At 44.2% G+C, this 144,179-nt stretch overlaps 1 long non-coding RNA gene across 2 annotated transcripts; it reads right to left on the reverse strand.

Annotated features, from left to right (window-relative positions):
* Nucleotides 1-17,651: 17,651 nt before the first annotated feature.
* On the reverse strand, nucleotides 17,652-120,050 carry LOC122922183. Of its 2 annotated transcripts, none has more exons than XR_006387107.1 (4): nucleotides 119,965-120,050; nucleotides 66,148-66,238; nucleotides 65,790-66,050; nucleotides 17,652-17,903 (listed from the first exon to the last, which is right to left on the reverse strand). It is a non-coding gene; the product is annotated as an uncharacterized LOC122922183 (long non-coding RNA). The 2 variants fall into 2 exon arrangements; XR_006387106.1 differs by lacking the exon at nucleotides 119,965-120,050 and adding an exon at nucleotides 70,329-70,426.
* Between the last annotated feature and the right edge of the window lie 24,129 nt (nucleotides 120,051-144,179).

Below are 144,179 nucleotides of genomic sequence, written 5' to 3' on the forward strand. Positions count from 1 at the left end.
AAGACAATGAGAGCTACTAAAACAGCAGAGAGCAGGAGCGCTCTGCGGTTTCCTGGCCAGAGGTGGTCGGAATTATGTCTCATCTCGCCCCCTTTTTTAGACCTGGCGTGAGCGGGGAAAGGTCACAGATTGTGGAGCAAATAACCTTTGCGCAGCAATCTGCGCAGCTATACACCAAAGAGTGGTGTATATCTGTTTGCAAATTACTCCCTTAGTTTCCTTTTACACATAAAGATGATCAGGCAGATTATCGGTAATGAAGCAGACACTCCTGATATCTGTCAAATCATCAGTGGAGATGAGAGCTGCATTTACATGGAGCAATCACCTCTGCTGTATGGGGACAATCAATTGATATAGCGATTGCTTGTCCCAATGGAAAATCATTACTCCTGTGCAGCAGATTGTTGTACTGGCAGAACAATATGCTGCACAGAATTGACGATTTTCCATGGCAGAACCAAATGATCAACAGATGAATGAGCATTTGTTAATTCATTGGATAATTGCTGGCACCTTTAACACAAGCAGATTATCAGGAATGTGCATTTATACAAACGCTCATCCCCAATAATTTGCCTGATAATCGGTCCATATAAAAGGACCTTTAGTTTTATGGCAAATTGGTCAGACTTTGTTCAACCTGCTCTGTTTGGGTAACAAAGGAACACAAGGTAACCTCTAAGCAGCTAAAGGGCTTTCTCACATTAGCTAATCAGAAGGACACTGAACAACAATGGCGTACATGGTAAGATTGCAAGCAGAAAGCTGCTGCTCTCCAAAATAAACATTGCTGCCCGTCTACAGTTTACAAAAAATCACCTGGACAAGCCAGAAAGCTATTGGAACCATGTTTTGTGGGTGGATGAGACCAAAAATAACTTTTTGGTGTAAATGAGAAGTGTTAGCTTTGCAGAAAGGAAAACACCACATTCCAACATAAAAATGTTATCCCATTTGTGGAACATAGTGGTGGTAGTATCATAGTTTGGACCTGTTTTGCTGCATCTGGGCCAGGACAGCTTGCCATCATTGATGAAACAATGAATTCTGAAATATACCAGCAAATTCTAAAGGAAAATGTCAGGACATTTGTCCTTGAGTTGAATCTCAAGAGAATATAGGTCATGCAGGAAGACAACGACCCTAAGCACAGAAGTCATTCTATCAGAATGGTTAAAGAAGAATACTGTTAAAGTTTAGGAAAGGTCAGGTCAAAGTGTGTATGCAGTTTTAAACACCAATATCAGGAACGTATCTTAAAAGGAGAAGAAATGTAATGGCCAGATATGATGTGTCCTCTTTTTTGAATTCACTCCTGGTTTTGGCTTTCAAAACTGCATGCAGAAACCTGCATACCATAAATCCAATAGAAATGTTGTAGAAGGACCTGACTGCTTTTTTCACTTAGGGCTCATGCACACGTAACAGAACGCAAAACTGACAAGAATGGGACATGTTTTTTTTTTTTTTTGTGGGGCCACAGAACGGACATGCAGATTCAGACAGCACACTGTGTGCTGTCCTCATCTTTTGCAGTCCCATTGAAATGACATGGGTCCGCTTATGACCTGCAAAGAATGTGGATTGGATGTGGAACAAACATAAGGTTGTGTGCATGAGCCCTTAGTTAATAGACATTGTGCTCCAACACGATAATGCTGCCCACACTGCACAACCTGCAGCTTTTCTGGCCAGCTCGATCACCAGATCTCTCCCCCGCTGAGAATGTCTCAAACTGGATCTCCAATAGTAAAGCAGCCAACAACCACCTTGGCTGAACTATGGATCCAAGTTGAAAGAGCTTAGAAACTCTTTAGAAAAACAAACTGCAGGAGGATATCCAGCATCTGTACGACCCATACCAGTGGCAGCCTGTATCACAGCACGATGAGATGCTCCCCGTATTAATGTCACCACATACACCCTGCTGCAGAACCCAAACTAAAGGGTGCACCACCTTAGTTGTGTGATCATTGACTAAGCACCACTAGCAGTTTATACTTTTTCAATCTCAGCTCAATTGAATTGTGTTTTAGATGTGTTTTTTTTCATTTTCCAGTAGTATATTTTTACATAAACAACTTTCTTTAGTTACATGTAGCATCACTTTGGGCTTTTTACGCCACTTATTGACTTCTCCATGTAAATTGACAAACACTATGTACATTCATCCCCATATATACACTGTCAGTGGCATACACCGTCTCCTGGGAAATAATGCAGTGACACTGGAACAGCATACTGAGAAAGTTCCTGGCTAAATTAACAACGCAATTACATTACACGACACGCAGGAAGATGGATGAGAAAAACTTGGCCTGGATCCTCTTCTGTTTTCAAATTGCAATTTATTTGAGGGCTTTAATGGATGCCTTATTAAAACATCCAAGCATTGGTGAGCCCAGGCGCGCTGTCACCGCCAGTGGTGATTGATGACATCCTGAGCTGCTTCTCTTGCACATTTGCTTGGGGGGTGGAAGAAGAGGCTGGCGGGGGGGATATGTAGAGGGGTATGATGAGGGGATAGATGGGCCCAGCTCTGCTTATTGCTATTGATCTCTGTGTTCTACACAGACATTTAATTGCAGTGTATGCGAGTGTGCAACCAGATAGAAGGGTGGCAATATCTAAGGTCGGCATACCTGTACCATGGCTGGGGTGAAGAACAGAAATTGCTGAGTTAACACATGCAATGCCAGTATTGTTTGAGGAACAGTATATTTTCTTTTGGAATCCACGTGGTTAAGGAAGGAAAGAAAGGAGAACATAATATCATCTGAACAAAAAGTATTAAAGGGGTTGTCTCACTACTGCAAATGGCATTTATCCTGTAGAGAAAGTTGGCCACTGCTGCAGCATAGATACGAGGTGACCCACATGTGTGCATATGCGTGTTCCAGCCACCAGAGAGGCCGGTGCTTTTTCCTATAGTGTGCAAGCACGACCACCACTGCTGGATTACAGGGTGGTCATAACCCCTGAAAATGAGCAGTGTATAATGTGATGGAAAATGAATCCAGCCAGCAAAGGAGGCAATATGGAGAATCACAAGACATTAGTATGTGCCCTGTAATAACTTCCTCTACATGATAAATGCCATTTGCTGAAGTGCGACAACCCCTTTATTTCCTTACTTTGTATCCAGAAGGTACACATCCAATCCGTCATTTTTCTCTCTCCAATAACGTATTTTTAGCCTACCGCACGCATACAAGACCCACTCTTAAAATATTATTTTTTTCTACCAAATTGTCATTTCTCAATCAATATGCTGACTGCATTTTTTTACCGACTCAGCACCATATACTTAAAGGATATGTACACCTTTGGAGTCAATTTATTTTTATGATTGCACTAAACTTATTTTTGGCTAAAAATCATATTTTCAATTGGCCTTTATTAAAAATATTGAGCCATTCAGTCACAAAGGGTTAATTGTTTTTCTAACTGTGTGACTGGTACTTTCACTTTCACTTTGTGCCAGTCATCTAATTACCCTTATTTCTAAACTACTGAGAGGTCATAAACACACACATTCAGCCACATTCTTATCAGTAAAATAAGGATTGAGCTATAATGAGTGTTTATGATGTGAGAGAGCAGAGATAAGGAGTTCGTCTGCTCCTCAGATGACGGAGGCAGCTAGTAGAGCATGTCAGCTCTGTACAGAAAAAGGATTCCATATTGTTAATAAAGACCAATTGAAAAAATTATTATTAGCTCACAATAATTACAATGCAGTAATTAAAAAAAATTGCCCCCAAAGAACTTGTCACGTTAAAAACATGGCATCTGAGCTGTAGGCAGCAGGTCATAGAGCAGGAGGAGCTGAGCAGATTGATACATAGTTTTATGGGAAAACATTCAGTAAAACTTAATTCATTAAAATGCGTGCTCATTCTGGGTGTTGAAGTCAAGGAGGTGTTCCTATCAGTGATTGACAGCTCTCTCTGTATAGAAGGGAATAGGGAGAAGGCTGTCAATCACTGATAGGACCGCCTCTGACATTAAAGGCCAGAATGAGCAGGTATTCTAAAATAAAAGTTCAATTTTTGATAACTCTTTTCCCATAAAACTATATCAGTCTGCTCAGCTCCTCCTGCTCTATGACTTGCTGCCTGTAGATTAGCCCCATTTTGCCTTCAGAACTGCCTTAATTCTCCGTGGCATTGATTCAACAAGGTGCTGATAGCATTCTTTAGAAATGTTGGCCCATATTGATAGGATAACATCTTGCAGTTGATGGAGATTTGAGGGATGCACATCCAGGGCACGAAGCTCCCGTTCCACCACATCCCAAAGATGCTCTATTGGGTTGAGATCTGGTGACTGTGGGGGCCATTTTAGTACAGTGAACTCATTGTCATGTTCAAGAAACCAATTTGAAATGATTTGAGCTTTGTGACATGGTGCATTATCCTGCTGGAAGTAGCCATCAGAGGATGGTACATGGTGGTCATGAAGGGATGGACATGGTCAGAAACAATGCTCAGGTAGCCTGTGGCATTTAAACGATGGCCAATTGGCACTATTACACCACCACCAGCCTGCTCCGCAGGGTTGCCAACCGTCCAGACAGTAAAAATAGCTACTTTTTCCCTGTGTCCGTGAAAAAAATAGATGTGTCCATGATTTTTTTTTCAGGCTGGTGGTACCTAATTAGATTATTTGGGTGGTAATTATCATCATTTTACATATTAAAAGAAATTCTGGTAATACATTCTTATCAGTATATTGAGCTATAGATAGACATGTGTAACTTGAAATTTTTATCATTCTTTATGGTTTCAAATTCTGTCCATAAAAAAATGTTGGCTGTTCATGATTTTGGGATAAGTTGTCCAGAAAAAAGGAAGAATTCTGGTTGGCAACACTGCTGATCCACTCATCTAATCCTGGCATAGTACATGGGTACAGAGTACCTATGTGCTATGCCAGGAGTTAGTAAACCTCCGGGGGCACGGGCAAGAGCAGCAATATGCCCTCCTGCCAGTACGCCCTGCTTATGCAGCCCCATTTCATAAACTTCATAGTCCATACTCCGTATATCACGGTGTACAGAGAACTGAATTTTAAGCGCACTGGAAATGGTGCGCTTTAGGTAGGGAAAAGTCTAATGAAAATACAAAATTAATTAATAAAGTATATTAGAAAAACTTTTATTAGGACATTATGTTATTAAAATTTTAGTCAAAGGTTTAGCTACTCTTCAAGCTTTCATGAGTTTTGAGAGTGTCCTATGTTGATCCAGAAAGAGGAGGTATAAATTCCAATTGGAGTTGCCCTTTGGACATCTTATTTTCTCTAGACTTGAAAAGTAGTTTTTGTATTTTATAGGTCTAGAGATATGTATTTGTTTGTTAGACACTTCTTTACATTGATTGACCAAAGTATTCTTATACTTTGATCTTAACGTGTTTTTAAATGTAGGCAGTATAAGTTGATGGCTTTTCAATAGAATAGAACATCAATGTTTTCATTACAAGTAACAATGATTTTCCTGTGGCCGCATGTTCTCCTGCTTGCTATTCAACTGCCGTACATCTGATCTCTGGTAAGATGATTACCTCAGTCAGCTTGGTTAATTTATGGAACAGTTTTTGGTTAGTTAACCTTCCTTTAAATTTGTGCTCTTTTGTTGCTGGATATAGCGAAAGCTCTGTACATTTGCTTCCAAAATCCATGCGTTCCTTGAATCCTTTTCCAGTCTTTTTGTGTTGTGTCATTGTAGCTTAGAATCTGTGGTCTTTCTACCTTTCTTTTCTGCTGATTTCCAACTACCACCACTAATTAGCAAAATACTGAGCACCATGGGCCGTTTCCTGTATATCCAAGCCCCACAGCTTTTCTACACACAGGGCTTTCCTTGGTACTGCAGCTTAGGCCCATTAACTTGCAATAATACACTACTCTGAGCAGGGGGAGATTGTGAACTTAAAGTGGCCCTGGAAAAAAAATTAAAGTGGTCCCATGTTTTCGGTGGGTTCAAACAGACAGAATACAGGCCAAAACAAGTAGGTGGGGACAACCGAAGTAGGCGGGGCCTGCAATTCTGTAGTTCAGCACAAAATACCGCCGCAGCAGAACCAAATACTACAGGACAGCACAAAATAATGCTGCCCTCACCACAGTATTAAACTGTATCACCATCATGAGCACAGTAATACAGTTAAGTTCAGGAGGACACCTGCGGCCATTGAGCATCAGATCATTATGTATCTGGCCTGCGTCCATCAAGAGGGCTTTAGTGACCTCCCTGTAGGGTCTATGGCCAATCTGCCCCTGACTCTGAGTGGATACACATAAAGGGCCCATGGCACTCTATTTATTCAGCAGTGAGTGCTGACTCCAGGAACGCATGTCCTAAGGATCTGCCATCATACTGTTTTCCCGCAATAAAATCCATGCTGAGTTAGAACATCCATAAAATGCATTAACATATATTAGATGGTGCATCTGTACCTGCAGATATTAAATGGCATTCAGGACCTTTAAAAGAAAGGGGGACACAGGTTCATGTTAGTGATTAAGAAGCATGTGAAAAAAAGACAGAAAGGTCCAGCTTCTAAAATCCAATTCTTTATTCCAGCGGTTAAAAATCGTGCATATACAGGACAGTAGTACACAGTCTACGCCTTACGGACTCACAGATTACAGTGGACTGTCCTGTGTATGGAAAAATTTTAACCACTGGAATAAAGAATTGGATTTTAGAAGCTGGACCTTTCCGTCTTTTTTTCACATTACAAGTTAGCAGCTGATACATGCTGCGTCTGTGCTTCTGGGAGTTGATTTTAGGTGAGCGCTGCAACTTTTGTATGTTCTGATTAAGAAACATGGTTTTCAATGGTGCTTCTGATTGGATGAAAAGCTTCAGGATCACGCACATCAAAATTGACTTCTCTGATCAGAAGGTCATGGCAAATTTAGTGTGTGAAGATGTATCCACTTTAATCACTTTGTTAGGTTATCATATGTTCTTACATTAGAGCGACTGGAGAAATATAATCTGTTAGTAATGTAGGAAGGAACAAGGGGTCATCATTAATGGTCGGTAGGTGTCACCGAGGTTCCTGGCCTCGGTGAGGTAAGAGCCGTTTGTTTTACTGAAGTGTCATTATTTGCTTTGCAGTCTGACACTTCAGCTGTTTAGTATGGCTGCAAAGCCGACCCAGGACGGCTCTTACTGGGAGTAGCCAAAGTGCTGGCTGGGAGGCTACTCCCCATGTTCCAGGCCCGGTCTTGGAAGGCTTATAAAAAGCAGTCAGCTTTGTCAGGTGGTGTGGATTATCCTCCATCTGACAGAAAAGCTGTGAAGTACTCTGTGCTGAGGATGGCAAACAGGCATGCAGGCCGCCTGGAAGCCTGCCAGTGAACTTGTCTGTGTCTGAGCATATAGCCGGGTGCGAACTGACATCAAGGATTCCAGGTGACCATTGTTATGTTTTGCTGTGTGTGAACAAGCACCAAGACTGAGATGTTTTTGCTGAGTGTGAATAAAACACTAAAGTTGATTTACAACATGGTTCCTTGCCCCTATACTGCGTCCGCTAAACTGTCTACCACATTTGGTGTCGGATGCAGGCAAACGCAGTAAGGCTGGCCTGAAGGCCTAAAAGTTTTAGTTTTTTTCCCGGGCATCGGTGTATGTCCTATATCAAGCCGGCAAGGTTACGACCCGTGTCCCCTGACAAAATGGAGGCGGTCGTGAAAGCCCTCATGTAGGCTTACTTGCAACAGGGGGAGGCTAACAAGCAGTAGCAGGAAACCAACTAGCTGCTATTTCAGCATATGATTGCGTTCCAAGTGGCAGGAGCGTCCCAGAACGTCCACGATGCCCGGCAAGCTGTACGTGCAGCGATCCCTAAGATAACCCCCTCGGATGACATCGAGACCTATCTGACGGTATTCGAAAAGGTAGCCGTGAGGGAGAAGTTACCCCAAAACCAATGGGCTGAGGTCACCGCTCCGTTCCTGGCGTCTGGACCCCAGCAGGTGTTTTTTGACCTACCAGATGATCAAGCAGCCGACTACCCAACCATAAAAGGTGAGATTCTGGCAAGACTGGGGGGGGATGTATTGGTCAGGGCCCAGCGGGTGCATCAGTGGGAGTTTAACCCGCCAGTCTGCAGTATTATGAACTGCTAGACTGGTTTCAAAAATGGCTGCAGCCTGACGTACTGAGTCCCACTGCAATGCTGGACTGTCTGTTGGCGGATGTGTTCTGGAGGGCTTTGCCGTACCCTTTCCAGCACTGGATCGGCCAGGTGTCTCCTGGTAATGCCCTAGAGATGGTCGACCTGGTGGAGTGGCATGAGGCCACCATAAATCTACAGGGGGGTTCGTATGGGAGGGGGCCAGTTAAACTCCGGAAATCTCCACCCTCAACCAGACTGCTAGTGCCATAGCTAAAGAGTTATGGAGCTGTTTTCCCGAGTGGGCCTACCTAAAGATATCCTGACCGACCAGGGGACCCCTTTTATGTCAAAAGTCATGAGGGAACTCAGTAACCTACTACAGATCAAACAAGTTGATTTACAACCTGGTTCCTTGCCTCTATACTGCGTCCGCAAACCTGTCTACCAGAGCAAATCCCCACAGTAACTCTAGTAAAATGTATGTTACATATTAAAATAAAATCAATTTGCTTACTCGGATAGGAGCTCTATGTTCTAAATGCTTGTTTTCGGAAGTTCAGCCTTCTGACATCATCCCAGACAAGAATGTGATCACATGCAAAATGACAGCATCAATAGTAGAAGAAAGGCTGTATTGAGATTCTTGGCCTGTTTCATTCCCGCTACTGCTGCTCTTGGCTTCTTGCCATAGTAATCAATATCTTCAGCCTAAACACGTCCTATCTTATGTTACCTCTAAGAAACGCAACCATGCACAAGACCCAGCACCCATAGAATTGGAGAGTAGTGGCAGCTTTAATTTATATTTCTTAGTTTTTTTCTGTATGTAGGCGTATACTTTTAAAGTGTTCTGTAATCTGCTTTGCTGTCTGCAGGGTGATAATCAACAATGATATCCACAGAGGACCTTATGTACAGGAGCTGCAGATCTACTACGGAGCAAAGCATACCATCACCAAAACATGCATCATCTTATAAATCCACCCTAATAATATAATAAAAAATAGAAGTATTGTTAACATGTGTGATTTCTGATTTATTTCTAATTCTGGAAAAGCTTGATGACAACCAGTATGACTCCCATTACAGGTTACATACGGGTGGTTCCTCAAGTTCCTCAAGTTTCTGAGGGTAGTGTCCCATGTAGCGGCCTCTGCACTGCTGTGAAGCCAAAAGCAAGAGCTTCACATGGTCTGCAAATTAATTGTGTTCATGAGTGCCAATTGTTAGAGGCCGTGCATTTTAAGGGCTCATGCACACAACCGTGTGCTGGCCTTGCCCATGCTTCGGACGGCAATTTGCGGACAGCGACCGTGCGTCCCCTGTCTGTGGACGTGGACCTATACACTTGACTCTGCCTCTGACAGTCTGCACCGCAAAAAGTAGTGCATGGATTAAAACAGAGAAGAAGACATAGGGGGTCATTTATTGAGCTGAAATATGCCTATATTAGAAGTATTTCAGGCGCAGATTGCGTCGCAACAGCTAGTTGCGCCGCAATCTGCGACTTTCCCTGCTCACGCCAGGTCTAAATAAGTGGGCGTGGCATGGGCGGGGAAGGGGACGGGCCTGCAGGCCTCATTTACCATTTTCTACGCCTGTTTCCGCTAGGAAGCCGTCTTACATTTAGAAGCTTAAAAAAGGAAAACAGGCAGCAGCACTTACGGATCTGTTTCAAAAATGTTTATGGCGGTGCTGGATAGAAACATAGAAACATAGAATGTGTCGGCAGATAAGAACCATTTGGCCCATCTAGTCTGCCCAATATATCTGAATGGATAATAGTCTATAGTACCCCAAAAATTCTTCCAAAATAAATCAAAATAAAACCGCAGCACTCGCAGGTCCTCAATCCATGCTGGTTTATTCACCAAACAATTGCGACGTTTCGACCTCTCGGTCTTTCTCAAGCTTGTGCACCCTGAAGTGCACAATATACCATTAAAAACCATATGTGTGAACCCAACCGAGTTCATGTCAGACCATGTGAACCTTGGATTTTCCGCTGCACTGCTTCAGTATCTGCCACGTTGGTCACCTGATCCTGATGGTAATGCTACTTAATGTACCGTACATCAATAAGTTTCTTGTTCTTGTATTGATACCTAGTCCGATTTGTCGATGGAAACTGTTTGCTAGGAAAAAGTGCAAAATTGACACCCCCATCTTGTTTATGGGGGCTACTGCTGCTGCGAATGTGGGCCTATATGCGCTCCTACTGTCCCGGCCACCATAGAGGCTGGCTCTTTTTCCTTTAGTGTAAAAGCACGACCAACACTGCTGGATTTCAGGACCCCAGGAAATGAGCAGTGCATAATGTGATGGAAAATGAATCAAGCCAGCAAAGGAGGCAATAACAATACATTAGTAAGTGTATCATTTGTCTACATGATAAATGCCACTTGCTTAAGTGAGACTATGCTATATAACAGACTGCAGAAGACTGTATTACTGCTTTATACACAAGACATCATGATGAAGATTTGCATTATACATTCCTAGCTCCCACCTATGGCCTATGGGCATAACAACTAGGGTAGAAGGCATAGTAGCTAAGGGTAATGCCAGTTACAAGGGCCACTGAACTTTGGATGGAAAATAGCAGACACCTGGAGAAGGGAAGGCAAGGGTGAAAGACTGACAGCGATGGAGGAGAGACTAAGCAAAAGGCATGTAAAAGGCCATGGGAAGAAGATGCCACAGGAGAAATGATTCAGTACATATTATCATTTATAATAATAGCCTAATTCCTGAATTTTACCCACAGGTCAACATTTACCCCTAGGTTTCACAGATGAACAAGTCTAAGAGGGCACTATTCTACTCTTTTCTATGGGACCCCATCATTTACATGTTATGCCCCTGGTATCTCTGCATAATGTGTAGATGCAAATTCCACGGACTGTGTGAAGAGTACAGGTAGGGTATAAAGCCTAGGAACTGCGGACCATACATTTTAAATCCACAGCCCTCAACATGTTAATACAGAACTAACCTTCAGCAGAAAAAGATTACATTATTTTACTTTTTTTGGATTAGATTCAAATCCATTCACAGATGTGGTCAGTTGTGGCAGGTTAGATACATAGACCTGACGCCCCATTTTATGTTTGCTCACCATTTTTGTAAAGTGCCCCCTTCCATATGTAGAATAGTGTGACCTTACGAAGAAAACAGAATCATATGCTAGTTCTAGGGAATATTGTACGACGGCTGTTTTAGGCAATATCCGAATGCAGCAATATCATCCACTTTTGTTAAATGCTGTTTGCTACATTGTTTCCGCTATTTTCAGCTCTTTCTGAAGCAAAGGTGTTAAAATAATAAAAACAAACAAGATAGAAAACGTGAAAGGGGAAGGAAGGAGAAGAGATATAGCCAGAGGCAAAGAGCAATGTAAAATATGTATGAAAGCAGAGAGAGGTTGGGGAGGGATGAGAGATCCAGCTCTCAAACTGTTTGCTGAGCTGCAGGCTGGCTCCTTTAACCACTTAGAACAGAGGAATCATTAATATTGTATAGAACAGGCGGGAAGGCTGGGAAGGTAAATGAACGGCCCCAACCCAGGACTACGAACAGCCAGGAGCTTGGGAGTGAAGAGCACATGTCAGCCAGTGTTTAGACAGATTTCAATGCCTGGAGGAAAGCCAGTGCAAGAAGCCCTCAAGACCTCTAGGCCTAGTGGTCAGGTAATACATTGTACACTGTGGGCTTTGTCTGAAGCCAGTCCTAAGGAAATCTTGATTCCAAATCCCTAGGTGCTATCTGATCTCCTGAGAGTAAAAAAAACATATTCTATGTTCTTCTAGTGTAACTGAGAGGAATCTACTGTACATTTAATGGTAAGTTGTTTGTGCACAGATTTTAGCACAGATTCCATGCCGAAAATCAAGTAAAATCTGTTTAGCAGTTTGAATGCGGTAGATCTACTTTTGCGTTTTATGCCACCCCAAGTGACCCCCAAGAACATGTTGGTGGGCAAGCTCCAATACGAGCTTGCGATACGCCTTGGGCACCACTAGCTGCTCAATATGCTCCCCCCGCAGTTGGTTTACCCGATACAGCATTTCCTGGTAAGCGACAAAACGGGGAAACATCGACTCGGCCCCAGGTTTTTGTGGTTCACCATCAATTATTACCACATTCTCCCAGGACCAGGATAAGGTTGGGTCCCGGTGTTGTGCGGTTCTGAAATTTTCACCGGAGACATTGAGGTCTGCCAATTCAGGACCTGGCGGCAAGTCCTCAACGTCTCAGACCAACACACTCAGCAGGGTTGTTTCCCCCTCTTCCACGGTCACCCCTACTGATGGCTCTGCGGCCTCAGGTTCCCAGGGTTCTGACCTCTCGCCCGAGCCAGGCCACTCTGCTGAATTTACCCCTGACTCAGGGGCATCAACAACACTCACAGCCGGCCACAGGGCCGGGAAGCCCGGAAAGTCTCTCCCTATTATTAGTTCATAAGGTAAAGTGGTGGCAACAGCCACCTCGTGGGTCCACTTGCCGCCTCCCGTGTATAGAGACACCAGAGCGGTGGTATAGTTCTTTAAATCTCCATGTATGCACACGACCCCGATTTTTTTCGGCCAGTATACTCGTCGGCCGCACCAGGGTAGCTCTTGCCAGGGACACCAGACTCTAACAAAGCCACTGCCAGAGTGTCTCCCACTTCTACCTGGGACAGCTGGTTATTGTCTATAGCCTCTTAAATACCTGATGCACACAGCTTCCTGGCATACAACGAGTTGCGGAATCCATAGTTAGTCTCTATGGTTTTGCCCCGATGGGGACAGTCGGCCTTTACATGGTCAGGCTCCTGACACCTCCAGCATACTATTGGAGCCGGGTCTACGGGGGGGTACACCCCAGGCAGGCTTGGTTGGCACAATTCTTTGGGTCTGGGATGGAGATTGCTGGGGTTTGGCTACCCCCCTCCCAAACAAACCCCCTTTCAAATTCCTGGTAGCCTCATAGCATTCCACCAGGTCCACCATCTCAAGGGCATTACCAGGAGACACCTGGCCGATCCAGTGCTGGAGGGGGTACGGCAAAGCCCTCCAGAACACATTAGCCAACAGATGGTCCAACATAGCAGTGGGACTCAGCACGTCAGGTTGCAGCCATTTTTGCAACAGGTGTAATAGGGTATAATACTGGGGCCTCGCGGGCTCAGATGGGTTAAACTCCAACTGATGCACCCCCTGGGCCCAGACTAATAAATTCACCCCAGTCTTGCCAGGATCTCACCCTTTACTGTTGGGTAATCAGCCGCTTGATCATCCGGTAAGTCAAAATGCACCTGCTGGGGTCCAGACGCCAGGAACAGAGCGAAGACCTCAGCCCATTGCTCCCGGGGTAGTTTCTCTCTCACGGCTACCTTCTCGAAGATCGCCAAATAGGTCTCAACGTCGCCTGTGGGGGTCATCTTTGGGAACGCCGCATGGACCGCTTTCCGGGCATCGTGGATGCTCTTGGATGCTCCTGCTGCTTGTAAAGCCATTACATGCTGGTTTGTTTCCTGCTGCTGCTTATTGGCCTCCCGCTGTTGGAGGATAGCTTCCATGAGGGCTTTCATGACAGCTTTCATTTTGTTGAGGGACACGGGTTGTAATCTCGCTGGTTTGATGTAAGACAATACAACCGTGCCCGGAAAAACAAAAATATTTTGGCCTTCACGCCAGCCTTACTGCAATGCCCACATCCTCTACCAATTGTGGGGATTCGCTCTGGTAGGGGGTGCAGTACAGAGGCAAAGTTCAAGTTCGTAATTCAAATGTCCATGTTTATTCACACATAAGGTCAAATAAAAACACTCTTTGCAAGGTTGAAAAAATGAAAAGTTTTGACTGAATGTTCTCCTGGGAGATAAACCACCACCAGAAGTCTCTGACAGGGGCTTTCTCCTCTTCCCGTTAAAATACACATACACGTTCGGCCAAGCTGAATATGCTTGTGTATGGCAGAGCTGGGAGGAAGTGGAGAGAGATAGCTGATCATTTGACCAACAGCTATTGAATGTGCATGACCACCCTCTCACTACTGCCCAGGTGCCAATTCACAAAGAAAACATCTTTGCACCCGTTTTTGGAATGCTCCTTTGCATAGCGCCTATTGGATCTTACATCTCCCATGCATTTCATTATTCCTCTCATCTCTGCACGTGCTATCTAAAAGACACACTGTTTGATACCTATAGCAATCGAACACAGAACAGCCTTTATTCTCCTACAGTGTTCCTTACAATACTGTAGACCTATGTTTACCAACCGGTGTCTCTCCATCTGATGGAAAACCCCACCATGCCTTGACAGGCAGCCTTCTGGGCATGATGGAAGTTGTAGTTTTGCACAGGTTGATAAATACAGTATTGTAAGAAGTGCTGTAATAAAATAGAAGCTGTGCTGTGATTGGTTGCTATGGGTAACAAACACTGTGTCATTCAGACAGCACATGCAGGGTGATGAGAGGTAATGTGAAATCCAGGGGAGATGAGAGGCAGGGTGAGAAGCAGTGCCTCAGTAGTTACAGTTACATTAGTGTGTAAAATGCATGCTGCATCATTATTTGCTATGGGCAACAAACTGTTTATCTTTTTGACAGCACAGGTAGAGAGATTATCACTCTAAATCATGAAGAACTTTATTTTCTGAAACACACAGGGAGCAGCAGATTGAGAAGCGCTATAATGAAAAAAATTAAAGCTGTGCTGTGATTAGTTGCTTTGAGCAACAAACTATTTTTTGTGCAGGGAGATGAGAGGCAGACTGAAATTCAGTGTAGATGAGAGGCAGTGAGAAGCAGTTGGTGTATACATTTTAATGCACACTACATCAAAAACACATTACGTTATATGGACCTTCCAGAAACCTCGACGACAGCAACCCCCCCCCCCCCCCAAGTATTTTAAGTTGGATCATGAAGAGTATATGTACCAGGTTTGGTTAAGATCCATCGAGACACATGGGAGCCTATGAAGAAAAAACTAATTTTCCCATTTATATGTATAGACACAAATCAAAAACCATGCTTACAAAATCTGTCTACAAAATGTGTCTGGTAAAATCTCAGAGAAATGGGAAGATGAGAGAAATTATCAGAAACCGATCCCTGGCAATGAAACGTGCAAAGTAAAATAAAAAATGAGACCTGTGGGCTTGAGAAAGATAGCTCATTAAACACTGGATATACAGTTAGCTCCATATATAGTTGGGCACTGACACAATTTTTGTTTTTATTACCTGTTTACTAAAACATATTTAAGTTATAGTTATATAATGGACATGGACATAAAGTCCAGACTTTTAGCTTTCATTTGAGGGTATCCACATTAAAATTGGATGAAGGGTGTAGGAGTTTCAGCTGCTTTACATGTGGCACCTTGTTTTTAAAGGGGGCAAAAGTAATTGGACAATTGACTCAAAGGCTGTTTCATGGGCAGGTGTGGGCAATTCCTTCATTATTTCATTCTCAATTAAGCACAAAAAAGGCCTGGAGTTGATTTGAGGTATGGTGCTTGCATTTTGAAGATTTTGCTAAGAAGTAAACATGCGGTCAAAGGCGCTCTCCATGCAGGTGAAACAAGCCATCCTTCATCTGCAAAAACAGAGAAAAAACATACGAGAAATTGCTACACTATTAGGAGTGGCAAAATCTACAGTGTGGTACATCCTGAGAAAGAAAGAAAGCACTGGTGACCACAACAATGCAAAAAGACCTGGAAGACAACAGTGGTGGATGATCACAGAATAATGACCATGGAGAAGAGAAGCCCCTTCACAACAGCCAACCAAGTGAACAACACTCTCCAGGATATAGGCGTATCAATATCCAAATCTATCATAAAGAGAAAACTGCATGAAAGTAAATACAGAGGGTTCACTGCATGGTTCAAGCCATTTATCAGCCTCAAGAATAAGAAGGCTAGATTTGACTTTGCAAAAAAAAAAAAAAAAACATCTTAAAAAAACAGCACACTTCTGAAAGAAGATTCTTTGGACAGAGGAAACCAAAATCAACCTCTACCAGAATGATGGAAAGAAAAAAGTATGGTGAAGGCATGGTACAGCTCATGATCCAAAGCATACCACATCATCTGTAAAACACGGCGGAGGCAGTGTGATGGCTTGGGTTTATTGATGATGTGACACATGAATTCTGGGTTTTTTTGAGACATACTGTGTGCTCAAATCCAGTCAAACTGATTGGTCGGCGTTTCATAATGCAACCCAGGAGTTTATTAAAGCAAAGAAGTGGAATATTCTTGAATGGCCAAGTCAGTCACCGGATCTGAACCCAATAGAGCATTTTACTTGTTACAGACTAAACTTCAGACAGAAAGGCCACAAACAGCAACTGAAAACCGCTGCAGTAAAGGCCTGGCCGAGCATTAAAAAGGAGGAAACACGGCATCTGGTGAGGTCCATGAGTTCAAGACTTCAGGCAGTCATTGCCAACAAAGGGTTTTCAACCAAGTATTAGAAATTATCATTTTATTTACAATTATTTAATTTGTCCAATTACTTTTGAGCCCCTGAAATGAAGGGATTGAGTTTAAAAATGCTTTAGTTCCTCACATTTTTATGCAATCATTTTGTTCAACCCACTGAATTATAGCTGAAAGTCCGAACATCAACTGCATCTGAATTGTTTTGTTCAAAATCCATTGTATTAATGTACAGAACAAAAATGTGAAAAATGTTGTCTCTGTCCAAATATATTTGGACCTAACTGTATGTCGCTAGTGATAAAGTATGGAATGGAGACTGAATAAGTTCAGATTATTAAACCATTGTTTCAAATAGTTAGGCCTAGAGTCCACAGCAGCAGTCCTGGTGGACAGGCTCACGTTAAAGGGGTTTTCTGGGAATTAAATATTGATGACTTATCCTCAGGATAGGTCATCAATATCGCTGTGGCAGACTTTCTGTGAACTACAGGATTACATCGCCGCCTATCAAATCCCTCCTGGCAGCTCTCAGATACCTCATCTCTCCACCAATTTCCATTGTGCTTGTTTCTCTCTCTATATATAATTTCTGCTTCATCTAAGGGTCCAAGTGTGCAGTGATACAGTAGGTGGGTCCATACAATGATTAGCTACAGAGTTATAAAACTCCCCTGACTCATACTATCTAAGTAATAGAATTTCCAGTGTATGTGATATTTCTTCACATTTGCTGTCCTCCGTCTTGCAAGTGCTAATAGAGAGAGCCCCATCACAAGCAGGAGGCATGGGACACAGGCTGAAGCTGCATCACAGAGGGTACACCGATACTCTGGAGGGTGAGGTAGGGAACAGTTCTGTCCCTGATCTTATACTTTCTGCCCATATTACAATGCCACTCCACCACTTTGTCTCTGCAAAGCCAGGGGAATGATGGGAAATATCATCATTAGGGTAACCAAATCAGTATGAAAGAAGGAAACAGGATGGTAGACAACCCATAAATGACACCTCAACTAAAACAGGTATACGCAAGAAATACACCAAAACTCTATATTATTTTTTATTATCAGCAAATGCTGCACTAGAATGTGCTAGAATGTGTCTTTAAAAGATACATGGATTTTGTTTTCATCAAGGACTTAATTTTATACAAAAACAGACAGCGCGTTTCTCCAAATCACGAGGTCTTCAAACGTTGACTTGATGAAAGCATCAGTCCAGTGCTGGAAGACGTTGTTTATGATCTTGGTCGCAGCAGTGCCCATGTATTCCTTGGATTTTCTAGCTGATTCTGGAGATGTCCATCATACTATCAGCTAAGAAAGGAATAAAAGTAAGGTTTTCAACAATCATCCACAATAATGAGAAATGTTTTGCATATTTAATATATAATAAAAATCTAATTTTGAACCTATAACAATATATATATAGATTACCACAAAAATACCTTTGTACAATCCAGTCCAGATTTGTAGGTCTTTTTGGCTACTGAGAAGGGGGTCTAGAGCCCTGAAACGCGTATAACCTTAGCAAGCCTTTGCACATAGTGTGCTTGTCTTTACATTGGAAAAACTATTATTATTATTATATATTATATCGATAACAGGAGCATTGATCAATTTGGAACTGGCAACACACTACAATACTTTATTACTATCACTTATGCATTGGAACTCCTTTGCCTACTTATGATAAGCCCGAAGCTTGCTCGCTATCCAGCTAAACCACGGCGGGACCAAAGAGCGCACCCAGCCATTCCAACCAAATGGCACATGTGCCGGGTTTCAGTTTTGATGAAAGTGCTCCGGGCGTCACGGCGAATCCCGCTATGTACCACTCAAACTGCTGAGTCCACTCAAGTGGATATTATACATTTAACTACTTATTTCCACAATTTGGACAAATAAACTGAAATTCAGAGCTATTGACTAGTGGGACTTACATTACAGCCTGGCATTATCTACTCTATTCAGCCGGCATTACAATTATGATTTATATATAGACTTATTGGAGAGCTTTCCACTCCAGCTACTCAAAAAATACTGAGTTTTAAAGACCGGACAGTATTTTGATAGACAGATCTGTTTTATACTTTTAATAAGTGTGTTGCTGCATGGCCCACAGCTGATGTTTTGATTATTTTCTGTGATTATTTGCAAAACATTTCTCATTATCGTGGGGAATATTTGACTCTATTCCCTTCCTAACCATTATTTTTTAGTCTATTACCACCGGACTATGTAAGTGCGTTCATCAATCACATACCCATCTATATATCAGTCTCTAGACTGAGTTCTACAGTATATATCCACCATTATTACTATTGTCATTTGTCCATATATTGGATAGTGAGCTGTCTTTTTGTATTGATTATACTATCAGGTACAATGCCTTTGGAAATCACTTTTTCATATTTTGGCCTTGAGCTAAAATAAAAAATAATGTTTTTTCCCCATCAGTCTGCAGTCAATACTCCACAATGAGAAAGTCAAAACAAAATGTTAGAAACGTTTGCAAATGTATTAAAAGAGAAAACAACATTTTTGCATGGACATAAGTATTCAGACCCTTTGCTTTGACAACTGTGGTAAATTCAGTTGACTGGACATGATTTGGGAAGAAACACCCTGTCTATATAAGGTCTCACAGCTGACAATGCATATCAGAGCAAAAATCAAGGCATGAGGAGGAAAGAACTGCGGAACGTGGAAGCATAGATATGGAAGGGTACAAAAAATTCCTGCTGCACTGAAAGTTCCCAAGAGCACAGTGTCCTCCATAATTCCTAAATAGAAAATGTTTGAAACAACAAGGCTTCCCACACCAAAAGGAGAAACTGAGGGAAAAATGCCTTGGTAAGAGAGTTGAACAAGAACCCAATGGTCACTCTGGCTGTGCAGATGGAAGAAACTTTCATAAGGTTATTTATTACTGCAGCGACCAGAAAGAAGTCTCTCCTCAGTAAAATTAAAATGGAGTTTGCAAAAAAGCACCTAAAGGACTGTCAGACTGTGAGAAACACACTTTGTGGCCTCCATGTCTGGAGGAAACTAGTCACTGCTCATCACCTGCTCAAAACTATCCCTACAATGAAGCATGATGGTGGCAGCATCATGCTGTGGAGGTGTTTTTCAGCAGCTTGGACAGGGAAACTTGTCCGAGTTGACGGAAAGCTGAATGGAGCAGACTGGGCTGAGGGTTCACCTTCCAACTAGACAATGACCCTAAGCCCAAAGCTAAGACAAAACAGAAGTGGCCTAGGGACACCTCTTTGAATGTCCTGGAGTTGCCCAGCCAGAGCCCTGACTTGAATCCAACTGAATATCTCTGGAGAGACCTAAAAATGGCTGTCCACTGATGGTCCCTATCCAACCTGAGAGAGTTTGAGAGTATCTGCAAAGAAGAATTCTCAAATCGAGGTATGCAAACCCAAGAAGACTGGAGGTTGATATACAGTATGCAACAGCAGGCACAGTTCATGGGGGTATGGCATACTATAAATTATACGCACAATTTATAGGAGGGTTAGGGCAAACTTCATAGTAATCTGCAGCAGGCACAGTTCATGGGGAGTGTGGCACACAATATAATATATGCAGAAACAGGCATAGTTCATGGGGAGGTATGGCACATTATGTATTATATGCAGCAACAGGCACAGTTCATGGGGAGGTATGGCACACTATATATTATACACAGCAACAGGCATAGTTCATGGGGAGGTATAGCACACTATATATTATATGCAGCAACAGGCATAGTTCATGGGAAGGTTTGGCACACTATATAATATGCAACAGCAAGCACAGTTCATGGGGGGCATGGCACACTATAAATTATATGCAGCAACAGGCACAGTTTATGGGGGGTAGGATATGGCACATTATATAGTAAGCAGCAGGCAGCCAGGTACAGTTCATGGGAGAGTATGGCACATTATATATTATATGCAGCAGGCACAGTTCATGGGGCGGTAAGGCCCACCATATATTATGCACAGTTCAGAAGGGTTATGGCAGACTATATAATATGCAGCAGTAGGCACAGTTCATGGGACAGTTGAAGAGAACAAGGACGGGTAGTGGGAGTGTTTAGGAATGGGGAATGGGGTCCCAATTCCAGATTCTTGCTATCGAGCCCAATGATTTCTATGTACGCCCTTGCCTAAGACTATAGTATCTTAGAAATTAGTGAACTGCTATATGCAATTTCAAAAAACTGTATCTGCTACTGCATGAAGTAATATCCAGATGATTCTGTCATGTCAAATGAGACATTCAAGTGAAATATTGAAACATATGATATTTAGATACATGCATAAATCATTATGATAGATAGATAGATGGATAGGCAGATTGGTAACTTAAAGTTCCCTTGGAAAATAAAAATACCTAAACATGGCCTCATGTTAAGATAGACTGGTATATAGGTTTGTTATATAAAAAAAAAATTCTTTTGTTTTACATTCTTTTTTTAGCTGTTGTGTATAGAGATTAATATGAAATGTCTCAGTCTGTGTTTATGTGTTATTGTTACTGCCTCTGTCTTTTCTCTTTCTTGCTTATCAAGGGAAGAATGAATTGGGAAGGAGATTTCAGTTAATGATCTCCGATAAATATAGCATTCTTTTGAGAAAAACATAACACTGTATTTTTTTTTTTGGTACCTAATATGCTACTGGCACCCCCCTCTGTGACCTGTCGGTCCAGCTTTGGAAGAAGACTATCCCCCCAACGGGAGGGGCACGCAGCATCCGATGTGCTCCTCTGAGCATTAATAAAAGCCCTCCGTTAGCCTCATCTCATTACTCTACTACGAGTATTGACTTTGGCCTGCAGTCATGTATAGATGAAATGAAGATGGCTTGTCCTAAGTGATTACTCAGAATTACAAATCATTTCACAAGTAACTCTACACCACAGCAGGGCTGGCACCCTGCCCCTGCACCCCCATTAGCTTCCCCCCACTCAACAATACTGTATAATAATATATATAGCCGTGCACTCCATCATGGATGTGATCAGAATCTTTGCACAATAGGTCTTATATTCCCTGGAAGTAATACTAAGAAAAGTACAGATTTAATGTTACTGTAAGCACTTTACATGCCGTGATTACATGCCAACAGATATAAATGCAAGTGTTTGTATGTGACAAGTAGCACATAAACTGAAAAATACTTACTAAACTACAACCCCAATTCCAAATAAAAGTTGGGACGCTGTGTAAGATGTAAATAAATGCAAATAAGAACAGAATATAATGCAATTCTTATAAATTTCCCAATAGATTATAGAACACATATCAAATGTTGAAAGTTTTACCATTTCATGAAAAGAAAAAAAAATGATTTAGAACTTGATGACAGCATCTCAAAAAAGTTGGCACAAGGAAGTGTCTACCATACCATAGCATGCCCTCTTTTAACAAGTCTGTAAACATCTGCAAAGTGAGGAGACCAATTGTTGGAGTTTTAGGAGAGGAATGAAGTCCCATTCTTGTCTGATGCAGGATCCAACAGCCCTAGGTCTTCTTTGCCAGATTTGTTGTTTCATGATGCGAAAATGTTTTCTATTAGTGAAAGGTCTGGACTCCAGGCAGGCCGGTCCAGCACCCGGACTCTTCTTCTCTGAAGCCATGCTGTTGTGATGGATGTAGTATAGGGTTTAGCAATGTTTTACTGATATATGCAAGGCCTTCCCTGAAAGAGACATTGTCTTGATGGGAGCACATGTTGTTCTAAAACCTCTATATACTGTGCAGCATTAAGGGTCTTTCCTGATGTGTAAGCTGCCCATGCCATAAGCCAGGGATGGCCAACCTGCGGCTCTCCAGATGTTGCAAAACTACAACTCCCAGCATGCCCAGACTGCTTACACCTATCAGCCTACAGCAGGGCCTGGTGGGAGTTGTAGTTTTACAGCAGCTGGAGAGCCGTTGGTTGGTTACCCCTGCCATAGGCACTAATGTAACCACATACCATCAGAGAGGCATTGCAGGATATTGAACTGTGCGCTGATAACAAGCTGGATGGTCCCTCTCCTCTTCAGTCTGCAGAACATGTCATTCGTGCTTTCCAAAGAGAATTTCAAATTTTGGTTTATCTGACTACAGAACAGTTTTTCATTTTGCTTCAGTCAATTTTAAATGAGCTTTGGCCCTGAGAAGATGGCAGCATTTCTGGATCATGTTGACGTGTTCTATGCATAGCTTAAACTTGCATTTATGGATTGCACAATAAACTGTGTGTCAACATGGTATTTTTACTTCTGCCCCTGTATTGTGAGCACCATGTTCATGGTTCATGTTGCCACTGCTCCATGTATCCTGGCATTTGTTACTTGTGGTTCAAATTGTGCTAATGTGATTATATTCCACCTCAAGGTCTGTATTTTGAGGGTTAATCATTCCTTCCTATGTATGTATCTCTTTGATAAATCAGTATGGTGGCTTTTGTCCGTATTCCTGTGCCGCTGTGTCTTAACTGTGTTTTAGGGTTCTGTGCCTGTTCTACCTTGCTACGTTTTGCTCATGTATGTGCTATGTCTGAACTGTGGCAAATTTCCTGTAGTCCCATTCCTGAAGTCCATGTGTCTAAGTGAATAAAGTTCGTTTGTCTTGATTCCTGAAGTCTGCCCATCTACGAGTGCTCTGTTTTTGTCTCATTCCTGTATTATGTGTTTGTCTCAGATTTGCCTGTGCTCTTTCTGGTTCTTAATCTTGCCATGCCTGTGTCTTTGGTACTTTGAACTAGTGTTCCTGATCCAAGTTGGTCACCAGGAGACCATCCCAGAAGGTAGCAGTCTGGTCGCTAACTTGCAACAAAGTCCACATAACTGTAGAGGAATTAACGGGTGAATACCAGGGAGGCGTCAGAATAACTCCCTTAGGGTTTGGCCCAATATCAAACTGGTTACTTGGCACAGTGGTTCCACAGGCATTGTCTGTATCATCTGTTTTTTTTATCCTGAGCCTATGCAGTGATTTCCAGTACAGAATCATGCCTGTTTTTAATGTAGTGCCACCTTGGGGCCCATAGATCACAAGCATCTAATATTGACTGTCAGCCTTGTCCCTTGTACACATGGAGTTCTCCAGATTCTCTGAATCATTTGATGATATTATGTACTGTAGATGGTGGGATATTTAAAGTTCTCACAATTTTACATTGAGGAACATTTTTCTGAAATTGTTACACAATTATTAGATGCAGTGTTTTGCAGATTGGTGAACCTCTGCCCATCATTGCGTCTGAGTGACTCTGCCTTTCTAACTTCTCTTTTTATATCCAGTCATGTATTAGTAGCAAATTGCTCCTCCAGCTGTTTTTTATTAGCACTGCTTACTTTTCCAGCCTTTTGCTGCCTGTCCCAACCTTTTTGAAATATGTTGCTGCCATCAAGTTCTAAATGAGTTACATTTTTTTCATGAAATGGTATGTGTCTCACTTTCAACATCTGATATGTATACTACGTTCTATTGTGAATAAAATATGGGTCTAAGAAATTTACAAATCGTTTTTATTTACATTTTACAGGGCTTCCCAACTTTTTTTGGAATTGAGGTTGTACTAATAGTGTGCAAAATATTAATTTACTATCTGTGGAAGTGTTTTTCTAAATGTATAGATATCTTGTTACACATCATCAATACAATTGCCACAGCAAACAATCAGTAGACATAGTGAACCTTTTACATGGCATGAAGATCAAGCAATTAGCATTTGTATGAATGATTATTCCCGATAATTGCTCCATGTAAAGGTGCTGCTGATCACCAGGTGATCAAGTAAACATTTTTTCTTCAGGATATATTTTAATGTGGCACATAAAATAATGGTTTGCTAGTAGGAGATCATCTTGAGTAAACACAAAGTTGTGATTGCTCATTCCCATACTGAGGGGATGATTGCTGCATGTAAATTCATCTCTCCTCTGAGCTCAATGATATGCATTTATCATTGTTCCCAATAATTGCCTGTCAATTGGCTACGTAAAAGGGTCAATTCGCTACGTAATTCGCTATGTCCAAAACAGAAATCCAACTTCCAAACATGAACTCAGTAATGTGTAGCTTCGCCGTTATTGTTTATCACTTCAAAAATTCGTTTCGGCATGCTTGATGCAAGCGTTTCCATGAGGTGAGTGGGAACATTTCTCCAAGTGGTGAAGACGGCCGCACGAAGGCCATCTACTGTCTGGAACTGTTGTCTATTTTTGTAAACTTCCTTTGCCATCCATCCCCAAAGGTTCTCAATTGTATTTAGATCAGGGGAACACGCAGGATGGGCCAAAAGAGTGATGTTATTCTCCTGGAAGAAGTCCCTTGTCCTGTGGGCATTGTGTACTGTAGCGCTGTCCTGTTGAAAAACCCAGTCGTTACCACACAGACGAGGGCCCTCAGTCATGAGGAATGCTCTCTGCAACATCTGGACAAAGCCAGCGGCCGTTTGAAGCCCCTGCACTTTCTGAAGCTCCATTGTTCCACTGAAGGAAAAAGCACCCCAGACCATTATGGCGCCCCATCCATTGTGGCGCATAGAAAACATCTCAGGTGGGATCTGCTTGTCATGCCAGTAACGTTGGAAACCATCAGGACCATCAAGGTTAAATTTTTTCTCATCAGAGAATAAAACTTTCTTCCACCTTTGAATGTCCCATGTTTGGTGCTCTCTTGCAAAGTCCAAACGAGCAGTTCTGTGGCGTTCAAGGAGACGAGGTCTTTGAAGACGTTTTTTGTTTTTGAAGTCCTTCAGTCTCAGATGCCGTCTGATGGTTATGGGGCTGCAGTCAGCACCAGTAAGGGCATTAATTTGGGTCGAGGATTGTCCAGTGTCTTGACGGACAGCCAATTGGATCTTCTGGCTCAGTGCTGATGACATTTTTTGGGGTCTTCCACTTGACTTTTTTGTTACATAACCCTCCGGATCATTTAAGAAATTCCAAATGACTGTCTTACTGCGTCCCACCTCAGCAGCGATGGCGCGCTGTGAGAGACCCTGCTTATGCAGTTCAACAACCCGACCACGTTAAAAAAAGGGAGAGTTTTTTTGCCTTTGCCATCACAACGTGTGACTACCTGACAGAAAATGACAATGAATCCACATCTTTGCACAGATTTGGCCTTTTAAAGGCATGTGGTCCTAAAATTTAGATCAGCTGAAAAACAGCCTGTTTCAGTTTAATTGCTATTAATTCAATTAATTGAATGCTCAACAAAATGTTTTGTCTCACTCTAATTTCTTCTTGTTGCATGTTGAAGCTCTACTTGGAACCTTGTTAAGATCCAACAATGTAAAATATGATTTTTTGCCATTTTTCAAGTGGTCTTAAACTTTTGATTAGGACTGTATATAAAGCTTTTCTGAGGGGGACATATTTTTTTTTGAAGAGTAGAAAGCGTCCAATGGCTTTGGGAAAAAAATTCTATAGGATGAGGGAAGCAAGAAGTCACAAGGGTGGTCATCTGGAGGAGATAAAAATAGAGTAGAAGGTAAAAAAACATGAGTGTCAGCCTGTCTCCTTATGAGGACCTGAAATGCTTCTGTTGACTATATCTCAAGGATGCATATTACATCAGGATTGGATATGCACATAAAACAGGGCGCATTTGCACAGATGAACTTGGAAGTCATGATACCACTGTATATTTTGCCAAAAAGGGCTTGAATTACACTTTAGGGAAAGAAAGGAAAATTCCTACAAAAAAGGAAACTTATTGTTACCGTCCTCTGCCAAGATTTGAGCAAAAAATAGAAATTTAGTGAACATGACATATGAAAAATGTTGTGTATATGAATTATGTACATGTTTATATGCCTACTCTTTGTACTGGCTAGGCCGCAGTGATTCCCCATTAAATTAAACCACAGTGTTCCACAACAAGTGTTATGCTGGTGACTTATGTCCACCACAACCCATGTGTATTGGGGTTAGTATTCAGTAAGACTTCTCTGTAGTGCTACAAAGGTTAGCCTTCCATCTTGCTTTCTTTTCATCTGCTAAGGTGCTGGTCGACCCACCTATTTATTCTTGTTTTTTTGTTCCATCCCATTGCCTGAGCTTTAGGTATTCTAGTGTTTATTAGTCCTAGTAAAGGTGTGCTTTTTCTGTCTGTCTGCCTATGTATTAACTCTGCCTGTTTACCAACTATGATCCTATGATCCCCTGCTGCCCGTTTTGATATTGGACTTGTTTTATGTATTCACTCGAACTCTACCTACTCTGACCTTTAATTTGTTTTAAGGATATGCACAAACTCAGCCTTCCCTGTCCTCTGTCTGTTTCCTGGGCAAGGTAATGGGACTAGGGGAGGAATGGAAAGAGGGTCTAGAATAGTGGCAAAACCCGGCCTGGAACGTGGGGAGTAGTCACCCACCCAGCACTTTGACTACTCCCAGTAAGAGCCGTCCCGGATCAGCTATTACAGCCATGCTAAGTACCAAGGTGTCAAACAGCAACTGCTGCTGACACATAAAAAAAACGGCTCTTACTCCACCAAGGCCAGGAACCTCGGAGACATGTACCTATCATCCATGATGATTCCTTGTACTTTCTTACATACCCCCTTTGTTAAACTCTGAGGGGGTGAACACATGCCATACAGTATACTCGGGATAGGGCATCCGCGTTTCCCTGCGACCGGCCTGCCCTGTGTTCTATGGAAAGCTTAAAGGGATTCTGTCACCAAGTTTTAGGTTATACAGCTGCGGACATGCACGGCTAGATTGCCGCTATCATGTCCGCAATATACCTGTCCTATAGGGCTGTGTTTTTATTTTCTTTAAAAAAGGATTTTAGAGATATGTAAATTAGTTTTGTAAGGTGACCAAGGGGCTGTACGAACCTTCCTGGTGCCCAGCCGTGCCCACCTGTGAAGGAGCCCAGCACCGCCTATGTCCTCCGAATCTCCTCCTTTCGTCATCAATAGATAGCCGTAATCTCGCGATGCGCGAGCTCGCGCATGCGCAGTGCCGGTATAGTGTTCCTTCCCTGTGCTGGCATCAGCCTCAGGGAAGGAACTGGGCATGCGCGACCTCGCGCATCGCGAGATTACGGCTATCTATCGATGACGAAAGGAGGAGATTCAGAGAACATAGGCGGTGCTGGGCTCCTTCACAGGTGGGCGTGGCTGGGCACCAGGAAGGTTCGTACAGCCCCTTGGTCACCTTACAAAACTAATTTACATATCTCTAAAATCCTTTTTTAAAGAAAATAAAAGCACACAGCCCTATAGGACAGGTATATTGTGGACATGCTAGCGGCGATCTAGCCGTGAATGTCCGCAGCTCTATAACCTAAAACTTGGTGACAGAATCTCTTTAAAGGGAGTCTTTCACCTAAAATCACCATTATAGAACACTAACATCAGGATCTCCATTACATTCCCCATATTAGAAGGCTACCTTCCATATTGCTGTCCATCGCTGATTTTCTCAGAAAAACACTTTTATTCAATATGTTAATTAGCTTCTGAAGGTGCCCAGGGGCAGTGTTCATGCAGCAGCTGTCCAGGAACTTCGTCGCTTTTCATACAAAATGCCTCCAAATTCACCCCTCTGACCCGCCCTAGGTTCTTCTGATTACGTCCTCCTCTTAGTGAAAAATCCAGCGCCAGTGCCGTTCAACAGATTCGCAGAGCCTGCGCACTTTATTCCCCATTTTGGACAGATGCACAAGCCTGGCTAGATCGGGATGTACAGGCCGGCACATGCGCAAGTGTTTTTCTGAGAAAATCGGCAATGGACAGCAATATGGAAAGTAGTATTCTAATATGGGGAATGTAATGGAGATCCTGATGTTAGTGTTCTATAATGGTGATTTTAGGTAAAAGATTCCCTTTAAAGTTCTGTAAGGACAGTAACCACCTGGTGACTCGGGCATTTCTCTCTTTGGCCTGGCTCCTCCACTTGAGAGAGGAGTGGTCAGTCACTAGGCGGAATGTTCTCCCGAATAGAGATGGCCTTGTGGTTCGCCCGGCGGTCGTTTCGCTGCGAACTTTGCAATGTCCGCCGGCACCATATTCTTTTACATTGTGAAGAACTTTGACCCATGACACATCCATCAGGTGGTACAGGACAGCCAATTGAAACGTTTGAGCACATGAACATACCCCCTACCTTATAAATAAACCTGATCCTGCCGCCATTTTACATTTAGTGTTTTACCAGTGTAGGGAGAGGTTGCTGTGTGGAGCAGGGACAGACTGTTAGAGACACCAAACGCTAGCTAATAGGGCCACAAAAGTCCTTTTAAGGACTGGGATAGGTGTTCTATCGATAGGTGTGACTTACTGAGGGGAATAATATACCTATAATATACTTTCTAACATAGAAAGTATATTATAGTGCATTTGTATTGTGCAGCAGTTGTGTGCGGTTCTGCTGCGATACTGCAGGTATACAGAGGGACAAATGCTATTGGAACAAATCATTTCTACTGGTGTGATATACAGTTGCCCCCCCCCCCCAAAAAAAAAACTGATTGAAGCAGGGGTGCTATATACCAATTATATACTTTCTATATAGAGCATTAAGGTAGTGCAGCATTTGTTTGCGGTTTTGCTGCGTTACCTCAGCTACACAGATGACAAACGCTATTGGAACAAATAATTTCTACTGGTGTGATATACCAGTCGCCCCCCAAAAAAATGATTGAGGCAGGGGTGTGATGTACCAATAATATACTTTCTACATAGTGCATTCAGGTGGTGCAGCATTTGTTTGCGGTTTAGCTGCTTTACCTCAGCTACAGATAGTGACAAACGCTATTGGAACAAATAATTTCTACTGGTGTGATATACCAGTCGCCCCCCAAAAAAATGATTGAGGCAGGGGTGTGATGTACCAATTATATACTTTCTACATAGTGCATTCAGGTAGTGCAGCATTTGTTTGCAGTTTTTCTGCGTTACCTCAGCTACAGATAGTGACAAACGATATTGGAACAAATAATTTTTTCTGGTGTGATATACCAGTTGCCCCCCGAAAAAACTGATTGAAGCAGAAGTGTTATATACCAATTATATAGTTTCTATATAGTGCATTCAGGTAGTGCAGGTAGTGCAACATTTGTTTGCTGTTTTGCTGCGTTACCTCAGCTACAGATAGTGACAAACAACATTGGAACAAATACTTTCTACTGGTGTGATATACCAGTTGCCCCCCCAAAAAACTGATTGAAGCAGCGGTGTTATATACCAATTATATACTTTCTATATAGTACATTTGGGTAGTGCAGCATTTGTGTATGCTTCTGCTGCGTTACCGCAGCTACACAGAGGGACAAACGCTATTGGAACAAATAATTTCAACTGGTGTGATATACAACAACAACAACAACTAAACATTTGTAAAGCGCTTTTCTCCTGTAGGACTCAAAGCGCATAAGCTTGTCTCAGATCGGTACATAGTGATATGTACAGGGGGAAAAAGTTATGCGATCGTAACTGCCAGACTAAACAGGTGGCTTTTCAGTTTTGATTTAAATGTGTCCAGGGTTGGAGCCATATACCAGTTGCCCCCCAAAAAAACTGATTGCGGTAGGGGTGTGATATAGCAATAATATACTTTCTATATAGTGCATTTGGGTAGTGCAGCATTTGTGTTATTGAATTTCAACTATTATCATTAGTTTTTTTCAAGAGGGGCGATTTCACCATGTTTTTAATCCAATTTAATATTTTTAGTTATTTTTAACATATGTATTTGACCTGTATTTGTACTGGCCTGCAGTAAAATTGATATCCATTGGCCGTGTAATATAACTCCGGCCACATAATCACTTGATCTTTTCTGTCCTGAGAATGCCTAATGTTTGGGGCCTGTAGTCCAGTAGCCTACAGTACAATTTCTATCCATTGACCGCATAATGTACATCGAGCCACATAATCAGAATTTCTTTTATGTCAAGTAAATGCCTAATTTTTAAGGCCCGTACTCCCGTGGCATAATATAACATTTTTCTAGGCTCCAACAGGGCACATTTCAGAGAATTTCCCTGTAAGACGCATAAAAATGTCCCCTGATTAAGATACACATTTTTTGTTGGAATTTTTATCATTGATCCCCCTCTAGTATGTCACTGTCCATGTTGTGGGACTATTTGTACACTTCAAATTAGTATTTGGTGGCTGCAAATATGAGCTGAAGGTTTTTCTTTTCAAGTTCGCCTGCCATTAAAGTTAATGGGGCTCGCCGCAAACTTGCGAATCACGAACATTTGATCGCGTTCGCACAATCTCGTTTGCAAACCTTCCTGGCCGTTGTTCGTCTATCACTACTCTGGGGTGAGCTTATGGCTGAGGAAGACAATGGGATGCTCCTCCCTATTGACTTCCTGACACAGTACTCCACAGAGACCTACTTCGGAGGCATCGGTCTGTACTATAAACTCCCTTTTGAAATCGGGCATCACCAAAACCAGGGACCCGCACAGGGCCGACTTCAAAGTGGAGACAGCCTCTTCCGCCCGATCATCCCAGCAAACCATTACTGACTTGTGTCCCTTCAAGATCCCTGTGAATGGCACGGCCACGTAGCAAAGTAGGGCACAAATCTCATGTAATAGCCCACTATTTCCAGAAATGACTTTACTTGCCTAGTAGTGACAGGTTGGGACCAATTTCGTATTGTCTCTATTTTGTTCACTTGGGGTTTGATGACTCCGCACCCAATGATATACCCCAGGTACTTAGTCTTTTTGGGTTAGCGGTTAGTCGCGCCTTCCGAAGGGAGTCCACTACAGCCTGCACTTTGGTTACGTGATTTTCCTAGTTGGTACTGTGGATGACAATATCGTCCAGGTAATCTGAAGCATACCGACGATGTGGACGAAGCACAATGTCCATAAGCCTTTGAAAAGTTGTGGGGGCACCATGCAGACCAAAGAGTAGCACCTTGTACTGATACAGCCCTTCAGGTGTGATGAAGGCAGTTTTCTCTTTGGCCGCCTCCATTAAGGGCAACTGCCAGTACCCTTTCGTGAAGTCCAAAACAGAAAAATACCAGGCTTATCCTAATCTCTCGATAAGCTCATCCACCCGGGGCATGGTATACGCATCGAATTTAAAAATCTCATTCAGTTTACGAAAAAATTTACAGAACCGTAAAGTCCCATCTGGCTTAGGTATTAAGACTATAGGACTGGCCCACTCATTTTTACACTCCTCAATGACATCTAGTTGCAGCATTAACTGCACTTCCTCTTAGATGGCTTGTCACCGAGCCTTGGGTACCCAGTATGGTTTTAACGGGACTTTGGCCTGAGGTTCCATGACAATGTCATGCTGGATTATGGAAGTGCGTCCAGGGAGGTCCGAGAACACATTTATTTTCCAACTAACGAACTCCCTGGCCTCCTTAGCCTGTTTAGAAGAGAGGTTGTCAGCAACTTTTACAGCAGCAACCGCTTCCCTTGCATCAGACAGGGCCAGAACCTCTTCCCCTAGAAAACCCGGACTCTGGCTGTCTTCCGTAGAGGTCTCTCTATCCTTCCATGGCTGTAAATTAACATGGTAGATCTGTTCCTGCTTTCGCCACTATAGCTGGTGTACCTTGTAGTTCACATCTCCAACTTTCTCGAGTACCTCGTAGGGCTCCTGCCACCTAGCCAGGAACTTACTGTCCACGGTCATTACCAGAACCAAAACCCGATCACCTGGATTAAAGATCTGGACCCGAGCCTGCCGATTATAGACCCGACTCTGGGCTCACTGAGCTGACTCCATATGTTCCCTAACAAGAGGCAACATTGTCTCTATCCGTTCTTGCATCTGGTTAACGTACTCAAAAACACTTTTATACGGAGTGAGTTGTTGTTCCCATGCCTCTTTGGCTACATCCAAGAGACAGCGAAGGTGTCTGCCATATAGCAGTTCGAAGGGCGAGAACCCAGTATAGGCCTGGGGTACCTCTCGCACTGCGAACATGAGATAGGGCAGTCCTTCCCATCTTTAGCCACCACCCTTTTCAACATATTTTTTTTATATTTGGTTAAACCTTTCTACCAGACCGTCTGCTTGCGGATGGTAAACGGACGTCTGTAGCTGCTTTATGTGCAGAAACTTACAGAGTTCCCTTATCACCTTGGACATAAAAGTGGTCCCCTGATCAGTCAGAAACTCTTTAGGTAGTCCCACTCGGGAGAACATTTCCATTAGCTGCTTAGCAATTAGTTTAGCCTATGTATGTCACGGTGGCACCGACTCCGGGTACCGAGTGGCGTAGTCTAGGACGAACAAGATGTGCTGATGTCCTCTAGAGGACTTCGGTACTGGGCCTATGAGGTCCATAGCGATATGCTCAAACAGTACCTCGATGATCGGGAGATGTACCAAGGGACTGCTGAAAAGGTGCTGAGAGCTAGTTGCCTGGCAGGTCGGGCAAGACTTTCAGAATTCGTCCAACTCCCTAAACACACTGGGCCAGTAAAACCATTGTAGAATCCGGTCCTGTGTTTTCTGCATTCCCAAGAACATGTTGGTGGGCTAACTCCAACACGATTTTGCGATAAGCCTGGAGCACCACCAACTGTTCAATGGGTTCACCCCGCAGCTGGTTTACTCTATACAACCTATCCTGCTGAACCACAAAACGAGGGAACACCAACTCTGCCCCAGCTTGTTGTGGTTCACCATCTACTATAAATACATTTTCCCAGGCTTGGGATAGTATGGGGTCCCGGTGTTGTGCAGTACCAAAATTATCCCCAGAGACATTGAGGCCACGGCGGCAAGTCCTCCACTTATCCCACCATTACACTCAGTGGGGTTGTCTCCCCCTCTTCCACTGAAGTGACGGTCACTACTACCGCTGGCCGCTCGACCTCGGGTTCCCAGGGTTCTGGCCTCCCCCCTGAGCAAGGCCACTCTGCTGGGATTACCCCTGTCTCATGGGTATCAGTCACTTTCATACCAGGCCACAGTGCCGGTAAGTCTCTCCTTATTATAAGTTCGTAGTGTAAGTTTGTGGCAACTGTCACTTCGTCAGTCCACCTGCCGGCCCCCATGGTTAGAGGCAATAATTGCATGTATTGATCGGAACCAACCAGAAGAGTCAGGTTGAACAGCTGATGACAGCAGAGGGCAAGGCTAGTAATCGCTACCAATTGCATTGAAAGTTCACTGATGAGTATACCGCTATTAGCTAAGACAACAACACGCTCTAATGACGATATGCAAATAGAGATGATAAATTGAGCCGAACAGAGAGCACGCTCATACTATGCCCTAACCCCTGAAGACGCCAGGTACTCTGCAAAACATGTCGGGGGGCAGCGTTGCTCATATGTTTTAATTCAGCATAGCCTCAAGCAAAGCAATAGCATGATGACTCCATAACTAGTAAAAGATACATTGTACCTACAAACTATACTGGCAGCGCGCAGCCAGCAATGGTAACAATGTCACAGTCCTAGCTAGAATATTAGAGCAGGAACTGAAACAATATTTAGAAGTGCAGGCTGAGACTAGCTGGCAAATTTTAAAAGCACTCTTTAGAAATATATTAGATAGAATAAATAAATGTTTTATCAATAAACAGGTGCAGGATTAAGAGGTGTAATTTAGTCCATGGGACATTAGTAGGTTTGATTTATTGAGTAAAACACCGCATTCTGACACCGTAAGGGAAAACTAAGTAGTTATGAGGAGGACTATGACATAGTGGGAATAACTGAGACATGGCTGGATAATAGCTATGACTGGGCGATTATTGTACAGGGTTACAGTCTGTTTAGAAAGGATCGCAAAAAATGGAGAGGGGGAAGGGTCTGCCTTTATGTAAAGTCCTGTCTAAAGCCCACAGTCCGAGAAGATAGACGTGAGGGACATGAACATGTGGGTCACTGTGGTTAGAAATACATGGAGGCAAAAACAATAATAAAATACTAATAGGAGTTCATTATAAACCAAACATACCAGAGTCCACAGAAAATCTGCTACTAAACGAGAGAGACGAGGCGGCAGATCATATTGAGCTCGTTATTATGGGGGACTTCAACTACCCAGATATAGACTGGGAAACTGAAACCTGTATATCTCATAAATGTTCTTGGCAATAACCAAAGACAATTACCTTTCCCAACTGGTTCAGGACCTGACTAGAGGGACGGACATACTGGACTTAGTATTAACCAATAGACCTGACAGAAAAACAAATGTGCAGGTCGGGGGACACCTGCGAAATAGTTACCATAAAGTAATAACCTTTCAAATGTCATTCAATAGAGTGGTTTTTCAGGGAGGAACAAAAATACCAAACTTCAAAAAAGTATAATTTAGCCAACTAATGAATATAGGCCTAACTAAATGGGAGAAAGTCCTCAAAAATAAAAATACAGCCACAAAATTGAATATTTTTAAAAGCATCCTAAAATCTAATTGTGAGAGGTACATACCTTTTGGGAATAAAAAGTTAAGGAACAAGAAAAAAACCAATGTGGATAAGAAGAACTGTAAAGAAAGCAATACATAACAAAAAGAAAGCATTTAAATCACTAAAACTGGAGGGTTGCGAGGAAGCACTGAAAAACTATAAGGAAAAAAATGTAATATGTAAAAAACAAATAAAAGCAGCCAAACTAGAGACTGAGAGATTAATTGCCAAAGAGAGCAAAACTAACCCTAAAATGTTCTTCAATTACGGTATATAAATGGTAAAAAGTATAACTCTTAAGGTGTCGACCCTCTACAGAGTAATGAGGGGGGAGTTACAGAGAGCGATGAGGAGAAAGCAAATCTATAAAAAAAAATTTACACTGTATTCACTGAGGAAAATGTAATACAGAATGTAAAAGTAAATTCCCCATTAAAAGTGCCCTGTCTGATCCAGGAAGAAGTACAGCGGTGTCTTAAAAAAATTAAAATAAACAAATCGCCAGGACCAGATGGCATACACCCTCGTATCCTAAGAGAATTAAGTAATGTCATAGCCAGACCCTTATTTCTGATACTTAAGGACTCTATACTGACAGGGAGTGTTCCACAGGATTGGCGAATAGCAAATGTTGTGCCAATATTCAAAAAGGGTCCAAAACCAGAGCCTGGAAACTATAGGCCGGTAAGTTTAACATCTGTCGTGGGTAAACTGTTTGAATACTATCTTGAAGTACCTCAATGCAAATATGCAAATAACACCATATTAGCATGGCTTCCTGACGGATTGGTCATGTCAAACTAATTTAATCAGTTTCTATGAGGAGGTAAGTTCTAGACTTGACAGCGGCGAATCAATGGATGTCGTATATCTGGACTTCGCTAAAGCATTTGACACTGTACCACATAAAAGGTTAGTATATAAAATGAGAATGCTTGGACTGGGAGAAAATGTCTGTGTGTGGGTAAGTAACTGGCTCAGTGATAGAAAACAGAGAGTGGTTATTAATGGTACACACTCAGATTGGGTCACTGTCACTAGTGGAGTACCTCAGGGGTCCGTATTGAGCCCTATTCTCTTCAATATATTTATTAATGATCTTGTAGAAGGCTAAGATTGTAAGATATTGTAAGCAGGGCCCTCCTTCCTCTTGTTGTAAAAATCGACTTGTCTGTTGCTATGTTATTTATGACTGTTTGTACATGAACCCCTGAATTGTAAGGCGCTGCGGAATATGTTAGCGCTATATAAATAAAGATTATTGTTATTATTATTATGAGAGGAGAGTATAGTGCTACAGAGGGATCTGGATAGATTGGAGGCTTGTGCAGATAAGTGGCAGATGAGGTTTAACACTGACAAATGTAAGGTTATGCACATGGGAAGGAATAATGCAAGTCACCCGTACATACTAAATGGTAAAACGCTGGGTAACACTGACATGAATAAGGAGTCCAGCAATAATACCCTGTTAAATTATAAGATAAGTAAATTTAATGGGAAACATAGACATAAACAAAACTCTACATAGTCAATCCAGAGGGAGGGGCCAGGATACAGTCAGATATACTAGGCAAGTGGTGGGGAAATTTATCCCTACCACTACTACCCTGATCTGGTCCTCTGCCCAGGGACGTCTCCTGGTGGTGGGGACTCCCTGTCCTCGTTCCTAGTCTCAACCTCCTGTCTGTCCCTGGTGAGGTGACGGGTGGAGAGAGGCAAGTGTCAGAGTGGCATCCCAATGGATGACTAGCACATAAATCAAAAAAGGACTTAAAGGTGTCCACTGTATATATCCCTCGTGACAGTTCGCCAGGAGGTACAGGGTCCACCTAGAGGATAAAATACACAGACAGACACACGCACATATAAACACAAAAAAGAAATAATTAGATAATAACCTACAACCCCGACGCGTTTCACCCACACAGTGGGATCATCAGGGGGTGATACGGGGTAGGTATAGTATAGACGGGATGCCCATAACGATAAATAGAGCAAGCCCTGTCCAATAAATGATGTGACAATAATTGCGTTTAAGAATTTTATAAAACGTCAACAGACCCAAAGTTAATAAATCAATGCCTAGTAGCAGAGTACCTAGGGTCACTGGGCGGCATAATTGATGATGAAGTCAGCCGAACAGATGCAAAAATTGCAATTTTCTACAGAGAATAAGGGCAAAGATAAGAACATATACCCAAAAAGAAATACACACATGGCGCTAAATAAATAAGTGAGTGAGTAATAAGTACCTGAGATTAAAGGGAGCACTGAGTCACAAAGAGATAAATCTGTGAGAGTGCACATGAGGGGACATCATGGGTAATACCCCGAGCCTACATAGATATAACTGTAAAAGACACAAAGGGTAAACATATCGCTCCTAATGTTCATGCCCCTTACCCATAACAAGTGAAAGCAGGAATTGAATATAAATACCTGACATATACTCCAAACACAGGACGATACCGTAGCGTGTAGCTCCTAAGATATAAAGCTACCTGCCAGATGGTGCCTGGAATGTACACAGGGCTAAGATTTAAACTGAGCCATAACAGAATATATTATAAAGGAAAGGAGGAAGGGTACTCACATAGTGCCGCCGTCAGTGTGAACAAATGGGTCTGAGGCAATCCTAATAAATTCCCCCACCCTATAAATACCCTACAGCCCTTAGTCCAAACAAGGGGGGGAACCAATCACCAGTGAAGATAGTCCAGGGAGCGGCTATAAGGTAAATGCCGTTATGTGTGCGTTCCACAGTGGAACGCACGCCAGCATGCATAACACAGGCCGGAAGCCGGGCGGATATCCGGTATGTGAAGCGCCGCCAGCCAGTTACTATGTGGCTGGCATAAGGCGTGCGTTCCAGGGTGGAACGCACGCCGGAAGGAACGCCTCTAAGCTGAAACCGGACTTGGTGTCAGGTACATGGGGCGCTTCAGCCACATCCCTTTTATGGCAAGAATAATATTGACCCCACATATATGGCCCTAAACAAGTCAGAAGATGGTCTATAATATTTAATTCATGATAGAGCTAACCTGAGCCAGAATATGAAATAACGGACATGGCAATGATGATGGACTATGGTAAATCAGGAGGGGGAAGATAAAGTGCAAATGATGATAAACATAAAGTAATGAAAATATATATATATATATATATATATATATATCCTCAGATATAAAACTAGGCCACCCTTGATGATAACAAGGATGCCCATATTAAGATGTGCGAAGATGGAGGGCCACATCATATATATATTACCTTCGGGTCCTTCACGCACCCTGGCTAGATAACAAGGAATCTATAATATTTATACTGAGGGCCACAAATGCAAAAGGGACAGCTCCAGGGCAGGGAGGAAAATAACCCCACAACGAGGCCAGGACAACAATAATACAGGAAGGATCCTCGCTGAAAACAGTGAAAAATAGAGTAGAAAAATAGGAGGTCCGTATTCATAGAAAACATGAAAAAGTAAGGCGTTCATTGAGTCCACGAGGTGATTGGGAGCGGAACCTGTGTATCCACTCACTCTCCTTCTGTAGAATACGCCTGTCCAGGTCGCCACCTCTTGGGGAGGGGGACACGAGTTCAAGTACAGTGAACCGGAGAACAGAAGGATCCCCCCCATGGCAATCATTAACATGAGTAGCCAAAGGTGTTGGCTCCTTCTTGATGACATCATTGATATGTTCAAGGATTCTTCTCCTGAACTCCCGTATGGTCTTTCCCACGTAATCCATGGGACATGGACACTGACATAAGTACACCAACCCCTTAGAAACACAATTGATAAAATCCCGGACCTGATACAGATGGCCTGTGGCCGAGCAGGTAACTGCCTTGGCAGTCGAGACATATTGACAGGCCTTGCATCGACCGCATTTGAAGACCCCCATGGGTTTACGATCCAGCCAGGAACCACTCTTCAGGGGTGGTGAGAAGTGGCTGCGGACAAGGCGGTCCTTCAGGCTTCTACCTCGTCTATAAGAGACCGAGGGGTGTTTACTTATGATGTCCGAAAGATCAGAGTCCATATGTAGTATGGGCCAATACTTATTAAGGACTTCCTTAATTTCACGGTTAGCGGTGCCAAAATTCGCGATAATCCGTGCCGGTTGAGGGCCATCAACAATTCTACTTCTCGGGACCAAGAGTTCAGTGCGAGGTTTTGCTGCTGCGCTTTGAAATGCTTCCCGAAGTACTCCTCTAGGGTACCCTCTTGCCAGAAGTCTATCCTGTAACCTCCCGGCCTCATGAAAGAAAGATGTATAATTAGAACAGTTTCTCCTAACCCTGAGGTATTGCCCTCTGGGTATACCCCGTCTAAGAGGGGCCGGATGATAACTATTCCAATGAAGTAGGGAGTTAGTAGCAGTACTTTTGCGATAGATGTTAGTGGATAGACAGTCCTCCACCTTGGTTACCCTCACATCGAGGAAGGTGATTGACTCATAGTCCAGCTCAAAGGTAAACTTGAGGCCCACCTGGTTCAGGTTTATATCCGACACAAACCGTTTGAAACTTGGGGGATCACCCTTCCAGACAATAAACACATCGTCTAAATATCGGGTCCAAAATTGGATATTATCCACCCACCAGACGACGTGATCTGGAAACACATGAGTGTCCTCTCACCAGCCCAGGAAGAGATTGGCAGAAGACGGGGCACATGGGCTGCTCATCGCCGTTCCCCTGAGCTGGTGGTAGAACCGTGCGTCAAAAAGAAAAAAATTATGACTAAGGGTGAACCTCAAAAGTTCAAGGATGAAGGCATTGTGCAGAAAGCAATGGGTACCCCTGTGTCACGATACTGGTGCAACAGAACTGGAATCCGATGGCCAGGACTTAGGAGCAGAGTATATATAACACGGATGTAGCAGAACCCACGTTGTTGTGCTCCGCACAGGTGAGACAGAGTCTGTAGACGAGAACCGAGGTCAGGATAGCAGAAGTCAGGGCAGGCGGCAAGCTGGCAGGAAGGTAGACGAGCAGAAGGTCAGGGCAGGCAGCAAGCAGGTACGAAGGTCCAAGAACAGTCCGGGTCAGCAACAGGAGGTAGCAGGGAGAACCGCTAGGGCACAGAACACACGGAGGAGTGAGTTCCAGCAAGAGGATTGCAGACTAAAAGCCAAACACAATACTCTAGCAAAGACAGGAAGGTCTGGCCAGTTTAAAAAGGAACAGGAACAGGAAGTGAGATGGCAACCAGGAAACACATAATCCACCATCTTGACTGAGGGCAAACTTAAGGGCAAAGTAAACTATATCAGGGTGGTTTCTGACAGGAACAGGAAGTGAGATGGCAACCAGGAAACACATAATCCACCATCTTGACTGAGGGCAAACTTGAGGGCAAAGTAAACTATATCAGGATGGTTTCTGACATTACTCCCACCTCAACAGCGGCCTCTGGATGGGACCTGACTTGGTCTTCCAGGATGTGTTTGATGGAATTGTCTAATCATTCGAGGAGCATTGATGTTGTTTATTGGTTCCCAGGAATTTTCTTCAGATCCGTACCCCTGCCATTTGATAAGGTACTGTAGCTGATTCCTGAAAATCCTAGAGTCCAGAATCTCTTCTACCACAAACTGCTCCTGTCCATCTATCTCCAATGCTTCAGGAGGAGGAAGGGTACGTTCAGGAAACGGATTGGGCACTGCAGCCTTGAGTAATGACACATGGAAGACAGGATGTATCCTCATGGATCGTGGGAGTTTAAGTCGAACAGCCACTGGGCTGATTATGCCCATGATTTTATAGGGTCCAATAAACTTCTGTCCCAGCTTCGGTGAGGGGACCTTAAGTTTTAAATTCCTCGTAGAAAGCCATACCTTGTCGCCCACTCTAAACATTGGTGTTGCTCTACGGAATTTATCAGCGGCCCTCTTATAATTCTCCTGAGCACTCTCTAAGGTCTCTCTTAGTAGTAGCAAATTTTGTTGAAGCTTGGAAATTCTTTCCGCCACTGCTGGTATAGGCGAAGTAACAGGAAATTTGGGGAGAATGTTCGGATGGTACCCGAGATTTGCAAAGAAGGGGGTCTGTCTGGTTGATGCATTTTGGGAATTATTGTAAGAAAATTCAGCCACTGGAAGAAGGTCAACCCAGTCATCCTGTAAGTGACAGATATAACATCGAAGGTATTGTTCCAAAGTCTGGTTTGTGCGTTCGGTCTGTCCATTAGACTGAGGGTGAAAGGCGGTTGATAGATTGATATTGATTTCTAAAGATGTGCAAAAACTGCGCCAAAACTTTGAAGTAAACTGTACTCCACGATCCGAGACAACTTCATCTGGCACCCCATGTAGACGAAACACATTTTGTATTATAAGGTCTGCAGTTTCTTTAGCAGATGGTAGGCCATTACATGCAATGAAGTGTGCAGCCTTAGTGAGACGGTCTACCACTACTAAGATTGTATTCTGTCCCTTGGATGTAGGTAGATCCACAATAAAGTCCATGGAAATGGAGCCCCAAGGACGGGAGGGGACCGGCAAAGGCTGTAGTAAACCTACTGGGAGGGAGCGTGGAGTCTTGCATCTAGCACAGATATCACATGACAGGACATATTTTTTCACATCCTGTCGAGAATAAGAATTCCTGAGTCTTCTGCACACCCCTGTGACCTGCGACCTAAGAGTCATGGACTAGTCTTAGAACCTTAAGTCTTATAACCTCGGGTATATATATCTGTTGTCCATGAGTCCATACCTTGTTTTTGTATATTAATTGCAGATCATCGGGAGGTTGCGCCAGGAGGGAGTCAGTGACATAGGCTTCTTTGATTTCTTCAAGTAGGTCCTTATTAAGGATTACCCCCATGAATCTAGACTCTGGAATGATGGTCTTAGGTGGAGTTGTAGATACAGCATCGTTGGAAAAGATTCTGGATAAGGCATCTGCCTTGCCATTCCGAGAACCCGGCCTGTATGAAATCACAAAGTTGAATTGGTTTAAAAAAAGAGTCCAGCGGGCCTGGCGAGGAGATAGACATTTTGCTGATCTAACAAACTCCAAGTTGCGATGGTCAGTGAGAACTATTATTGGCTGGGAGGCTCCTTGAAGGTGATGTCTCCATTCTTTAAAGGCTGCTATAATAGCCAGTAGTTCTTTGTTTCCCACGTCGTAATTCTTCTCAGCCGGAGATAGACGTTGGGAGAAGAAAGCGCAAGGGTGTAACAATCCTTTGTCTCCTGTTCTCTGTGATAAAATGGCTCCTATAGCAGAATCTGAAGCATCTACTTCCACGATGAACGCCAATTCCGGGTTGGGGTGAACCAATACAGGGGCTGTGGTGAACCTGGTCTTTAATAAACAAAAGGATTCTTGTGCTTCAGGTGACCAAACAAATTCCTTTTTCGTTTTCCTGGTTAGTTGTGTAATTGGGGTGACTATTGTTGAAAATTTTTTGATAAAGCGTCTGTAAAAATTGGCAAAGCCTATGAAGCGTTGGACCTCTTTTAAGTTACTGGGGACAGGCCAGTCCACTATTGCTCTAATTTTGTTGGGGTCCATGTGTAAGCCTTGGGGTGAAATTATGTAGCCGAGAAATTGGATTTCAGTTCGATGAAACTCACACTTTTCAAGTTTGATATATAATTTATTTTTCCGAAGACGTTCCAAAACGAGTCTTACATGTTGCTGATGTTCTTCTGTTGAGTTAGAGAAGATCAGAATGTCATCCAGATAGATGACTACAAATTGGTCCAGGAGATCCCTGAAAATGTCGTTGGCCAGGTGTTGAAAGGTGGCTGGAGCGTTGCAAAGACCAAAAGGCATGACAAGGTATTCGAAGTGTCCGTACCGTGATCTAAATGCTGTCTTCCATTCATCTCCCGATCTGATACGGACCAAGTTATAGGCGCCTCGTAGGTCCAACTTTGAGAAAATTTTGGCATGACGTACTCTCTCCAATAACTCTGGGATTAGTGGTAGGGGGTAGCGATTCTTAATTGTGATTTTATTAAGTTCGCGGTAGTCAATGCATGGTCTTAGAGACCCATCCTTCTTTTTGACAAAGAATATGGGAGCCCCTGCTGGTGAGGAGGAGGGACGGATAAACCCTTTAGCCAGATTCTCTTCTATATATTCTTTGAGGGCCTTCAGTTCCGGACCTGCCAAGGGGTAGATATTCCCGAAGGGGATGGAAGCACCAGGGAGCAATTCTATGAGACAGTCATAGGGTCGATGTGGGGGAAGTTTGTCTGCCTTTTGTTTATCACCAACGTCCATAAAATCCTGATATATGAGGGGTAGTTCCACCACCTTATCGTCCTGGGATGTGGCTTCCCCCCCTTGTTCTGACTGTTTTGTAGGCATAGCATCTTTCTCTGGAAACGTTATCTCTTTGGTCTCCCAGTTGATGTTAGGGTTCTGTGCCTGTAACCAGGGCAAGCCTAGGATAACAGGAAAATGAGGAGAGGAGATCAAAAGAAACGATAGAACTTCGTGATGTTGTGGTGTTATACAGATGTCGAGGGGTTCTGTTTCTTGATCTACAGGGCCCGAATTTAAAGGGGTACCATCTACCGTTTCCATAATCATAGGTGAGAGTTTTTTATGAATCTTTTCCCCATGTCTCCTTGCAAAGGAATAGTCCATAAAATTGCCACCAGCCCCGGAATCCACCATCGCAGAGGTGGATATCCACTGGGAATTAATTGAAAAATTGATGGGGAGGAAACAATGAGAGTTTCTGTTATCCTTCTTAATACGAGGGGCCACTGAAGAGATGGAGCGGATGGTTGTTTCTTCCAATGATTCCGCTTCAGATGTCACAGAGTCTTCATCTGAGAGATCGGGGTCTGTAATGGCTGCCACCAGTTTTCGAGGACGTCTGGGACAATTAATCAGGAAGTGGTCGGCTCTTCCACAATACAGACATAAGTTCTCTCGGAGTCTATGTTCCTTGCGATCAATATTTTCACGTTTTAAGATGGAGTCTATTTGCATTGGTTCACTTTCTGGTTCCTTGTAGATTCTTTTTGGAACTTCTTTTGAAGTCTGGGCAGATGAAGAAAGTGCCTGCTTCGTAGTATAGTTCAGTGTGGCCCATCTTTCTTGCCGTCGTTCAGCTAGTCGTGTATCAACTCGGATGCAGTGGTTGATAAAGGCATCAAGCTCTAAGGGGGCTTCTGCACGGGCCAGCTCGTCCTTTAGGGAACTACACAGTCCTTTCTTGAAAAAAGATAATTTTGCTGCATCATTCCAGTTAGTGTCAACGGACCATCTTTTAAAGTCCATAGCATATTCTGTGACGGGACGTCTGCCCTGGCGCAAGGCTAGTAAGGCTGCCTCTGCTGTAGTACCTCGGTTAGGGTCACCGAACATCTGGCTCATGGCCCCAAGGAAATCCTCCAGATTGTTTAGTCGGGCATCCCCAGTTTCGATCAACGGACTCGCCCAGGCGATAGCCTTGTGTGTTAGTAGCATAATGATGCACAGCACTTTAGATCGATCAGTAGAAAACTGAGAGGAGTTTGCGTCAAAGTAGAGGCGACACTGATTGATAAACCCCCGGAATTTGTCGCGGTCTCCGCCAAATCGGAATGGAGGTAATTTAGGAGTTGATGTAGTAGATGGTGCAGGAGCTGCATTCTCCACCTGTGTTATGCGAGCAGCCAGTGCTTGCACTGTATCACGGAGTTCGTGGATCGTTTGTCCATAAAACTGCATGCTGGGTCTGGCCCTCAAAGGCATCGTATTTCTTCTTTAAGGTTTGCAACTCCGCGTGCATACTAGATACCGCAGTCTGCAACTGCTTAATACGGGTCTCTGCCGCAGTCCCGGCGGAATCCATGGTGGCTAGAGTATTCTGTCACGATACTGGTGCAACAGAACTGGAATCCGATGGCCAGGACTTAGGAGCAGAGTATATATAACACGGATGTAGCAGAACCCACGTTGTTGTGCTCCGCACAGGTGAGACAGAGTCTGTAGACGAGAACCGAGGTCAGGATAGCAGAAGTCAGGGCAGGCGGCAAGCTGGCAGGAAGGTAGACGAGCAGAAGGTCAGGGCCGGCAGCAAGCAGGTACGAAGGTCCAAGAACAGTCCGGGTCAGCAACAGGAGGTAGCAGGGAGAACCGCTAGGGCACAGAACACACGGAGGAGTGAGTTCCAGCAAGAGGATTGCAGACTAAAAGCCAAACACAATACTCTAGCAAAGACAGGAAGGTCTGGCCAGTTTAAAAAGGAACAGGAACAGGAAGTGAGATGGCAACCAGGAAACACATAATCCACCATCTTGACTGAGGGCAAACTTCAGGGCAAGGTAAACTATATCAGGGTGGTTTCTGACAGGAACAGGAAGTGAGATGGCAACCAGGAAACACATAATCCACCATCTTGACTGAGGGCAAACTTGAGGGCAAAGTAAACTATATCAGGATGGTTTCTGACACCCTGGTTCTAAGGTAGTGGTCAACCGCTCTGAGACCCTGGTCATGTGGTTTTGAGCTATAGAGAGCTTCGACGTCAATACTGCCCAGTAGACAAGCTGGGTCCAGGTTCAGAGTGTTAATTTTATTGAGGAAGTCCATCGTGTCCCTCGTATATGCCGGGAGGGACACGACAAACTCCCTCAGAATCTGGTCCAGATAAATCCCACAGTTCTGGGTTAGACAGTTAACACCTGAAACTATCGGGCGACCTTTAAGGGGAGAAGTCCCCTTATGTATTTTTGGAAGGCCATAGAATGTAGCTGTTAGTGGTTTCGCCGGTAATAAAAAATTATATTCCGCGGCGCTTATGACCTTATTCAGTACACCCTTGCTCAAGATATTCTTAAGTTCCGCCAGGTACAATTCAGTCGGGTTAGTATGTAGAATCTTATACCCCCCTCTGTCCTTCAAGAGGTCCAGACACATGTTTTTATACATCATATAATCATGGATGACAAGATTGCCACCCTTATCGGATGGCTTGATCACAATTGTGTCATCCTTCTCGAGTGACCTTAGTGCCTGCATCTCTATAACCGATAGATTAAAAGACTTAGGTCTCACATGTCCCAGCTGATCAAGATCCCGTATGACCAGTTGAAGGAATATGTCGATGTGCTCAGAACTTGATGGAGGTGGCATTCTAATACTTCTGGGCCATAATGTAGTGAATGGGCCCGTGCCAGGGGTTCTATTCTGCTCACTGTTAAGATCGATAAGGTTTAACAGATCTCCATAGTCCCCTTCATCAAGACCTAATCTTCGGCATGTGTCTCTATTAGAGTTCCTAAAGAACTTATGCCACTTTAACCTCCTACAGAAGAGATGGAGGTCCTTAGTCCAAGTAAAGGGACTGAAGTCCGTAGTAGGTACAAACGACAGTCCCCGCCTAAGGACCCCCACCTCCTCCGGACCAAGGATCCGGGCAGAAAGGTTAATAATTTGGAGATCATCTGTGGGCCCCTGCCCTAACGGTTGCGAAGGTGATACGGGATCCCCCCTTTCTCTAAAAAAGAGGACGAAGAAGAAGAAGCAGCAGGGGGAGTAGGACACGGCAGCTGTTGAGGTACGACATTTGGATTTATGTGCTAGTCATCCATTGGGGTGCCACTCTGACACTTGCCTCTCTCCACCCGTCACCTCACCAGGGACAGACAGGAGGTTGAGACTAGGAACGAGGACAGGGAGTCCACACCACCAGGAGACGTCCCTGGGCAGAGGACCAGATCAGGGTAGTAGTGGTAGGGATAAATTTCCCCTCCCCCTGGATTGACTATGTAGAGTTTTGTTTATGTCTATGTTTCCCATTAAATTTACTTATCTTATAATTTAACAGGGTATTATTGCTGGACTGCTTAAAATTCATTAAATTACTCTGATTTTGTTTAACGTTGATATCATTCTTGCTGGACTTTTTGTATTTTGCTTTTTTGGTATGGCTAGTTTCTTGTCGGGAACCATTTTTACTGACGACCTGGTCAACAAAGCGAGGGACATCTTTTCAGACAGGGACGTCCCCGCGCTGGGTCAGTCGGCTTCAGGTAAACATGTATTCAGTGATTTATACACCTGTTATAAAGATAACATCAAGTCCTGGTGGGAGATTAAATGCCTTGAAAGTTATTTTGGGCATAAAATTGTACCACAGGGACTAAGGATCCGTATACGACCTGCTGATAGAATCTCCTCACCAGAATTCTTAGTCAAATGGGAAGACACTTTGACTCAGAATTCTTTGGTACTTATGACACTATTATTAGATGAAGAGAAATCACTATTTGAGAGCTCCTCTAAAAAATTGAAGGAACAGATTGACACTGCACTCAAACTGAAGGAAGATCCTGAATTTAGTAGAAGAGAGGCATCTTTACAATCAGCTGTGGATAGGTTCCAGGTGCTTATCAAAGAACGAAAACACAGACAATTCGTGAGAGACCTGGGTGACTTTAGGGAGAATCGGGCATACGTAGCCGCAAAGAGTCAAGTATCCGGATCCGAACTATCATCTTCGGACGTAGATACCTCTGACACTGATTCTTACTCGAAGCCACGTAACGTGTCTTCTACCCGTGGTCGCCCTGACAATAGACGTCAGGGTGGTCGGGGATGGCCAAGACAGGGTGGTTATCGAGGCAAGGGAAGAGGCCATCGGGGATCTGGGTATCAGAATCCATCTCCCAGCTATCAGCCTCCCCGGCCTCTGGCCCTTTTCCAAATGTCGTACCTCAACAGCTGCCATGTCCTACTCCCTCTGCTGCTTCATCTTCTTCGTCCTCTTTTTTAGAGAAAGGGGGGATCCCGTATCACCTTCGCAACCGTTAGGGCAGGGGCCCACAGATGATCTCCAAATTATTAACCTTTCTGCCCGGATCCTTGGTCCGGAGGAGGTGGGGGTCCTTAGGCGGGGACTGTCGTTTGTACCTACTACGGACTTCAGTCCCTTTACTTGGACTAAGGACCTCCATCTCTTCTGTAGGAGGTTAAAGTGGCATAAGTTCTTTAGGAACTCTAATAGAGACACATGCCGAAGATTAGATCTTGATGAAGGGGACTATGGAGATCTGTTAAACCTTATCGATCTTAACAGTGAGCAGAACAGAACCCCTGGCACGGGCCCATTCACTACATTACGGCCCAGAAGTATTAGAATGCCACCTCCATCAAGTTCTGAGCACATCGACATATTCCTTCAACTGGTCATACGGGATCTTGACCAGCTGGGACATGTGAGACCTAAGTCTTTTAATCTATCGGTTATAGAGATGCAGGCACTAAGGTCACTCGAGAAGGATGACACAATTGTGATCAAGCCATCCGATAAGGGTGGCAATCTTGTCATCCTTGATTATATGATGTATAAAAACATGTGTCTGGACCTCTTGAAGGACAGAGGGGGGTATGAGATTCTACATACTAACCCGACTGAATTGTACCTGGCGGAACATAAGAATATCTTGAGCAAGGGTGTACTGAATAAGGTCATAAGCGCCGCGGAATATAATTTTTTATTACCGGCGAAACCACTAACAGCTACATTCTATGGCCTTCCAAAAATACATAAGGGGACTTCTCCCCTTAAAGGTCGCCCGATAGTTTCAGGTGTTAACTGTCTAACCCAGAACTGTGGGATTTATCTGGACCAGATTCTGAGGGAGTATATGCCGGGAGGGACACGACGGACTTCCTCAATAAAATTAACACTCTGAACCTGGACCCAGATTGTCTACTGGGCAGTATTGACGTCGAAGCTCTCTATAGCTCCATACCACATGACCAGGGTCTCAGAGCGGTTGACCACTACCTTAGAACCAGGGGCACCCATTGCTTTCCGCACAATGCCTTCATCCTTGAACTTTTGAGGTTCACCCTTAGTCATAATTTTTTTCTTTTTGACGCACGGTTCTACCACCAGCTCAGGGGGACGGCGATGGGCAGCCCATGTGCCCCGTCTTCTGCCAATCTCTTCCTGGGCTGGTGAGAGGACACTCATGTGTTTCCAGATCACGTCGTCTGGTGGGTGGATAATATCCAATTTTGGACCCGATATTTAGACAATGTGTTTATTGTCTGGAAGGGTGATCCCCCAAGTTTCAAACGGTTTGTGTCGGATATAAACCTGAACCAGGTGGGCCTCAAGTTTACCTTTGAGCTGGACTATGAGTCAATCACCTTCCTCGATGTGAGGGTAACCAAGGTGGAGGACTGTCTATCCACTAACATCTATCGCAAAAGTACTGCTACTAACTCCCTACTTCATTGAAATAGTTATCATCCGGCTCCTCTTAGACGGGGTATACCCAGAGGGCAATACCTCAGGGTTAGGAGAAACTGTTCTAATTATACATCTTTCTTTCATGAGGCCGGGAGGTTACAGGATAGACTTCTGGCAAGAGGGTACCCTAGAGGAGTACTTCGGGAAGCATTTCAAAGCGCAGCAGCAAAACCTCGCACTGAACTCTTGGTCCCGAGAAGTAGAATTGTTGATGGCCCTCAACCGGCACGGATTATCACGAATTTTGACACCGCTAACCGTGAAATTAAGGAAGTCCTTAATAAATATTGGCCCATACTACATATGGACTCTGATCTTTCGGACATCATAAGTAAACACCCCTCGGTCTCTTATAGACGAGGTAGAAGCCTGAAGGACCGCCTTGTCCGCAGCCACTTCTCACCACCCCTGAAGAGTGGTTCCTGGCTGGATCGTAAACCCATGGGGGTCTTCAAATGCGGTCGATGCAAGGCCTGTCAATATGTCTCGACTGCCAAGGCAGTTACCTGCTCGGCCACAGGCCATCTGTATCAGGTCCGGGATTTTATCAATTGTGTTTCTAAGGGGTTGGTGTACTTATGTCAGTGTCCATGTCCCATGGATTACGTGGGAAAGACCATACGGGAGTTCAGGAGAAGAATCCTTGAACATATCAATGATGTCATCAAGAAGGAGCCAACACCTTTGGCTACTCATGTTAATGATTGCCATGGGGGGGATCCTTCTGTTCTCCGGTTCACTGTACTTGAACTCGTGTCCCCCTCCCCAAGAGGTGGCGACCTGGACAGGAGTATTCTACAGAAGGAGAGTGAGTGGATACACAGGTTCCGCTCCCAATCACCTCGTGGACTCAATGAACGCCTTACTTTTTCATGTTTTCTATGAATACGGACCTCCTATTTTTCTACTCTATTTTTCACTGTTTTCAGCGAGGATCCTTCCTGTATTATTGTTGTCCTGGCCTCGTTGTGGGGTTATTTTCCTCCCTGCCCTGGAGCTGTCCCTTTTGCATTTGTGGCCCTCAGTATAAATATTATAGATTCCTTGTTATCTAGCCAGGGTGCGTGAAGGACCCGAAGGTAATATATATATATATGATGTGGCCCTCCATCTTCGCACATCTTAATATGGGCATCCTTGTTATCATCAAGGGTGGCCTAGTTTTATATCTGAGGATATATATATATATATATATATATATATATTTTCATTACTTTATGTTTATCATCATTTGCACTTTATCTTCCCCCTCCTGATTTACCATAGTCCATCATCATTGCCATGTCCGTTATTTCATATTCTGGCTCAGGTTAGCTCTATCATGAATTAAATATTATAGACCATCTTCTGACTTGTTTAGGGCCATATATGTGGGGTCAATATTATTCTTGCCATAAAAGGGATGTGGCTGAAGCGCCCCATGTACCTGACACCAAGTCCGGTTTCAGCTTAGAGGCGTTCCTTCCGGCGTGCGTTCCACCCTGGAACGCACGCCTTATGCCAGCCACATAGTAACTGGCTGGCGGCGCTTCACATACCGGATATCCGCCCGGCTTCCGGCCTGTGTTATGCATGCTGGCGTGCGTTCCACTGTGGAACGCACACATAACGGCATTTACCTTATAGCCGCTCCCTGGACTATCTTCACTGGTGATTGGTTCCCCCCCTTGTTTGGACTAGGGCTGTAGGGTATTTATAGGGTGGGGGAATTTATTAGGATTGCCTCAGACCCATTTGTTCACACTGACGGCGGCACTATGTGAGTACCCTTCCTCCTTTCCTTTATAATATATTCTGTTATGGCTCAGTTTAAATCTTAGCCCTGTGTACATTCCAGGCACCATCTGGCAGGTAGCTTTATATCTTAGGAGCTACACGCTACGGTATCGTCCTGTGTTTGGAGTATATGTCTGGTATTTATATTCAATTCCTGCTTTCACTTGTTATGGGTAAGGGGCATGAACATTAGGAGCGATATGTTTACCCTTTGTGTCTTTTACAGTTATATCTATGTAGGCTCGGGGTATTACCCATGATGTCCCCTCATGTGCACTCTCACAGATTTATCTCTTTGTGACTTATTACTCACTCACTTATTTATTTAGCGCCATGTGTGTATTTCTTTTTGGGTATATGTTCTTATCTTTGCCCTTATTCTCTGTAGAAAATTGCAATTTTTGCATCTGTTCGGCTGACTACATCATCAATTACGCCGCCCAGTGACCCTAATCTAATTATTGTTTTTTTGTGTTTATATGTGCGTGTGTCTGTCTGTGTATTTTATCCTCTATGTGGACCCTGTACCTCCTGGCGAACTGTCACGAGGGATATATACAGTGGACACCTTTAAGTCCTTTTTTGATTTATGTGCTAGTCATCCATTGGGGTGCCACTCTGACACTTGCCTCTCTCCACCCGTCACCTCACCAGGGACAGACAGGAGGTTGAGACTAGGAACGAGGACAGGGAGTCCCCACCACCAGGAGACGTCCCTGGGCAGAGGACCAGATCAGGGTAGTAGTGGTAGGGATAAATTTCCCCACCACTTGCCCAGTATATCTGACTGTATCCTGGCCCCTCCCTCTGGATTGACTATGTAGAGTTTTGTTTATGTCTATGTTTCCCATTAAATTTACTTATCTTATAATTTAACAGGGTATTATTGCTGGACTGCTTAAAATTCATTAAATTACTCTGATTTTGTTTAACGTTGATATCATTCTTGCTGGACTTTTTGACATGAATAAGGACCTAGGAATTTTAGTGAACAGCAAACTATGCTGTAAAAAACAGCCAAGGCCAATAAAATAATGGGTTGCATCATAGCTGCTCGTGATGAGAACGTATTCCTATCCCTTTTGGAATCACTAGTCAGACCACACATGGAGTACTGTGTACAGTTCTGGGCAACTGTGAACAAGGCAGACATAGCAGGGCTGGAGAGGGTTTAGAGGAGGGCAACTAAAGTAATAACTGGAATGGGGCAACTACAGTACCCTGAAAGATTATCAAAATTAGGGTTATTCACTTTAGAAAAAAGACGACTGAGGGGAGATCTAATAACTATGTTTAAATATATCAGGGGCAGTTACAGAGATCTCTTTAATCATCTATTTATCCCCAGGACTGTGACTGTGAAGAGGGCTCATCCTCTGTGTCTGGAAGAATGAAGGTTTGTACACAAACACAGAAAAGGATTTTTTTACGGTAAGAGCAGTGAAACTATGGAACTCTCTGCCTGAGGAGGTGGTGATGGTGAGTTCACTAAAAGAGTTCAAGAGGGGCCTGGATGTATTTCTGGAGTGTTATAATAATATAGGCTATAGCTACTGTGATACAGTGAGGGGTTATGTCTGGCAAGGCAGGTATTTTCCTTCCAGCACTGCGGCTGGGCTTTTTTCCAGCCAGGTGAGGTCAAATACCGGACTGGAGTTTAAGTATCGTTCTGGGGTTTGGCAGCACCTGGCAGTCCTTAAATAGGCAGCTGGGCTCAGCAGAGAGGTCTCTGTTTTTGGTATCTGAGGCTTTTTGCTGTACTGGAGGCCCCCTAAAGCCTGCTGTGGACTACTGGAAGCAGAACTGCCAGCAAGGTGAGATGTGTTATATGAACTTTCCATTGTGTGTGAATTAATTGGTGGAGGATGCGTGCATGAGCAGTGAGGCTGCCATGAACGCCGATATTTTTGGTTTCTGCATTTTTCATGCACGGTTGTATGTCGTACATTGAACCATCTGTATTACAACCAGTGCCCCACGACAAAATGGAGGCTGTTGTGATGGTCCTCATGGAGGCTAATCTGGAGCAGTGAGAGACAAACCTGTAGCAACGTGAGGCTAATAAGCAGCAGGAGACTAACCAGTTGCTGCTACAACACGTGATGGCTTTGCAGACAGCAGGAGCAACCCCGAGTGTCCACGATGCCCAGAAAGCAGTCCGTGCCGCGATTCCTAAGATGACCCCGCAGAAGACATCAAAACCTATCTGGCGATGTACGAGAAAGTGACCATCAGGGAAAAGCTACCCGGTGACCAGTGGGCTGAGGTCGTCGCTCCATTCCTGGCATCTGATTCCCAGCAGTTGTATTTTGACTTGCCGGACGATCAAGCGGCCGACTACCAAAAAGTAAAGGGTGAGATTTTGGCAAGACTGGGGGTGAATGTGTTGGTCCGGGCCCAGCAGGTACATCAGTGGGGGTTTAAGCTGGCTGAGCCTGCGAGGACCCAGTATTATGACTCCACCTCTTGCAAAAGTGGCTACAGCCTGATGTACTGAGTCCCAGGGTTATGCTGGATAGACTATTGGCTGATATGTTCTGGAGGGCTCTGCCACCCCTTCTCCAGCACTGGATCGGCCAGGTGTCTCCTGGCAACGCCCTAGAAAAAGTGGACCTTGTGGAGCGCTATCAGGCTACTAAGACTGTTACAGGGCGTTCTTTTGGGAAGGGGGCACTCAAACCTTGTAAATCTCCATCCCAGACCTGGCGACTTGTACCAGGGGCGTAGCTAGAAATGACTGGGCCCCATAGCAAAATAATTTATGGGCCCCCCTCCCGGATCTCCCACCCCCACATACCTCTCAGAGCTCCCACCCCTTCCAGAGCTCCCACCCAAACACCCCTCCAGTATCTCCCACCCCAGAATCCCCACACTCCTCCAAGACCTCCCACCCCCACACCCATCCTAAATCTCCCACTGCCAGTCCCCAGATATAATGGTCCAGACATCAAGTGTCCTGCTCCCCCCCCACAATTTAATGGTTTAGACCTTGGAGATCCTGCGGCTCCTCCCTCAATAAATTGGTCTAGACCTCCAGGGTCCTGCTTCCCCCTAAATATAATGGTCCAGACCTCCAGGGTCCTGCTCCCCATCCTCCCAAGATATAATGGTCCAGTGTCCTGCTCCCCCCTTCTCCTTAAATGTACTGGTCCAGACCTCCAGGGTCCTGCTCCCCCCTCCTCCCTAGATATAATGGTCCAGGACTCCAAAGTAAATTTTACCAGTCCCAGAGTCAGCCAGCCCTCACCTCACAGCCACTTGAATGTCTGCGCGCCCACACTCCAGCAGTGCTGCCAGGCCCAGCAGCACACAGCTTTGCTGTACGCTCCGCCTCTTCCACTTCCGGCCAGTGGGACTGCCGCCCAGACTGGGAGCGGGACCACTCCCTCTCCTCACTACAGGTACGCCTCTCTGCCTCCAGCCAACACCTATCGCACCGCCCACAGCCCCTGCAGATAGCGCTTTCTCTGTCTTTCCTGGAGGGGCCTGCGACCCCTGTAGCTATACCACATGAATTAAAAAAATTATAATAATCCTCAGCAGGCAGCCTGGGCCCCCAGTGGCGTAGGGCCCCATAGCCATTGCTATGGCTGCTATGGTGATCCCTACACCCATGACTTGTACCAACCAAACCCACCCGGGCTGTACCCTTTACGGACCTGGCTCCGATAGTCTGCTGGTGGTGTCAGGAGCCGGGCCACGTAAGAGCTGACTGTCCCATCAGGTGGAACCCATGGATACTAACTATGGCTACCGTCAGTCGCTATATGCGAGGATGCTGTGTGCAGCAGGTATCCCAAAAACTCTAAACCACCTGTGCCAGGTGGAGGTAGGAGACACTCCAGTGGAGGCTCTGCTGGACTCAGGGAGTCTGGTGTCCCTAGTAAGGGCTCCCCTGGCACGGTCAGCGGAATATACTGGCCGGAAAGTCGGGGTCATGGGCATCCATGGAGACTTAAAGGACTATCCCACCGCCCTGGTGTCTCTAATGACAGGGGCTGGCAGATGGACTCACGAAGCGACATTTCCCCCAAATTTACACTATGAACTTATAATAGGGAGAGACTTCCCAGGCTTCCCAGCACTGTGGACTGCTATGAGAGTGACTGATACCTATGAGACAGGGGTAATCCAATCAGAGTGGCCCGGCTCAAGGGGGAGACCAGAACCCCTGGAATATGAGACTGAAGGGCCAGTACTAGGGGTGATGGTGGGAGAAGTGGAGGACTTGCCGCCGGGTCCTGAATTGGCAGACCTCAAAGTCTTCGGGGATAATTTTGGTACCGCCCAACGTCGGGACCCAACCCTATGCTGCGCCTGGGAAACTGTGTTAATAGTAGATGGTGAACCACAACAACCTGGGGCAGAGTCAGTGTTTCCCAGTTTTGTGGTTCATCAGGATATGTTTTATAATGGAAAACCAACCACGGGGTGAGCCTATTAAACAGTTGGTGGTCACCAAGGCTTATCGCAAGCTTGTGTTAGATCTAACCCACCAACGCGTTTTCGGGGGCCACCTGGGGCTGCAGAAAACTCAGGATCGCATTCTACAGTGGTTTTACTGGCCCAGCATATTCAAAGAAGTGGAAGAGTTTTGTATGTCTTGCCCGACCTGCCAGATAATTAGCCCCCAGCCACAATTTTGTAGTCCCCTAGTACCTCTCCCGATTATCGAAGTGTCGTTTCACCAAACAGCTATGGACCTCATAGGCCCAGTACCAAAGACCACTAGAGGACATCAACACATCTTATTTATTCAAGACTACGCCACTCGGTACCTGGAGGCGGTGCCGCTGCGACATACCTCGGCCAAATTCATAGCTAAGGAGATAATGGAGATGTTTTCCCCAGGGGGACTACCTAAAGAGGTTCTGACCGACCACGGGACCCCTTTTATGTCCAAGGTGATGAGGAAACTCTGTAAGTTGCTGCACATAAAACAACTACAGACGTCCGTTTACCATCCGCAAACGGACAGTCTGGTAGAAGGTTTAACCAAACATTAAAAAATATGTTGAAAGAGGTAATGTCTAAAGATGGGAAGGTCTGGAACCTCCTTCTGCCCTATCTCATGTTAGCAGTGCGAGAGGTCCCCCCTGGCCTCTACTGGGTTCTCGCCCTTCGAACTGCCCTATGGCAGACACCCTCGCGGTCTCTTGGACGTGGCCAAAAAGGCATGGGAACAACAACCCACTCCACATAAAAGTGTCATTGAGTATGTTGCCCAGATGCAAGATCAGATAAAGACAGTGTTTCCTCTTGTTAGGGAGCATATGGAGGCAGCTCAGCGAGCCCAGAGTCGGGTCTATAATTGGCAGGCTCGGGTCCGGATCTTTAACCCGGGTGATCGGGTTTTGGTTCTGGTGCCAACCGTGGACAGTAAGTTCCTGGCTAGGTAGCAGGGGCCCTACGAGGTACTCAAGAAAATTGGAGATGTAAACTCCAAGGTACACTAGCCAAGGCGGCGAAAGCCGGAGCAGGTTTACCATGTGAATTTACTCAAACTGTGGAAAGATAGGGAAACCTGTAAAGAAGACAGCCTGCGGCCGGGTTTTCTAGGAGAAGTACCGGCCCCTCTGTCTGATGCAAGAGAGGCGGCTGCCACAGTACAAATTGCTGACAGTCTCTCCTCTAAACAGACTCAGGAGGCTAGGGAGTTTGTTATTTGGAACACGGATGTGTTCTCGGACCTCCCTGGATGCACTTCCATAATCCAGCATGACATTGTCACTGAGCCTCAGGCAAAAGTCCGATTAAAACCATGTCGGGTACCCAAGGCTTGGCGACAAGCCATATCGGAGGAAGTACAGCTAATGTTGCAGCTAGACGTCATTGAGGAGTCAAAAAGTGAAAGAGCCAGTCCTATAGCATTGATACCCAAGCCGGACGGGACGCTGCGGTTTTGTAACGCCTTTCGAAAAACTTAATGAGGTTTCCAAATTCGATGCGTATCCCATGTCCCAGGTGGATGAGCTCATCGAGAGGTTAGGACAAGCCTTGTATTTTTCTGTTTTGGACCTCACGAAAGGGTACTGGCAGGTGCCATTAACGGAGGCTGCCAAAGAGAAAACTGCCTTTGTAACACCCCAGAGTTGTGTTACTACACGCCTCTACCAAGCTACTATCTCCAGAGTTCCAGGAAGAAAGCATCCCCTGAGAAAGCATCTGTGAGATAAGTCCAGAAACCTAGGAAAAGCCAATTCCTCCTCAGCTAGTCTGTCCCCACAAAGCAGAAAGTGCCAGATAAGGCCTCTTTCACACAGGCGAGATTTCCACGCGGGTGCAATGCGTGAGGTGAACGCATTGCACCCGCACTGAATCCGGACCCATTCATTTCTTTGGGGCTGTGCACATGAGCAGTGATTTTCACGCATCACTTGTGCGTTGCGTGAAAATCGCAGCATGCTCCTCTTTGTGCCACGCAGGGCCCAAAGAAGTGAATGGGGCTGCGTGAAAATCGCAAGCATCCGCAAGCAAGTGCTGATGCGGTGCGATTTTCACGCACGGTTGCTAGGAGACGATCGGGATGGGGACCCCATCATTATAAGGGAAAATAATAGCATTCTTAATACAGAATGCATAGTACAATGGGGCTGGAGGGGTTAAAATAATAGTAATAATTTAACTCACCTTAATCCACTTGATCGCGCAGCGCGGCTTCTCTTCTGTCTTCATCTATGCTGTGCACAGGAAAAGGACCTCTGGTGACGTCACTGCGGTCATCGCATGGTCCGTCACATGATCCATTACCATGGTGATGGATCATGTGATGGACCATGTGATGAGCGCAGTGATGTCATCAAAGGTCCTATTCTTCAAAGAAGAAGACAGAAGAGAAGCCGGGCTGCGCGATCAAGTGGATTAAGGTGAGTTAAATTTTTTTAAATTTTTTTTTATCCCTCCAGCCCTATTGTAATATGCATTCTGTATTAAGAATGCTATTATTTTCCCTTATAACCGTGTTATAAGGGAAAATAATAAAAGCTATACAACACCTAACCCAAACATGCTGATTTTTCTCACGCGCGTGCAAAACGCATTCCAATGTTTTGAACTCGCGCAGAAAAATCGTGCATTTTCCCGTGACGCACCTGCATCTTATCCGGGCCAAAAACATGACGCCCGTGTGAAAAAGGCCTAAGTGCTGAAGCTAACCCTGCCACAATTACAGAGCTACCAAGCAGACATTTTTATCCTGCAAGCTCCACATTTAAAGCAGAAGGATTTATTCCTGCCAATAATTGCCAAAACCTGCTAGGACCAAGAGACTAAAGCTGTATACTGCGTGGATGCAAGTTATTTCAAGTAAAGAAACATTTGAACTTCATCAAAAGGTCTTGACATCAATTATTCTGCCAAGTTCCTCTATTACTCCTACTATCACTACACTCAAATTTATTGCAAGTGAGCCAGGAGCCAGGAGTCCGTACCCAGGTAGGAGACACCGTGACACAACTACCACCAAACTATAGAGACATTATAGGCCATTACACCACTCTGGCATCCCTAATCCTGGGATAGTACCCTGCACACATTGCAATTGGCGTCACGACAAATACAGGATATATTATCCACCTGACGCTGCCACTGTTTTAAAGTGGTGTCAGCGAACCCATTCCTGGTCACTGCACCTTCATCACGTCTGAGGAGCTATATCAATATAAGGTCTTACCCTTTGGTCTGCATGGCGTCCCCGCCACTTTTCAGCGACTAATGGACATTGTGCTTCGTCCACATCGTTGGTACGCTTCGGCTTACCTGGACGATATTGTCATCCACAGTACCGACTGGGAAAGTCACCCATCCAAAGTGCAGGCTGTAGTGGACTCCCTTCGGAAAGCTGGTGTCACGGCTGAGGATGGGGGAAACCCTCAGCCGTGCGATGGTGGAAGATGGTCGCTGCTCGGCCAGGACCACAGGATTAGGGAGCAGGTCACCTCCTATCGCATCCCTAACCTGACCCTAACTCCTAGCTGCATGGGCCGACCTTTAAGGTAGGAGGACCCATGCTCAGGAACCTCGGAGCCCTAACTCACCCTCCGACCGGTCCCTGGGCTAGGAGTCAGGGTAAGACAACCTGTTCCTTCTGGATACGGAGGAACAGGAGTCTCACTGGCCAAGCTGCAAGGAAGGGAGAACGAATGCAACGTATGGCAATGGCAGGTACTTGCCACAAACATAACTCTCACCTGCCACAGACACAAAGCCTGGAACCCATGTGGAAGTACAGCCCACAGACAACAGGACTCAGCACACAACACACTACACACGGGAACCCAGGACCATAGGTGCAATAAACAAACATAAAACCAAACACATCTTCAAGACCAAATGAGATATTGTATTTGCTATGACCAGAAGGATGGCCCCCACTGGCAGTTGGTGAGTAACCAGGAGGATGTCTCCAGCCAGCATGGCTGAAGCACCCTCTCTGACTACTGCCTACAACTGAGGCTTTATAGGGCCAAGAGGCCACACCCAACAATCAGACACTCCGTGACTCACACACACAGAAAGGGAGTTAACCCTTCCAATACCACAGAAGGGAAAACACAAATGTTATGCGGCTCCCAAGGAGTCACGGCCATAACTATGGTCGTGACAGCTGGTTTAACCGCTAACCCAAAAAGATGTGCGATAGGGTTAGAAGAGCCTAAGTACCTGAGGTATGTCATTGGGCGCGGAACCATCAAACCCCAAGTAAACAAAATAGAAGCAATATGGAATTGGCCCCGAACTGTAACCACTAGGCAAATAAAATAATTCCTGGGAATGCTGGGCTATTACAGGAGGTTTGTTCCCCAATTTGCTACTCTAGCGGCGCCCTTGACAGGGCTCTTGAAGGGACGAAAATAAGTGATGGTTCACTGGAATGAGCGGGGAGAAGAGGCTTTTGCCGCTTTGAAGTCGGCTCTGTGTGGGTCACCGGTTTTGGTGACGCCTGATTTCAAGAGGGAGTTTGTGGTACAAACGGGTGCCTCCAAAGTAGGCCTTGGTGCTGTACTGTCTCAGGAAGTCAATGGGGAGGAGCATCCCATTGTCTTTTTAAGCAGCAAGCTCACCCCAGCCAAAACCAGGTACAGTATAGTGGAGAGAGAGTGCCTGGCTATCAAGTGGGCACTCGAGTCTCTCCGCTACTATTTGTTGGGGAGAAAGTTCCGCCTGGTGACCGACCACTCCCCAGTGGACGAGCCAGACCAAAGACAGGAATGCCTGGGTCAACAGAGGGTTTTTGTCTCTTCAGAACTTTAAGTAGAACACAGAGCAGGCCAGTTGCTGGGAAACGTGGATGCCCTGTCTCAGGTGCATTGTCTGGCGTGTGTCCACCCCCTCAGGGTTGAACAAAGGGGGGGTATGTGACACAGTGAGGGGTTGTATCTGGCAAGGCAGGTATTTTCCTCCCAGCATGTGAGGCTGGGCTGGTTTCCAGCCAGGCGAGGTCAAATACTGGAAGTAAAGAATGGATGGTAAAGAATGGAGGTCAAATACTGGACAGGAGTTTAAGTGTCGGTCTGGGTTTTGGCAGCACCTGGCTGTCCTTAAATAGGCAGCTGGGCTCAGCAGAGAGGTCTCTGTTTTTTGGAATCTGAGGCTTTGTGCTGTGCTGAAGGGCTGAGAGCAGCATACTGGGGAAATGGGTCCCCTAAAGCCTGCTGTGGACTACTGGAAGCAGAACTGCCAGAAAGGTGACTTGTGTTATATAAACTTTCCATTGTGTGTGAATTAACATTAAGACTGCAAAGTTACGTGCTGTTTTGTGCAATTGCCTCAAGTGTGAATAAACACTGACATTTTGAGTTAAGAACTTGTATTTTGCCTCTGTACTGCGCCTGCTTACCCTATCTACCACATTGAAACCCCACACTACTAAGATGGGTCGTTGATCCAGGGAGTTATTCTGATTGCCTGATTGGAGTCGGGAAGGAATTTTTTTTCCCCTTAAGTGGGGAAAATTTGCTTGTACCTCACATCTTTTTTTTTTTGCCTTCCTCTGGATCAACTTGCAGGATAACAGGCTGAACTGGATGGACAGATGTCTTTTTTTAGCCTTATAAACTATGTTACTATGTTACATGTATTGCCTGACCGCTCAGTGCTTCACACAAATGTCTCTGACTCCCATGGGTCAGCTCCACTAGGACTATTCCAAGAGGTAGTGACCTGGTGGGTCCCATGCAGCTAAAAACATCCCTGTATACGGTTTAGAGGGTTAAAACCAGGGGATCACTGGGATAATGCCCTTAGGACTTTCACAAAGTCAAACCAGTTAGATGGTAGAGTGGATCCACATCCACTGTCCATTACATCAGGATTTCCATAACAGCAGCCACAGTTCCCTGTACATAGTGACCAAAACATGACAACCCCCTGAGATGTATAGATTTGATGACCTACCAAACAGGGATCATACTAGTACCTAACAGAGCTCAAATAGTAGGGTATAAAAGTAAGGGGATATTTATATAAGGGTGCTAATTGTATCACTGTGTAGATATACTGCATATTAAGTGAAAATAAGTTGTACATTATGATCTGCTCAAATATTAACAGGGTGTACCCAGTTGGAGGGGGCAATTTGAATAAGTTAATGAGTCAGATACTAAAGTATTTAAGGGGTTCTCCAGGAATTTTATATTCAGGAATTTTATATTGAAGACCTATCCTCAGGGTAGATCATCAACATGAGATCATAGAGGGTCCAACACCCGGCACCCCTGTAGATCAGCTGCACGGTGAGTGGTGAGTGCCACAGCCTCCTCACAGCTTACCAAGCACAGTGTCATACATAGTATTATATCTGTGCTTGGTATTGCAGCTCAGCCCCATTCACCTGAACGGGAATGAGCTACACCTACGCCATGTGATGATGAACGTGATGCTACTGGCGTAGGAAGAGGCCTAAGGGCTTGAGATCACCACAGCCTCTTTATACTGCCGATTGGAAGAGGTCCAACTCTCACAGCCCCTGCGGATCAGCAGTATGAAGAGGATGCTGATCAGCGGGTGTGGTGAGAGTCAGATCTCTGCTATCTGATATTGATCCAAACCCCTAAGCTGGACTTTGATATGAAGTTTCAATTGTGTTGCAAAATTCTTAAACCTGCCTAACAGGATGAGATCTACAATCGTCTTCACATAGTCCCATTCTTGCAATGCAACACTGGTTTAGCTGCCATAGAAGCCATTACTTTGTTTCCAGGAGATCAAATTCATTAGAATTACTACCACTATTCTGTTCCTTCCATATCCTATGAATATATGTGCTATGACTATATGAAAATATATAAAATAATAAATGTACCAGGTATTATTAATTTCCAGAATATGTATTAAAACCAGTAAATTGTCCCATTAAATCCAAGCAGCAACCCCCACTCCCATGATGGTCATGAGAATAATTATGGAAGAGCGGGGGCTACTGATGGTACTCAGATAGGGATAGATTGCTCTGATTTGCTTTATTGATCATATGAGTGGCATTATCCATCCCTGGAAGTGATAACCCTGATAAAAAGCCACTCACGGACTATGTGTCTGCACTTGGGACCCCGGCACAGGATGCAGGGAGAAGATAGCATCTTCCTGTGCCCAGAGAGGACTTGTAGGCTGAATGAAAATATTCATTGATAATTTATGGAGGAGGCAGATAAAGTGAGCACGCGGTGTGTGTTTTCCATCAGCTCTGATCACCTCTCATGTTTAATTAACTCTTTAACTAGTGAATAGGGTTTACTCACAACTAGCTTATGTGTACGTGATGGTACCTTTCATGCAGTGTGGTCATTTTGCAGGCACAATGTGATAACTGAAGATTTTTATATCTCTTGTCATTGTAGTAAATGCTGTGATTAAAAAAAAATTATATTGAATTTGTATATTTTTACATATATCTGATGGATGCAATATCATTCTAATGCTCAGACCACATGGAAACATGAACTGTATATTAGATATTTTTGTGTGACTGTTTACAGGTTAGTGTTCTTAACATTATCCCAAAAAGCGTGACTCTGTCCCTAGAGATTCCAGCATTTAAAGGGGCTGGTCATTTTATATTACTATGAAGCACAGCAGGCATGATCTGTAAAACATTACTTTTAATATAAATAGATTAAAACACCTTTCATGAAGATAACAAGAATGGGCCCTCACAAACAGAAATGATAATAGGCCAAACAAATGACAGACATCTGGGTCAGAAGTGGTCCAAACAAGGAGGCGAGGGGTTCTGTCCCTAAGGAGACCATTACTATCCCTGATAACAGAGAAACACCCTAATGGTGGATGTACCCTGCACTGGAACCTACCCCTACTATCTCCCAAGTATACCCTATAGTGTTCCGGTATGTTTCCCCCATTGGGTTCATCAGGTGCCAAAAGATGCAAAGTAGGGTGCAATACTCTAGATATCAAAAATTAGAACCAATGAGGTTGCTGATTCAAAGTGCCCCAAGTCCTGTGCGAATTATACTATACATAGGACAAAAACAAACAAGCCCTGTAAAATACAGCATTATAATGCACACGAGCTAGTGAGACAACCCATCTAGATATAAAAAGTAAGCCAGATACAAATATATACTGTATAATTCAGATCCAAACTAGGACTGCTCACGTTTCTGGGTGGTAGCAGGGAACAGCAGTTGCCAGTTAAAGAAGGTTGCTGGCAGCTGCACCGATATGGCTATGTGTAACACCCCAGAGTTGTGTGTTACTAAACTAATCTACCCCGCTACAATCTGTTAAAAGCATTTACCTTGTCATCTCATGTAATTTCCCATTATATCCTCATAACTGTGCATAATAAGCCTTGTTAAATGTATATTGTTGTCATTCTTCATGTTCACCAGCAGGTGGCAGCAATGTTCTAGCAAGGAGCTAGGTTCAGTTTAGCACATCTAAGCTGGAATAGTTCATTCCAGTTTAGCTCCCCTGCCTCATGGGAGAGAAGGAAGTTAGAAGTAGTGTAGCCCACCCCCTGCTAGGGGTGGGGTGTGCATGTTAGGAGCTCCCAGATATAGGGAACCAAACCAGGATCGTGGCTCGGCTGAGACATTGATCATCATCCCCAGCCTGAGCCCTTTAGCCTCAGCTGGATGCCAAGCAAGCAGACAACTCCAGCTACAGGAAGAAAGCATACCCTGAGAAGATAACTGTGAGTAAAGTCCAGAGACCCAGGAGAAGCCATATTCCTCCTCAGCTAGTCAGTCCCCATACAGCAGAAGATAGAGAGTGCAGAAGCCAAATTCCTGCCACAGTATAGAGCTAACAAGCAGACGTCCTTTCCTGCAAGCTCCAGGTTGATAGAGCAAAAGATAAATTCCTGCCAACCATTACGAATACCTGCTAGGATCTAAGACTAAAGCTGTATCTTGCTTGGATGAAAGTTACAATCAGTAAAGACAAGTTTGAACTTTACCAAGGGTCTGGATCTCCATTTCTGCAGCAAATCCCTCTATTACTCCTACTAGCACTAGACTCATTTTATTGCAAGTGAGCCAGGATGCAGGAGTCCAGCTGTACCCAGGTAGAAGACACCATTGAAACCATTACTACTAGCATACAGAGACATTACACCACTCTGGCATTCCTAATCTGGGACGTGAGTTACAACACCTGAAAGGGTCCTGTGATTGTACCCTGCGCACGCTGCAATTTGCGTCATGAACAAAACTATAGACTATCACCTACACCTGACCCAGCCATTGCATAATTTGGCGTCAGAGTGCATACCCTGGGTCTAGCTCACAGCATATGCATGCAGCTAATAATAAGCATTTCTGAAGGGGTTTTCCAAGATCTTTTTACTGATGACCAATCCTCTGGATAGGTCATCATAATCTGATTGGTGGGGGTCTGATACCCAGTACCTCCACCAATCAGCTGTTTGAAAAGGCATTGGCACTCGCATTAGTGCCATGGCTTTTTTGTAGCTTTGTCTAAGCCAAGTGATGTCACATTCATTGGTCACATGGACTAGGCATAGCTCAGCCCCATTGAAGTATGCAGCAATACCAAGCACAGACACTATACATTGAACAGCGCTGTGCTTGGTGAGCTGAGAGTAGGCAGAGGCTCCTTCTCAAACAGCTGATTGGTGGGAGTCCCGGCTGTTGGACCCCAAACGATCAGATGCAGATAACTTATCCAGAGGATAGGTCAACAGTTAAAAAAATCTCAGAAAACCTCTTTAAACTATCGGCACTGATGTCTGATAGTTTAATATGAATTAATCGTGCAAGGCCCCTGACCTGCATGCCAGGGCTGTGCAGGGAACCTAACCACTGATGGAGGGTTCTGTCCATCAGCAGCCTCCATTCACTCATACTGGCCGCCCCCATTATGTGAATGGTGGCCACTGTTGGACAGAATCCTCCATCAATGACTGTGTTCTGAGTGTAGTGCCAGCATGCAAGTCAGGGGACCGGCGTGTGAATCTAAATTATTCATGTTAAACTATCAGACATCACTGGCAATAGTTTAATAAAGCCTATTACTAACTGCATGTACCAGCCCATGTGTAGATAGTGATATAAACTGGCTAGCCCTTCTCATTTCAATAGCCAATGTGTAATTCTTCCTTTCGACTGTGGGGGTGCTACAGATGAATTGATGACTTGCTGGCAGGCTCCACCACAGATAACAGCTGACCTCTTGGAAAAAACTGTGATTGGCTTATTTTCTGGGGACTATTGCAATAAAAAAGGACTGTGGTAAAAAAAAAATTAGGAGGAAATGCTCTTTTGTCAGGCATGTAGCATAGGGAAAACAGGTTACTTCCACACTTTTAGTTTTTGCTGCATTTTGACTGTTGTAACTCACCACAGTGTCCAGGTTGATGTTCTAGTGAAGAAAAGCAAAGCAGGCCAACTCTACAATATAACATAAAGGAGAATCCCAGCACTTGCAGACTGCTCTTTAAACCTCTTCTTTCATTCATGGTAGAATAAAGGATGCTTTCTGGCCTTTGTCAATGGCTGTTTGTTATAGTATTCGAAAAAGTATTGCCGAGGTCTTCAAGTAAAATAATTTGAAGAAATCCCATTAACACATCGTGGTAAATAAATACAGTTTTTGGTAGGCCTGAAAAAAAGCAAGCAAGCCCATATTATAGTTATACAGCTAATGTTCGGGGACACATACCACCCAACTTTTTGAAAGATTAAAGACGGGCACTTACATATCATTGTGTGAGGTGGTTCATGGCTGCAGCCAGTGATTAACAGCATGTACAGTCCCTGGGACAGCTTTCTTAATGTGCTGGAATGCCCCTTTAAATATAAGCACAAAAATCATCTGATTATAGACAATTTAAAGGCTATGTACATCTTTGGAGGCAATTTTTTTATTAATACATTGTACTCATTTTGAGCAAAAATATTTTTAAAATTCATCTCTATTAAATTAAATATGGCGTCCTTTTTTCTGTACAGAGCTGAGATGCTCTAGTAGCACCCTTTGGATTTAGTGTCTTTTCCGTCAGACCAAGAGCAGACAGACTCCTTATCTTTGCTTTCTGACCTGCTAAATACTCATTGTAGCTCAGTTCTTAGGTTATTGATAAGAATGTGGCTTAAATAAGTGTTTATGACCTCTCAGTAGTTTAGCAATAAGGTTTATTGGATGACCGATGTAACAGCGGCTGCTGTGCGCCGCTGTTCCTCTGCTTACCACCGTGGTCCGGGGCGCCATGCTCAGCGGTGATCTGTGCCCAGAGCTCTCATTCATCGCTGCAGCTCTGTGCTTTGTTTGTGTAGGTGCTGTGGTTCTGAGGGTCAGCGCCATAGTTTAATCTCAGCCCTGGCCACAGTATGCCTGCTGCAGGTTTTTTGCAGCACTTCCTAAAGGGCCGGTGGGCGTCACTTCCTGGGTTTTATGGGTTAGGTCATGAGACCTCGCTGACCAATCCTAGCCCTCATGCGCATAGCCCCCTTCCCAGATGCCTCAGTGTCAAGGTCCTTGTGCTCTGCTAAAGCTCCTGATAACCACTTGTGTTCCTGTGTTCCTGACTCGTATTTGTGTTATTGGATTCTGCTACCCATCTGATCCCTGCCTGCTAGCCTTGACTCTCCTGTTGCCGATCCGGATTGCCTGACCTGTACCTGTGCCATCTGCCCTGACCTGTTGCCTGTCTGACTACACCTCTGCCTCATCCTTCAGTCTTGCACTGTTGCTCCTGGTAATGACTCCGCCTGCCTGACTATGCCTGTACTTATGGTACCTTTCCCTGGTACCTCCTGGTCCACCTGGACCAGATGCCTCATGTGCCTATCCTCCTGAAGCGGTAGCAACCTGGTGTTACCCTCGGGAAAGTCTATCCCCACCATCAGGGGTACTATGAAGAATCGAGGGGTTCTCTTAGATAACTCCCTTAAAGGAAGTAGGACACGTGGTACAGTGGGTTCACACCCGTTGGTTCGTGACAACCAGCACAAAAGAGTGAAAATACCAGTAGCATAACAGAGCTTAAAAACAAAACAAAAAACTGTTAACCCTTTGTGAAAACAGCTCAATATTTTTAACAAAGGCCGATTGAAAAAAATATTTTTAGCCAAAAATTAAGAACATGCAATCATAAAAGAAAATGCCTCAGAAGATGTACAAAGCCTTTAAGGTCCAAATAGCACTAAATAAATTAAAATATGTAAGTAGAGGTCTAATATAAAGGTGGACAAGTCGTTTCTGGAGCAGTTTAATAAATTTACTAATGCAGATTAATTTCCCAGGTCAAAGAGAGGCACCTTAAAGAACAAAAAATGACAGAGGGACTTTGGTCAAAAAGGAGAAACACGTGGGAGACATGGGCACATTTATATGTAAACTAGCAGAAGGACCCGGCTTTGCACGGATATATTTCATCTATTTCATTTAATGTTTGTGTGTGTCGTTAAAAGATATCGACAGTATCCACTATAACACTGACCTCCACAGCAGCCCGCCCCTTTAACAGTGACCTCGACAGCATCCCGCCCCCTTTAACAGTGACCTCCACAGTGGCCGCCCCTTTATTAGTGACCTCCACAGTACCCTATCTCCTTAACAGTGATTTCCACAACACCCCGTCCCCTTAACAGTACCCTCTACCGCAATCTGCCACTTAACACTGACCTCCATAGCAGGCCGTTCCCTTTAACTTTGACCTCCACAGCAGCCTGCACCGGCCAGAGGTCTGGTTTTAGCCAAGACAGTCAGACTATCAGACTCCCTGCCCTGCGTCTGGTGCAGGGCCTGGACGGACACAAGGATGTCCTTTTGAACAGCTCACTCTCAGATAGCAGCACTGTGCTGTCTGAGTGTAAGCTGCAGGAAGAAAGTCACCGTCCTTCCCACCCCTGCAGCTGACAGAAGTTGACTTTTAACTTCATTTTTTCAATCCCTGTTGGCTGAGGAGTGGGAGGGGGCGTGGCCTAACTGGGTAAGGGGGCATGTCCTTTTGAACAGCTCCCTCTAAGACAGCAGCACTGTGCTGTCTCAGTGGGATCTGCAGGGAGAAAGTCACCATCCCTCCCACCCCTGCAGCTGACAGAAGTTGATTTTTAACTTCATTTTTCCAATCCCTGTCAGCTGAGAAGTGGGAGGGGGCATGGCCTAACCAGATCAGGGTGTGGCTTAGCGGGTCCTAGAAGTTGATTTTTAACTAAATTTTTTCAATATCTGTTGGCTGAGGAGTGGGAGAGGGCGTGGTCTAACTGGATCGGGGCGTGTCCTTTTGAACAGTTCACTCTAAGACAGGAGCACTGTGCTGGCTGAGTGTGAGCTGCAGGGGAAAGTCACCCTCTCTTCCACCTCCGCAGCTGACAGAAGTTGATTTTTACCTTCATTTTTTCAATCCCCATTGGCTGAGGAGTGGAGGGGGTGTTGCCTAACCGGATCAGGGGTGCGGATTAGCGGGACCTGAGGGCGGGGGTTTTAAGTTCGTCTTTTTAGGGTGGACACATTGTGGCAGGGGGCGTGTCTGGGCTCCTTCCTGCAAGAGTAACGCCCACACCTTACTGGCTCATTTGCATACCAAATAAACTGGATTTTAAGAGGATAAAAACATCTATTGCTGGAACAAAGGCACATCTTAAAATAAAGTACTAAGTGCTATTAGGCCATGGCTTAACTTCAATAGCGATTATCCTGGTGACAGATTTCCTTTAAAGCTAGCCTACAGCAGTAAAAAAACATGGCTGGGTTGTTATGGAAACCTGGAGTAAAACTGTGTATGTGGAGGCTGGAGGACCTGCGAGCTTCTATTGGCTGATAGGGGTCATGTGACCAAGTTTCTATTGGCTGATGCATTTTTTGGGAACGGTACGTCCTAGAGAGCTGAGACCTGGTCTAAAACCGTCCCGGACACCTGATGTACCTGTGTGCCAAATCTTTTGATTGTACATGCGACGGTGCGGATTCTATTAGCGGACATACACACACACACACACACACTCAGCTTTATATATTAGATTAGTAGTTAACTATTAATTCCACAGTAATTCCACACCATGTCTATGCACATGACGTTGATGTATATGATATCTTAGAACTCCTGTGTATGCAGTATTTATTACACGTCTCATACAGAGGAAGCTATTATTGTATGGCTTTATCCGTGGTACTTTACAGTCAGTAGGTCACTGTTCATTACATAGGAATTAGCATTGCCTGAGGCTGTCCCTTCTTAATACTGAGCAGTCAAAACACCAAGCTATGTGCGTTGCGTGCAGCAGCATGGAGTAGGGCGTCTCATCCTTAGATGGCACACTCTTGTCATTCCACTGTGGCGAGGTCATGCTGGATACCGTCCCATACCCCGTTATGACATACATAGACTGTAGGGCTGGAGACAATTTATCATCTGCTCTCCAGCTGTTCAGAACATACTGGAGAAGTAGTGCTGAAAGCCCCTGCTGACCGAGAAAACATGTGAAATGTTCTCACTGCAGGAGAAGATGGACAGGAGCCGGACAATTTGGCAATTTAGGTATTACAGTTTTAAACGTTTGCTTTTGCCAAGTGATACAATATAATATGAAAGATTATGTATAAATTTGTTAATTTCTCTACTGGTTTTGGTCTTCAGCCACCAGTCCAGGATGTCTAAGCAGAACTTTATGACACTTTCTATACCGTACTGTGTTATGTACCAGATATTGCGGATGCCATCACTCTTTCTCTTATCGACCTTATGTCTCTCTCATATATGTCTCGTTTCTCCCCCATCTTTACCCCCCTCATTATAAAATGCCCCCACTGCTTTAATTAAGCCCCTGCGGTTTGCAGAAATGTGTCTGTCTGGTGTCATTATTTTCCCGGGGGATCTTTATAATTACCCACATCCATCGCTGGATGCCTGCAAGCTGCTGCATCCTTATTACCAACCCGCTAATCGTTGCATCCTCAGGAACAGCTGCTCTGCAAGTTCTATGCAGAAGAACGGGAGGGGGTCCCTGGAGCTGTCACATCTTCCCTCTTCTCGTTTCAATGCTTTTCTTATTTTAATGGGCCAGAGTCCATGTCCTGTACTGGTCCACTGCGTGAGTGGTACTTGGTTAATGTACAACTTTACATTTAACTTTTTTTCCATCCTTCTTATAATTAGAAATGGGAGGAATCACTCGTCAGATTGGAAATTTGTAAAGGCCAGAGGAATCAATGAAGAAGAGAAGACTGAAAGATTTGCTCATCTCATTGTAATATAATCACCTATTAGAAATAGTAATATAACAGAATAAGTTCTGATGCCGGTCCATCAATATCAAGACTGTCCTGTAACTATTTATGAAAATGATTTTGGACATATTTCTATAATCCTAATAATTTAAATAAGCATATGTTAAGGCTGGGTTCACGCCTGCCTTAGGCTCCATTGAGACATCCATAGAATAGGTCTGCATCCTTTCCGCAATTATGCGGAACGGGTGCGGACCCATTCATTCTCTGGGTGCTGTCTGCATCCCCATTTCCGCAGCGCAGTCCCGACCTTCCAGTCCGCAGCTCTGAAAAAAAATAGAGCACGTCCTATTCTTGTCCGCAATTGCGGACAAGAATAGGCATTTCTATGGGGGTGCCGGCCGGGTGTGTTGCTGATCCGCAATGCACTACGGACGTGTGAATGGAGCCTTAACCATTGTTCTGCCCCGTGTAAGAAGGTACCTGGAATCATCGTGCTGGAATCATCGTGGATGGAAGGTATGTGTCACCAAGGTTCCTGGCCTCGGTGAAGTAAGAGCCGGTATTTTATGTGTCAGCAGCAGCTATTGCTAACTGACACTTTGAGATTTAGCATGGCTGTCATAGCTGATCCGGGACGGCTCTTACTGGGAGTAGTCAAAGTGCTGGGTGGGTGACTACTCCCCATGTTCTAGGCCGGGTTTTGCCAGGCATAAAAACCAACCAGCACTGCCAGGTGTGGTGGATTTACCTACCTCTGACAGTGGAGCTCAGGAGTCTGTGTGCTGTGAACTGAGGGCTGTGCTGGGATTTGAGGTTTGAGCCAGGCTGGAGGACTCAGGCCCCTCTAAAGGTGTAGTACTTGATAAGGCTGAACTGCTAACAGGGTGTGAATTAACACCCAGGAAAAAAGGTGACTTTTATTGTTTATGGAATTTCCTTGTGTGTGAACAAACACCAAGCCACCTGCATTTTGTGATACATCTTATCTGAATTTTGTTATACACCAATGTGTGAATAAACACAGCTGTTTGATTCAAGAACTGTGTACTTTGCCTCTATACTGCATCCACTAGTCCTAACTACCAGAGCGAATCCCCACAATTGGTGGAGGATGCGGGCAAGCGCAGTGAGGCTGGGGTGAACGCCAATATATTTTTGGGTTTGCATTTTTGGGCACAGTTGTATGTCATACATTAAACCAGCTGTATTTCAACCCGTGCCCCACGACAAAATGGAGGCTGTTGTCAAGGCACTCATGGGGGCTAATTTGCAGCAGCAAGAGACCAACCTGCACCAACAGGAGGCTAATAAGCAGCAGCAAGAGACCAACCAGTTGCTGCTACAACACGTGATAGCTTTGCAGACAGCAGGAGCAACCCCAAGAGTCCACGATGCCCGGAAAGCAGTCAGTGCAGTGATCCCTAAGATGACACCGCAGACGACATCAAAACCTACCTGACGATGTATGAGAAAGTGGCCACCAGGGAAAAGCTGCCCTGAGACCAGTGGGCTGAGAATGTCGCTCCTTTCCTGGCATCAGAGTTGCAGCGGGTGTATTTCGACTTTCTGGACGATCAAGCAGCCGACTAACCGAAGGTAAAGGGTGAGATTTTGGCAAGACTGGGAGTGAATGTGTTGGTCCAGGCCCAGCGGATACATCAGTGGCGGTTTAAGCCGGTTGAGCCTGCGAGACCCCAGTATTATGACTTACTCCACCTTTTGCAAAAGTGGCTACAGCCTGATGTGCTGAGTCCCATATTCTGGAGGGCACTGCCACCCCCTCCCCAGCACTGGATCGGACAGGTATCTCCTGGAAATGCCATGAAAATGGTGGACCTGGTGGAACGCTATGAGGCCACCAAGAATCTAAATGGGGGTTCTTTTGGGAGGAGGGCAGGTAAACTCCAGAACTCCCAACCCCAGGCCCACCGGTATGAGCCAATGAAACCCCCCTGGGAGGTTCCCTCTATGGGCCGGACCCAGTTAATCTGCCGGCGGTGTCAGGAACCTGGCCACACCAGGGCTGAGTGTCCCCATCAGGTTGAGCCTATAGACACTAATTGTGGTTACCGACAATCGCTTAATGCTAGGAAACTGTGTGCCACAGGTACCCCGGAGGCTTTAGACCACTTGTGCCAGGTGGAAGTGAGAGACACTCAAGCGGAGGCGCTGCTGGAATCAGAGAGCTTGGTGACCCTGGTAAGGGCTACCCTGGTGCGGTCCGCTGAGTATACTGGCCGGAAAGTTGGGGTGATGTGCATTCATGGAGACATGAAAGACTACCCCACCGTGCTGGTGTCTCTAACCAGAGTGGCCGGCAGGTGGACCCACGAAGTGGCAGTCGCCACAAATCCCCGCTATGAACTCATAATAGGGAGAGACTTTTCAGGTTTCCCTGACCTGTGGCCAGTTGTGCGAGTTAAGGATACCCCTGAGCCAGGAATAAACCCAGGAGATCGGCCTTGTTCAGGGGGACGGCCAGAACCCTGGGAACCTGAGGCCGAAGGGCCAGCAGTAGGGGTGACCGCCACTTCGGTGGAAGAGGGGGAGACAACCTTGCATAGGGTAATGGTGGGAGACGTGGAGGAGTTGCCACCAGGTCCTGGGTTGGCAGACCTCAACATCTCCGGGGAGAATTTTGGTACAGCCCAACGCCAAGACCCAACCCTATCCTGGGCCTGGGAGAATGTGGTAATACTTGATAGTGTGCCCCAACAACCTGGGGCCGAGTCGATGTTTCCCCGTTTTGTAGTCCACCAAAATATGCTATATCGGGTAAACCAGCTGTGGGGTGAACCTGTTGAACAGTTTGTGGTGCCCGGGGCCTAGCGCAAAACTCGGCCAAACTCATAGCAAAGGAGTTAATGGAGATGTTTTACCAAGTAGGGATACCCAAAGAGGTTCTGACTGACCAGGGGACCTATGTCCAAGGTCAAGCGGGAGCTCTGTAAGTTGCTGAATATCAAACAGATACAGACATCCATCTATCACCCGCAAACTGACGGCCTAGTAGAAAGGTTTAATTAAACGTTGAAAACTATGTTAAAACGAGTAGTAGCTAAGGATGGAAAGGACTGGGACCTCCTTCTGCCCTATCTTATGTTCGGAGTGTGAGAAGTGCCCCAGGCCTCTACTGGGTTCTCGCCCTTCGAACTACTATATGGCAGACAACCACGTGGTCTGTTGGACATAGCCAAAGAGGCGTGGGAGCAACAACCCTCACCATATAAAAGTGTTGTTGAATACTTCACCCAGCTGCAGGAACGTATGGAAACCGTGTTGCTGCTGGTAATGGAACATATGGAGGCAGCTCAGCGAGCTGTATAATTGTTAGGCTTGGGTCCGGATCTTTAACCCGGGAGATCGGGTTTTGGTTCTGGTACCCACAGTGGACAGTAAGTTACTAGCTAGGTGGCAGGGACCGTACGAGGTACTCGAATAGGTTGGAGAAGTAAACTATAAGGGACACCAGCCAGGGCGGCGGAAGCTGGAGCAGGTGTACCATGTGAATTTTCTAAAACAGTGGAAGGATAGGTAGACCAGTACTGACGATAGCCCGCGGCTGAGTTTTCTAGGGGGAGAGGTTGCGGCCCCTAAGTCTGACGTAAGGGAAGCGGTTGCCACAGTGAAGATTGCTGACAGCCTCTCCTCTAAACAGACTCAGGAGGCCAGGGAGTTCGTCAGCAGGAAAGGATGTGTTCTAAGACCTCCCTGGACGCACTTCCATATGTCACTGAGCCTCAGGTCAAAATCAGGTTGAAATCATATCAGGTACCGGAGGCTCTGCGACAGGCCATCTCTGAGGAAGTACAACTAATTCATTAGCATATGTTCTGGTATTCAAAAGGGTTATACAGTTGCAAGAAAAAGTATGTGAACCCTTTGGAATTATATGGATTTCTGCACAAATTGGTCACAAAATGTGATCTGATCTTCATCTAAGTCACAACAATAGACAATCACATTCTGCTTAAACTAATAACACACAAAGAATTAAATGTTACCATGTTTTTATTGAACACACCATGTAAACATTCAGAGTGCAGGTGGAAAAAGTATGTGAACCCTTGGATTTAATAACTGGTTGAACCTCCTTTGGCAGCAATAACTTCAACCAAACGTTTCCTGTAGTTGCAGATCAGACATGCATAACGGTCAGGAGTAATTCTTGACCATTCCTCTTTAAAGAACTGTTTCAGTTCAGCAATATTCTTGGGATGTCTGGTGTGAATCGCTTTCTTGAGGTCATACCACAGCATCTCAATCAGGTTGAGGTCAGGACTGGGCCACTCCAGAAGGCGTATTTTCTTCTGTTTAAGTCATTCTGTTTACTTCTATGCTTTGGGTCGTTGTCCTTTTGCAATAACCACCTTCTGTTGAGCTTCGGCTGGTGGACAGATGGCCTTAAGTTCTGCAAAATGTCTTGATAAACTTAAGAATTCATTTTTCCTTCGATGATAGCAATCCATCCAGGCCCCGACGCAGCAAAGGAGCCCCAAACTATGATGGCCTTATCACCGTACTTCTCAGTTGGGATGAGGTTTTGATGTTGGTGTGCTGTGCCTCTTTTTCTCCACACATAGTGTTGTGTGTTTCTTCCAAACAACTCAACTTTGGTTTCATCTGTGCAGAGAATATTTTGCCAGTACTGATGTGGAACATCCAGGTGCTCTTATGCAAATTGTAAACGTTCAGCAATGTTTTTTTTGGACAGCCGTGGCTTCCTCTGTGGTATCCTCCCATAAAATCCATTCTTGTTTAGTGTTTTACATATTGTAGATTCCAGGGGGGGGTAGCTAAAGGCTCATGGGCTCTGGTGCAAGATTTCAGCTTGGGCCCCCCTTCCCTCAGTGCTTTGTGACCAGGGAGGCAAACATTGAAAAATTAAAAAAAGGCACCCCCCCAACTCCCCTCATGCCAAATTCTTGACTTAACCCCTTCCCTGCAGCCAGAGGTGTAACTTGACCAGCATGCACTTTCCATAATACCAGTGTCTTCTTATGTGGCACAAGGGTCTTTGGGCCCCCTCGGGCTCCTGGGCCCGGTAGCGACTGCTACCTCTGCACCCCCTATAGCTACGCCCCTGGTAGATTCGCTAACAGGGATGTTAGAATATGCCAGAGACTTTTGTAAGTCTTTAGCTGACACTGTAGGATTCATTTTCACCTCATTGAGCAGTCTGCGCTGTGCTCTTGTAGTCATCTTTACAGGACGGCCACTCCTAGGAAGAGTAGCAGCAGTGCTGAACTTTCTACATTTATAGACAATTTGTCTTACCGTGGACTGATGAACAGCAAGGCTTTTGGAGATACTTTTATACCTTTCCAGCTTTATGCAAGTCAACAATTCTTAATTGTAGGTCTTCTGAGAGCTTGTTTGTGCGAGGCATCATTCACATCAGGCAAGGCTTCTTGTGAAAAGCAAACCCAGAACTGGTGTGTGTTTTTTGATGGGCAGCTGTAACCAACACCTCCAATCTCATCTCATTGATTGGACTCCAGTTGTCTGACACCTCACTCCAATTAGCTCTTGGAGATGTCATTAGTCTAGGGGTTCACATACTTTTTTCACCTGAACTGTGAATGTTTACATGGTGTTTTCAATAAAAACATGGAAACATTTAATTCTTTGTGTGTTATTAGTTTAAGCAGACTGTGATTGTCTATTGTTGTGATCAGATCACATTTTATGACCAATTTGAGCAGAAATCCATACCATTCTAATCGGTTCACATACTTTTTCTTGCAACTGTATATGTGAGTCTAATTAAAGAAATAGTTAATCCACATAAATTATATATAAGACCCTTAAAACTGTAATGTTTACTATATCAATCTAAAACCTATTACCTAAACTATGATTGGATTGCAATGCCAATCAATCACCCTGATAGTTCAAAGATACAAAAAATAAAGGTAGAAATGAGATATACATACAGAAAGGAACGGGCCTGGGTCCCAGGGGAGGTAAATAAATGTACCCTATATCACCCTACTGTACCCCTCAGCCCAGAGAAGAATCCCAATGGTGGAGACTCTATGTCCGCATTCCTCGGCTAGATAGCCCAAAATTACCCTAAAGGTGTTTGGGGGGTGAAACCCCTAAGACCCGACGCGTTTCCCCCAACAAAGTGGGTTCCTCAGGGGGTCAGGATGCAGGGTATAATCAGATAATTAACACATGGTAACAAAAAAATAAACAATAAATCAAGATAAAGAAATAATGAACAGTACAGTGGGTGGCAAAAATAGACAGAAAAATGATGTACATAAAAAGATTTCAGGTGGTATCCCTTATCTAGCATTGGGTGCATAAGGTCCCACACAAGTTTCCTTCTAACACCCAGAGTGGGGGGGAAATTCTGGGGGTTTAATATGGGAATCTCGGCCCTCGTACACAGGAAACTTGTAAGTGTACCCTGAGGTACTCTCACAAATTTTGTACATCTTCACGCCATAACTCGCCCGCTTTAGAGGGAACATACTGGCGGAAAATGAGTCTCCCCTTGAAAGCAATGAGTAATGGATGAAGAGAAAAATTGGACCTTTTCAAAGACGGCGCTGCTGCAGAAGAAGTCAGGAGTCGGTTGTTGGGTAAAAAGGATCTTTATTACTAGTATTGTCTACCCGTTTCAGGGGCGGACGGCCCCCTTCATCAGGACAAATATGGTCTGTCTATACATTGTGGGTGTGTTCATTTGTCTCTTTTATTGTCTCTATTTGGGCGCGCTATTCAAAAGACTGAGGGGGCGGAGAGAGGGAGGGAACGTGGGCGGTAGTGAGCAAGGTCTCCGTGACCAAAAAGACTATTCAAAAGACTGAGGGGGCGGGGAGAGGGAGGGAACGTGGGCGGTAGTGTGAGGTCTCCGTGACCAGGGTAACGCCCACAGAAGGTGCATTGGAAGTATTCGCTGACGCGATCTTTGGGTGGGGTTATAAAATCATGACGCAATGTTTTGCTGACGCGATCTTTTGGCGGAGTTAACATCGCATGACGTGATGTTTATGGGCGGTATGTTGTGACATGCTCCCTAGGAGTAGGCGTGACATGTTCTTTGTGGATGATCTAACCGACCCATTTTTCAGGGCGGAGTTCGTACTGCATGGTGCCCGTCTCTATGGCATCCAGAGCTTACATGCAGTTCTGCGCTAAATGGATTTTAGGGTATATCTTATATATATCATATATACTATATTTCACACGTGATGCGTGCACGGGTGCCGCACCGGTGGTTGGTTCGGAATGTGGGAGAAAAGCGTTATGGGACCCACGTATATATTTGGCAGTAGGGGGGGTATATACTCGTGGGAAGAGGAAGAAAAACATACTAGTGGGAAGAGGAGGAAAAACATAGAGGGGTATTTTTATATACATATGTATGTGTGTGTAAAGGGGTTTGAGCTCCGATTCTGGGCTTGGGGCGTATATGTATGGGTGTGGGGTTACAATCTTGTTCGGTATTTTTTAACAAGTAGAGGAAATATTTACTTGCCCATCCACAGTAGGGATGGATTTTTAGTGTAGCAATACGTGTATGTATATATATATCTATATATATGGTCACAGTTTGGATATAAAAGACGTGTATTAGAAATGTATATATAAATATATATATATAAATAAAAATAAATGTTTATAAAAAAGTTTATAAAAAAGTGTATAAAAAGCGGGGTCCCAAAACAAAATTCTTTTTGGGATCCAAGGAACAAAACAAAACAAAAAGATTAATATATATGTATATCCATATTGGGCTTATACATCAGTAAAACTATATGTACACTCTTGTGTATATGCGCATATAGATGTAGATGGAAAGGAGTCGGACTGTCATATTTTTTTGGGGGGCGGTGGAGTGTTACAAGATGGTTTCACTGATTTTGTTCAGTCCAAAAGGAACTAGAGTGTCCAGTTGGAATATCCTGAAGACTTGACATAGCTACTCTGGCATGTCAAATGATGTTTAATCTTGAAGGTAGCGCCATTTTTTGTGGATGAAAAAGTCGCGCTATTATGTGTGATAATGTTGCAACAGAGACAGCGTTTTACTCCACATTTATAGCTGCCTATTGTTTTGTGTGTACTATTCCTTTCTGTCTTAGTATTTTGCTTTTGTTTGCTTTGGGCCACGGTACTTTTTATAGTGGGGGCTCTTCTGTATGTAATCATTGTTTTTTTTGGTAAATTTTTTTCCAGATAGGGGTCTTGCTTCAGGATATGCCAATGTTTTGTCAGTATTGTACGTATAGCATTATTTGATGTGTTGTATTGTGTGATGAGGTTAAGGTGTCTTTCTACCTGAGTTGCTTCTTTTTCTGTGGTTTTACTGGTAAGGCACTCCTTTTGCGTGTTTTTAAGGCTTCTTTTGTATTCATTTTTTAAGAGCTTTATTGGGTAGCCTTTGTCTATAAACCTCTTCTGTATTATTTTAGCTTGATGTATGAAATCTATATCTTCTGTACAATTGCGTCTCACCCGCTTGTATTGGCTATATGGCACATTCTGTAGCCATTTTTTATGATGGAAGCTTTTGTAGTGTATGTAGCTGTTTGTGTCTACCTGCTTGAAGAAGGTTTTTGTTGTGAGGGTATTGTTTGTGTTGGTAATTGAGATGTATATGAAGTCTATGTGGGTTTTGTTAAAGTTTGGGGTGAAAGAGATCCCCCAATTGATATTATTGAGTTCTTCACAGAATTTTAGTGCTGAAGTTTCGTTGCCGTCCCAGATGATGATGAAGACATCATCTATATATCTTTTGTAATAGATAATTTCCTTCCTTTGGTTGTTATAGACGTGTATTTTTTCAAATTGTCCCATAAAAATGTTAGCAAAAGCCGGTGCCACTTTCGTACCCATCGCGGTCCCCCGACACTGGTGATATGTGTGGTCATTATAAATAAAAAAGTTGTTTTCTAAAATGAAACGTAGGCTTTCCAGCGGAAATAAGACTTGTGGTGGTTGGAGTGTATGGTCTTCCCTTAGTGTGTTTTCTACGCATCTAATGCCTAGATCATGGTGTATGTTTAAGTAAAGCGATGTCACATCCATAGTTAGCAGAGCATATGTGTCCTTCCAGGGGATGTCAGCTAGTGAATTAGTTGCCTGGAGTCGTGTAAATAGCTGTCAAGATTGCGCACATATGGTTGAAGAAATAGATCCAGATAGTGTGATAAGTTACTTGTTGCTGAGTTAGTGTTTGATACTATGGGTCTCCCTGGGGGGTTCTCTATATTTTTGTGTATTTTTGGAAGGTGGTAGAATTATGGGTTGGACGGGGATTTTGGCGTGAGGAAATTTTTTTCTTTTTTGTTTATATATTGATTCTCGTATGCGTTTTTTACGAAATTTGATAGTTTTTTTTATAATATTCGGGAATGGGTTCTCGATTTCTTCACGGTAGTAGTATGTATCGTTCAGGATCTTTAATGCTTTTTTTTTCATAGTCCTCCACGTCTTGCAGGACTATTGCTCCTCCCTTATCGGCTGGGCGTATTCTAAGGTTTTTATTGTTCCCAAGTTTTTTTAGGGCGCTTTTTTCTTGGTTTGTTAAATTGGCTTTGTGGTGGGGAGTAATGGAGGAATTTGCCTTTGTGGTGATCTTTTTTAGGTCTGCTGTCACCAAGTCAAAAAGGTTGGTATTAAGTGTTCTTGACTCTGAAGTGGAAAGAAATTGGATTTAGGGCGGACATCTTGGTGTTTGTATGCTTGTGTTGTTTCTGCATTTATGTTCTCTAACATCTCTTTTGCTTGGTTCTTTTTATGTTTGTATTCGAAATGTCTTGTGATTGTCAAATTTTTACAACATTTTTGGATATCCAAGTATAGTTCAAAGGCGTTAACTTTGTTGTATGGGCAAAAAGAGAGGCCCCTTTGTAAGAGACTATGTTCAGAATCTGTAAGATTATGTGTTGATAGATTGAAAATTTTGACTGTTTGTGTAGGATCGGTTCAGTTTTTTCTTTTTCCATTTGTCTTTTTTATACAGGTTTTCCCTTTTTGTTGTTGCCCTCCTCTACACCCTCGTGTTTTAGTTTTCTTTTCCCTGGGGTGGGTTTGAAGAAGTCTGTTATGTGTGGTGTCATTGGATGTTGTAGGGGCTTGCTGTTTGCTTTTGTCATGGTTGGTGGCAGTGATGTTTTTTTCGCATGGTCTAAAAGAGGGGCCAGTGCTGAAGTGCCTGGGAGGGTATTGTCAATGGTAATGAGGTGGTGATTTGTCTCGAACATTTCTTGTGATGAGGTTTGGTGTACTGAAAAAATGGATGTGGCTGCCATTGTGTGTTGTATTGCATGGGCCATTAGCCGCTAATGTATTATCACTCTTGGCTTTGTTGCCTATGTAAGGGGTGGGACTCAAAAGTATAAGGGAGGGGGTGTTATCAGCGTGATGATCTTTAAGTGGTGTACGATTTCTAGTTTTAAAATCTAGATATTTAGATTTGAGTACTTTGAATTTCTCTAAAAACTCATCTGTTGATGAGTCCAGGTCATTCTTTTTAGTAGAATGGTTGGTGGTGGTGCGTACTGGGTTACGCTCTGTGTTGGTGTTGCTCTCTGGGGGGTGTCTTTGCTGTTTTGGCTTTTATCTTTTTTCCTTTTTATCTCTTGATAGCAATGAGAGACTCATCAACCGCGACCTCCCTTTCAGGTACATAGGCCTCCACAAATTTGGCCCTAAAGTGCTCAATGGCCAGCCTGATTTTGTACAGGCGGTCATAGGCAGGATCACCTTGGGGGGGGACATGCTGCATTATCTGATCCTGACACCGTTTTTTTTTACTAGGCCCATGTGCAGCACGAGGCCCCAAAACGTCCTCATCTCGGCTGCACTACCGGAGTCCAGCCACCGGCCCTAGCCAAAAAGGAGCCTGGGTGTTGAGCAATGAACTGTTTGTTTGCTCCACTATCAGATACACAAAGTGGTCACTGAAAAAAAAGACAAAGATAGTCATATTCAGTGAAGGCGACTGTGGGAATCTGGATTCCTGGTTTGCTAACAAAATCAGGAATCACAGGCTCAAAATCCTCTGGGGTACACCATGCAAGTTCACCGGTAGGGGGCTCAGGTGGACTTATCTGGTGGGCCGGAAAACGAGTACGAGCCCCAGAGCTGCTCGTACTAGTGTGGGACACAGGGTCCCTGCATGGGTCATCCTCGTACTCACTGGGGCTCTCTAAGTCGGAAGCAAGCTGGGCGTATGCCTCCTCGGCCAAGAACATTCGGTAGGCCATAGGGGAGTATGTGTGTGCGTGCGTGGAAAACTTTATTTAGTCTGCGTGTGTGTGGGGGCACGGGTGTTCGCAGACTCTTCCCTAAACCTAACAGAAAAAAAAAACGGAATAAAAAAATGAAAACCCCAAAAAAGGCAAAAAAAAAAAAGATTCTAACTCGCTGATTAGCCGTCCGAAGCTGATCAGCGGTGGGGTGGGCGATGCACTTACAGTGGCCAGACGCTAAGAGTGCCAGCCACAGTCAGCATACGCAAAAAAAAAACGCTTGCACCCCAAAAAATGTGTGTGGGGGCAAGCTGCAGCACCCCTGGGGGTCTAGGGTCACACAGCTGTGCTGTGGATCTGTCACGGATGATGTTGCATAAAGCTGGAACTTATAAATAAACATCCGACTGGCTTGATTCCAAACTAAGGAGCATATGGGTGAGCCCTATAAAACCCCTAGAGCTCTCCCTGACTGCTATGCCCATGCAAAGGTCTTTATGGTAGACAATTGCATGTCCACATACCTAATACTATGTGACACCTGAAAACCCTATAATAGTGAGTGGACACGACCACCGGCTCCCTGCACTTAATACAGACGGAGTCAGGGTCACCTAGAATCAAGCCAACAAGGAAACACAAATAAAGGAAACAGACTTATCTGAGGAATCAGCAGAAGCAGCCTCCAGCAGTGAACACAATCCAGGAAGAAGTATAAACCGCAAAGTGAGGCAGTAGGAAAGAAGATGACAAAGTGAAACCAAAACAAAGAATGTCATGCAGGTAGAGATGAACATCTAACGACCTTCTCACAGAAGTGGCAGTGACAGGATCCCAGACACCCATGCAACAGTCAAACTTTTTTTTTTTCTCTAAACTTTCCCTGAATATCCCTGCCTAACCTAACCTTTCCCTAAAGTACCTTTTAGTGCCAGATGGCACTGTGGAGGGTCAGAAGGGGGGTGCTGGGCAGAGATGGAGATGCTGGGGTAAGGGGGTCCGACGCAGGCTGCTCTCTCTCCTCGCTCCCGGATGCAGAATGCAGGAGGAGAGGAGAGTTGGGGGGAGTTAAACCCCGCCCACCCGTGCAGCCAATAGGAATGGATCCTGTGAGGTGATGTCACCATCACCTCACAGGATCTAAGAATGGTGATTGGTGGTGTGTTATCACACCACTGATCGCCATGCTATTCCGGGTTATCGGGTCACCAGAGACTTGAATAACCTGGAAACGCAGCAAGCCGCAGGTCTGACTTGACCTGCGGTTTTCTGCAATCGCCGATATGGGGGTGGGTCACAGGAACCCCCTCGGCATTGTCACAGAGTACCTGCTGAATGATTTCAGCAGGCACTCTGTTCCGATCAATGGGTGCCGCGTACCGGTACGTCATGTGTCTGTAACAGGGTGACGAAGGCACACTCCGTCTCCCATCAGCCGCAGACCTGCTGCTTAGCTTCGGGAGCGAGGATCTGTGTTTGACATCGTTCCCAGGGCGGCATTGCTAGCTGGGAGGCTTCCTGCTCTTAGGTCTGCCTTGAGCGCCGAGCTGATCACTCGGTGCTCGACTGGACGGTCTGTCGGTCATGTGACGCTGGCCACGTCACATGACCCTCACTCCCCACTATAAATACAGGCAGCCTGCTGGCCACAGGTTGCCTGTTAATTTAGGTTCCTGGTGTTTGTTGGATACCTGTATACTTACCTGATCCTGTTCCCTGACGATCCTTTGCCTGCTCCTCCTGTACTGCGCACTCCTCCTGATATTTTGACCTTGGCTTCCACCTGACTATTCTTTGCGGACTCCTTTGGTACTTCTCGACTCTCCTGGTATTTATGACCCGGCTTCTCCTGACCATTCTTTGCTTATCCCTCTGTACTGCGTTGTCCTCTTGGTTTTGACCCGGTCCGTTCACTATCCGTTATTTGTCTTGTCTGTCCTTCCCGCACGTATCCTAAGTTAGGGACTGCCGTCCAGTTGTTCCCTGTCATCTGGACTCGTGAGGCAGGTAGGCAGGGCCAGGGGTGAGGGTGGAGCGCAGTGTTCACTATCCTCCCCCCTGTGTGTGTGTGTGTGTGTGTACGTGACCGTTACAGTGTCCTTAAGTACCAGGGCTTAATGACGTACCGGTACGTCATGTGTCCCCAACAGGTTAATTTTGATTCGAACAATCATAGGTGAAGGGATATTTACCTAACAAAATCTTGGAGCCCAACGTGGGGCTCAACTAAAGGACACTTCATCTAGTCTCTGACAAGTTGGACGTTCCGGTCTGGGATTTGCAGATATAAGAAATAGCACTAAAAGGTAAGAGACTTTATCTTACACTAAATCGGTGTTTCCCTGAGTCGTTTGTCCAGTTCGAGGATCTGGTGATTGAATGTACGTATAAGTCTTTTTATAGTTGAGTCTATTTTTGGTAAGAACCTGAAAATAACTAGAATTGATGGATTTTGAGAGCTAAGAGATGGACAGTTTTAATTGGGAAGTCTTTGGTTTCGTTTTGGGAGTTTTGGTACAGTTGTGTTCAAAATAATAGCAGTCAGACACCACTAACCTGATCAATTACTGTTTTTGGTAGAAATGATATTTCTACATGGCAAATAATTTACTAGTAGGTGTAGTAGAGTAATAGAAACCCAACAGACCCAACAGTCATGACATGCATGCTGATGATTCTCTGTAATTGAATCACTTATTGAAAGGGGCATGTTCAAAATAATAGCAGTGTGGAGTTCAAAGAGTGAGGTCATTCAATCTTTGAAAACAGGTGGCAATTATTGCCCTTATTTAAGGAAGGAAGGCAGCAAATGTTGGACATGCTGGTTACAGTGCATTTCTCTCTGAAATTCTGAGGAAAATTTCAGAAAGAACAGATATTATTCAGAAGAACAGCGTACCTTGATTAAAAAGTTGATTGGAGAGACAAAAACATATAAAGAAGTGCAGAAAATGATAGGCTGCTCAGCTAAAATGATCGCAAAAATGCTTTAAAATGGCAACCGAAACCCGAAAGACATGGAAGAAAGCGAAAAACTACGATTCGAATGGATAGAAGAATAGACAAAATGGCAAGGACTCCGCCAACAATCAGCTCCAGGAAGATCAAAGAAGGTCTAAAGTTACCTCTGAGTACTGTTACAATTGGAAGATGCCTAAGTGAAGCCCAGCTATCTGCAAGAAGCCCCCGCAAAGTCCCACTGTTAAAAATAAATCATGTGCTGAAGATGTTACAATTTGACAAAGAGCACATTGACTGGCCTAAAGAGACATTTTGTGGACTGATGAAAGTAAAATTGTTCTTTTTGGGTCTAGTGGCCAGAGACAGTTTGTCAGACTACCCCCAAACACTGAATTCAAGCCACAGTACACTGTAACGACAGTGAAGCATGGTGGCGCTAGCATCATGATATGGGATTGTTTCTCATACTAAGGTGTTGGGCCTATTTATTGCATACCAGGGATCATGAATCAGTTTGAATACATCAGAATGCTTGAAGAGGTCATGCTGCCTTATGCTGAAGAGGAAATGCCCTTTAAATGGGTGTTCCAACAAGACAACGACCCTAAACACATGAGTAAACGTGCAACATCTTGGTTCCAGACCAACAAGATTGACGTTATGGAGTGGTCAGCCCAATCCCCGGATCTTAATCCAATAGAAAAATGCAGTTTCTGAGGCAAAATCAAGAAATAGAGAAGAACTGTGGAATGTAGTCCTATCAACCTTGGCTGGAATACCTGTTCACAGGTGCCAGAAGTTGGTTGACTCCATGCAACACAACTGTACAGTAGTTCTCAGAAACAGTGGTTATACAACTAAATTTTAGTTAAGTGATTCAAAGGAAAGCTAAATTATCCGGCATAGAGCCCCGACGACGGAACTCTATGCCGGAAGAAAAGAACGCAAGTGTGAAAGAGCCCTAAGACTTTAGTCGAAGAGAAGGAAGGAAAAGAAGGTTTGAAAAATATTGACAGGGTTAAAAGAAGGTAGGAATGAAGCATGGACATTTTAATGTGGATACTTGGGAAAGAGGACACATTGTGGTTGGATAAAGGATCATGGATGTGAAGAAGTAGTTAATACCTGGATTAAAGTGGCAGGGGAAGTTAAAACTGAGGGGTGGCGAAGAGAAGTAGTCATAGGTAGACTTTTGTATACTCAGAAATCAAAAGACAATGACACTGACGAACGTCCTCCCCCATATCCAACTGCCCCTAGATCTCCAAGAGGGAATGGACCGGAGGGATGGACTTGTAATGTCTGTGGCAATCAGAATCCAGACTGGGCTAATGCGTGCTGAGCCTGTGGTGCCCCCCGACCCCACAGACCTGTAGGACTCTACCCTGTTCTGACTAAGACAAGACTCCTACCCAGACCCACAACAGGACAACAGGGGGCGACGGGAGGAGGACCTGATACAACCTCAGGACCACCCGGACAGGTCATTGGAGCGACCATCCGGAATCAGGAACCTGAATTTCTTCACGCCAGTGTGACTGAGAACCCCCCCTGGAGTCCAAAAGACCAATTCAGACTTTTGACCCAACTGCTTTACCCTGTGATGAGACCTATGCCTACTTCTAGGACTCTTCAACAGATACAGGTGACTTATGGGGCTACGTGGACTGACCTGAAGGATCTGATGTTGCTGAAGATGGGCGAGTCACAACATCAAATGGTGAATGACTATATGAACGAACACAGAAATGTCCCCATGGATATTATGACTAGAGACTGGGTCAAGACTTTACAGTCTGGGACTGAATTTGTCAGGGTTTTTACAGAATGGGCCTGTATAAGGGAGGAAGAAAGTTCCCAAAGTCTTAAAGACGTAGTACAGGGTCCTAAGGAGACTATAGAGACTTATGCTGCAGGACTAAGGACTATCTGGACCGGGATCGGTTGGGATCAAGCTGGAAGAATGGGAGAAAAACTGTTGACATGTGCATTTAAGGAGGGGCTTTGACCCACCCTCCAGGCAAAGCTGAAAGCTTGCAAACCTGCATGGCGTGTGACCCCTCTAACCCAATTATTTCCTGCAGCCAAAGGGTTAGAACTAGACATGAAGAAAAACCCTGCTCCGGTAAAATACATGGGGCAGGGCACCGGTCCTAAACCCAAACGTGATTTTAAATGTTACAATTACGGCAAACCAGGTCACATGAAGAGAGAGATTTCCGGGGTCCTGGAATTTAGTCCACAATCACCACCGTCTTCAGACTAGGATACCGGTACCCCCGTGACGGTTCTGCCTCTAAAAGTAGAGTCCGTTTTGCCCCCAAATACATATACCAGTATACCTAGGAAATAGGTACCATTCCTGGTCGACACGGGGGCAGCCAAAACTGTTGTTGACCAGAACTTTTTAAAACCCTATCAACTCAGTCCATACCACATCCCAGCCATGGGTTTCACTAGGGAAAGCGTGTTTGGCCGTGAGTCTGAACCAGTCAAACTAAAAATCAATGACAGTACTGTTATCACTAAAATTTTGGTAAAGGATGATCTCCCTGAACCTATTCTGGGAACTGATGTACTTTAAGCGCTCGGGGCCAGTATCTATCTACACCCAGATGGGATTAGTCACGTAGACTTTGGAGTCCCAGAAGAAGTTCTTTGCCCAATGATGGCTTCTATAACGGTGGCTGAATTAAATCTTCCTGATTGGACAGAATCTGAAAAGAGTCTGCTCAATCAGGTCCCCAAGAGCCTTTGGGCCACCTCAAAGATGGACATAGGCAAATTACCTGTGTCCCCTGTGATGGTGTCTCTAAAGCCCAGGTGTCAGCCCCTGCAAGTTAAACAGTACCCATTGAGTCACGCTCAGGAAATAGCAGTGTCCAGCCAAATAGATGATTTTTTCCAACCAGGTGTTCTCATCAAGACTGTGTCCCCGGCAAACACTCCCCTATTTCCAGTAAAGAAGAAGGCCGTTAAGGGTCAGCAAGTCACATATCGAACGGTCCATGATCTTTGAGAGGTCAACAAAGTCACAGTCCTACAAACCACAATAGTGCCCAATCCACAGACTCTGCTGTCCCAAGTTCCATCCACAGCTACCTGTTTCACTGTGATTGACCTGGCAAATGCATTTTTCAGTGTACCTCTGCATCCAGATTGTCAGTATCTTTTTGCTTTTACGTTCAAGGGGAACCAGTATACATGGAGTGTTTTACCCCAGGGCGCCCAGAACTCACCCACCATATACAGTCAGGCCCTACAGTCTGTCCTAGCCAACTGGTCCCCTCCTGGAACTGTAGTCTAATTGCAATATGTCGATGACTTACTTTGGTGTGCTGAAACGGAGACCAGCTGTCAAGTTGCCACTCTGTCAGTCCTAATTTTTCTCCAAGAAAATGGGTGTAAAGCTTCTAGGCATAAACTGCAGTTCTGTGAAGACAAGGTGACATTTCTTGGACACTGCCTCTCACACGGTGCCTGAGACCTCACCCCCGAACAAAAAGAGGCAGTGGAAAAGATACAGGTGCCCATAGGAGCACAGAACTTGAGAATATTTTTGGGTCTTGTCTCATACTGCCGTCTCTGGATACGGCAGCACATCTATGTTAATGCAGCCCCTGTATGACTGTTTGTCTTCTGATCCCTTTCATCTTACAGAAGAAGATGTTAATAACTTTCATACTTTGAAATTGTGCATACTGTCTGCTCCCACTCTGGGCTTTCAAAAAGCTGACGAACCTTTCTGTTTGTTTTGTTCTGAAATGCAGGTGCATAGCACTGCTGTACTGACTCTGTTGCCAGAGGTGCCCCCTCTTGTGTCAGGGCAGTAGTGGCAGTGCAAGCCATGATTGAAAAAGCTTCTGAAATTGTTCTGGACTACCCTGTAACTGTTCAAACTCCTCATGACATTCAAGGCATTCTAACTAAAGTGCAACCAAAACATATCTCCATGGCCAGACAACTGAGACTACAGTGTGCACTCCTCATGCCTGCAAACATCTCATTCAAACATTGTACTACTCTGAATCCTGCTACTGTGTTACCGATTACAGATTCAGAAATGGGGAGGGAGGTGTATTAGAACTTTTTAACTGATCTTGTTGAACATGACCCTCATGATTGCGTACAATTAATGCAGCAGGAAACGTCTGGTTTTGAACACATTCATGGAAAACCTCTTTCTAATCCTGACTTTGAGTATATTGTAGATGGAAGCAGGTTCATGGGAGAGGATAGCCGTTTCCATACTGGATATGCAGTGGTCACACAGCACGAGGTAGGTACAGCTGAACCACTCCTACCTCATATATCAGCACAAGAGGCGGAGTTGAAGGCACTCACTGAGGCGTGTAAAATGGCCAAGGGGAAGAAGGTGAACATCTACACAGACTCAAGGTGTGCTTTTGGCATTGTACATGACTATGGACCTATTTGGCGGGCCAGGGACTTCCTAACATCTGCAGGCCAGCCTATAAAGAATAAAGACTCTGTACTAGAACTTATGAACTCTCTGTTGTTACCAGAGGAAGTTTCCATCATCAAGGTCAAGGCACACACCAGGCACACCACAGTGGAGGCAAAAGGTAATGATCGAGCTGACAAAGCGGCCAAACAGCCCATAAATACTGTCCCCACCTTGGTAAAATTCCTGAAGCCTGAAGATGTATCTGTAAGTATACTCCAGAAAATGACTGGTCAAGCTCCTCCTGAGGAAAAAGAACTTTGGGCAAAGCACGGGGCCAAGGTTGATGAACAAGGAATCTGGAGAAACAAAGAAAGGACTTGTTTACCTCGTCCAATGTATCCTGCTATGGCACAGGAGGCCCATGGGCCTACCCATCAGTCTAAAGGTGCTATGGTAAGTGTTGTAAATGCTGGTTGGATTGCACCAGGGTTTTCCACAGTAGCAGCTCGGTTTGTACTAGGGTGCATGATTTGTGCAATAATAATCCTGGTCAAATGGTAAAGACTCCAAGCAAGCACACCCCAAGGCCATTTTACCCATTTCAGAGATATAGAGATAGACTATATACAGCTACCTAAGGTAGGTGTGTATGAGTTTGTCTTGTGTGTGTTGATCTCTTTTCAGGATGGCCAGAAGCCTTCCCAGTAGCATAGGCAAATGCAAGGAATACCGCCAAGAAATTGGTCAGTGAACTGATATGCAGATACGGTGTTCGTGAAGTCATTGAGCCAGATAGGGGGTCCTATTTCACAGGAGAAGTAATGAGGGAGGTCATGCAGGCGCTAGGGGTCACTCAAGTGTTCCACACGGCCTACCATCCACAAAGCAGTGGCCGAGTTGAACGCCTCAACGGCACATTGAAGTTAAAGATCCAGAAAGTCATGCAGGAAACCCAAAGACCTTGGTCAGAATGCCTGCCCCTTGCCCTATATTCTGTTAGGACCACTCCCAACCAAAAAACAAGACTGTCTCCTTTTGAGATTTTGTTTGGGTGCGCTCCCAGGCTTGGGTTGTACTTCCCCCAACAGTTACAGATGAACAATGACAATCTCGCTGGGTATGTCCAGGCCCTCACAAAACGGCTTGAACATACTCATAAATAAGTATTTGCTTCACTTTCAGATCCTGACTCAGTAGAAGGAACTCACAGGTTGCAGTCCGGAGGCTGGGTGGTGATAAAGAGGCATGTGAGAAAAGGACTAGACCCAAGATTCGATGGTCCCTTTCAAGTACTGTTGACCACCCACACCGCTGTAAGGTTGAAGGAAAACTCAACTGGATACACGCTTCTCACTGCAAGAAAGTTTAGGAACCACGGTATGAAGATCCTCCTGCTGACAGTGGCTCTGACCCTGAGCGTGTCAGCAGTGTTTCGTTTACTGAATGATGAATGGAACAATGCTTTGATACGGCACCATCAGGTACTGTTTGAAGGACTGAATGACATTGAAAATTTGAGGGACTGTTGCATCTGTATTCACAGTCCTGTGAGTTAAGCCGGTATGCCCTACTTCGCCGTGCCCCTCAATTTTTCTGAATTGACTGAACTGGCCAACTCTACTATCTTTTTCTCAGGCATGAAGCAGTTTAAGTCTAAAACTAGAGACAGGGAAGCACCCTTACCTGTTGCAGGATGGGCTGAGTCCCCCTGGCTCATGGTAAACAGATCAGGGCCACCAATTGATTATAGCTCTACCCCCTGGAACGAGAACATGTGGTGCAATGTGTCATGCTTTCCAAGTTGGACACACTGTTATTGTTTGCAAATACAGTCGAAAGGTATGTCTTTTAGTCCTCATAACAAATTCGGCTGCAATGACTCTAACCCGAATAGTGCCATGGAAACGTTCCAGCATACAGGTAAATCCACACGGTTGTTCGTCTTTATTGGTCTTCAAAATAAAATCACGTACAGCATGTATCTACACCCACCACCGTGGACGGTTAACATGTTTCGGACCTTACATAGTCCTTAATCATAACCATGTAAGGTCCGAAACAGGTTAACAGTCCACGGTGGTGGGTGTAGATACATGTTGTACGTGATTTAATTTGAAGACCAATAAAGACGAACAACCGTGTGGATTTACCTTTGTGCTGGAATGTTTCCTTTTCACCGCATTTATTAAGACTTGTCCGGTCGAATTCCGTGCACCTTAGCTGGTATGGTGAGCTGGAAAAGCAATTTCTCTAACCCGAACAGCCTGGTGCAGTTTGTTGGTATAGATCCTGTAAATGGAAAGAATCTGCCCTGCAGTAACCGTACCTTATTTGATTTAATTGCTGGAATAACCTCTAACTCCTCAGAGGGTTAGGAAAAGGGACAAAACTGGTAGAAGGTGTCCATGTGGCCAAATTAATAACTCAGTTGTTTAATAGTACGTTGGTTGTAGTCCCAGAAGATATATTCCTGGTCTCTGGGCATAAGGCATACAAGTGGTTGCTCAGAAATTAATTGTCCGATTTACTCCTGCTACCTTTATAATACCCCATTCCGACATATAAACGCTGTACCTAAACATACTCTGTATCGAAGGGCCAAGGACAGTACACCCAGACCAAATGGTAAACCTCACGCAGTAGAGATGAGCATCTCCAATAAGATTTTCAGTACCTTGTTCTTGTACCACATGGTAATGAAGATGTGGAACAAGCTAGTGGTAGCAACTGATTATTTGGATGATCAGATATGGTAGGTGTTAAAACTTATGAACACCTCTAACATTGTCCAGAACCAGATAATCATTGTCACCAATCAACACATGTTGGTTTTAGACTACCTGACAGCAAAGGAAGGAGGTATGTGTCAGGTTGTAGAACCTGCTTGTTGCCATTATATAGATCCCCAAGGTAGCCTACAGGTAACAGCTAGAATAGTAAAGGTGAAAGCCATGAGAGACAAATGGTTACAGGGAAATAGTGCAGACAAAGACTCATAGTGGGGAGGCACCTTTTCCTTCTTCAACCCTGCCAACTGGTTCAAAACTTTGGGAGGGTTGTTCATGGGAATTCTTAAAACGATTGTCCAAGTTGGCATAGTTATCCTCACAGCATATGTATTGCTTAGGCTACTGTTTATGTGCACAAAGTATGTACCAAGAGAAGAGATTATAGAGACTATTGAGAAAAGCTTCTGTCCTGCCCAGCTGCAGAACTGAAGATATTTCAACATAGGGGGATTTTGAAGGATGAGAATCCATTTTGTATGAACATGTCCTCCATCTTGTGTATATGGGAGATTTATGTCAGTTCCTAAATAGAGCGCACAGGGTTAAATATAATAATAAAGCTAAAGACAAGGTCAAAAAGTCAGTTTATGTGTGTTGATCGCGCTCACACACCCCTCCCCACAGTTTCCTCTCAAGCAGAGGTATAGTCTGAGTCTCAGGACGTGCGGGGGAGGAGGAGAGAATAATGGAAACCTACGTATAGTCTTATATGGTCTTGTATGGTCTTATGATTTATATCTTGTAACCGCAAATGTCATGTTTGGTTTTTTTCTGTTTCAAGCCTATATTATTGTGAGCTTGTCTTTGAATTAAAGAGAAATCTGATCCACATGCATCCAATGTTTGTGTCAGTATCCCTTTTAATTTGGATTCCAACAATCATAGGTGAAGGGATATTTCCCTAACAAGAACAAACCCTTAATGGCAAATATGTCCACTGTAGCCTCTGCATAGTGAACATCCTCAAATGCAACAACTGAAACTATCATATTGACAGTCCACATATAAAAATCCATATGAACTGCTAAGTGTGCAAGATCAGGGCTGTTTCTGCTATGAGGCAAAGTGAACATTTCGCCTCAGGCAGTGGCCGACTTGTCTCTGGGGGAAGTGGCAATTTACGGCAGGGAATGGGAGCCTCTGGTTCCCATCCCCACTGTTCCACCACATAGTCCTCAGACCGTTAGGACTGAAGCCTATTAGGCACTAAAATGGCACAGGACGTCACAATGACATCATTGTGATCTCCTGCGCCGGGTCTCGCATCATGACATAATCATTTGATCATTTGAGACCCAGCACAGGAGTTCATGGTGATGTTATATTTTGTGGAAACTCAGGCCACAGACTGGAAGAGGCTTGTGGCTTGCATAGCAGACAGCGGTGGGGAACAGGAGTAAGGAGAGTTGTTTTTTTTGGTGCTTTTGCAGCGGACTATTCCCAAAACATCTGGGGTATTCCTTACCCTTTAAGAGGTTTTTACGATATATGTAAAAAGTTGTTGTGACGCCAGTTGCAGTTAAGCAACGAGGACATGGAGTCCCCTTTAAGATGGAATAAGTGTTGATACCCAGATGTAGGATCACCATAGTGGTGTACAGTGATCTACAATCTCCCTGAAGGTGTTGTATGCACGTGTCACGGTGCTCCTACTTGGATATTTGTGGATCCCAGACATGGTTGTCCGAAGCAGTGCAAAAGGGGTGATTTACTTGGATGATGAATAAGTAGAATAAATGGAGTCCAGACTTTGTATTAACGTTGAACACAGGTTTACTTGCATAAACTTTCAACAAGGAACAATCTTCTAAACTTTATCTTGGTCATCAGCAGGTTTTGGCATAAGTTTTGGCAGGCAAACACTCTCAGCTCTGCTATCTCTGTACTCTCTCAGCTCTACTATGTTGGCTGGATTAAATCGGAACTTTATCTCTTCTGCTGGGACCTAGCTTAGCCATCTGTAGTCTGTCTCTTATTGTATTCCTAGGAACTTCTTCTTGGCTTCAAGCTTACTTAGCTTGGCTTTAGGCAATTCAAGCCTAGGAGGGGACATGCAACCATTTAGAACTCACAGGCAGGGCCTTTCCGGCAGGGACGAGGCCTTCTTCCTCCCCTAGGAGGGGATCCTGACTGACTTCTGCAGGCTCGTCCAGGAGGGACGAGGGTCTGCTGCTTCCCCATACAAGGGCTGCTCTGAACTGCACAGCTAACTAAAACTCCTCTCTCTCTAGAGAGGGCTGGAAGGAAACTAGAAGGTTCCTCTGCAGGGAAACTAACTCTGCCACTGTTGCCGCCATCTTCTGGTGAACCAGGCACATTACACTTAAACAGTAATTTATGAGGAAATATGAATACACACTTTGCAGTACATGGCAATAAATACATATGATGACATAGGATGCACCAATAAAGATAGTGGGGAGCCAAAAGAGGTGGTAATGCCACTCTGGGGTATTACACTTTAACATCAGCACTACTGGGGGCTATAAATGAGAGTGGGGGTATGTATATATTGGCACTTAGGTGGGACTTTATATACTGGCACTATATAGGGGGACAGAGAAGAATTATATCCTGGCACTAAAAGAGAGCATTATACATACCTGCACTAAGGGAGGGAGCATTATACATACTGGTACTAAAGGGGGAGCATTATACTTACTGGCACTACAGGGACGTATTATATAGGGGGCACTACATGGGGCATTGTACATACTAGCACTACAGTGGGAATTAAAATACAGGGGGCTCTACAGGGTAGTTATAACTGCATTATTATTATTGGGCACAATATGGAGGCCATTGCTACAAATGGGGGCACTAATAAGAAGTATTATCATTATTGGGGGCGCTAATACTAAAAAGGGCACTATGGGAGCACTGTTACTATGTGAGGGACTATCTATTTCTGCAGTCTAGTATTTGTGGGCATTGGGGAGCACACTAGGCACAGTATGGAGGTTGCAGCAGGTTGACATTGTTGGGGCACCAGAAGGAGGAGGAGAATGATCAAAAAGTGTGGAACCATGGCGGTCTTCTCCCAGTGAAGAAGATGAGGAAAGAGAACATCTGCCAAATTGCCACTGGATGTAAGAGGTATGTAGAGTTGTATTCTCCTGTATGTTTGGTAGTACGGAATTTGATGTCCATCCAAATATGTCTTTAGCATTAGAAATAGGGCTGAGGGTAGCACCATTTAAATTTTTGCCTCAAGCATCAGATAACCTAGAATTGGCCCTGTGCAAGATGAAGCTATGAAAAAATCCAATCTATATATGGGAAGAAAACTTCAATAACGGATATGTCAAATGGATCATAATGCATCATTACGGATCCGTCATACTGTAACTATCATCGGCCCTGTAATAATGGAAGCTCTCTGAGCATATGCAAAATATATCCATACCTAGCATATGCCATAAGAATGTTTTTTAGGCACAAGCCAGACTCACACGCTATCCCATACAGAGGAATATAATAAAGAAAGTAAACCATGAGGTATACATTTGTTATTTACGATAGCACCAGAGTGGCAGTATATGCCACTATATGCCTATACATTGCTGCTTTAGGCCAAAGATATACATCAGAAAATCTTCCTGATACATTCCTCTAATGGAACATCCAAAGTAATGTGAACTGAGTATGATTTCTTCAATAAACCCATATCTAATATAAAAACTATCCATGTTACCGATGAGCTGATATTCTCTTTCAGTAGATATAAGGTAGATGGAAATAGGCACAAAATAATGCAAAGAAATATTTGGGAAAATATCTATATTAATCATAGAGAAATCACAGGCCATAAATCACATGTTGATGTGGATATAGTCCTGTGTAAATGGTATAAAATGCACAAATAGCACACAGAATAATGAATACAAGATCACCTGTTCCATATCTGTAATCCACTTTGAGTTTCTCATAGCTTTACTTCCGTTTGATATTAGCTGGTAAAATCTCCCCCCGGCCAGTGACTGTTTCTCAATTCTAGAAAGTGCATTTTTGACAACAGTAATATAAATATCCATAATTCTCACACATGAGAGAGTGAGGTTTACAGCTTCTTTATGGAACTATATTTTATTTATAGGAGCTCTGAGCTTGGCTGCTGGTGCAGAGATCAATGGTGCTCATTCACACTGAGGATGTTTGAGTAGTGGAAGGCAAGAGGGAATGGAGTAAGGAGGCAGAGGATGCACCTTTATTAATAGAGAAAAAATATTTTGGGAAAACTAATTAAGAGCAATGAAATAAAGGGATATTATCAACTTAACTCTCACTCCAACAAATGGCATTTATCATGTAGATAATCTGACATGTTTCACTTTATGTGATAATAACTTTGGAATTTACTTATACTTATCTAAGCGATTCTGAGATTGTTTTCTCGTAAGTACAGTAAGTATTTTGTATCATAGAGGACCTTTCATAGGTTTTTGCAAACACTTTTTTTTTTCAACAATTCAGCTCTGCTCCGCCAACTCCTTCAAGAACAAGCCAGTTTTCACCATCAGGACCGAGCCACATTTTGAAAATGTGACATGTTTCACTTTATGTGATAATAACTCTGGAATGCTTTCACTTATCCAAGCGATTCTGAGATTGTTTTCTCGTGAAACATTGTACTTCGTGTCAGTGGTAAATTTGAGTTTTTCTAATTTACTAAATTTGAATTTCTCTGCTTTTAAGACGGACAGTGATACCTCATAAAATAGTTATTATGCAAAATTCCCCATATGTCTACTTTATGTTGGCATCATTTTGTAAATATCATTTTTATTTTTTAGGACATTAGAAGGCTTTGAATTTTAGAAGCGATTTTGAAATTTTTAAAGAAAATTTCCAAACCCACTTTTTTAAGGACCAGTTTAGTTATGAAGTCATTTTGCGGGGCTTATATAATAGAAACCACCCATAAATGACCACATTTCAGAACCTACTCCCCTCAAATTACTGATTTTACAAACTTTGTTAACCCTTTAGGTGTTCCATAAGAATTAAAGGAAAATGAAGGTGATATTTCAAAGTTTTCACTTTTTTGCAGATTTTCAATTTTTATCCATTTTTCCTGTAACATAGAAAGGGTTAACAGCCAAACAAAACTAAATATGTATTACCCTGATTCTGCAGTTTACAGAAACACCCCATTTGTGGTCGTAAACTGCTGTATGGGCATGCGGCAGGGCACAGAAGGGAAAGAGTGCCCTATGGATTTTGGACACCAGGTTTCACTGGGATAATTTTAAGTTGCCATGTCGCATTTGAAGACCCCCTGATGCACCCCTACAGTAGAAACTCCCCAAAAGTGACTCATTTTGGAAACTACGGGATAAGGTGACAGTTTTATTGGGAACATATGATTTTTGATCGCTCAATATTACGCTTTTTGTGAGGCAAGGTAACCATAAAATGGCTGATGTGGCACAGATTTTATTTTTTGATTTTTACAGAGTTCTCCTGACAGGATAGATCATGTGTTGTTTTTTATAGAGTAGGTTAATAAGGACGTGATAATACCAAATATGTGTATTTTTATTTTTGTTGTTTCAGTTTTACATAATAAAGGATTTTTGTTTTTGTGTTTTCATTTTCTGAAAGCTAAATTTTTTTTCTTTTTCTGCTGATCATCTTGTATAGGGGTTTACATTTTCTAGGAAGAGCTGATTTTTATTACTACCATTTTTGGGTAGTCATAATTTTTTGATCATTCAATCATTCAATATAAAAGGTAACAAAATGGCTATTTTGGCACAGTTTTTATCTACCTGTCTACCCTGTCTACCTGACAGGATAGATCACCTGACATTTTTATAGAGCCAGTCGTTACAGACATGGTGAGAGAGAGAGATGTGTAGTCTAAGGGGTACTCTTTATCATTCTGGAGAGCCCCTAGTATGCTGAGTACATGTATACAGTATTGTAGTCCAGGTGATGCCCCTGTTGGTTTATGGGAAACATATTTAAATTGGCTTTCCTAAACCTATCTGATACCACCAGATGTTAGACATAATAATTTACATATTTTCTACCCCAGAAATCAAGAGGAGCATTCAAAAGCAACATTCGACTAAAAGTAAAACAAGGAAATTGCAACATACCACAAAGCATACACCCACTAGTCTGCCACCCACGCCCCTGTCCCTGCCTACTTGCACTTACCCGTCCTAGGCGACGGAGCGCAACTGGGCTGCGATCCCTAACTTGAGTAAGTGCGGGAGGGACAGAGAGAAGCAGAGATAGGCAATGGGCGGCGACCGGAGCGTACAGCAGTCAAGAAGGGTCAACAACTAGAAAAGGTCACAACGAGAGGTCAGGTCAAACTACGAGGGAGATGCAAAGACAATACCAATAACAAGCTGGATGTCGCGTCAGAGTACAAGGGAGAAGCAGGAGCGTGGTCAAATAACTAGCCGTCGGTCAAATTCAAGAGCAATGGAGCAGAGTATCAAGAGCCTATATAAACAATGTCACAGGCAACCTGTGGCCAGCAGGTTGCCTGCTTATCTAGTGAAGGGTTAAGGTAATGTGACGTGGCCAGCGCCACATGACCTGTCCCAGGACTGATAGCTGAGTGCCGAGTGTCCGGCTCGGCGCTCAGCCCACACAGGTATCCTGCAGCTGCTGGAGAAGAACAGGACGCCGGCAGCGCAAGGGGAAGGACGCGCGTCACCGGCATCCTGTGACAGTACCCCCACTTCCACGGGGGGCTTCAGGACCCCAGGACCGCGGGAGCGGTTTCTCCAGATGTTCCCGGTGGAACTTTCTAACCAAAGAGGAGGCATGCATCCGATGCGCCGGCACCCAGGACCTCTCCTCAGGTCCAAATACCCCTCCAGTGCACTAAGTACTGCAAGGAGTTTCGAACCTTCCTGACATCAAAGACCTTAGATATAATTCACTCGTCATGGCCTTCTACTTCCACAGGAGAGGACCTTGTGAAGGAACCACAGGTGAAATGTACCTCTTTAACAGTGACTTATGAAACACATTGTGGATGCGGAGGGAGTCGGGCAATTTCAGTCTAAAAGACACTGGATTGAGAATCTCAGTAACCTCGTAAGGTCCTACAAAACGCGGCGCAAACTTCCTGACAACCCCTTTCAGAGACATATTTTTGGTGGATAACCACACCTTATCACCGACCACGAAGTCAACCCCCTTGGAGCGCTTCCTATTGGCTTGAACTTTTTGAGCCTCCTGGGTCTTCTCCAGGTTCGATTGAACCTGGGCCCAGACTGTGCACAGGTCTGATGTGAAGCTATCGGCCTTTGGGTTGAGAGAGGACACAGAAACATTTGAGCTAAAACGAGGATGATAACCCAGTTACAGAAAAAAGGGGACACTCCTGTGGAGGAATTTTCCCGATTATTGATAGCGAACTCCGCCAACAGAAGATATCCCACCCAGCGATGCTGATTATCGGACACATAACATCTGAGAAACTGTTCGACTGCCTGGTTTGACCTTTCCGTCTGCCCGTTGGTCTCGGGATGGAAGGCTGACGAAAAGGATAAATAAATCTTACACCTTTGACAGAAAGCGCTCCAAAACTTGGATACAAACTGAACACCCCTGTCAGAAACAACATTCTAAGGAACGCCATGCAGTCGTACTATGTGGTCAACAAATGAGAAAGCTATCGTCTTGGCATTAGGTAGTCTAGCCAGCGGGACGAAATGCACCATTTTACTAAAACGGTCGACCACTACCCACACCACTGACTTCTCCTCAGAAACGGGCAAATCAGTGATAAAGTCCATGGAGATATGAGACCATGGCCTGCAGGGAATGGGTAGAGGTCAAAGTTCCCCAGCAGGGCGAGTTTTAGGAGACTTGGATCTCGCACATACCTCACAAGCGGACAAATAGGAATGGATATCTCTGGACAAGGTGGGCCACCAGAAAGATCTATACACCAGCTCCATGGTAGCATTGATACCGGGATGGCCGCAAAAAACTGAGTTGTGACACTCACCTAAGAGTTGAAGACGGAAGTGCCCAGGGACAAACAACATATCTGAGGGGGTACGTGCAGGTGCGAGATGCTGTGCAGAAATAATTTCGGAAGAGAGGTCAGCAGAAACCAAAGCCACAATGATATCAGCCGGCAGGATGGGTTCAGGAGGGGTGTCAGGAGGCTGGAAAGCGCAAAAACTTTGGGACAAGGCGTCCGTCCGCCTTGATGTTTTTACTTCCTGGCCTGAAAGTAATGGAGAAGTTAAAATGAGTGAAGAACAGGGCCCATCTAGCTTGCCTAGGATTAAGGCGTTTGGCGGTTTCAAGAAAAACTAGGTTTTTATGGTCAGTAAGAACAGTAACACAGAGTTTGGCCCCCTCTAAAAAATTTCTCCATTCCTCGAAAGCCCATTTGATAGCCAGTAGTTCCCGGTTTCCTATGTCATAATTCCTCTCGGTGGGAGATAATTTACGAGAAAAGAACGCACAGGGTCTTAAATTGGTGAAATTAGAAGATCCCTGGGAAAGGATGGGCCCCACCCCATCCTCTGATGGGTCAACCTCAACAACGAATGGTACCTCTGGATCCGGCTGAACCAAGACTGGAGCATTCTGAAAACACATCTTAAGGGATTCGAAGGCCTTGAGAGCCTCAGGTGGCCAGTTAACAAGGTCCGCTCCCTTCTTAGTTAAATTGATCAAGGGCTTGGCGATAACAGAAAAATGTTTAATACATTTTCGATGGTAATTGGAGAACCCCAAAAAGCGTTGTAATGCTTTAAGGGAGGATGGTCTCACCCAGTCTTGAATAGCCTGAACCTTCTTAGGATCCATTTTAAATGAGTGTGGAGTAAGGATATACCCTAAATACAAAATTTCCTGTACTCCAAACACGCATTTTTCAAGTTTGACCGACAATTGATTCTCTCTGAGGATACCAAGCACTTGTTTAAGATGGGAGACATGGGATCTCCAATCCGGAGAGAAAATCAAGATATCGTCAAGGTAAACAATAATAAGTCTATCAATAAGCTCCCTGAAAATATCATTCATGAAGTTTTGGAAAATTGCCGGGGCGTTGCTAAGGCCGAAAGGCATGACTAAATACTCAAAGTGCCCCTCAGGGGTATTGAAGGCAGTTTTCCATTCATCTCCCTCTTTAATGCGTATAAGATCATAAGCCCCTTTCAAGTCAAGCTTGTAAAACCAGTAAGCCCCCAAACCCCCAAAACCTGGTTGAACAAGTCAGGAATCAACAGGATAGAATACTGATTCCTAATGGTGATCTTGTTCAATTTTCTGTAATCGATACAGGACCTGAGACCACCATCTTTCTTTTTTGACAAAAAAGAACCCTGCACTCATGTGGGAGGTGGAAGGCCTAATATGTCCTTTTTCTAAACTCTCATTTAAATATTCCTTTATGGCATTGCGTTCGGGGCCAGAAAGGTTGTAAATACGCCCCTTGGGGAACTTAGATCAAGCCTCTAATTCAATGGTGCAGTCATAGGGTTTATGAGGAGGGAGAGTCTCCAATTTGGATGAGGAGAAGACATCTCGAAACTCTTCTAAGTGAGGAGGAATTGACATAACATCAGAAGAAACCCCTGCCTAGACAAGGGTTAGACAGGAGCTACAATTGGGACCCCACCTTTCTAACTCTCCCGTGGTCCAGTTATTGACCGGGTTGTGGGGATGCAACCAGGGCATCCCTAACACCATCTCTACAGGCAAATTCTCGAAAATGAAGAACGAACACTTTTCTGAATGACATACCCCGACAGACAAGGTTAATTCGGGAGTGCATCATTTGACGGTTCCTTCCAACAAGGGAGTGAAGTCAATGGCCACAGTACGGATGGGAGTGGACAGATTCAAGACCGGAGTTCCCACCTGACCCGCGAACCTGAGATCAATAAAACTATTTCTGTTTAAGTACTGGAATCAATAAAAGCTCTGATATATATAAAGATAGGGGGCACTCAACTATCTGGATCCAAATAAATAATTATTGTAGTATAGAACTATTGTAAATTTTCCCAAAATTTAATTTAATTATATTTGATCAACCTACTTAAAATACATCATAAACATATTACATCACATAAAAAGGCGCCAATAAATATATAGACAATAAATAAAACACTCAATAAAATTGAAATCGTACACAACACTGATTATTACACCAGGTCTGACTATCATAATGACTCCAGGTGATTGCAGACAGCGTTATCACCTCAGTATGTTATAGGTTCACTGCCAGTCACCTTGTATCATAGCAATAGACGTGGTATATACAACCTCCGGTCCGTAATCCTATATTTGGATGAATTGATGTGTAAGAATACGTAATCCACTCCACTGTACTAATTTGTCAAAAGTCCAGAAAAAGGCCAACAAACGTTTTGTGGCTATATGATAATGTTAGTATTATTACACCACAGGTATGTTTGCTTGCAGCCTATTGCCCCATAAGGCGCTACGGCGTACTGCCCACTGAATCTGTTAGTGTCAAGCATAAAGTGTCCAGTTAAAACATATGCAGTTGGATATGTATCCACAATCATTACTTTAGCCTTCCAGACGACATATGTGACGGTTCGATTTCTTTCTGACCAATCAAATCCGCATGCAAGTGGAACGTCAGGATGGGTATGCAGGACCTTCCTGCTTGGTCTCGTGATCACCGGTCACGTGATTTAAATTGGTCCACGTGATCCGGTAGAGGGCGATGTCCAAGGCTGTGTCAGCCGGTAGCTTGTATGATGATAAGGCGCGCGCCTATTGCATCAGTCTTTAGCTGAAAATGCTTAACTCTTTGAAGTCCTTTATAACATCATGTAGTATTATCTATTTGGATCCAAATTATCTATTTGGATCCAGATAGTTGAGTGCCCCCTATCTTTATATATATCACTGTTTTTATTTACTGCGACCAGGGGTAGGTCGCCAGAGTGGCACCGTACCCAGGTGATACAGGAGGTCGAGCCACTGTAATATACTAATTTTTCCAATAAAAGCTCTACCTGATCCCCTGACAGTACCAAAGGTAACAGAAATAGGTAATAACAACTTCCTCTCGGTGGGAGAGAATTTAAGAAAAAAGAAAAGAACGCACAGCGTTTTAAATTGGTGAAATTAGAAGACCCCTGGGAAACAAGGGAGTGAAGTCAATGGCCACAATACGGATGGGAGTGGACAGATTCAATTCCAACCTGACCCGCGAACCTGAGATCAATAAAATTAAAGGCAGAACCGGAATCAATAAAAGCTCTACCTGAACCCCTGACAGTACCAAAGGTAACAGAAATAGGTAATAACAACTTCTTTCTTACCACCTTCCGGGAGTACCTTGCTTTTGGATCCCTCAAACTTGGGTGGTCTTCCTGAGGGAGGGATCTTTGGACATTGACGAACCCAATGTTCCGAGTCACCACAGCAGAAACAGGCACCTTGTAGTCGGCGTCGTTCTCTTCGAGTCATACCCAGCTGCATAGGCTCGTCCAAGTGAGATTCCTGGCTAGGTCCCACGGGTGCGGGTTCAGGTCTGGAGGGTCCCTTGGGGACGTCTGTCCAATCTAATGGCTAAGGTCATGGTCTCTTCTAAGGTTTCGGGACAGGGGTAACCCACAAGCATATCTTTGAGATTATCTGCAAGGCCTGACCTGAACTGACATTTGAGCGCTGGTTCGTTCCAGCTCTATCCCCACCCTCTGCGGGTCGGAACCAGATGAGTGGGGACGCAAGCGAAAGTATAACTAGTAGCTCTCCTTAAAGGCCAAAAAACACTTGCGATCACCAGAAAAACGGTCAGGCAATTTCACATGAGGCTCAACCTGCTGTGCAATCAGGGCAGCAAGTGGGAAGGTCTGAGCGGATTCCTGGGCCTGTAATCTTTCCCCGAGCTCCTGAACTATTTGTGCCAGATTCTGCACGTGGTCGGTAAGGCTTTGCAGAGGGTCCATAGTGAATGCAGAGCGTGCACCCACTAGTCTGCCACCCACGCCCCTGTCCCTGCCTACTTGCACTTACCCATCCTAGGCGACGGAGCGCAACTGGGCGGCAATCCCTAACTTGAGTAAATGCGGGAGGGACAGAGAGAAGCAGAGACAGGCAACGGGCGGCGTGCGGTGACAGGTGCCATGGCAGCGGAGACACTGAGCGACTCCCCGCTCTGCGCAGAGGGCGCCTCCTGCAGCTGTCGGAGAGGAACAGGACGCCGGCGGCGCAAGTAGAAGGACGCGCGTCGCCGGCATCCTGTGACACGCGTATCTTATTTCTTCTGGCAAAATGGTAAAAAGTAAAAAGAACACAGCAGCAATATGAACACTGCATTATTTTCACACTGTGGATTAGGCAGAGCTGTTTTCCAGCCTTTTAAACAAGTTTATGTAGCAAAGCTAGAAAAATAGCTAAGCCAACCTCACATCTGCAACTAGCTCTTTCAGGACAAAACCTCTTTATAAAAGGAAATCAGATGAGAACACTTTTCAAAAGGAAACTCTGGGTGGGTACTATTTCTATTATGGAGACCATTTGATATATGTGACGACAATTGTAGGCTAGACAACATTCCTCTTGATTTCTGGGGAATAAATTTGCTAAATATCATGTCTAACATCTGCTTGCTATGCAAACCTATGTGTCACATGTGTCACCATGGTAACAGACAGCAAACTCTGTAGTCCAGGGATCAGCAACCTTCGGTACTCCAGGTGCTGTGAAACTACAACTCCCAGAATGCAAACATGCTCGGCTGTTCTTCTAGCTCTCACAGAAGTGAATGAAGCATTCTTGGAGATGTAGTTTCTGAACAGTGTGTTGAGGAAGGGTTGAGACGTATGCATATATATCCATGCATGCCTGCAAACACGTGCGGGCATGTATGGTATATATGTGCATACATTAACCACAGCATCATGGGACGATGTGCACAGATGTGCCCAGCATCTGCGCACGTCTGCCCATGGTGATCCCCAGGGGCTCATGGTGGCCCCTGTGGGAAATATGTGCCTCCTTTAGACCGTGCCCCTTATAATATATATATGGCTGTGGCCCCTTATGACATATAGAATACATTATGCCCCTTATATATGTGTATATATATTATCAGGAGGACATATATATGTATCTGCCCCTTCTTTGATATATATGGGCCCCTTTATATGGCCAATAGGGATATATATTTCCTGTATGGCCAGTGGGGACATATGTATGTCCCCTGTATGTGATGCCCCAGGTATATGAGAGTGTGTGTGTATATATAGATATGTGTGTATGTATTTGCACACATGTCTTTATGTATATACACTTGTGACTGCATGACAGTATGTATGTGGGCTTATTGCTGCCCATTCATACCCCCGGTTTTGTATGTGTATGTGTTTATAGATGTGGATATATATATGTACTATGTATATGTGTATAATTGTGCATATGTGCGTATATACATATATATACATATATATATATATTGGCCCTGTATGGCCAGAGGGGGGAAGGTCATAGTGTTATGTCTGTATATGTGGATATGTCTGTATGCTGCACACATGTCCATTTATACTTACATTAGAGTTGGGTATATATAGATATGCCCCAATTGTCTTATATGCATGTGGCCAGTTATGTCCCCCAGCCATGGAGCCCCCCCCCCCCCCTCCCCGCCTACCTGCGGGTGATGGCAACAGATGGCTAGATTGTCCAGTTTCTGGTGACTTCAAAGGCAATTGATTTGAGGTTTATCAGCCTATTTACTATGCGGCCCCACCTTGTGTTTGTGACATGGCTGGGCGTGTGGTGCTGTGAGCCTCAGGGGGCCAGCCAGTTGTCTGCTGCAATCTGAGTGCATGCATTCCGTCACACGCACACGATGATGTCACACCCCTGGAAAGGGGGGGGGGGGGGTGTGAGAGGGACTTATATATCAGTCCAAGACAAAGGAACAGGTCTCTCCTTGCAACCAGACTGGATTCAGAGACACATGAGGACTGCTGCCTGAAGGAAGAGAGGCCCATTTGGCCCTGGAGATGGCTGAGTATACGCTGGCATGGCATTGTACCTCCCTTGCAGTGCCAACCATATTCACCCCCCTTATTTCCCTACCACTATCATAACCCTTTGTATCCCAGACCCCATGCTGCCCCTTGTTACCCCTGATTAACCCTACTGTTTAACCTCTTCCCTGCCACCCCAGCTCCCCTGCTGGTCTCATACCCCTGAGTGTTTAACCCCTTCCCTGCCAGGACCCTGGTGGCCCTGATTCTGTGCCCCTGATGTCCCTAATCCATTAACCCCTGCTTAAACCCTGCCACACCCCCCCCCCCCCCTCACTGTACACTTGCAGGGTATTTATCCCCTGCATTGCTGTACAGTTCTGATATCACCACCCCATTGTTAATCCTTAGTGTTTGTGGTTGGCTTACACCCCTGTAAGACCACCGTCTACCCTTGTCGCACCCCATAGGGATAGAATTAGTCAGGTGGGGTGGGTTGTTAATATTACTTGTATGTGTGTATTGTATAGTTAGTTTGTGGGTGGAATTTGGAAACGTGTAGTGTAGTTATTGTATATGTGTAGTGCTGTGTATTGTTAGTGTATTGCGTGCTTAGTGTGTTAAATAAATACCGTTATATTTGTACCCTTTGTGTGGCGTGTACTTGTTAGCGGTAGCGAGTTAGTAAGGCGCATGCAGCTAGCATTAGTGATTAGTGTAAAGCATAGCAAAAGTATTGTGTTATTTATTATATAAAGGCATAAATAGGCGGAGTCTTCACTAGACGGCTCCTCCTATTTAGGAATATTAATTATCGATATTCGCATAATATTGGTGATTAATATTCCCCCTTTACACAGTGTCAGAGGTTTCTGGTCCCTGCTGTAGTCTGATCTTCCAGTCCTACTCTCCATCTGTCCACTTCTTATTGCTAACCTACCGAATGTAGTCTGAGTTGCTTAAGATCATATACCTTTTACGTACAGTAACTCCACCCATTAGGAGACTGAAGAGGGGTAATTTTATTTATTTATTTAATGCACTTATATAGCACTACTGTATTCCACAGCGCTTTACAGACATTAGCATCCAGCTGTCCCCAATGGGGCTCACAATCTAAGGTCCCTATCCGTATGTCTTTGGAGTGTGGGAGGAAACTGGAGTACCTGGAGGAAACCCACGCAAACACGGGGAGAACATACAAACTCCATGCAGATGTTGCCCTTGGTCGAATTCAAACCTAGGACCCCAGCGCTGCTAGGCACCATCTAAAGCTCTTAGACCCCAAAGCATAATGCTACCGTTATGTGGCAGAGGGGCATTGGGCCTGGCATGCTCTACGGACCAGGTGTGCCTACAACCTCTGTACTACCTATAGATATTTTCCCTATGGTATATTTATATATTGAATTTTCTAAATTGAAAGTTAATTTTAATATTATTGCTACTATTTTTGCTGTCCTGTGTAGAATACAAAGCCCTGAGTCAAACACTTTATCATGTCATCATATTTTGGGGATTTTATAGAGAATCTTGGTTGAATTTATATATCTACAACCTTATCACACTAATGGTATATTGCAAATTTATATCTGTACTAACAGATCCCTTGTCACTGCAATGTATTCTCTTGAGAATGTATTGAACAATAAGATAGTGTTTTTTATCCTTGTTTTTTTTTTTCTTTTTACTATCGTACAACATTTCCTCCCTCCGAGTCCCCTGGCAGAGCCATGATAGGATTAACAACTGCATTACATACTGGTTAGATTTACATAGCTGCAATAAGCCTATTGATGTAGATACAATGGGACAAGCCAGAGGGAAATTGAGACTGACAACATTTCCATATTTGCTCCAGTATATATTGTGTCAGGATGTTTTATAGCTAAGTGCAGCGCAGAAAAAAATATATACACATATATATATAAATATTATACCCGGAGCTAGAAAGCCGTTCCATCTCACAGTGTCTGATATATTGTGATCCCAGAACATGAGGCCTGGGCAGTACAGTTGTAAATTACTTTTGCAAATGAGGCCACAAACTAAAATGTTGCTGAAGGCAAGAATCATATATTGCGGGAATAATCAGCAAAAACACAAGAACAAACATTGATGTCAATGCTCAAACAAGATGACTGGAATAGAAAAAGTTGCGTTGTATACAATGACTAGACCGTAGACTTCTAGAGGATACATATTCTATATGCACTAATGCCTCCACTGCAAAAAGAAATGAAAACTTTTTTACCACCATTGCAGCGAAAATCGATTCACTACCAGCCTACCACGAAGCATGAGGAAATTCGGCTTTGCGGAGAATCAAATTTTTCCTGAAGTTCGGATCGAAGTCCACCTGGTGAACTTCGATTCGCTTAACACTAATAATAATAATTTAACAATACTTATTTAACTCTTTCAGGACCCTGCCATTTTCACCTTAAGGACCAGGCCATTTTTTGCAAATCTGACATATGTGTCACTTTATGTTGTGATAACTTTAAAGCGCTTTTACTTATCCAAGCCATTCTGAGAATGTTTTCTCGTCACATATTTTACTTCATGACAGTGGTAAGTTTGAGTCAAAATATTTCATTTTTATTAAGAAAAAAAATTACCAAAAATTTTCAAAAATTCGAAATTTTCAAAATTTCTATTTTTCTGCTTTTAAAACAGATAGTGATACCTCTTAAAATAGGTATTACTTTATATTTCCCATATCTCTACTTCAAGTTTGGATCATTTTGTGAATTACATTTTCTTTTTTTGGGACGTTTGAAGGCTTAGAAGTTTAGAAGCAAATCTTAAAATTTTTAAGAAAATTTCCAAAACCCAATTTTTAAGGACCAGTTCAGGTCTGAAGTCACTTTGTGGGCATTACATAATAGAAACCACCTATAAATGGCCCCATTTTAAAAACTACGCCCCTTAAGGCATTCAAAACTGATTTTACAAACTTTGTTAACCCTTTAGGTGTTCCACAAGAATTAAAGCAAAATGTAGATGAAATTTTAGAATTTCACTTTTTTGGCAGATTTTCAATTTTAATAAAAAAAATTCTGCTAACAAAGCAAGGGTTAACAGCCAAACAAAACTCAATATTTATTACCCTGATCCTGGAGTTTACAGAAACACCCCATTTGTAGTCGTAAATTGCTGTATGGGCACACGGCAGGGCGCAGAAGGAAAGGAGCACCATGTGGTTTTTGGAGGGCAGATTTCACTGGGATAATTATAAGTTGCCATGTCACATTTGAAGCCCCCCTGATGCACCCCTAGAGTAGAAACTCCAAAAAAGTGACCCAATTTTGGATACTACGGGATAAGGTGGCAATTTTGTTGGTACTGTTTTAGGGTACATATGATTTTGGTTGCTTTATATTACACTTTTTGTGAGGTAAGGTAACAAAAAATAGCTGTTTTGGCACCGTTTTTATTTTTTACAGTGATAATCTGACAGGTTAGATCATATGCTATTTTTATAGAGCAAGTTGTTACTGACACAACAATACTAAATATGACTACTTCTTTTGGTTGTTTGTTTCAGTTTTAAATAATAAAGCATTTTTGAAAAAAAATATTTTTTGGGCGACTGTCTTATGTAGGGGCCCATTTTTTTTCAGTATGAGATGATGGTTTGATTGGTACTATTTTAGGGTGCATATGACTTTTTGATCGCTTTTAGACTTTTTGTGATGTAAGGTGCCCAAAAATTGATTTTTTTACGCTTTTTTTTTTTACGGTATTCACCTGAGGGATTAGGTCATGTGATATTTTTATACAGCAGGTCGTTATGGACGTGGAAATACCTAATATGTCTACTTTTTATTTATTTAGGTTTTACACAATAAAAGCATTTTTGAAACAAAAAATAATAATCATGTTTTAGTGTCTCCACATATTATGAGAGCCATAGTTTATTTTATTTTTTTGGGCGATTGTCTTAGGTAGAGTCTCATTTTTTGTGGGATAAGATGACGGTTTGATTGGTACTATTTAGGGGTGCGTATGACTTTTTGATCACTTGGTATTACACTTTTTGTGATGTAAGGTGACAAAAAATGCCTTTTTTGACATTATTTTTTTTATTTTTTACAGTGTTCACCCGAGAGGTTAGGTCATGTGATATTTTAATAGACCTGGTTGTTACGGACATGGCGATACCTAATATGTCTACTTTTAGAATTTTTCACTTTTAACACAATAAAAAGCATTTTTGAAACAAAAAATCTTGTTTTATTGTCTCCATATTTGGAGAGCCATAATTTTAGTTTTTTTTGCCCAATTGTTTTATGTAGGTGCTGATTTTTTGTGGGGTGAGGTGACGGTTTGATTGGTACTATTTTGGGCGGCATACACCTTTTTGATCACTTGGTGTTGCACTTTTTGTGATGTAAGGTGACAAAAAAATGATTGTTTTAGCAGTTTTTATTTTATACTTTTCTACAGCGTTCAGGTGAAGGGGTGGAACATGTGTTAATTTCATAGATCCAGTTGTTACAGATGCGGCAATACCCAATATGTCTGGTTTTCTTTTTTTTCTATTTTTTTTGGACAATTTTATGTGTTTTATTTTGGGAAATTTATTTTATTTTATTTTTACTTGAAACTTTATATTTTTTTATTATGAAAAACACTTTTTTTTACTTTTTATTTTTGTCCCACTCTGGGACTTCAACTTCTGGGGTCTGATCCCCTCTGCAATGTATTACAATACATCACAGGCTTCCATAGAAGGCAAGCCCCAATGCCTATGGAAGGCATCAGGCTTGCCTCCTCTGCCATCGGGTCCCCGCCACTGCAGCGCCGGGACCCAATGGAGATGCAGAAGTCGCCCGTACCCTCCGCAAACCCTCTGCATGCTGCGGTCATACAAAGGGTTAATACACCGGTATCTGTGTCTTCACCGATGCTGGTGTATGCAGCAGGGGCCCGGCTGTCAGTGACTGCTGGGTCCATGCCGCTGATCAGGCGGGTGCAGCTCCTGCACCCGCGCGATCAGACCGCCGTATATGTACGGCGCTGGTCCTTAAGTGACGTCCACCAGTGCCGTACATACACGGTGGGGGTCCTTAACCCCATAGGGACCCATGACGTACAAGTACGGCATGGATCCCGAGACCTTAAGGACCCATGACGTACCGGTACGTCATCTACAGTTCCGATCGCCGCCTCCCGGTGGGCGGTGATCGGAACACGGTGCCTGCTCAAATCAATGAGCAGGCACCACGGCTAAATGCGCGTGGGGGTCCAGTGACCCCCCTGTGTCAGCGATCGCCGCAAACCGCAGGTCAATTCAGACCTGCGGTTTGCGGCTTTTTATTGTGCGGGCGGCGGTAGTCGGTGGTGCCATCAGGTCCCCATGGGGCTGTGGGGGGGACCCGATGGCATGGAAGGCAGTGCAATGCCTAAGGAAGGCATTTCGCTGCCTTCCGGTGAAGAGCCTGTGAGATCCAGCCCCCTGGATCTCACAGTCCGGAAGTTGTATGAGTAATTGTCACGGCTGTTTAAGGGTAACAAGAGCATACACAGTAAAAAGAGCTACTGACCGGACCCAAACTAGGGAAGAGAAAGGGTGACCCCTGTCAGACCCTCAACACTCTCCCTATGCTGCTAAAGCACATGCCCGGATCCATTTGGTGGAACGAGGCATGCCCGCGTGCCTAAGACTGATGAGCCCTGTAACCCCTACACTAGTGGAAGGGGCACGGCCACCGATGCCCTGCTCAGAATATGGAGGGAACCGTGGCCACCTCAGATCCAGTCAGAAAATCACCAGGTACACAACAATGTCTGCACACTTAGCTGATGGAGCTGCAGCCGCAGAGAAGACGGATCCAAGGGCCGCTGGCAATATCCGGAGTGCTTGCAGCAACAGAACACAGGTCCAGAGAGCTAATAGCTTAACAAGTGAAGATACTCAAGGCAGAGCTACAACTGAAAAGAGAAATATAATCCACGCCCTGCAATAGGAGGAGGGGTGATTTAAAGGCAGGGAAATCAAAGGCAGGAGGAACAGCTGGGAGTAAAGACCTCATCACAGGGGCGGAGAAACAGAACAGTGAGAACACCTCCAAACTCTAAGTGACATCATCACAGGGGTGGAGACACAGAGCTGTGAGAACGTCTCAAAGCTCTGGTAGTGACAGTACCCCCCCCCTCTACGGGTGGACTCCGGACACCCAGGACCCACCTTCCCAGGATGAGCCCTATGAAATGCCCTGATAAGGCGAGTGGCTTTAATGTCCGACATCGGAACCCACATCCTCTCCTCAGGACCATAACCCTTCCAATGAACGAGGTACTGAAGAGAACCGCGGACAATGCGAGAGTCCACAATTCTGGAAACCTCAAACTCCAGATTGCCATCAACCAAAATCGGAGGAGGAGGCAAAGAGGAGGGTACCGTGGGCTGGACATATGGTTTTAAGAGAGATCTGTGAAATACATTATGTATCTTCCAAACCCGTGGAAGATGAAGGCGGAAGGCAACAGGATTAATGACTGAAAACATTTTATAAGGCCCAATAAACTTGGGACCCAATTTCCAGGAGGGAACCTTCAGTTTAATATTTCTTGTAGACAACCACACCAGATCACCCACATTCAGGTCCGGACCAGGCACACGTCTCTTATCAGCCACACGCTTATACTTCTCACTCATCTTTCTGAGATTACTCTGAATCTTTTGCCAAATGGTAGACAAAGACGAGGAAAATCTCTCCTCCTCAGGTAAACCAGAAAGAGCCCCTCCCGAGAATGTCCCAAACTGCGGATGGAACCCATATGCACCAAAAAATTGTGACTTATCAGAAGATTCCTGACGACGGTTGTTCAAAGCAAACTCAGCAAGAGGGAGAAATGAACACCAATCCTCCTGGTTCTCTGCCACAAAACAGTGCAAATATGTCTCCAGATTCTGATTGAGGCGCTCAGTCTGACCATTCGACTGCGGGTGAAAAGCAGAAGAGAAGGACAGCCGAACCCCCAGGCGAGAACAGAAAGCCTTCCAGAGCCTGGACACAAACTGCGTGCCTCTATCGGAAACAATATCAGAGGGAATGCCGTGCAATTTAACAATATGGTCGACAAAAGCTTGCGCCAAAGTTTTAGCATTGGGTAAACCAGGGAAAGGAACGAAATGAGCCATCTTGCTAAAACGGTCCACGACCACCAGGATCCCCGGCTTCCCCGAGGAACGAGGAAGATCCGTGATAAAGTCCATGGACAGGTGTGTCCAAGGACGGGAAGGTATGGGTAACGGGAGAAGGGAACCTGAAGGTCGTGAACGAGGGACCTTAGCGCGAGCGCACGTCTCACAAGCCGCCACAAAACCCTCCACAGACTTACGAAGAGCCGGCCACCAAAATCTCCGAGCAATGAGATCTACCGTGGCTCTACTCCCGGGGTGACCAGCAAGAACCGTATCATGATGTTCCTTAAAGAGTTTGTGACGTAGCTCAGGAGGCACGAACAACTTCCCGGAGGGACAACGGGCAGGTGTCTCAGACTGGGCAGCCTGGACCTCGGCCTCCAAATCGGAATATAGAGCAGAAACAACTACCCCCTCCGCCAAAATGGGACCCGGGTTCTCGGAGTTTCCTCCTCCCGGAAAACAGCGAGAGAGAGCATCAGCCTTTACATTCTTGATCCCAGGGCGGAAAGTAACAACAAAATTGAATCTGGAGAAGAACAGAGACCATCTGGCCTGTCTCGGATTCATACGCCTGGCCGACTCCAAGTACGCCAGGTTCTTATGGTCGGTAAAACGGTGATAGGGTGCCTGGCCCCCTCCAACCAATGGCGCCATTCCTCGAAAGCCAACTTGATGGCCAACAACTCCCTATCTCCCACATCATAGTTTCTCTCTGCCGGGGAGAGTTTTCTAGAGAAAAAGGCACAAGGTCGCCATTTGGCAGGAGAGGGGCCCTGGGACAAAACTGCACCCACACCCACCTCGGAAGCATCCACCTCAACAATAAAAGGTAAGGAAACATCGGGATGCACCAAGATGGGAGCAGACGCAAAACTCTCTTTAATCTTAGAAAAGGCTGCAAGCGCCTCCTCCGACCAAGAGGAAAAATCCGTCCCCTTTTTTGTCATGTCAGTAAGGGGTTTGACAATAGAGGAATAATTCTAAATGAACTTTCTGTAGTAGTTAGCAAAACCCAGAAAGCGCATCAATGCCTTCTGATTTTCAGGAAGCTCCCACTCCAGCACAGCACGGACCTTCTCCGGATCCATGCGAAAACCAGAAGCAGAGAGGAGAAAACCCAGAAATTGAATCTCCGATACCATAAAAAGACATTTCTCCAGCTTGGCATACAGTTTATTTTCCCGCAGTATCTGCAGGACCTGAAAAAGATGATCCTGATGGGTCTAACATCAGGGGAAAAAATCAAAATATCATCAAGATACACCAATACAAATTTCCCCATTAAATGATAGAAAATACTATTAACAAAATGCTGAAAGACGGCCGGAGCATTCATCAGGCCGAAAGGCATAACGGAGATTCTCGAAATGCCCGTTAGGGGTATTAAAGGCCGTTTTCCATTTATCCCCCTCTCTGACCCTGACCAGGTTGTACGCGCCTCTCAGATCCAATTTGGAAAACACCTTGGCCCCAACAATTTGGTTGAAGAGGTCCGGGATCAGAGGAAGGGGATAGGGATCGCGAATCGTGATACGGTTCAGCTCCCTAAAATCTAAGCAAGGTCTCAGAGAGCCATCTTTTTTTTTAACAAAAAAAAAACCCGCGGCAACAGGTGACTTTGAGGGACGAATATGCCCCTTCTCGAGACTCTCGGAGATATAGGTTCGCATTGCGAGTCTTTCCGGTTGTGAGAGATTGTAGAGGCGTGCTTTTGGCAGCTTGGCGCCGGGAATGAGGTTAATGGGACAGTCAAACTCCCGGTGAGGAGGTAGCTCCTGAACACCGCTCTCGGAAAACACATCCGAGAAATCAGAGAGAAATGATGGCACCGTTTTAGTAGACTACTAGACACCTCTGCAAAAGTCGCTGTGAGACAATTCTCTCTACAAAAGTCACTCCACTCATTTATTTGCCTTCCTTGCCAATCAATAGTAGGGTTATGTCTAGTGAGCCAGGGTAGCCCCAAAACTAGAGGAGAAGGCAATCCGTTAAGGACAAAACAAGATATCTCCTCCACATGAGTGTCACCTACAGCTAGCCGGATATTGTGAACAATGCCTTTCAGAGATCTCTGCGAGAGTGGGGCAGAGTCAATAGCAAAAACAGGTATATCCTTTTCTAATGTACAAACCTGAAAACCATGCAAGGCTACAAATTGAGTGTCAATAAGATTGACGGCCGCTCCACTATCGACAAAAATCTCACAAGGAATGACTTTGCTCTCTAGCGCCACCCTGGCAGACAGGAGAAAACGGGAACTGCAGGTCAGAGGAATAGCATCAATTCCCACATCAACTTTGCCCTAAAGTAGCAGATGAAGCAGAACTTGATGATCTACCTCTTGAGGTTTTTCTCTTATTATCGCTCTTAGTACAGTTCAGGAATCTCCTAGACGGACAAACATTTGCCAAATGACCTATGCCCCCACAACAAAAACACACCATATTCTGAGGACTAAATCCTCTTTTATCAGGGGCAAGTCGGCCTAGCTGCATGGGCTCCTCCTCAGAGGGGAGCGAGACAGGATGAGACCCCTGCATACTGAATGAGTCCGCACCATTGCCCCTAGACTGACAATGGCTGGACGGAGAGGTCTTGTTTCTATCCCTTAGACGCCTGTCAAGGCGTACCGCCAATGACATGGCAGACTCTAAGGACGTTGGTCTCTCATGGAAAGCAAAGGCATCTTTCAAACCCTCTGAGAGACCATGACAGAACTGACTTCGGAGTGCAGCATCATTCCAGCCTGAATCAGCTGCCCATCTCCGAATTTCAGAACAATAAAGCTCCGCAGACAGTTTGTTCTGGCATAAAACACGTAAGTTCGATTCTGCCAGAGCAACACGATCCGGGTCATCATATATCTGCCCCAGGGCCACAAAAAATCTTTCCACGGATCGAAGGGAAGGATCCCCTGATGGCAGCGAAAAAGCCCAAGTCTGAGCATTACCCCTGAGCAGGGAGATGACAATCCTCACCCTCTGTTCCTCATTACCAGAGGAGTGGGGACACAAACAAAAATGGAGTTTACATGCCTCTCTGAAGCGAACAAAATTCTCACTGCCCCCGGAGAACGTTTCCGGAAGTGAGACCTTTGGCTCGCAACAGACTCCATGAGCCGGAGCAGAGCCCAATGCTTGTAGCTGAGTCACAGATTGACGGAGATCCGCTACTTCCAAAGAAAGACCCTGCATGCGGTCAACCAAGCCAGAAAGCGGATCCATGTCAACAAGGACGGTTTTGGTGGATTATAATGTCACGGCTGTTTAAGGGTAACAAGAGCATACACAGTAAAAAGAGCTACTGACCGGACCCAAACTAGGGAAGAGAAAGGGTGACCCCTGTCAGACCCTCAACACTCTCCCTATGCTGCTAAAGCACATGCCCGGATCCATGTGGTGGAACGAGGCATGCCCGCGTGCCTAAGACTGATGAGCCCTGTAACCCCTACACTAGTGGAAGGGGCACGGCCACCGTTGCCCTGCTCAGAATATGGAGGGAACCGTGGCCACCTCAGATCCAGTCAGAAAATCACCAGGTACACAACAATGTCTGCACACTTATCTGATGGAGCTGCAGCCGCAGAGAAGACGGATCCAAGGGCCGCTGGCAATATCCGGAGTGCTTGCAGCAACAGAACACAGGTCCAGAGAGCTAATAGCTTAACAAGTGAAGATACTCAAGGCAGAGCTACAACTGAAAAGAGAAATATAATCCACGCCCTGCAATAGGAGGAGGGGTGATTTAAAGGCAGGGAAATCAAAGGCAGGAGGAACAGCTGGGAGTAAAGACCTCATCACAGGGGCGGAGAAACAGAACAGTGAGAACACCTCCAAACTCTAAGTGACATCATCACAGGGGTGGAGACACAGAGCTGTGAGAACGTCTCAAAGCTCTGGTAGTGACAGTAATACACACAGTATTACTCATACAGCCAATGCATTCCAATACAGAAGTATTGGAATGCATTGTAAAGGATTAGACCCCCAAAAGTTCAAGTCCCAAAGTGGGACAAAAAATAAAGTGAAAAAAAAGTTTCCCCCCCCCCCCCAAATTAAAAGTTTCAAGTAAAAATAACCAAAAATGTCATTTTTCCCAAATAAAGATAAAAAAAATTGGTAAAAAAATAGGGGGGGGGGGGAAGTATACATATTAGGTATCGCCGAGTCCGTATCGACCGGCTCTATAAACATATCACATGACCTAACCCCTCAGATGAACACCGTAAAAAAATAAAAAATAAAAACTGTGCTAAATAAACCATTTTTTTGTCACCTTACATCACAAAAAGTGCAACAGCAAGCGATCAAAAAGGCGTTTGCCCACCAAAGTAGTACCAATCTAACAGTCTCAAAAAATGAGCCCCTACCTGAGACAATCGTCCAAAAAATAATAAAACTATAGTTCAGAATATGGAGATATTAAAACATCATTTTTTTTGTTTTAAAAAAGCTGTTATTGTGTAAAACTTACATAAATAAAAAAAAGGTATACATATTTGGTATCGCCGCGTTCGTATCGACCGGCTCTATAAAAAAATTCCTTTGCTTCTGCGCCCTGCCGTGCGCCGGTACAGCTGTTTACGACCACATATGGGGTGTTTCTGTAAACTACAGAATCAGGGCCATAAATACTGAGTTTGGTTTGGCTGTTAACCCTTGCTTTGTAACTGGAAAAAAAATATTAAAATGGAAAATCTGCCCAAAAAGTGAAATTTTGAAATTGTATCTCTATTTTCCATTAATTCTTGTGGAACGCCTAAAGGGTTAACAAAGTTTGTAAAATCAGTTTTGAATACCTTGAGGGGTGTAGTTTATAGAATGGGGTCATTTTTGGGTGGTTTCTATTAAGCCTCGCAAAGTGACTTCAGACCTGAACTGGTCCCTAAAAATTGGGTTTTTGAAAATTTCTGAAAAATTTCAAGATTTGCTTCTAAACTTCTAAGCCTTGTTACATCCCCCAAATAATAAAATATCATTCCTAAAATGATCCAAACATGATGTAGACATATGGGGAATATAAAGTAATAACTATTTTTGCAGGTATTACTATGTATTATAGAAGTAGAGAAATTGAAACTTGGAAATTTGCTATTTTTTTTACAAAATTTTTGGTAAATTTGGTATTTTTTTATAATTTTACCACTGTCATGAAGTACAATATGTGATGAAAAAACATTCTCAGAATGGCCTGGATAAGTCAAAGCGTTTTAAAGTTATCAGCACTTAAAGTGACACTGGTCAGATTTGCAAAAAATGGCCAAGTTCGTAAGGTGAAATAGGGCCGAGTCCTTAAGGGGTTAAACGGTTAAATAAATGAAAAGCTACTTTCGACTGTTCCATAGCCTAACTGTGGTGTGCAGATAGACTGAACACTTATATCAGTTGTGAAATGAGGCTTGTGAAGCCTACTGCTTCATGACTGGGCTGTTATCAGGCTTTATTCACATTGTGTTTGGGTTATATTTGGCTTATACGTCTGGAAATGCCCCAATGCACATGTCTCATCTGCCCAAAGAGTTCTATTGGCCAGACATATAATTAAAGAGTGTCAACTAGCTTATTCAATACAACTGTAAACAACCCATATACTGAGCTGTATTATTTTTTTGCAATGGGAGAAAATGTATGAAACTCTACAGTATGTGTGAGGCATGCAGTATATGTTCAGTGGTACTGTTCACCTGTGTACAGCAAAATATAATGCTCAAAACAAGATGTAAAAGATTTCCTTTTCAGTAACAGTACTTATAGTTATAGAGAGCAGCGCTAAACATTTAAAAGTATATAACGGATTTTTCACTCTATAAGACGCACCTAGGTTTTCTAGGAGGAAAATTTGAAAAAAATATTTTTCATCAGATCTCAGATAAGACCCCCAATGTTAATTAAAGAAATGAAACACCAAGCCACAAAGCATATGGGATAATTTATTAATAAATAATACAATTTATTTTATTAGTATAAGGGTCCATTCGCCCGTCCGCAAGTGTTTTGCCGTCCGCAAATTGCGGATCTACAAAACACGAACACTGGCCGTGTGCATTCTGCATTTTGCCTATGGACAAGAATAGGACATGCTCTATCTTTTTTGCGGGGCCCACAGAATCAGAATGGAAGTGCGGATGCGGACAGCAGATGGTATGCTGTCCACATCTTTTGCGGCCCCATTGAAATGAATGGGTCTGCACCCATGCGGACGTGTTAATGGACCCTAAATAACAATTAGGCCAAACACAGTTAAATAGTTAAAATACCGTTAAAACCATGTCCTATTAGTGGTGGTGGTCAGGGAGCAGAGATAACCTCACATAATCACAAATAACATGATATATGGATAAACAAAGAAGTAGCATTACTGTACATTGTGATTGGAAAATGCTATAATTAATATTATATCCAAGTGGTAAATAAATAAAGCAAACACCAACCAAAAGGATAAACTGGCTCAATACCGGACCACCACGCCCCAATGCGCGTCAGAGACTGGCATGTGCATTGAAGACAATGCACACCACAGTGGCCATCTTGGTTGTGATATGAATTAAAATAATATTGTGTCATTGAAATCTATAAGAAAGCCTTGCCCAAACAAATCGTTAATGTTAATTAGTCCTCAGCTCAGACCCCCAATCAGACCTGAGATCAGACCGGCAATGTTAATGAGACCTCAGCTCACACCCCCAATCAGATCTCAGACTGACCTCCAATGTTAATGAGATCTCAGCTCAGACCCCCAATCAGACCTCAGATAAGAACCCCAATGTTATTTAGACCTCAGATCAGACCCCCCAATCAGACCTCAGATCAGATCCCCAAACTTCAGATCAGACAAAAAGAAGAAATAAATCAACTCACCTCTCCTGCTCTAGACGCCGTAGCTCCAGAGATCCAGCACTCTTCCTGCACGCTGTCACGGAGCGCACTGATGTTATCACATTGTGTGCAGGTCATAGCACAGCATGTGTCGCAGAAGACCAGGGAACGGTGAGTGCTGCCAGCACAAGGTATGCTGTATTCACCGCTCCCCAGTCCTGCTCATTAGTATTCACCCTATAAGACACACTGACTTCCCCCCCCCCCCACCACCACCACCACCTTTGAGGGGGAAAGTATGTCTTATAGGGTGAAAAATGTGGTAAACAGAGCAAGAGAGTTTATCCTGGCAGTCACAATCATCAGGGTATAGTCTAATTTGCCTTTTCCTTGGGAAATATTGGCATTTGGATTTTTTTCATAATAATGAGTTTCTTCAAGCTCAGACCTATGTGGTTAGCACTTTCAGTACGATAAGGAAACAAAAGTGGTTATTTAAAAAAAAAATACTTCTAGGTTCCTATCATGGATCTCAAAGAGAACTTGTTTATTCATGAGAGGTAAAAACTGTGGTCAGTAGCCGTATGTTAGGATATTTTTTTTATCCACTGTAGGCCTAAGTGTATTGGAGGCTCTAAGGCAGAGTATAACTGAAACTAAGAACACTGTAAAATGTCTGAAATTTCCTTGTGGGCCGATGTCCAAGACCTCCTCATGGCTGCCAGCTGGATACATACTGATCTGATGCTCTCAGCATTAATTAATGCTAGGAACATCAGGTACTTATGTACCTGGCCAGTAGCCCCAGGTGCTCTCCTGAATTCAACTCTGTCACCATCCTTAGGATGGTTATACAGCTGAATACTGTGGCAAGGGTGGCGTATTACTGTATGTGCTGCACTGTGAGATTAGGTTCTGTTTAGGCAGTATTATATGGTGCACTTTGGTATTAGGTTCTGCTGAGACATTATTATGTGGTGCACTTTGGTATTAGGTTCTGCTGAGGTGGTATTTCATGCTCATTATGGTATTGCTGCCCCTACCTACATCAGTTTTGTTTTTCTTGTTTCAGTTATTACCCTTTACCGTGCTCCATTTTTGTAAAAAGAATTCCCAGTCAACCTCCAAATCTCCATGGCAAGAAGAAGGGAACTCCAATCTCTATATAAGAGGTGATATCTCGTTGGAAGCCTACAGTACCTTAGGCGGTGCCTGGTGGTCCAAACAGTCAGTCTCTCCTCGTCAGTGGGTAAACCTCACAAAGTGGAGAATGGATTCTGATGAAGCAAAAATAAGTGAATACTTGTAAAGTTTTATGATGATCCCCATTTCCCAGAGTATTATACATCTGCTATTTTTTTTTAGAATTTTAAATTTCTAACGCCTTTGGAAAAAATCCTAAGCTTCTTGTCTTGTGTTGTAAGCCATTTGACTGAGGGCGTAGATAAAAGCAGATATTTCTAAAACCCAATATAAAATAACCTTCCAGACTCCTTGTGTATATCTGACTTCTCCACACTTCCAGCGCAGACTGAAAGGTCCATAGCATGCCAGTGATGCACGAATTACCGTAGGTATATTGGCAAGCTTATGCGGCATTTGTGAATACTAGCTGCTGTCCCAAGCTATGCTGAAGTTTATCTATCCTAATGGAATTACACTGAATCGCTGCATGAACTGTCACTGGGAATCCAATTTCATTTTAAGCAGGGTTTTGATGATGATGCATGACTCTGCCAGCACTGACACATCTGCTTAAGTCCTGGGTGATTTTCCCTGTACTGGACAGCAGCACAATAAGAAGATGAGGTATTCGAATTATTTCCCATCTGTGACAGAGCAGCAATCTCTGGATGACAGGATAATGTATGCAAACAAACTCAACAAATAAAAGAGAATAGAGGAAAGTGAGTTAGAAAATTGCATAAGGAGTTGGAAGCTAAGGATAGATTAAACCCCGCCAGAATGTGAACACAATCCACTGCTCCCAGTTATTCAGTAAATGAGGTCTGCATACTTCCCCCAAAAAATACTCAAAGGAAATGCGTCCACAAATTTTTATTTCTGCCAGTTAAAACCAGATATTCAAATACATCTTCATTGTACCATCTTAACAATCCAGTTTTAATATCTTGGATCCAATTGGAGACGGTTTGCCATTAAATGTCCTTGGTATATGTCATTTGATTAAAAAGTCTTGTTTCACTCGATTACTTTATCCCCTTCAGACAATCCCTATTTTTACTGAAACATACAGATGTCCTGCGCTTGAATTCCAGATTTTCCAACTTCATATGGTCAGGGAGGAAGCCTAGAATAGCATTGTCAAAATTGATGATGACTAGGAGTACGGCATACATATTAGGACATCGTCAGACATCATCCACAACTCCATCCTCCGTCAGGCAAAACTCCCTCCTACCTCAGACTTTAGACAAAACTCTGTCCTCCCTCATCCAAAACTCCATCAGACCTCATCCAAAACTCCGTCCTCCCTCATCCAAAACTCCATCCTCCATCAGACATCAGCCAAAACTCCGTCCTCCCTAACCCAAAACTCCATCAGCCCTCAGACATCAGACAAAACTCCGTCCTCCGTCAGGCAAAACTCCATCAGACCTCAGACATCAGACAAAACTCCGTCCTCCATCAGGCAAAACTCCATCAGACCTCAGACATCATACAAAACTCCGTCCTCCGTCAGGCAAAACTCCATCAGACCTCAGACATCAGACAAAACTCCGTCCTCCGTCAGGCAAAACTCCATCAGCCCTCAGACATCAGACAAAACTCCGTCCTCTATCAGGCAAAACTCCATCAGACCTCAGACATCAGACAAAACTCCGTCCTCCGTCAGGCAAAACTCCATCAGCCCTCAGACATCAGACAAAACTCCGTCCTCCATCAGGCAAAACTCCATCAGACCTTAGACATCAGACAAAACTCCGTCCTCCCTCACCCAAAACTCCATCAGACCTCAGACATCAGACAAAACTCCGTCCTCCATCAGGCAAAACTCCATCAGACCTCAGACATCAGACAAAACTCCGTCCTCCATCAGGCAAAACTCCATCAGACCTCAGACATCAGACAAAACTCCGTCCTCCCTCACCCAAAACTCCATCAGACCTCAGACATCAGACAAAACTCTGTCCTCCCTCAGACATCAGACAAAACTCCGTCCTCCCTAACTCAAAATACGCCCTACTACACACACTCTTCACCTGACGGAGCTGCTAGCTGCTGGAGAGGCAAAGGACCTGTCATGACGTCATGACCATGTGACGAGTCACGTGTGTGGGAGGGCTCAGATGTGCACAGCAGCTGGTAGAGTGTACAGAACAGTAGCCAATAGAGCTCTGTACTAGAGATGTGTGTGTAACCTGCATGTAGCAGAGCTGTGTACTGTGTTACAGAGATGTATGTGTAACCTGCATGTAGCAGAGCTGTGTACTGTGTTATAGAGATGTATGTGTAACCTGCAGGTAGCAGATCTGTATGTGTAACCTGCAGGTAGCAGAGCTGTGTACTGTGTAGCAGATCTGTATGTGTAACCTGCAGGTAGCAGAGCTGTGTACTGTGTTACAGAGATGTATGTGTAACCTGCAGGTAGCAGAGCTGTGTACTGTGTAGCAGATCTGTATGTGTAACCTGCAGGTAGCAGAGCTGTGTACTGTGTAGCAGATCTGTATGTGTAACCTGCATGTAGCAGAGCTGTGTACTGTGTAGCAGAGCTGTATGTGTAACCTGCATGTAGCAGAGCTGTGCACTGTGTAGCAGTGCTGTATGTGTAACCTGCATGTAGCAGTGCTGTGTACTGTGTAGCAGAGCTGTATGTGTAACATGCATGTAGCAGTGCTGTGTACTGTGTAGCAGAGCTGTATGTGTAACCTGCATGTACCAGAGCTGTGTACTGTGTTACAGAGATGTATGTGTAACCTGCAGGTAGCAGAGCTGTGTACTGTGTAGCAGATCGGTATGTGTAACCTGCATGTAGCAGAGCTGTGTACTGTGTAGCAGAGCTGTATGTGTAACCTGCATGTAGCAGAGCTGTGTACTGTGTAGCAGAGCTGTATGTGTAACCTGCATGTAGCAGAGCTGTGTACTGTGTAGCAGAGCTGTATGTGTAACCTGCATGTAGCAGAGCTGTGTACTGTGTAGCAGTGATGTATGTGTAACCTGCATGTAGCAGAGCTGTGTACTGTGTAGCAGAGCTGTATATGTAACCTGCATGTAGCAGAGCTGTGTACTGTGTAGCAGAGCTGTATGTGTAACCTGCATGTAGCAGAGCTGTGTACTGTGTAGCAGAGCTGTATGTGTAACCTGCATGTAGCAGAGCTGTGTACTGTGTAGCAGAGCTGTATGTGTAACCTGCATGTAGCAGAGCTGTGTACTGTGTAGCAGAGCTGTATGTGTAATCTGCATGTATCAGAGTTGTGTGCTGTGTAGCGGAGCTGTATGTGTAACCTGCATGTAGCAGGCTGTGTACTGTGTTACAGGGATGTATGTGCAACCTGCATGTAGCAGTGCTGTGTACTGTGTTACAGAGATGTGTGTGTAACCGCATGTAGCAGAGCTTTTTACTGTGTAACAGAGATGTGTGTGTAACCTGGGAACTATACAAAAGTGTAAAATAAAACATAAAAATTCAGATCACCCCCCTTTTCCCAAAATGAAAATAAAAGAACTAAAAAAATACACATCATGGGTGTCGCAATGTGTAAAAACACCCATTGTATAAAAATATATTCCCCATACGGCAAACGGCAAAACAGAAAAAAAAAAGAGTCCAAATGTCCGATTCGCCGTTTTTGGTCACTTCAATTGCTACAAAAATGTAAATAAAAAGTGATCAAAAAGTCTTAAACACCCCAGAATGGTATCAGTGAAAAGTTCAGATTGCCCCGCAAAAAATGAGCCCCCACCCAGCTCCGTACACATAATTCCCAAAAAGTTATAGAGCTCAAAATATGACAAAAAAAATAAAAATCTGATTCTGTAAATATCCTGTCACTCCGAGTTACTCAGAATTGGTCGCCCTAATTAATAAATACATGCAACATGAATGCATATATGCCGCTTCACACAGATCACACGTGTTAGGCCTCTTGGACATGAACGTTGTTGGTCCATTCCGTGCATTGGGGACAGCAATTTGCAGTCCCCAATGCACGGGCAACGTGCGTGCAGCAGCCGGGACAGATCCAGACCCATTCAACTTGAATGGGTCCGTGAATATGTTCTACTTTTTTGCTGTGCGGAGGCATGGCCGGAAACACCACGGAAGCACTCTGTAGTGCTTCTGTGGGGATCCGATCCGTGTTTCTGTTCCGTTCGAGTGAATGGGTCGACATCACGGATGCGGGATGCACACGGCTGGTGCCCTGTGTATTGCGGAACCGCCGTATGTGGTCCACAATACGACCACAGGCACACAGCGACCATGTGCAAGAGGCCTTACAAAGATGGGATTTATGGTGCACATCCTCTTGTGCTTCCCATATTCCACAGATTTATATCACACAGCTACTTACAGTTGTGCTGATAAGTTTACATACCCTTGCAGAATTTATGATTTCTTAAAGGGGTATTCTCATCTTCCCTTTTTCATACTTACCTTCCTTGAGCGTGACGTTCACTTCCTGTATTCTTCTCCCGGCCGGGCCGCGCTTGCACAGAAGACTGAAGATTCTCTCCCGGCCGGGCCGCGCAATGTCCTGAACGCGCACGGCGCCGCGCATGTGCCATGGTGACTTATTCCTGGCCTGTATAGTACAGAGTCGGCGTGCGCATTCGCGGCTCTGTACTATACTGGCCAGGAAGAAGTCATCATGGCGCATGCGCGGCGGCATGCGCGTTCAGGACATTGCGCGGCCCAGCCGGGAGAGAATTTTCCGTCTTCTGCGCAAGCGTGGCCCGGCTGGATTCGACAGGAGAGGTGGCCGTGACCAGGGGAGACCAAAGACAACATCAGGTAAGAGGGGACTTATTTTCTAAAAAAGGATGGGAATTGGGTAATAAAATGTATTTAGAAAAATTATCACTGTCAAATCATTAACAGATGTAACAGTGATCATTAAGATGAGAATACCCCTGTAGCCATTGTTCAGAGAATATGATTGATACCACGGACACTTCTCTCTCGCTCATGGATAGTGGTCGGCTGAAGCCATTTATGTCAAGCAACGGTGTTTACTCTTTATAAATCATAATCACAACACAAACTCCCCAAATGACCCTGATCAGAAGTTTACACACCCCAGTTATTAATACCATGTATTGCCCCCTTTAACATCAATGACAGCTTGAAGTCTTTTGTGGTAGTTGTGGATGAGGCTCTTTATTTTCTCAGATGGTAAAACTGCCCATTCTTCCTGTTGAAAAAAAAAAAGCAATTCCACCACAGTTTTACGTGATTTTTATTTACGACATTCGATGTGCGATAAAACTGACTGGTTACTTTTATTCTACAGGTCAGATCGAATCCGGCAATACCTTATATGTATAGTTTTTCTTGCGTTTTAATAGTGATAACAAAATAAAAATATCCGATTTTTTTTGTCGCCATATTTTGAGCCCTATAACTTTTTTGTAATTATGTGTACGGAGCCTGGGTGGGGGCTCATTTTTTGCGGGGCAATCTAAACTTTTTACTGATACCATTCTGGGGTGTTTAAGACTTTTTGATCACTTTTTATTTACATTTTTGTAGCAAATGAAGCGACCAAAAACGGCGAATCGGACATTTGGACTCTTTTTTTTTTTCTGTTTTGCTGTTTGCCGTATGGGGAATATATTTTTATACAATGGGCGTTTTTACACATTGCGAAACCCATGATGTGTCTTTTATTTTAATTTTGGGAAAAGGGGGGTGATCTGAATATTTATGGGGTTTTTTTACACTTTTTTATAGTTCCCAGGTTACACACACACATCTCTGTAACACAGTACACAGCTCTGCTACATGCGGTTAGACAAACTGCTCTATATACACAGTACACAGCTCTGCTACCTGCAGGTTGTACATACATCCCTGTAACACAGTACACAGCTCTGCTACATGCAGGTTACACATACAGCTCCGCTACACAGCACACAGCTCTGCTACATACAGATTACACATACAGCTCTGCTACACAGTACACAGCTCTGCTACATTCAGGTTACACATACAGCTCTGCTACACAGTACACAGCACTGCTACATGCAGGTTACACACACATCTCTGTAACACAGTACACAGCTCTGCTACATGCTGTTACACACACTGCTCTATATACACAGTACACAGCTCTGCTACATGCAGGTTACACACACATCTCTGTAACACAGTACACATCTCTGCTACACAGTACACAGCACTGCTACCTGCAGGTTACACATACAGCTCTGCTACACAGTACACAGCACTGCTACATGCAGGTTACACATAAAGCACTGCTACACAGTACACAGCACTGCTACACAGTACACAGCTCTGCTACATGCAGGTTACACATACAGCACTGCTACACAGTACACAGCTCTGCTACATGCAGGTTACACATACAGCTCTGCTACACAGTACACAGCTCTGCTACATGCAGGTTACACATACAGATCTGCTACACAGTACACAGCTCTGCTACATGCAGGTTACACACGCATCTCTAGTACAGAGCTCTATTTGATGGCTACTGTTCTGTACACTCTACCAGCTGCTGTGCACATCTGACCCCTCCCACACACGTGACTCGTCACATGGTCATGACGTCATCACAGGTCCTTTGCCTCTCCAGCAGCTAGCAGCTCCGTCAGGTGAAGAGTGTGTGTAGTAGGGCGTATTTTGAGTTAGGGAGGACGGAGTTTTGGCTGATGTCTGAGGGAGGACAGAGTTTTAGCTGAGGTCTGATGGAGTTTTGCCTGATGGAGGACGGAGTTTTGTCTGATGTCTGAGGTCTGATGGAGTTTTGCCTGATGGAGGACGGAGTTTTGTCTGATGTCTGATGGAGTTTTGCCTGACGGAGGACGGAGTTTTGTCTGATGTCTGAGGTCTGATGGAGTTTTGGGTGAGGGAGGACGGAGTTTTGTCTGATTTCTGAGGTCTGATGGAGTTTTGCCTGACGGAGGACGGAGTTTTGTCTGATGTCTGAGGTCTGATGGAGTTTTGGGTGAGGGAGGACGGAGTTTTGTCTGATGTCTGAGGTCTGATGGAGTTTTGCCTGACGGAGGACAGAGTTTTGTCTGATGTCTGAGGTCTGATGGAGTTTTGCCTGACGGAGGACGGAGTTTTGTCTGATGTCTGAGGTCTGATGGAGTTTTGGGTGAGGGAGGACAGAGTTTTGTCTGATGTCTGAGGTCTGATGGAGTTTTGCCTGACGGAGGACGGAGTTTTGTCTGATGTCTGAGGTCTGATGGAGTTTTGGATGAGGGAGGACAGAGTTTTGTCTAAAGTCTGAGGTAGGAGGGAGTTTTGCCTGACGGAGGATGGAGTTGTGGATGATGTCTGACGATGTCCTAATATGTATGCCGTATAGGAGAGAGGGGGGAGTAAATTCTCCCAATATAAGGGACTATAATCTTCTTTGACTGTTTCGGCATATCATTGATTGGATGAATGGAACCACTTTTTACCCCGTTCTATACTAGTCTTTGCACTGAAAGAACTTACAAGCACCGTGATCTACAGTACATGGACAGATGTATTGGGAAAGTATTTGATGTTCCTTCAGTCCATTAACACCAGTGTAAAAATCTAGCCTTTATAAACATTTGTAAAAGAAAGTGTGGTACTGTAATAGGATGTCATTGTCACAAGAAGTCCATTTGTGAAATGTATTCCTTCCTAGATATTCCACAGTCAACTATGAGTGGTATTATTGCAAAGTGGAAGTGTTTGGGAACCACCGCAAAACAGCCAAAAAGTGGCAGATCATGTAAAGTTACAGAGTGGGGTCGCCAAGATGCATAGTGTATAAAAGTCACCAAGGCTCTGCTGACCTAATACATGTAGAGTTTCAAATCTCCACTGCCGTTAACCTTAGCACAAAACCTCCTAGAGGTCATTTGCACATATTTAAAATAGAAATGTGGGCACATATGAACATGGGACCAACACAGATGCCTTCGGCTGCCAAGTTAACATGTAGCAGGTCAGCCAGTGTCATAGGCACAAAACTGCTGACAGGTGCCCTTTAATGATATGCATTTCCATGACTGAGCAGGCAAATGTATGCTGTACATCACCAAGTTCAATGCCAAGCATCGGGTGGAGTGGTGTAAAGCATGCCACAACTAGACTCTTCTCTGGAGCAGTGGAAATATGTTCTGTGGAGTGATGAATCCCGCTTCTCTATCTGGCAGCTTGATGAACGAGTCTGGGTTTGTTGAATGCCCGGTGAACGTTACCTGCCCGACTGCATTGTGCCAACTGTAAAGTTTGGTGGAAGAGGGATAATACTATGGGGTTGTTTTTTAGGGGTTAGCCTAGGCTGCTAAGGTCCAGGGAAGGGAAATCCTAAAGCTTCAGGATACCAAGACATTTTGGGCAATTGCATTCTTCCAAATTTTTGAGAATAGTTTGGGCAAGGGCCTTTTCTGTTCCATCATGACTTTGCTCCAGTGCACAAAGCAAGGTTTATAAAGGTATGGTCGGGTGAGTTTGGTTTAAAGAACTTGCCTGGCCTGCACATACGGCCCTGACCACAACCCCATCAAACACTTCTGGGATGAATTAGAACAGAGATTGTCAGCAAGAGCATCTCGTCCAACATCAGAGTCAGACCTCAGAAATGTCCTTATGGATAAATGGGCAAACATTCCCATGGACATATTCCAAAATCTTGTAGAAAGCCTTCCCAGAAGAGTGGAAGCTGTTCTACCTGCAAACAGGGGCCAAATCTATGTTAACGCCTAAGGATTTAGAATGGGATGTTGTAGGAATAATATGTTGGCGTCCATAATACTATATAGTATATCTGCATGTGGCACAGGTTGATGCTTTTCTTTACGTATAATTATCCATACACACCCTTATAATTGTATTGCACTTTAGAAATAATTGGAGGTGGTAATTGGTCTGTTCTCTACCAATTCAGACGATTTCCCCATGATGCAGAATTCAGCGCAGCCTTACATACAGTATATGTGTCACACCACTACATTAAATGGGAAAGAAAGTATAATCAGTCAAAAAATACATCTTGGCCACTTCATTTTCCCCATCATGCCAGAATTTTTATGAACCAGTGAAATTATAAACTATCTCATGTCTATGGCCTGGGGCTGCAATAAAAAAAAGTGTGCAAATAAAATCATTGTCAGTATTTTCATTTTTCTGATCAAATTTCACAATTGGTTTATACAGGTATTCTGCGCCATTGGTTTGGCTGCATTGGTTAACCACTGAAATGACTCTTGTTTTTAAATACATTGACAAATGTGTTAGTAAATTTGAGAAGCAAATGACATATGTATTACGTCAGTTCTGTCCATCAGGCTGTCGGGATGCTCAACGCTCTCTCTCTGCCTCACCTCCCTTCCCCACTTTGGATTCTGCATCTTTTTTCATCAACAATATTCCCCCCCCCCCCCCCAATTAATACTGGACTTTGCCACCATCAAGAACTGGTTATATATACAACATTTTAAGTAGTTTATAAACTCGTCCAAATTGCACTACGTATTTATAGTGTCTATATTTTAACTAGTGTGTATTAGGCTGCTTTCACACTGGCGTTTTGGCTTTCCGTTTCTAAAATCCGTTCAGGGCTCTCACAAGCGGTCCAAAACGGATCAGTTTTGCTCTAATGCATTCTGAATGGAAAAGGATCCGCTCAGAATGCGTCAGTTTGTGCCTCCGCCTTGGAGGTGGACACCAAAACGCTGCTTGCTGCGTTTTAGTGTCCTCTGCAAAACTGAGCAAAACGGATCAGTCCTGACACACAATGTAAGTCAATGGGGACGGATCAGTTTTCTATGACACAATAGAAAACGGATCCGTCCTCTATTGACTTTCAGTGGTGTTCAAGACGGATCCATCTTGGCTATGTTAAAGATAATACAAACAGATCCGTTCTGAACGGATGCAGACATTTGTATTATCTGAACTGATCCATCTGTGCAGATTCATGACGGATCCGCACCAAACACGAGTGTGAAAGTAGCCTAATATTTTAAACTTAATGTTTATTAAGTGTTCAATGTTTATGGCTACACCATAGGTCTGAGAGTAACGGCACTTCAGGTCTCTGTATGTCTTATTGCAGTATTGACAATAAAGTACATCTTGACTTTACTTTGACTTGCATGCATTTTGGACCTTTTTCTATCTTTTATTATTGTATGCAGTTTTTAGTAGGTGCGCTTCCAGTGGAAATTTTTAGTCTAATTTAGGAATTATATATGTAGCAAAATTACCATTTTCTTCATCTTGGTTTGAGGCATGGATAACAGATACTGTATGTACATTAACTCATAAACAGAAAACGTAACTGACAAACCGCTCATGCATAATAAGTATCAGTAGCTGCCTCATTAGCTTTCCTGGACTTCATGTGGAAAGCATGCATGATGACCATGCTATTATATGGAACTGTATAGCAACGCTGACAAAGCAGTCATGAAAAATTGTCAGTTGTATAAAAAAAGAATATTTAATATTAAAGATGTGTCTTTGGACAATTCCTATTTGCTGGAAGAGTTGCCACAATGATAAACTGGCTATACAATGTCCCGCTGCAAAGAACTCTGCTGCAAATGTTCAGTTTCCAGAACCCGCACAAGGGACATAAAGCATTACACACTGTACGCTGAAATACATGGTCTGTCTGTGAAATGCATTGATGTGCTGGGTCAGCAGACAGTAAGAAAGCCATAACTATACACCCTATTAGGGCATATGACATATTAGCACCCTCTCTATGAGCTGTTTTTTCCCAGTTTTTTTTATAGCACAAAGGGCAACTAAAATATTTTTTTTTTTCAAATTATACCCCAAATCAATTTTTTTTTTTTTATGTCTGTATTTTTTAATTTTACATATTGGGCCTCCATAAGGGCATACAAAATCTTTGAGGACATTTTACATCATATTTTTAATTGATGATTTCTCCTGTAATTGAGGCTGACATTAGCCCTAGTTACAGGGGGAATACAACCCTCAGATACAGGAAGGATGGGCAGTTGCCCGAGGGGGAGCTCAAGCCCTCCTTTATGGCGGCCAGCCAGGTACATAATAAATATTACTATTATTATTATTATTATTATTATTAAAGCGTCATTCATTCCATAGCGCTGTAGATATGAAAGGGGTATACATACATAATACAGACAATTGCACTAAGCATGAACAAGACGAGTTACAAACTGGTACAGAAGGAGAGAGGGCCCTGCCCGCGAGTGCTTATATCTACATGGTATGGGAGAAGGACACAGTAGGTGAGGGTGAAGCTGGTCATGGCGGTATAGAGGCAGCAGGGTCACTAGCTGTAGGCTTGTCTGAAATGGTGGGTTTTTAGGTTTCTTTTGAAGGATTCCACTGTAGGTGAGAGTATGATATGTTGGGGTAGCGAGTTCCAGAGAATGGAGGATGCACGGGAGAAATCTTGGATGCAATTGTGGATAGGAGAGAAGTAGCTCAGAGATGTAGGGAGGGGACCGGTTGTGGATGGCCTTTTATGTATTTGTTAGTATTTTTAACTGAATTCGTTGGGCAATGGGGAGCCGGTGAAGGGATTGGCAGAGGGGAGAGGCAGAGGAGTAATAGGGTGAGAGGTGGATCAGTCGTGCAGCAGAGTTGAGGATAGATTGGAGGGGTGCAAGAGTGCTAGATGGAAGGCCACAGAGGAGAATATTGCAGTAGTCTAGGCGGGAGATAATGAGGGCATGTACAATTAGCTTCGCAGACTCAAAGTTGAGGAATGCGCGGATGCAGGAGATGTTTTTGAGTTTGAGGCGGCAGGTGGCAGAAAGGGCTTGGATGTGTGGTCGGAAAGAGAGGGCAGAATCCAAGGTCACTCCAAGGCAGTGTACTTGGTTGACCGGGGAGAGTGTGCAGTCATTGATTGCGATAGATAGGTCTGTTGGGGGAATTGAGCAGGATGGGGGAAAGATGATGATTTCTGTTTTGTCCATGTTAAGTTTTAGAAAGCGAGAGGAGAAGAAAGAGGATATGGAATATAGGCATTGTAAGATTCTAGATAGTAGGGTGGTGATGTCTGGGCCAGAGGTGTAGATTTGTGTGTTGTCAGCATAAAAGTGATACTGAAAGCCATGGGACTCTATGAGCTGTCCGGGGCCAAAAGTGTAGATAGGGAAGAGCAGGGGTCCTAGGACAAAGCCTGAGCGAGACACCAACAGAGAGGGAATGAGACGAGGAGGTGGTGTGAGAGTGGGAGACGCTAACTGTCCGTTCTGTGAGGTATGATGTGATTCAGGAGAGGGCCAGGTTTGTGATGCCAAGAGATCAGAGAGTTTGTAACAGAAGGGAGTGGTCGACAGTGTCAAAGGCAGAGGGCAGATCAAGGAGAAGATGGACAGTGTAGTGTTTTCCGGTTTTGGCTGTTAGTAGGTCATTGGTGACTTTGGTAAGGGCAGTCTAAGTTGAGTAGTGGGGTCAGAATCCAGATTGTAGGCGGTCAAAGAAGGAGCAGGAGGAAAGGTGAGAGAACAGTTCAGAATGGACATGTTGCTCAAGTAGCTTTGAGGAAAATATAAGAAGTGATATGGGGCGATAACTGGACAAAGCAGATGGGTCAAGTGAAGGATTTTTGAGGATGGGTGTAAAGTAGCATGTTTCAAAGCAGAGGGGAAGACACCAGAGGTTAGTGATAGGTTTAAGAGATGAGTTAGGGCTGGGATAAACACTGTGGTGAGGTTAGGGATGAGGTGGGATGGGATTGGGTCAAGTGCTCAGGTGGTGAGATGTGATCTGGAGAGTAGACTGGAGAGTTTTTCTTCTGTAATGGTGGAGAAGCAGGTTTTGGGAGAAGAAGACTGAGCAGTTGTGTAGAGGATCTGTGGGGACTGTGCATAGAAGCTTTCTCTAATGTTGAATTATGTGGCAAAGTGCTCAGCTGAGATGAGAGGATGGGGCGCTGGGGGACAGAGAAGGGAGTTAATAGTGTTAAAAAGTTGTTTAGGGCTGTGGGACAGGGAAGATATGAGAGAAGAGAAGTAGGCCTGTTTTGCATCAGCGAGTGAGGATTTGAAAATGAGAAGGGATTGCTTGTATGCAGTGAAGTGATCCGTAGAATGGGATTTCTTCCATCGCCATTCTGCAGCCCTGGAAGCTAGTCTGAGATTTTTGGTCAGGTTGGTGTGCCAGGGTTGTCTGTTCATTTTTTGGGTTTAATTGTGTGTGAGGGGGGCAACAATGTCCAGAGCTGTACTTATTGTGGTGTTATACAGGGTGGTGGCAGTATATGGGTCTTGCAGGGAACAAATGGCAGAGAGTGGGAGAAGAGAGTCAGAAAGCAAGTGAAAGTCGAGATGTTTAAGCTTCCTGCGGGGGGGGGGGGTGCTAGTATGTGGACCAGGGAAGCAGAGGCGGGTAAAGATAAGATCCCGAGTGTGACCATCTCTGAGGGTGGGAGTCATCTATGATGATAGTGGGGATGTAGGCAGAAAGAAAGTGTAGGAGCCAGGTGTTAAAGTGGTCAAAAAAGATGGTGGCTGGGCCTGGGAGGCGGTAAATGACAGCTACTTGGAGGTTGGAGGGAAAGTAGATGCGAACAGAGTGCACTTCAAATGAAGTGAGTGTAATGGAGGGTGGCAGTGGAGTTGGGCTGTAGGAGCAGGAGTCTGATAGAAGAAGACCAACTCCTCCGCCATGTTTGCAGCCAGGGCGGGGTGTGTGAGTGAAATGAAATCCACTATACAGTATAAGAAAGTGCAGCAGGGGAGGAGATGTCAGCAGGTGTCAGCCATGCTTCTGTGAGACCCAGAAAGTAAAGTTATTGAGAGATGAAGAGGTCATGAATGTAGGAGAGTTTGTTACAGACAGAGCGTGCATTCCATAATGCTCCTGCAAGAGAAACCAAAGGTGCAGGGGTCAGAGGAGTGGTTATTAGGTTTAAGGGGTTGCAGAAATTTGTAGAAGGAGATTTGTAGTAGGAGGTAGAGGTGATAGCGGGGTTTTGCTTAGGGGGACCTGGATTTGGAGAGATATCACCAGCAATAAGGAGAAGCAGAGAAATTGTTAGTAGGTGAGAATAAGAGAGGGCAGGAGGTATCTGTGCGTGTTTGGGAAGGAAGTGTTTTACATTATCAAACAGGTTTGTGCAAGTGGTCAGGTGAGACGGTAAGATGGAGGGAAGAGATGAATAGTTCCTTGCCGGGTGAATGGATGTGGGGGTATTTCAGAAGCTTTAGGAAAAGTGGGAAGAGTAAAATGAAAGATAAAAACATTGTTTGCATTAGCTATTCTTGTAATTACCTTTTGGTCCCCTTCTGGCTCATTTCTGGTATAATTCAGTATGTGCACTTAAAGAGTTGCACTTGAAAAATGTTACATGTTGAAAAGACAAAGGTATGAAATGACCCAAGGACTTAGATTTATACCACTCAGTGTTCAATCAGGTGTGAACAAGAGAGGAGGGGGTACATTTGGCCTAATCAAGGGAGGACCAGATACAGGGGTGAAATAGTCCAATGTAAACAAATACTCAATAAATTCAGCAGGGAAAGAGACATTAAAAGTTCTATGCAGACATACCAGAACATAAGAAGGAAAGATGAAGGCTGTGGACAATATCAGACTCTGGAAAAGTTGGGTGCAGCAGTTAGATTCAATGCAGACATACCAGAACATAAGAAGGAAAGATGAAGATGAATAGCTGATGCTCTCAGCATTAATTAAATATAACATTAGCAAAAATTCTGTAAAAATATGTTTAACATAAAAACGTGATTAAAACAATAGGTCATTTGACATATTCCCTTTAAACACAGCTTCTGAATTATTGTCATTTATCTGCTTTCAGTATTTAATATTTCTAAATAGCCTAAACAATTAGGCAGCCAAGTCTCCAAAATACTGGAGTCATGGGTGGTCACTTTAATCAATGTCACCATCTAGATGGCACCCCCCCAGTTGTGGGTGATTGAAATAGTATGAGGTTCCTCACTGCTCTGGCGGCTAAATAGTGTCAAAGTATAACCCACCAAATTTGCTACAACAGCCAGAGATTCATTGAAGCATACCTTTAATATGGGAGCTGACAGTACAAACCGTTGACCTGCCACAGATAAGATCTATTGCTTGTACTAGTCCATGATTAAAAGGCCAAGGGACCTGTAGAAAGAGCTACAGACACATATCTGTTTATTTACACAGAGAGGGGGAAGGAGTCAGGAACAGAGTCTCCACCAAGTCCAGGTTTGAATACATCTAACAGATTTGGGACCATTACAGGAACACTCCCTCTTCTTAAGCCATTGCTCCTGTCACATTTCATCAACCCTTTCCTCAGTAAAAACTTCAACCCACAACTCAAATTACAATCGAGATTAAACATTGTACATTTCTATAAATCTAGTAAAATGGTTGTCCATTTTGGGTGAATAGAGTTCCTCATTTGTAACCCCCATCTATAGGCTCTAGCAAAGAGGGACTACATAGCCTCTGACCTTCTTCTTGTCTATAGATGAAGGGTGTGTCTGCTGAAAAGAAACTCAATTCACCACAGTCAAAAAATTCTGAGCTAAAGATCCAAATTTGTCACCTTTTCTAGGTTTGTTTTGTAAGAACTTCAGGTCCACTCTCCATTGCACAAAACAAAATATTGTGTAGCACCTATTTGTGTAAAAGTTTATTTCAAGTAGTGTTGGATGTGAATATTTGAATCACGAATATTAATTGCGAATATCAGCACTTCGAGAATTTGCAAATATTTAGAATATAGTGATATATATTAGTAATTTTGAATATTTTAGATTTTTCTTCATCAGTAACGTCCCTTCTTGCTTGTGGGCCAATGAGAAGGCTGCAATGTCTTTGTCTGAGCTTAGCAACATCCCTAGCAACCAATAGGAAAGCTGCCTACCCCTTACTATATAACAGTGATGGCGAACCTTTTACAGACCGAGCGCCCAAATCTCAACATAAACCCACTTATTTATCGCAAAGTGCCAACACAGCAATTTACCTTGAATACTACAGTCCGATATAGAATATCTTCGATGTACTTTATCACTTATCTATAATAGCCTGCCTACATTCAGTGCGCTGCCTGTGCTGTTCATGGTGCGCCCTGCGCTGCTGAATGGCAGGAAAAGTCTAAGGCATATTGGTACACCATAGACTTTTTCCAGGGTGTGGGTGCCCACAGAGAGGGCTCTGAGTGCCGCCTCTGGCACCCGTGCCATAGGTTCACCATCACTGCTATATAAAAACCTCCCCAGCAGCCATTTTCTATAGTTTTTTTTAAAGTTCTGAGAGAGACAGCAGTGTCATTTCTGTGTTCTGTGCTTTCCACACTACATTAGATAGATAGTTAGATAGCTTATATATAATACAGATAGTTAGTGGGAGATAGTCAGTGTAGAATAAAACCTCCTGATATAGTGTAGCTGTTGCAGTGCAGTGGGATAGGTTCTGCTGTCCATACAGACATACATGCAGACCTGCTAAAATGTGAAGTTTCACGTATTGTGCCAAAATATTCGCATCTTTAGTGCCGATTAGCGCAATTGCGAATATATTGGAGCACTCTAACTGCATATAAACCATTTTTAATGTTCTGCCGTGCCAACCATTTTCTCCAGTCTCAGGAACCTTCTAGTAGCTTGGAAAATGTAGCGAAAGTGACCCACGCCTGTATTTTGCACGCATTACGCGAACATTACATTGACGACTTTTCACAATCAAGAAAATAATCTCGAATTCGCAGTCGCAAATATATGATGAATATACGCCCAAATATTCGTGAAATATCACGAATACGAGAAAATAATAAATGAATCGCACATCCACTGCTAATGCTATGATCTCATCCCTGCATTCCTGCAGGAGACAGCACTGAATAGCGCATGTGTACCACCTCCAAGCTACATGCTAAATGAGGCATTTGTGTACAGAATGCATGGAATTCTGTCCCTGGATCTGCACTCCTTCCACTAGCCAGGTGATTTTAATTAGCCTAGTATTCAGTAGTAGGGGTTAAATTAGCCTATCATGCTCTCAGTTGGAGTTCCTGAGAGCTTCAGAGCAGGTGAGCTTTGACAACTGTTCACATGGTGCGGTGCTGCACGGGGGCCACTGTGCTGTTTTTCTGGCTGGTTGGTGGGGCCCAGAGCTAGGTATGGCATGGTCAGGCAGCAGGGGTGCTGTTTGGCCACTAGGTCCCGCCGCCGGCCGGGATGGCGCCACAGAGCTGGTGGTCGCCGTGCAGCGCCGCGCCAATTTTAGGTTAGGACCCACTCATAGAGGCGACCTTGGCGTGGTGAGTGGGCTTATTGCCTTTTGATCAAAATGTACACAAATGCCTCATTTAGCATGTAGCATGGAGGTAGTAGACATGCGCTATTCAGTGCTGTCTCCTGCAGGAATGCAGGGATGAGATCATAGCATTAGCAGTGGATGTGCGATTCATTTCTTCTTTTCTCCCATTATTTAATCACGAATATAGCCCCTGCCACTCATCACTAATTTCAAGTAGGATTCATGCCATTATTGAACTGAAGGGGCGGTGCCGGCCAATCTGCTTCTGGTTTGGCTCTGTTAGAGGATCGAGTTCAGGCCAGAGGAGTTGGTGGGGGAGAGGTTTACTCAGGGAATAGTAATTTTAGGTAGCTTGATAAGCCTGCCTGAAAAGATGTGTTTTCAAGGCACATTTGAAGGTGGAGAAGTTGTGAATTGACCTAATATTCCAGGTCAGAGCATTCCAGAGGGTAGGTGCAGCTCGAAAAAAGTCTTGAAGATGGGAGTGAGAGGTACGAATTATGGAGGATATTAATCTTAGGTCGCTAACAGAACGGAGAGCACGAGTAGTGTGGTAAACGGAAATGAGGGAGGAGATGTATGTAGGTGCAGCACTGCAGAGAGCTTTGTGGGTGAGAAGTTTGAACTGGCACAGACTAGTAGCATCAGTGTAGTGGTTGGATAGATAGATGAGCCTGGCTACAGCATTTAGGACAGACTGAAGGGGGGAGAGTTTAGAAAGAGTGGGATCAATTAGTAATGCGTTGCAGTAGTCAAGACGAGAATGAATCAAGTCAACAACAAGAGTTTTTGCCGTTTCCACCGTAAGACAAAGGTGGATTCTGGCAATATTCTTGAGGTGCAGATGACAAGAGCGTGAAAGTTATTGAATATAGGAAACAAAGGAAAGATCAGAGTCAAACAAGGCCCCAAGACAGTGGGCATGTTGCACAGGAGTTATGATAGTGCTGCAGATCAAAATTTAAATATCAAGTTTTGGTGGGTTAGTAGATGGGGGAAAGACAAGAAGTTCAGTTTTTGAGAGGTTCAGTTTTAGATACAGAGGGGACATGATGTTACAAACAGCTGCCAGACAATTACTGGAGTTTTTGAGTAAAGCAGGGGTGATGCCAGTGGATGATGTGTATAGTTGGGTGTCGTCAGCATTGAGATGGAACTAAAAGCCAAATCTACTGATAGTCTGTCCGATGGGGACTGTGTAGAGGGAGAAGAGTGGAGGACCTAGTACTGAGCACTGAGGAATGCCAACATCAAGAGGAAGAGGAGTAGAAGAAGAGCCAGCGAATGATACACTAAAGGAGCAGCCCGAGAGATCGGAATAACATAGTACATAGTGCTTTGCTATTCTAGATATATTGGGCCAGATTTACTATTACAGATCTGCCATAATTCTGGCACACTTGTGCAGAAGAGCGCACACTGCACACCATACGGTAGTAGGTTCCGTACATAAGAAAAAAGAAACCCTGGAATAACCTCAAATAATTGGGTGCTCATCTGACAAGGTTGTGCTAGCATAGACACAACTATGGTAATAGTGGGATAATAGATTAGGTAGCATAATAATAGGTCATGTGGGTGGGAGGATGGAGGATAGGCTTACATAGAAAAGCTAAAACTTGACTAGATTTGGAGACGTTAACAGCTGTTCTTATTGGCGAGGAGATCTGAATAAAACTATGGTGGCCAAAAGATGTCAGAAGGAGTCAGCAACACTCATCCCCAATGTCAAGGAGATCTGAATCAAGCCACAGTGCCCAATAGATGATAGAAAGGATCGGCAATAGCTTGTATTTATACCAGCAACATATTTTCTATAGTGCCAAACTATAACACAACAGGTGAGGACCCACTGTTTCACTTAAATAAATTAGACTGAGGGCTACTCTCAAGGGCATTGTCTATGTGGCCCCCTTGGTGTTCACCTTTTAAAATCTATACAGGGATCTGGACTTCACTGCAGGAGAGCTATCAAGCCACTACCTCTCGGAAAGCTCTATGTTCAAGTGACAGCTGGCCCACAGGGTTCAACAGACACTGGTGAGGAACTCCAAGGGATCAGGCAAAACTGTAGTGAGCAGAGGAGGACTGGACGCAAACCTGGGACATTTCCCAGTGGGCTGATGCCTAGGGGGCTGCCTGAGCCCTTCTCATGGCCACTGGCCAGGCACATAATGATTAGAGTTGATCACGAATATTCGCAAATTTTTATTGAGAATATTGGCACTTCGAGAATTTGCGAAGAAGTAGAATATAGTGTTATATATTCTTAATCGCGAATATTTGAGATTTTTTATTTTCATCAGTAACCCCCTAACTTGCTTATGGGCCAATGAGAAGGCTGCAATGTCTTTATCTTAGCTTAGCAACATCCCTAGCAACCGATAGGAAAGTTGCCTACCCCTTACTATATAAGAAAATCCCCAGCAGCCATTTTCTGCTGTTTTTTTTTGCAGTTCTGAGAGAGAGAAGTGACATTGCTGTGCTCTGTGCTTTCATCTGGATTCTATTCTTTATCCAATTACATTAGCTAGTTAGTTAGCTCATATATATAATACAGATAGTTAGTGGGAGATAGTCAGTGTAGGTTAGATCCTGATATAGTGTAGCTGGTTCTGCTGTCCATACATACATGCTACAGACATAGTGCTGTGATGTCACAAGTTCACAACAATACTTAGTGCAGCAATCAGTAATATGTAGTCAGGCCTGCTAAAATGTGAAGTTGCATGTATTGTGCAAAAAATATGCGCATCATTAGTGCCGATTTGCGCAAAATCGCGAAAATAATGACTAGGGATCACAAATTCTAGACTTCGCAAATTTATTGCGAATATTATGCGAAATATCGCAAAAATGAATATTACCTATGCCCATCACTAATAATGATCTAAATCTCTCAACATTAACCTCCCTGGCGGTATGATTATGTCAGGAATTTTGAACCAAAAGTGGTACAATTTTTTGCATAAATATTTTATGAGCACAAATGACAGTAAAATGGCAGGCAAGGGGCACTGTACAGTCATCAAATGTCAGATCTGAGGTTATACAGTGTAATCCTCTCAGATTACAACGTATAACCTCTTTTATGTGTGTTTGTCACTTTTTATGTTTATATTTATTTGAATTTCCCGCCTAGTTCGGCTCCCATGCGCAGCTGCTGCTCGCAGGGAACGGAACCAGGAAGTCAAATGCCGGCCGGTGTTCTCCATACCTAGCGAAAAGTCTATACCGGTAGTGACACGGGCGCACAGGAATCAGCTGGAGGAGGGTGTGCGCAGCACTGCGCAAGCGCACATCCACTGGCTTAGGAAAGAATCGTTGCAGCGCCACGATAAAAGTACTTTGTGCACCGCGCGTGTGCACTTAGGGGTATAGCGATTTTGCAGCGCAAAATGTTGCATCAGATCTTCCTACCCCTGAGTGCGCATGCGCGCACAAATCATCAGATCAAACCAGGATGAACTGCAACTGATGATTTGTGCGTAAAGTGCACACACGCGATACACAAAGTACTTCTATCTCGGCGCTGCACACCCTCCTCCAGCGTATTCCTGTGCCGCCGCGTCACTTCCGGTATAGACTTTTCGCAAAGTATGGATATCTGGCAGAACACCAGCGGAGGACATCGCCGGATCGCTGGCAGAAGGTGAAGGGACTCTGCAATGTTACCCCGAGCTAGCGGCTCCATAATAAGGGTGAAGGTCAAAGGTGGCAAAAGACAAAGCAGATACCCTCGTTAGACTCAGATATGTGCCCCCTCACATATTGTTATTCTTGGCAGCAGTCCCTTTAACTGCCTGCTGCCAGCCGATGTGCCAGTACAGCACATTTCGTCACTCTGTTGGTGATGGAGAGATGTTATGTGCAGATTGCCAGACATTGGACTTTAGGCTGAACAGTCCAGCTTCCTGTCTCTCAGTCCTCCTGGGCTGTGTATTTCAGCGAGTGCTCTGTGCAGCAGCGCTATCCTCCAGCTGATTCCTGTGCAGCCGCGTCACTTCCGGTATAGACTTTTCGAAAGGTATGGATATCTGGCAGAACACAAGCGGAGGACATCGCCGGATCGCCGGCAGAAGGTGAAGGGACTCTGGAATGTTACCCCGAGCGTGACTCGGGGTTACCGCTCCTGGCAGCGAAAATTAACCCCGAGTCACGCTCGGGAATACCGTCAGGGAGGTTAATTAATGTAGGAGTTTTTATGCACCTGGCCGGCTACAGGTGCCCTCTTAGATTCAACTGCATCGCTATCAAGTGATACACTTTAATACTGTAGCAAAGGTGGCAGTATTTTGTGCTACACTGTGGTATTTGATTCTGTAGGGATTGTATTTTGCGTGGCACTACAGTAATGCTGGCCTGGCCTATTTGTGGTGTCCCTGCTTATTTGTGTTGCCCCGCCTTCTATCAATTTGGACTTGCCTACAACATAGAGCCATGTTTATGTTTCCAAGGCCACTTTAAGTTCCCAGTCCACCCCTGGGAGTCATAAACCATAGATTAAATGTGGCACCCATCTAGTACAGCTTGGCTCCACCAGATGGAAAACCACCTTAGAATGGAGGAATTGGATATTTTTTAGAACCTTGGGCGCAATATGGTTCAAACTCTTTCCTATGGAAAAAGATTGCATGATTGCAAAGAGATTATCCACCATGTGCTTGTGCTGTATCAGGCATTTTTGGGTATCACTGGAGCTTAATATCTTTTTCTGTTCGGTGATACATACTATGGCCAGAGGAGGGGGACCGCTATGGGATCTAACGCAAATGCGTATATATGATGGCATTTGAAGAAGATCATGTATATACACCCCCCTGCTTTGCCAATTTGCCATCATTTGGCTTCGGTTCATTGATGACATTTTTTGCATATGGAGGGGCCCCGAATCCACAATCCATGAATTTGTCCAGGATCTCAACCAGGTAAACACTGAGTTAAGTTTCACTAGTCACACTAGTCAGGACCAAATTAGTTTTCCTAGACACTATGGTCAAGATTGACCAAAGGGGAAACATCACAATAGGCCTTTACAATAAACCCACCAACCGTAACAACCTGCTCAATTACAAAAGCTGCCACCCTAGAGCGACTAAAAAATCTTTACCCAGATCACAATATTCACGAGTCAACCGTATTGTATTAGATCATGACATAAAGAAAGAAAGACTTAATGATATGACACAAAAATTCCTTACAAGGGGCTATCCACAATTCCTCCTTGACACTGCATTAACCAACTTGGGAGAAGCTACATCATGGCAAACTCATAACCAAAAGAAAGTAGCATGTGTTACCACATACCATCCCATAATAACTAAGATCCACCAGGCTTTAAGGAAACACTGGCCATTACTCATTAAAGCATACCCAAATATCGAAGAATTCCATCAACTTCCGCTAACATGTTATAAAATACCCCAGAACATCAGAGACAAACTCGTCAAAGCTGATGTTGGAAGCTTTGTCAAAGTGCCCAGACAATTATTCCTACGAAGTCAGCGACAGGGATAATTTCCTTGCCTAAACTGTGCTCAATGCTCAAGTGTCATTAAAGGCGAATACGTCACCCACCCACGCACAGGACGACTCTTTCCCGTCAAAGGATTCTTTACATGCGATTCCAGCTTCATGGTGTACCTGTTGAAATGCCCGTGTGGCCTTGCTTATGTCGGAGACACCACACAACACATTTAAGATTGTGTAAGTAAACACAAATCAACCATTAGATTCGAACACACCATGTTGCCAATCCCCCATCATTTCTCTGAGAAGAAACATCAAGCGTCTCAGTTACGCTTTCAAATACTGGAACAGACGGGGCGGTAATCGG

The sequence above is a fragment of the Bufo gargarizans genome, chromosome 11 (genome assembly GCF_014858855.1).
Source record: "Bufo gargarizans isolate SCDJY-AF-19 chromosome 11, ASM1485885v1, whole genome shotgun sequence".
In the NCBI taxonomy this organism is placed as follows: Eukaryota; Metazoa; Chordata; class Amphibia; order Anura; family Bufonidae; genus Bufo; species Bufo gargarizans.